Source organism: Myotis lucifugus, unplaced genomic scaffold, assembly GCF_000147115.1.
Source record: "Myotis lucifugus unplaced genomic scaffold, Myoluc2.0 scaffold_2, whole genome shotgun sequence".
NCBI lineage: Eukaryota > Metazoa > Chordata > Mammalia > Chiroptera > Vespertilionidae > Myotis > Myotis lucifugus.
The window spans coordinates 4058486-4173774 of record NW_005871050.1 but is presented as its reverse complement, the minus strand read 5'-3'; the positions used below and the strand labels follow the sequence as shown (position 1 = coordinate 4173774).

The 115289-nt window shown below is 39.4% G+C and overlaps 2 protein-coding genes and 1 pseudogene across 12 annotated transcripts in view; 2 read left to right on the top strand and 1 right to left on the bottom strand.

Moving 5' to 3' along the window:
- The first annotated feature begins 6314 nt into the window (after window positions 1-6314).
- Window positions 6315-69131, top strand: FHL1 (four and a half LIM domains 1). Of its 8 annotated transcripts, none has more exons than XM_006082048.3 (8): window positions 6315-6398; window positions 26153-26223; window positions 64256-64437; window positions 64876-65050; window positions 65660-65829; window positions 66269-66455; window positions 67051-67250; window positions 67632-69131. In XM_006082048.3, exons 3-8 carry the CDS (start codon window positions 64282-64284, stop codon window positions 67713-67715), a joined length of 972 nt encoding a protein of 323 aa, XP_006082110.1. In that variant the 5' UTR covers window positions 6315-6398; window positions 26153-26223; window positions 64256-64281; the 3' UTR covers window positions 67716-69131. The 8 variants fall into 8 exon arrangements, with proteins under 8 accessions (XP_006082110.1, XP_006082114.1, XP_006082109.1 ...); XM_014458112.1 differs by lacking the exons at window positions 6315-6398; window positions 26153-26223 and adding exons at window positions 56416-56508; window positions 58991-59115; XM_023757680.1 differs by lacking the exons at window positions 6315-6398; window positions 26153-26223 and adding exons at window positions 56417-56508; window positions 59074-59115.
- Window positions 69132-74362: 5231 nt separating this feature from the next.
- Window positions 74363-74811, top strand: LOC106698081 (annotated as a pseudogene).
- Window positions 74812-81678: 6867 nt separating this feature from the next.
- The window catches only part of MAP7D3 (MAP7 domain containing 3), a 34316-nt gene continuing 705 nt past the window's right edge, over window positions 81679-115289 (bottom strand). Inside the window, exons 2-18 of one of the 4 annotated variants that reach the window (XM_023757640.1) lie at window positions 111531-111629; window positions 111352-111435; window positions 109874-110037; window positions 106154-106268; window positions 105512-105616; window positions 100323-100448; window positions 95489-96144; window positions 94830-94933; window positions 94353-94561; window positions 93063-93195; window positions 90624-90759; window positions 89584-89688; window positions 88570-88623; window positions 86834-86939; window positions 85061-85253; window positions 83883-84142; window positions 81679-83299 (exon numbers count right to left, since the gene is read on the bottom strand). In XM_023757640.1, coding sequence (XP_023613408.1) covers window positions 83887-84142; window positions 85061-85253; window positions 86834-86939; window positions 88570-88623; window positions 89584-89688; window positions 90624-90759; window positions 93063-93195; window positions 94353-94561; window positions 94830-94933; window positions 95489-96144; window positions 100323-100448; window positions 105512-105616; window positions 106154-106268; window positions 109874-110037; window positions 111352-111435; window positions 111531-111629 — 2645 coding nt within the window. In that variant the 3' untranslated portion in view covers window positions 81679-83299; window positions 83883-83886. The remainder of the gene's footprint in view (window positions 83300-83882; window positions 84143-85060; window positions 85254-86833; window positions 86940-88569; window positions 88624-89583; window positions 89689-90623; window positions 90760-93062; window positions 93196-94352; window positions 94562-94829; window positions 94934-95488; window positions 96145-100322; window positions 100449-105511; window positions 105617-106153; window positions 106269-109873; window positions 110038-111351; window positions 111436-111530; window positions 111630-115289) is intronic. The other 3 variants (XM_023757645.1, XM_023757652.1, XM_023757662.1) reach the window with 3 other exon arrangements.

Sequence of the window (115289 nt, the reverse complement as noted above, 5' to 3'; positions counted from 1 at the left end):
GTGGGGTCTCCCCTGGTTTCTAATCAAGGATGGTGGGGATTGGGACGCAGTGAAGGGGGCCCTCCTCAATAAGGGTGGTGGGGGTGGGGATTCGAGGGAGTGGAGGTAGGGGGCTCGCCTGGGTTTTCTCCATGGAGATGCGGAGGGGTTGGAGGAGTGGGGGAGGGTGCAGGGAGAATGGGGAGGGAGGGGAGAGCCCGCTGCGCTTCACTATAAGGGAAGGGCGGGGGATTGGCGAATGGAGGTGAGGACAGTGGTGGATTTCAGCTCCAGCGTGGAACCCAGAGAAGCTAGAGGAAGGTTCTATCACGTGGGTTGAGCCTTAGAACGTGGATTTTCAAAACTGCAGGGTGTAACCTTTCCGCCTCAAAAAGCTTAAAATCCCTACAAGGTGCCGTCTGTTCTAGGCTCTGGGGGAGCGCTTTCTGCTTTCGAAGTTTCTCTTTCCTTTCCATTCCTCAAGGCCTCTTATCCTCCAGGACGAGGTGGACTTGTGGAAATCTGCAAAGGAAGGCTGTGTGTGGTTCGGGTTCAGTGCTACATTATTTTCTGCATTTTGGGGCTGTGCGAGTCTCTCGGGTTTGTTTTGATTTTGCACTTTACAATAAAAATCCTGTACCAGGGAGACCCCTTGGGAAAAGAAGAGAATACAGTTTATTAAGGGGACTCCAGGTTGGATTTTTAATATCTTGAAGGGCAAGAGATCTGTCGTAGCATTTTTACTTGGCTTTCAGAGGATGTAGAAATAGAATAAACATCGAATGTCTTTGCTGGAAGTCCCCTATATTCGTTTAAATTATTCCATCGGGATTATCCGAGCCCCCTTTGATTTGAATTTGGAATAGATCCTGTTTTCCTAATTGGAGCCATCATTTTGTAATTGCCTGTTATTCTTCCCTGGGTTATCAAATCTATGGCAAGCTTATAGAGCAGCAGGAATAATTTTTTTTCTGTTATCTTGATTAAGACAGTTTTAATGTAAATTTTATGTTGTTCTTTGGAAATGTGAACATTTGCAAAATAGCATAAATGTGTATTATGGGCCCATTGGAATTTTGCAAAGCCTTTCCATTCCCAGCTCTTCTCCGGGAACACACACACACACACACACACACACACACACACACACACCATTCTTTACACTGAAAAAGCAAGGGCTTCTGGGATGGTAGCTTTGCCTTTGGAAACTCATGCTCTTATTTGCTTAAGAAGAATACATATTAAAGAGGCTAAGGCCTTTAATGTGGTGAGGCTATATACTGCTTTCCCATTTTGGTTACATAAGGTTCCAATCTAGTCTTTACCTTCAGTCTTTAAAATGCTTATTTAACATTTTGAAGAGCAAATATAATCTTTATGCAACAGGAAATTGGTCAGATAGGCCATGATTTGTACAAACCACCTCCCAACAATTACAGTCTAATACTACCATATAGGTTTTGTAGCCATATCTTGTTTTTGAAATTCTAAGCTACCATTCCCCTATTGAGTATTTGGAGAAGGAAAGAGTTGTGTGTTTTTTTATTAACCTAGTCTAGATTTTGCGTGAAACATTAAAAAATATGTGTAAGATTTAAATTGTTAAAATTTTCTCTTGTATGATACCAGTGTATTGGAGCTAACTTAATAAGTATAAAATTAGTGAACCACTGAAATAAGATAATTATTTGTTTACTGGAAATGCTAACCTGAAAATGTTTAAGTAGAAGTAGAGATTTGGGTCTCAAAGATTAATGCAACTACATTTAAATAAACATTATTATATGCACCATTTCTAATGTTAATGTGATATGAAGTCTATGCATAGGCAACAATCTAAAAATAGTACAGTTGACACTTAAACAACACAGGTTTGAACTTCAAGGGTACAATTATAAGGTGGTTTCTTTTTTCAGTAAATACCTGTACTGTTTTCCATCTGCCTCGAGAGTCCACAGATATGGAGGGCTGACTGTCTGCATTGATCTACACAGTTTTATACAGGCAACTTGAATATGCACAGATTTGAGTATCTGTGGGGGTCCTGGAACCAATCCCTTGAGGATACCTGGAATAGCCCTTAGGGGGTGAAAAGTTGTACACTCTTTTTTGTTTGTTTGTTTGCCTTGGGGATTTAATTCTGATTAAATTCTGATTTTTCTCTCTTAGGAATAGAATCCCCAGAGGTAAAATCTTTTGAAGAGAGGAGAATGTTGATGGGTGGTGGGCCTCAAGTTTCTGTATTTAAAAAAGTGTAAATTGAGTGTCTTTTACCCAGCTTTTTGAGAACCTGTTGTTTGTCCTGTGGGACTGGAAGGGGAAAAAAAGATGACATTTCAGAAATTAACAAATATATGATCAAATATCTTTCTAAATAATCTTAAAGATTTTGTTAACATCCATTTGAAAAGTAATTTGTGAATCAAGACTTTGTGTAAGAAATTGCCCCACACCATTTGAAAAAAATAACAGTTTGTTGAAGGAATGGAAGCTAACCTCATGAGACCGATCCCTGTTTTCCTGCCCTCTACTTCCTGGTTCCCTTCTTCCCCACACCCCTCCCTTTCTCCCCTCTGGTGCCAGTAACATTGGCTATTATAACCTTGTGGGAGTTGAACAAATGTTGGCACTTGCTTGAACTTAACTCTTTGGCTGCTTTCCCCAACTTTTGCCTACAAAATTTTTTTGGTTAATTGAACTTTCCAGTTGTTGGGATTTGGGGTAAAAGGGAGTCAACTGTAATTATTTTCTCTTAAAAGAGCTTTTCTTTCAGCTCCTGTTGGATAAGAGCAAAGAAAGGGTTGGGTTTTTTTTGTCAATGGAATACTTAATTAAGCAGAGTATCTGACCATTCATTTATTTAACAAACATTACTGAGTTACCTCCTCGGTTGGAGGCTGTGTGCTAGGTGCAGGGATGCACAGTGGATAAAAAATGACTTCTGCCTTCTGGTGCAGTTACTAAATGAAAGATAGACAATGAATTTGTTGTGAATAATTGAGAGTTGTCTAATCTTTTGGACATTGGCATAGCACTTTATTAGATATATTAAATATGCTTTAGTCATGCAAACAGTGGAGTCATTTCCAGAGAATTGTTCACTGGATAAATTTTATCTCACCTCCCCAGCTAAGACATACTTTTCATTTTGGGTGATAATATAATTTTTAAGTCTTCTTAAGCTTTATGGTCTTTTTTAAAAGATGAGTCTTATGTAAAATAAATAGGACATAGTACAATTCTTGATATTTAGATTCAACATTTTGTATCCCTTTATAGAGTAGTGAGAAGATGGCCAGGCCAGCATTCGTTCCTGAGACTTAAAGCATCTTTTGACAGCATAGTGGGTCAAAAAATTTATTTTTCTGTGGTCAACTTAGAATTATCTTATATAATAAAAGGCTAATATACAAATCGACCGAACGGCAGAACAACCGGTCACTATGATGGACACTGACCACCAGGGGGCAGACGCTCAACGCAGAAACTGCCTCCTGGTGGTCAGTGCGCTACCACAGGGGGAGCACTGCTCAGCCAGAAGCTGAGCTCACAGCTGGCGAGCGCTAAGGATGTCCGACTGACAGCTTAGGCCCGCTCCCCAAGAGCTCCCAGGATGGCTCCCGGACTGCAAGAGGGCGCAGGCCAGGCTGAGGGGACCCCCCCCCAGTGCATAAATTTCATGCACCAGGCCTCTAGTGGATAATAATAGATGATGGAGCCCAGAAGAATGGTTAATACTAAATAGTAGCACTAGTAAACCCTTGCCCTCCTGAAAGGCTACCTCCTGAGATCTTTGAGAATTCCCCATTTTGTGAAGAATGCTAGACCAGTGGTTTCTAACTAGGGCAGTTTTGCCCCCAGGAAACATTGAACATTGTCCAGAGACATTTTTGGCTGTTACAACTTGGGGCTTGGCATGCCTCTGAGAGGCCAAGAATGCTGCTTTCACATTCTATAGTGCACAGAGCTGGCTTCCCCCCCCCCCCCACAAAGTGTGATCTAAACCAAAAAGTCAATAGTGCTGAGGTTGATGTAATTTCCTCTACAAAATGCAATAAAATGTAACTTCAGGAGTGTAGAGAACAATGACAGTTTCTTGATATGACTTGAGTAGTTTGTTGAGCTCACTTTACTAGTCTTAAAAGTGACTGATTCCCATGCATGGACCGAAATATTTAAAAGACCAATAACAGCTACCATTGATGGTAATTACTCTGTGCCAGGCACTTGTATGCATGGTATATCCTCTTCATTTTATAAACGAGGAATCAGGCTCAGAGTGGTAAAGTAACTTGCCTTAGGTCTCATAGCTGATCAAGGTTGGAAGTAGACATCAAAATATTGTTTACAAAAATGTGCAAAATATAGTTATGCACATTTCATAGATAAGATTAGTGAAGTAACTTGTCTAAGATTGCACAACTAATAATCAGCAAAGTTGGGATTTGAACTTAAGTCCCACGACTAAGCCACTGTCCCCTGCTGCTTGATCTAAAGTTTGGGGTTGATGAAAGGGGTGAGTTGAGGAGCAAGCTGCAGAGAGGTGAGTAACCAGTCCTATAAAAAGTAATTTCAGAAGTAATGTGTTGTAGTTGCTGGATTATATTCAGGTAGAGAATGGAGAGGTGAATTGCTGTACCTTCTTCAACAAATGAGAACTGAGTGCAACATGGTATTCTGGAGATCTACATAAACTAAGCCTGTCGTCATTTTAGAAACTTCATTTTCTATCTTACTTGAATTTTTGGAAAACTTTTGATAATTGTACAACTGGAAGTTACTAAATTATGTTTAGATCCTTTCTGCAGCTTACCTTCTACCTTCTCTAGGACTGTCATATAAAAAGTAGTAATGCAGCCCTAATTGGTTTGGCTCAGTGGATAGAGCATTGGCCTGCAGACTGAAGAGTCCCAGGTTCGATGCCGGTCAAGGGCATGTACCTTGGTTGTGGGCACATCCCTAGTAGGGGGTGTGTAGGAGGCAGCTGATCGATGTTTCTCTCTCATCGATGTTTCTAACTCTCTATCCCTCTCCCATCCTCTCTGTAAAAAATCAATAAAATAATATATTTAAAAAAAACACTTAGTAATGCAACATTTGGTTTGTCATCTTTTTACACAATTTAAGCATTTGGTTTTTTTTCTATCAAAGTTGTTGGAAGTTGTTTTTATAAAAAATTTCATCAAATTCATACTTTTGTTTTTCATATGGGGGTGTGTTTTGTTTTGACAGCTTAAATATTTCACTTTTGATATGTTGTGTTTTAGAGCATAAAAAGAGGAAAAATAAGAGACAGCCATTAGCAATCATATTTTGTCTGGCAAACTTTTTTGTGGGTAGAAGAAGAACCTCGTGTTTCATTTCATTTACTTTAAATTGGAAAGGAATTTTAACCATGATTCTCAAGGGCCAGTATGCTGGGGGAGAAAAGAAATGTTATTTAGATAAAATGCACGTTTTGATTTCCACTTAGGACTGTGAAGTAGAGATTTTGATTGTAATAATAATGTCCTGATTCTGACTACAGCAATCAGCCACTTGGGTAATCAACCACTATGTATGGATACTCATTGTGATACTGTCTGATTTTGTGCCCCCTTCCCATCGATTTTAGAATAGACTTGAGAGATCTGATCAAACTTGTAAGAACACACTAGTCCTTTTGAAAAATCTAATTTTTTAATTATAAGAGTAGTACTTTTTCATTGTAGGGAAATTCAGAAAATACAGAAAAGTCTAAAGAAGAAAATAAAAATGAGTTACAATCTACCACCCAGAAGTTAGTGACAATGTTTTGTATTTCTTTTTGTTATTTTTAATATGTTTTTATTGATTTTAGAGAGAGGAAGAGATAGAAACATCAATGATGAGAGAGAATCATTGATCGGCTGCCTCCTGCACGCCCTCTACTGGGGATTGAGCTGACAATCCGGGCATGTGCCCTGACTGGAATCGAACCATCACCTCCTGGTTCATGGGTTGCCGCTCAACCACTGAGCCACACCGGCCAGGCTGTATTTCTTTTTAAAATACAGTGATTTTTTTAAAAAAAATGTGAACTCAAGTCTTTTGTAAAATCTCCAACCTATAAGTGTAGTCTAAATTTTTTAAAAATTTTAACAAAATTTCTGAATTATTGTTGCATCTCTAGATAGAACTCATGAGCATAAGGCGTGAAATGAGAAAGCTGCCAGGGAGTTGGAGGACTGTCCTGTGGCCTCTTCATGCAACCCCCTTAAAATTTCTCCTCCTCAAACTTGAGTGATAGAATTTCAGTGCTAGAAGGGACTATCAATACCCACCCCCTTCATTTTTCAGGTGAGGAAAAGGAGGCTCAAAGAGGTCAAGCACCTGTTCCAAGATCATATAATGTGTTAATGTTGGAGTTCCAGTGTGAAGTTATAGTTCCTCCATAGTAGGTAAGTTTTTATTTTCTAATTACAAACTTCTCATAGCCAAGAACTTTTTGTTAGCCTGTCCCTCAAAAGAACAGGCTTTTATGGTGGAAGTATATTAACTGTACTAAAGGATACCAAAAAGCCCACATATTTCCTAATTTCAGAAAATGATCAAAACAGTTGTGAGCAGTACAGGAATTTTTCATATAATTTACTTTATTGAAGTTGAGTATTAGTGATCGGGAACCTCTTTTGTGCGTCTGGCCCTCAGTTTAATTTTCCCTGGCCTATGGGGCAAGTACCAAGGCATATCAAACATGCCAAACAAGAGGAACGACAAACAACTTTTATGAGACTTCACACATGGGAGCCAGAAGAACACGATTAAAGCTGTTGCTGTACAAAATTATTTGTTTCCTGTATAGAATGAGATATCTGTTAAAATTGTGGGAAAGAAATTTTAAAGATTGCATCTGCTTCCAAATTTAGGTAGGAAGTTAAGAAATTACAGCAAATGCTGACAATGTGGCATCATTAACAAACATAACTGTTGTTTGAATTTGGCACTATTAAAGTTTTTCAGCTTTCCTCCCTCTCTTTACCCTGCTCTCTTTGTCTCTCTTTGTAGCTCTGTGGCTCACTCTTTGTGTCTCCTTTGCCTGTGTGTCTTTTTCACTCTTAGGGTGACTTGTTTTTCAGTAGAGCTGACTCTACTCACTTTCTTTTTTTTCCTGGTTCTCAGTGTATCCACGTCATCATTTTCATGTTCCACTGTGTACCCCTTATCCCATTCACCAGTATTATAGTTATACCAACCTGGACTGGGCCAGGTCCTTTTTTCAGCCTAAGATGGGCAGGGAAGCTGCTGCCTGGAGCAAATCTGGGCTAAGAAGAGCTGGTGTCATTCAATGCAGAATGTCACTGATAGAATAGAATTAAACAAAATCTGATCAGAAATAACATAGGCCACATATACAGAGTGGGACAAAAGTAGGTTTACAGTTGTGAGTACAAGAAACAGTTTGGTGTTGTATTATTTTTCATATGAACAACTGTAAACTTTCTTTTACCCCTATACTTATAAACCTGTGAACACAAAATCATCCTTTCTCTATAGCCAGGGCCCCAGCAAATGCTAACCTATGTGAGATAATGCATATGAATACTCAGTACTAAGGACTTACTATTTGAACAAATGAGGAAATTTTACCCTTGCCTAGGGGTGTGTTCTTAAAGAGTTTTTGCTCCTGTTTCTCATTCATGCCCATTAATGAAAGTGTGCATTGTCAGCTCTTCCAAGCTTCCTGTAGCATACTGTATGCCTAGTAGAAAATGGGTTTTCTTCTGCATTTAAACAATGAGATTTTATTGTACTTTATTTTTGAACTTCTGTGGAAATGCACAGATAGAAGATCCGTGTGTGCTTTTTTTAAAATGCAGTGAAACCTACAAAAAGAAAAGAACAATTGCCTGGCCCGTGTGGCTCAGTGGTTGAACATCAACCCATGAACCAGGAGATCACTGTTCCTTTCCTGGTCAGGCCACATGCCCAGGTTGCAGGCTCAATCCCTGGTAGGGGGTGTGCAGGAGGTTGTCCATTGATGATTATCTCTCATCATTGATGTTTCTATCTCTATCTCCCTCTCCCTCTCTGAAATCAATAAAAATATATTTTTTAAAAAAAATTTTTAAAGAAAAGATCAAAATAAGTCTTTGTGGTCAGCACATTACTTCTTGTGGAATTTATATTTTAATTATCCACATAAAACTCTGGAATGTATATATATATATCTCAAGACACAAAATGATCCATCCATAGTCTAATCACAAGAATTTATAGTATCCGCAAGGTTTTACGTATACTTTTCAATACTAAGGTAATGATAGCTAAGGATACTGAGATTTTATCATCACGGTTTTTTAAATTGATTTTTAGAGAGAGGAAGGGAGACAGAAAATGAGAGAGAGACAGAGAAACATCAATGTGAGAGTGGAACATAGATTGGTTGCCTCCTGCACAATTCCCTACTGGGAATCAAACCCTCAACCCAGGCATGTGCCCTGACCAGCAATCAACCAGAAACTTTTTTTAAAAAAATATTTTTATTGATTTTTTACAGAGAGGAAGGGAGAGGGATAGGGAGTTAGAAACATTGATGAGAGAGAAACATCGATCAGCTGCCTCCTGCACACTCCCCACTGGGGATGTGCCCGAAACCAAGGTACATGCCCTTGACTGGAATCGAACCCGGGACCCTTGAGTCCACAGGCCGACGCTCTATCCACTGAGCCAAACCGGTCAGGGCAACCAGAAACTTTTTAATGCCCAGCCAACTGAGCCACACTGGTCAGGCCTTATCAAGGTTGTTTTGACAAGGATGATACAAAACTAAATTTCTATACGTTTTGTCATTCACTTTCAGTTTTAGAGTATGGAGAAGGCTGCTTGACGCTTGTCAAGTTTAAAAAATGTGTGCTTTATGCCATGGCTGGTGTGGCTCAGTTGGTTGAGCATCATCCTGTACACTAAGAGTCACCGGTTTGATTCCTAGCCAGGGCACATGCCTAGGTTTCAGGTTCAGTCCTCAGTTGGGTGTGTCAGGGTGCTTGCGGTCAGAAACCAATTGGTGTTTCTCTCTCTCTCTCTCTCTCTAAAATCAATAAAAACATTTTTAAAATGTGTTCTTTTATTAGGAAGAAATTAAGCATTGGTTTGTCAGTGATTGTGGGGATCTAGTTTTACATATCATTCTTGCTTGTGAAACTATTAGCATCTGCCTATAGACATGATCAATCATATGGCCTCTCATGTGTTCAGGTGAGCTGAAGTAACAGGTGTCCCCTGCCCACCCAAGTTTCTTGGAGACTAAAGAGTACATATAGACACAGAGATACATACACATGGATTATAAAGTCTCAAAAGTGTTATATCCCTAAGCCATAGTAGTGGGATTTAGACATATAAATTAACAAAATTTTATTTTTCAACATATTCTAAGAAATGTCCTGTAAAAAAGTAGAGCTTTAAATACTTGAAATGATGCCGAAACCAGTTTGGCTCAGTGGATAGAGCGTAGGCCTGCGGACTGAAAGGTCCCGCGTTCGATTCCGGTCAAGGGCATGTACCTGGGTTGCGGCACATCCCCAGTAGATGTGCAGGAGGCAGCTAATCGATGTTTCTCTCTCATCGATATTTCTAACTATCTCTCTCCCTTCCTCTCTGTAAAAAATCAATAAAATATAAAATATATTTAAAATAAATAAATAAATAAATAAATACTTGAAATGATAAAGTTCCTAGCCAGATAGCTTCTGGAAACTAAGGAGACACTGTAAGTTCCTTGTTAAAGATTCCACGTCTCCAGATGCCAGGGTTAATTCAAGTTTTAAGATCCTAGGACCATTTTCTTCTAAACACAAAAAATTGTGGCTCTATTTTTTGTGTGTTCAAAAAATGTTTAAAAAATATATTTTTATTGATTTCAGAGAAGAAGAGAGAGGGAGAGATAGAAACAGCAATGATGAGAGAGGATCATTGATAGGCTGCCACCACCTTCCCCCTCCCCATCTCCGGCACGCCCCACACTGGAGATTATTGAGCCCACAACCCAGGCATGTGTCCTGACCTGGAATGGAACAGGGGCCTCCTGGTTCATAGGTTGACACTCAACCATTGAGCCAGCTGGCTGGGCTCAAAATGTTTATGAGCTGGAATTGAATTTGGTTGTTAGACAACTTGTATTGTTATTCAAAGTCTCTTGAGTTTCAAAGCCAAAAACAAAAGTAATGATGGTCACGCATTTAGGATTCTTTCAAATTCTGGCTACAGGTAAACAACAATTCTTTATTTCATGTGTGGCCCCTTGGGACTCTGCTAAGCACATCCAACTGCAACATGGCTTAGGATTTTCATACAACCTTGCTTTTCACCTGCTTCACTAAAGGGTACTCTAAAAACAGAAGGTTGATATTTAGAAATACTGTACTTAACCAGCTCGAGAAACAAACATGTAAGTGAAATGGTCCAACAATGTGCCTTAAAAGAGGCAGAGCTTCAGTAACCTTTTCCTCCTAAGCGCTGCCTCTTTTTAAGGAAAGAACTTAGAAGGAATTTCCAATGTAGTAAGCGCACCTAATCATACTTAGGAAAGAAACCAAGCAGCTAAGCTAATAGGTGGTGAAAGTTTATACTTGCATATATAGCAGCAATTTTCAAAGCTTTTCATCTCATGGCACACATAAATTAATTACTAAAATTCTGCGGCACACCAAAAAAATATATTTTTGCTGGTCTGAAAAAAAATAAGTTTAATTTTGATTTATTCACCCCATATGGCTATTTTTGTGTAAGCTGTTGTCATTTTTTTTATTTGACAGTCTAAGGCAGTGGTCGGCAAACAGCGGCTCGCGAGCCACATGCTGTGGGGAGCTGATATAGGGTTAAGCCTCAGACTGACCTGTGGGCAAAGTCATAAACAATTCCCAGCTTAGAGGGCACAGTCCTCTTAAGCATAATTAGGCTTGACCTTATGACGCTCCCTAGATCTTACTTGGGAAGCTAATGGGCTGAGGGAAGTGCAACAAGAACAAAAACAAGTGAAACTCACAAGAACAGTGTAAACAAGTGAAACTCACAAGAACTGTGTAACTATGGAAACCACTACCTTGTTTACCTCTCACTATAAAATAAAGGCTCAGCTTGCCTTGGGATCTTTTCTCTGTGGCCTCAGCCAGGCACAGGGAAGATCCACGGAGACTAAGGAAAGCTACCGAGTTCTGAACGCTGTCTCTGTGTAAAACATTCTTCGCCGGCTCCTTCCACACCTTTGGGAACCCCTGGACCGCTGGGGCAGGACCCCAGCAACACGAGGCTCTTTGGCCCCTTGAGTGTGGCTCTTCCACAAAATACCACGTGCGGCACGTACAGTGCGATTGAAACTTCGTGGCCCATGCGCAGAAGTCGGTTTTCGGAAAGGAGATAGATGAAACAAGTATACAAGATGAGTGTGGATGGGAGAGTTGGAAGGGGTTGACCTCAGTGAACATACCTCAATCAGATTGAGGACGTTTTTAGCAAAGGCCAGCTTAGGAGTACCCTAATTAAGTTGATAACAATGTACCTACCTATATAGTTTAAGTTTAAAAAATTTGGCTCTCAAAAGAAATTTCAATCGTTGTACTGTTGATATTTGGCTCTGTTGACTAATGAGTTTGCCGACCACTGGTCTAAGGGAAAGGAAGTCAGTGCCCCTGACTAAATAGTCACGTACTGCATCTTTTAAAAATTCTTGCAGCACACTGGTTGAAAATGGATGATCTATAAATAAGCAGGCAGCCTTTGTTAGAGTTACTTTAAAAATATCCACTCTCCCCCCACTTTATTAAGGAATAATTAATAAATATAATTGGATATATTTTAAGGGTACAACGTGAGGATTTGATATACATATACATTGTGGAATGTTACTATCAAGTTTATTGAGTATCATTTACATAAAATAAACTGCATTTACTTAAAGCATATAATTTGCTGTTTTGGCAAATGTATATACCCATGAAACCACTGCTACAATCAGGATGTAGAATATTTTTATCACTCCCACAAAAGTTTCCTCAGGCCCCTTTTGCAGTACATTCTTCCTTCTGCCCATGTCCCCAAACAACCACTGAGCTGCTTTTGTGTGAGAGCCATTTTCTAAACTTAGACTTGAAAATTTTTGGAGCCTTCTCTATCCAAAGACTATATTTATATCCAAAATGCAATTTCTTTTCTATGTTTAAGAAAATGATACTGTCCCAATTTTCTAAATATTAGTTCTTAACAAATTTGCCTGCAAGTAAACTACAGCATCCTTATTAAATAGCTTCATTGCATACTGTACTTTGATCGAAGGGAAATTATAGCCAAGAGAAAAACAACTCTGATGAAATGGAAAGTGGTGTATGTTCTTCTGAAGTAGTTGTAGTGAGATGTTAAATTCCTCAAGAACAGGACAAATAAAATAATTTGAAATTTATTTCATGTTTATTTGTAAAGTAAAAATGAAAAATGAGGGTAAATATTTTACATCGGTATGCATATCTATATCTGTATCTATATATCTATAAATCAGTACCTCCAGGTAACGTATCTATATTATTACTCAGGAATAATCCTATCCCTTGAGCTTTCCAAAAGATTTCAACCAGATTCAGAGTGAATTTTCTGTGCATTGGTGTATCATCTTTATGTATTTACACAAACTTTTAATATGCTCAATATTACTTCCTCATTGATATAGTCAATTGAACAAACAATTGTTAGGCAATTTAAAGGCCATACTATTGTCCTTCCTCATTCACCCTCTCAAAAGTTTCATGTCACTGTGATTTCATGTCTAGCTGGCTCTCTGTTCTGTTGCTATCACTCTGTCCTACATCTAGTCTCCATCTGCTACTCCTGACTTCTACTGTCTTCCTTCCCCAATTTTCTTCCTTGTCTTTTTGTCCTAATGCCGCTCCTTACACTGCTCTGCGTTCTTATGATACAGCTAGTTTTGAGGGGAGGGGGTGCAAGCCCTTTTATAACGCTATTTTAAAACAAAACAAAAGCTTACAAAGCAGAAAATATACAGAAAAAAATAACTTGATTCAAATGTCCCAAAAAGAGAGGGGAAAAAATAAAGGGGACAATGCCACATGTTCAACAATAAAGGGTTGCTTTTCTTATTTTTAATTCAAAATACAAGCAAAGGATACACATACTTAAAAAAAAAAGCTCAGGAGCAGACACACAGCCCTGAAAACCCTTCACTAAAAAAAGCAGGAGTTTGGTTTTTCTTTGTCTATGCAGGTACATCATACAAGTCTACCAATGCATGTTGTTTCTATAATTCATGAACGTGGTCAACAAAATAGTGTTCACTTCAACCCAATTTTATTTAAATTTTAAAAAAAATAATGACAGCTGTTTTTATAAACATATCCAGACCGAGTCATCAATAGACTGACTAACTCTCTCTTGTCAGATACCATCTTGAAGGCTGTTTTCTTATTTTTTCTTTTGTGGTCCAGTAATTTCTTCAGACTCCTTTCATGTTTAGAGCCAAGCTGGAGGTTTGAGAGTTGTGAATGGTTGGTTTTCAGATAAAGTCAAATATGTTTGCAGAGTTATGTTATAGACAGTCTTTGAAACCATGAATCATTAAAGAGGAATGATTTACATTGTCATACCCCTATGAAACTTCCTTTTACAAAGCTAAAGCAATTAAAATTGTCTTGAGGTAAGGTGATTTATTATTACCTAGAATGTATTGTGAAGGATTAAAAAAAGAACCTTCAACATTTGTCAAAATCTGTGGAATGCACAACATAAAGAGTGAACCCTAATGTAAACTATGGACTTTAGTTAATAACAATATATCAATATTGGCTTATCAGTTGTGACAAATATACTCCAGTAATGCAAGATGTTAATGATAGAGGAAACTAAGAGAGGATGTTGAGTGTATGGAAACTACTTTTTACTTAATTTTTCTGTAATCCTAAAACTGCTATATATATATATATATACACCTTTGTACATTTTGGACTCAGAAATACAAAGAATATGTCAGGCAATTTTTATTATTGTAATTGAATGTGCAATGTTTATTTTTAAGTACTAGCAAAATAAGAGAAGTGCTTCTTGAGTGACATAACTTTGTGTCATGGTTCCCTGGAAAAGTGAGAGTATGAGCTTCTGAAAGAGTTAGCTGCCCAGTACCATCTGGTTGCACAGTAGTAATTGGATCGATCATTGTGAGTATTGGGTTGGGACTTTGCCACTATTGGGACATTGTGCCATCTTTGCAATGTAGTGGATTTCCAGACTTGACAAATCCCCTGCCCTACAACCCAATGAGCCTTTTTTACCCTTGCATTTGTGGTGTCACTAGTAACAGTGAAAGTTTGTGAGCTCATGCCTTCTTTAAGCCAATATCCAAGTTAGAGTTTGATTGCTTTGTGCCAAAGGCTATTGCAGGCCTTTTAGAAGCATTGACCTCTAACACCAGAACCTCCATGCAGTTACTCAGTATAGCCAGCTCTACACTAATCCTGTGTGAAAAGATTAGGTTTTTAAAAGTCTTATTGTAAATGGTTTCTACCAGTATATATTGGAACTGGGTGTTTATTATGAGCAACTGTAAGTATGTGTTGCTTTCTTGAATTGGCTGTGAAACAGATCATCTATGGTATGCAGTAAGTAATAAGGAAGGGAGCAAGAGAGTGGAAGATTGGGGCTGAGAAGGACATTGAGACTGAGAAGATAAGCAAATGTTATGGTGATGTTAAAGTAGTGGTTCTCAACCTTGGCTGCACATTAGAATCACCTGGGAATCTTTAAAATTCTGATTTCTGGGCCTCATCCTCCGGAAATTCTGTTTCTTTGTTATGGGGTGGAGCCACAACATTGGTAACACAGAAACAGAATTTCCGGAAGATGAGGCCCAGAAATCAGGATTTTAAAAAGATTCCCAGGTGATTCTAATGTGCAGCCAAGGTTGAGAACCACTGTGTTAGTCATTGGAAGAGGAAAAACTGACAAAGCATCGCAGATTAGAACATAAATTAGAGTGTTCACTCAAGGATTGGATATCTTGGGGTTACAGTTGTGCATAGAATATGTCCATCAGGTGTGTAATTAGACCCCGAGTGAAAAACTTTATGCAATTACCTGAAAAAATACTAATAAAGGAGGGAGTTGTTTATAGAATTCACCTATTTATTAAAAATTGTAATCCTCACCCGAGGATATTTTTTATTGGTTAAAGAGAGAGGAAGGGGGAGGGAGGGGAGAGAGAGAGAGAGAGAGAGAGAGATACAGAGATAACAATCAAACCCCGCAATCTGGGTAAGTGCCCTGACCAGGAATTGAACCTTCCACCTTACGGTGTAAGGGACAACACTCCAACCAACTAAGCCACACTGGCAAGGGCATTACAATTTATTTTGTATATCAGAAGTAATTTTTTAGATATGGATCTGTTATGTATACTCATTGTTACACCTGTTATTAGAAAAATACATATTTTTTTTCCAGGCTTCACTGCTTGCCTGATTGACTATACTGGCCTACATCTGTTATAAGCAGCAAATTTTAACAGGGGAAGGAGAAAGAGACAAGACAGGAAACCTCTCCCTAGAGCAGTGATGGGGAACCTTTTGAGCTCGGCTTGTCAGCATTTTGAAAAACCCTAACTTAACTCTGGTGCCGTGTCACATATAGAAATTTTTTGATATTTGCAACCATAGTAAAACAAAGATTTATATTTTTGATATTTATTTTATATATTTAAATGCCATTTAACAAAGAAAAATCAATCAAAAAAATGAGTTCACATGTCATCTCTGACACGTGTGTCATAGGTTCGCCATCACTGCCCATGATGGAGGCTGGGGATTTCTTTTCAGTTGCCAAGATTGTGGGTTACTCTGTGCCAGTGGTGAACCAAATAGTGGCACAGCCAGTGCATTCCTGTGGTCATCTTCACAATTAATATCAAGTTCTGCAGGTGACTTGACTATACAGAAATTCCTGTCTACTGTTGCGATGGCAAAATGATCACTCTGTCCAAATCATAAGGTATAAATGGGCTTAGTCAGCCATGAGACCTAGCATAGTAATCACCTCCCAGTGAAGCTGCTAGAAATAGCTGGATGGTCTGGGGAGGTGTAATGGCAATGGCATGCAAGGCCAGGTGTGTGACAGCATCCTTTTGCCCCTTGGGCTTACCCAACTGCTTCCCACAGACCTTTAGCTTTTCTTCATCTCCGTCCCTCCCTATCTCCTCTTTATCTTTAATTCAGTTGCTTGTGGAATTTCTGTTAAGGAACAAGAAGGGCCTCACCACAAAAAGTTGGGGGACCATTGGCCTAAGTATTCTAACTACCAAAGCAGTGTATTTTAGACTTGCTTAACTACCAGGTTTTTACTGCTGTTCTGGTTTGTTAGGTATAAAAAGGGTACGTTGTAAACATTTTCTGAACACAACTTGAGAATTGAAGTGTCACCTTATAAACTTATTATTCCTTCCATGGTTAAAACCCCTATAATTTATTTGTGTTTATGTGCTTCTTATTGTCCCCATAGCAGATACCAGCAATGTGATGCTGATGTGAAGGATTTACTCTATGGCTAAGTGATTGGAGCAGAGCTGCCCAATTGCCAGCACTGGGCCAAACCCAGCTTATAAAGTATGAGGACGAGTACTTCATAAAATGAAATCAGTAAATGTTTATTGAATGCTTACTCTATGTGCTAAGCACTTTGCTAGGCTTGCTAGATGCTGTGGGGAATATTAAAAACAAAAGTGATCTCTTCAAGCAAGGAACGTCCATTATAATTGGAGAAGTTGTTAGAGATGCATTAAGGATGTGGTGGAAAGAGTATTGAATTGAGGGGGAGGAGGAATTCAGAGTTTTGAATCTTAGCCCAAGTTCTGCCAATAACCCTATGATCCTTTGGACAAATCACTTCCCCTCTGAGTCTATTTATAAAAAAGGGAATTGGACTAGATAATTTCTAAAACATTCTAAGGATTGGTTCATAAACAGATGTGTTAAAAAGGTAAACTAGCAGAACATGCTACATTCTCTTTTGCTAAAAAAAGTGTACATATAATTTAACTATTGTATGTACGTATAATTATTATATGTACAATAAGTCCTTAATGTCGTTGATAGGTTCTGAGACTTTAAGTAAAACAACATGCAATGAAACCAATTTTACCATAGGCTAATTGATATACAAAAGAGTTCATTCCTACAGCAGCTCATATAACAAAGTGATGTTGAACGAAATGTTATTTGAAGACCATATGTATATGGTACATATATTTACACTATATAATTCTGTTAATTAAAACTGTAGAGCTGCAGTTCTCAAAATGGCGTCCTTGGACCAGCAGCATCATCATAACCTGGGAACTTGTTAGAAATGCCAAGTCATGGGCCCACCCCAGACCTACTGAATCAGAAATACTAGGGTGGGGCCTAGCAATCTGTTTTTCTTCTCCGCCCCCCCCCCCCAGCAATCTGTTTTAACAACCTGCTTGCCCCCAGGGAATTCTGATGTTCATTATACTTTGACAGCTGTGCTGTAGGAATTTTGGGGCAGTGGTTCTCAAACTTGGATGCACATTGGTTTCATCTGGGGGAACTTCAGGTGCCCAAAACATAACTAGTGGCTCTGGCTCCCTAAGGCAGCCAATTTTGGAATCATTGGTTTAGGGGAGGGTGGCATGAGCACCTATTATTCTCCAGAGGTGACAAACATCGGAGGCATGGAGTCAGCCAAAACCAGCGTTGAGTTTGGGGAAGGTGAAAAGTGAGTTGGAATCTGATTGGAAGGCCTTGCATTTCATGCTAGAAAAAATGGCCTTTAGGTTACAGTAAAGGAAGTTCTTGGGGAAATGGAATGATACTTGCAAGGTGGTCCATTTGAAGGATTATTCTGGCAGGATATAGAAGAAGGGAGCATGTCCAGAATTATGTCTGATGAAGTAGTCTAGGTATGAAGTGATGATGGGCGAAATTAGGATTGTAGAACTGAGATTATAAGGAAGAAAAAAGTATGAAAGCTCGTTTAGAGGACAAAATAGACAGGATTTGGTGAAGGTTGTGGGAGTGAGAGGCAGTGTTTGAATGTCTTTCTTTAACTCAGGAGTTCCTCTCAGACTTCTGGGACAGCCAGTGCTATCAGAATTGTCACATCTTACAGACATGTACTTATTTTTTTGTCCCCCATTGCTTTGATTTAAGAGTTCTGATTTGGGGAATGGGTGTTCCCCAGTGAGTTACATAAAAAGAATTGTAGTCACCCAGAAAGCTACTCAGGGTCATCATGGCAGGGGGGCAAACACCCTGTCTCTCTTAAGGAAAGAATGCTTGGAGTTGTGGGAAAGTTGTAAACTTGGCAATGACTAATTCAAACCTATCAGTCAATTAAGTGAATTTTTATTTTATCATTTGTTTGATTTGGGAGCTGTTGTAATTGCCATTAAAAGGACATCAATATTCCTATTTTAAAAACAAAACAAAAATACTATTGAACATTAGGGCAAAGGACAAGAATTTCAAGGTTTTTTTTTACCTTTTGACTTTAGCAAACATTTGCTTCTCCATTATTTTTGCTGTATTTTGCCTTCTTCTTCTTCTTCTTCTTCTTCTTCTTCTTCTTCTTCTTCATCTTCATCTTTATCTTCATCTTCATCATCTTGTCCCTCCTCCTCCTCCTCCTCCTTCTTCTTCTTTTCTTCTTCTTCCCCATTTGTTCCTGATGCCTGGTGATGTTAGTTTCCTCTCATCTGTTATTGACAGCTTTTTAAAGTATTCTTAATGTTTTTGTTTTTTTTACTTTTCAGTTTTCCTTTAGTCTCATAAAGCTCATTAGCCAGCAATTATGCAACAATGTACACAGAAAAATAGTCATTTTAAAAAGGTTTTGACCTGCTTCATCTATTTCTTCCACTCTCATACCTCTAGCAACCACCAGTCCTTTCTTTGTATATAAGCACTTGGTTTTTGTTTTGTTTTGTTTTGTTTTATACTAGAAACCTGGTGCACGAATTCATGCACCAGTGGGGCTCCTCGGCCTGGCCTGGGGATCAGGCCGAAACCAGCTCTCCGACATCCCCCAAGGTGTCCCGGATTGTGAGAGGGCTAAGGTCAGGCCAAGGGACCCCACTGATGCATGATCGGGGTCGGGGAGGGATGTGGGAGGTTGGCCAGCTGGGGAGGGACTGCAGGAGGGCTCCAGGGCATCTTGCCCAGTCCTGATTGGCCGGACCCCAGCAGCAAGCTAACCTACTGGTTGGAGCATCTGCCCCCTGATGGTAAGTGCACGTCATAGCGACTGGTTGACCAATCGACTGTCTGACCCCTAGTGGTTAGTGCATGTCATAGCGAGCGGTTGCATGGCCTTAGCATATCATTGGCATATTATGCTTTGATTGGTTGAACAGATGACAGGACAACTGGACAGGGTTCCACATGTAAGAGAGGTCATATGGTATTTGTCTTTACCTGAATAATTTTGCTTAGCATAATGCCCTTGAAGTACATCCATGTTATCGAAAATGGCAAGATTTTTATTCCTTTTTATAGCTGAACAATACCTCTGTGTGTGTGAATACTTCAGTGTGTGTGTGTGTGTGTGTGTGTGTGTGTGACAATTTTGTAATCTACTTGTCTACCAATGGACACTTAAGTTGTTTCTGTGTCTTGGCTATTGTAAATAATGCTTCAATGAACATGGAGGTATATATATCTTCTCAAGTTAGTGTTTCATTTTCTTTGGATAAAAACCCAGAAGTAGAATAGCTAGATTATATGGTAGTTCTAGTTTTAATTTTTTGAGGAACCTCCATAATGTTTTCCACAGTGGCTGTACCAATCTGCATTCCCACCAACAGTGCACGAAAGTTCCCTTTTCTCCACATCCTTGCCAACATTTGTTTGTTGATTTATTGTTAATAGCTATTCTGATAGATGTGAGGTGCTATCCTATCACATTGTGGTTTTAATTTGCATTGACTAATGACATTGAGCATCTTTTCATATGTCTATTGGTCACCTGTATATTTTTTTTAAATTATCTCTTCAGACCTTCTGCCCATTTTATAATCAGATTGGTTTTCTTTGTTTTAGTATGAGTTCTTTATACACAGGGTGATGCAAAAGTAAGTTTACATTTGTGAGTACCTGAAATACAATTTATTCTTTTTTTAAAAATTTCCTCCTCTTTTAAAAAAATATATTTTATTGATGTTTTACAGAGAGGAAGGGAGAGGGATAGAGAGTTAGAAACATCGATGAGAGAGAAACATTGATCAGCTGCCTTCTGCACACCTCCTACTGGGGATGTGCCCGCAACCAAGGTACATGCCCTTGACTGGAATCGAACCTGGGACTCCTCAGTCCACAGGCCAACGCTCTAGCCACTGAGCCAAACTGGTCAGGGCTACAATTTATTCTTGTATTATTAATTATTATATTATTTTCCATGTGGACAATTGTAAACCTACTTTTGCCCAACTCTTTATTTTGGATTTTAGCCCTTTATCAGATACTTGACTTGCAAATATTTTCTTCCATTCAGTAGCTTGTCTTTTTAAATATATTTTTATTTATTTCAGAGAGGAAGGGAGAGGGAGGGAGAGATAGAAACATCAATGATGAGAGAGAATTATTGATCGGCTGCCTCCTGCACGCCCTCTACTGGGGATCGAGCCTGCAACCCAGGCATGTGCCCTGACTGGGAATGGAACTGTGACCCACTGGTTCATAGGTCCACGCTTAACCACTGAGCAACAACGGCTGGGCTGCCTTTTCTTTTTATTGATGGTTTCCTTTGCTGTGCAGAAGTTTTTAATAAGATGTAGTTCCTGTTGGTGCAAAAGTTCTCTTAATGTTTTATTACTCCAGTCAAAAAAATAAACAGATGTATTTTATTGCTCATCCCCCGCTTTTGACCACAAATTTCTTTAAATTTGCATCCAGAAATGGCCCATCAAAAGAGCTCATTAGCCCTAGCTGGTTTGGCTCAATAGAGAGAGCGTTGACCTGTGTACTGAAGAGTCCCGGGTTCGATTCTGGTCTAGGGCACATGCCCGGGTTGCAGGCTCAATCCCCAGTGGGGGTGGGTGTGCAGGAGGCAGCCAATCAATGATTCTTTTTCATAATTGCTGTTTCTATCTCTCTCTCTCTCTCTCCCTTCTCTCTGAAATCAATAAAAATATATTTTAAAAAAGAAAAAAAAAGAGCTCCTTCGTGTGTCCTTGGGGCATGGTGGGGGCATTGCTTGTGTTTACACCTTTAGTGAGTTTATAGGTTGTGCCATATCCAGGAGGAAAAACAGCTTTTATTTACTAGTTTGGAAGCATATAAAAGCAAATTCCATATTTTAAAGGATTATCTATATTCTAATGCAAGGTTTAAAAATGGCTCACCACTTTAATTTGGCAAAGCTGTGCACTTTTTAGTTTCCTGAAGAAACTGTAAAAATATAGGGAAAATCTAGACTGGTCACAATTTTAAACATGTAGTATATCTAGTAGATCTATCTGTTAAAATATAACTTATCTTTTCCCAAACTGAACAAGTATAAACCTTTCTCTTACAAATTGTGCAGAATACTATGATTATATCACATAAAATAAATTTAGAAACTTATGTGGAATAGATAAACTTCTAGGCATACTAGTAGTATAGAGTATATCACCTGATACACATTACCAGATATACTCTATACTAAATCTTAATATAAGGACACAGAATTAGATTTTATCTTTATTGTTGAAAGTATTACAGGTGTCCCCTTTTATCCCATTGAACCCATACTCCTCACTCCTGTCCCCTCTTCAGGCTTTCACCCCACTATTGTCTGTGTTCATTTTGTTTGTCAGTTTATTTTGTTCATTAGATTCCACATATAAGTGAGATCATATGATACTTGTCTTTCTCTGACTGGCTTATTTTGCTTAGCATAATATTCACCAGGTCCCTCCATGCTGTCTCAAAGGGTAAGAGATCCTTCTTTTTTATAGCTGCATAGTATTCCATTGTGTAAATGTACCATAGCTTTTTTTATCCATTCATCTACTGGTGGGCACTTGGGCTGTTTCCAGATCTTAGCTATTGTAAATAATGCTGCTATGAACATAGGGGTGCATACATTCTTTCTGATTGGTGTTTCAGGCTTCTTAGGATATATTCCTAGAAATGGGATCACTGGGTCAAATGGAAATTTCATTTTTAAACAAAATTAGATTTTATTATATTTTATATCATAATAGCCTTTTGGGTTTTGTTTATTAATTGAGATATTAAATATTTGATTATTTTTCAGATCTTGATTATGTTGAAATTATTAGAAATGAAGCTTCTTTCCTCTGAGCAGACCATTTATTTATGCCAATAAATTATTTTGCTGAATGAGAGCCAGTTTATTAGTTCTGCTAAAAGAAATGAGACAGTGGGTATCTCATTTGAATTTATTATTGGATTTTATGGTAACATTTAAAATGTGTTTTTGAAAGGTACATATGCCAGTGTTTCTGACTATCACAGTGTAGGCATTTGAATAACAGTATATGGATCAATGAGAAGTCTAAGCCGCTTGGTATCATCACAAATATACCTAATTAAGAATATATTTGGTGCCCTGATTGGTTTGGCTCAGTGGATAGAGCGTCGGTCTGCGGACTGAAGGGTCCCAGGTTCGATTCCAGTCAAGGGCATGTACCTTGGGGGATGTGCAGGAGGCAGCTGATCTATGTTTCTCTCTCATCGATATTTCTAACTCTTTCTCCCTTCCTCTCTGTAAAAAATCAATAAAATATATTTTAAAAAAGAATATATTTGGTGTTCACCACTCTCTGGTTTCTTAAGTGGGAGAGAATATTGTGAAGGACAATATTAAGGAATGGTTGCCATGACAGTCACTTTCAAAGAATTTAAAGGAGACAATGCATTTGTGGGGCTCATCCACTTTGATTGATTCAGCTGGTCTTTTAGGCTCATTCAAACAGACATGGTCTCTGGATTGCATTTTTTTCACATAATTCACCCAATTCATTGGTGATATGGGGACCGTTTAAGCTTGGCTGACAGTAGTGATAGGGTCACCATGGCCATGACCACAATACTATTGTTAAACCTGAAAGAAAATGATTGTGTATGTGAAATGTGACAAGAACATAGCTACTGGCTTCTTCTGGAATGATATAAATGTCTAATTTCACTTATTAATTCTGTCAGGGTGGGATAAGATTAACATGATTTATTTAAAAGCATAACTGACCCTAAAGTGTTTGGGTTTTATTTTGGATTTTTTGCTGTCATCACATTTTACCCAGTGTACTTGGCTGCTGTTCTGTTTTTATTCGTTGACTTGCACAATACTGTCAACACAGTTTGTATTATGTCTGGTCAGAAGCATACAGTTACATACTGCAGTTTCAAAAGTATATACAATACTACCTGTTATGAGTGTCTTCATTCTCCCAACCCAACTAAATGTTAAGTGGGACACACTAGCACAGACAATGAAGTGAAACAGAACTGAAAATGCTGTTAAAATCTTGCTGTCTATTTTTATCATTCTTGTAGTCTAGTTCTTGATGAAGAAGCTATGAGCTATGGAACCTCCCCTGACAGGGCCCCAAGTTGGACCCCAACGTGAAAGCTCTGCCTACTCAGCCTTTGGGTCTTTCTCTCTTCTGCCCTCTGGAGGGTGTCTTGGAGCATGACATGAGGGAGAGCCAGTCTTGTGGTTACTAGAAAACAAGTTCTCTGGTACTCCACCTGCCAGGAGCCCCTCAAAGCCTGAACTTGTAGAGGTGGGGAGCAGACAGAGATAAGGCAGGGAAAGTACTGGTAGGGTTAGGGTCTTAGGGAAGAAGCTATTCTGGTTCTTTAAGTAGAGAACTGGATTCCTTCAAGTTGAACCCAGCATGTATCAAATCCATCTCCAGGAAAAAAACCTATTCCAGAGAGTGCATAAAATGAAATGGTATACTAAATCTACTGTATGGTGGATTCAGGTTGGAAGTTCAAATTGGGTAGAATCTAAAGAGGGATATATTTGGTGCCAAGCATTTGTGGTAGCATATGAAATCATTATCCAAGTTTGATAAAATTTTCACTCTACACCTGCTATAATTATAATGATACTTATATATCCAATATTCATTGAATACCTTTTATGTGTGAAGAACTATTAAGTGCTTTACATGCAGTGCCCTCTTGCCACTTTACTGAACCTTTGTGACATAGGTTACCATTGTGCAGCTGAGTGAGGTTATACAGCTAATATGAGGTGGGACCAGTATTTGAACCTAGGCATTGACTTTGGCACCCTTGTTGTGAACAGCTGTGCCATGGTGCATTCTTGCTGCAGCTGAAGAAAGGGTGTGGCACCTTGATTTCCATATGAGTGGGATGTGGGTGGTGGGAGGTGAGACTGAGCAAAGCGCTTTGTATATACAAACCATGCTAAGTAACAGGAGATAGAAAAGAAATAAGGAGTTTTGTCCCCATAACCAAGAAACTTGAAGTCCTGTAGGACAAAGGAGACATAGCATGAAACAAGTAATACATATTCATATGATAGACTGAAAATATTCTCTCTACTTAAGTATAGGCGGGAAGAGGACTAGAAGGTGTTCCTTACAAATATTTGCTTGTGAAAGTTAGCTCTTGACTGCTGGCACAAATTTGCTTTCCTCTGGGCTTTTGACCTGGTATACAAGAACCCTGACTCTATAGTCAGCAGACTTGTCCATTTTGAGTTCAGAAGAGTTATCTTCAACTATGACAGTTGCTATGAAGATCTCTAAACAGATGAACCCATTAGCCTATTGAGCTAACTGGACCAGCTATTTATTTTCTAGTACGTTAACATTTTTAAAAATCTCTAGCCCTGGCCAGGTGGCTCAGTTAGTTGGAGCAATGTCCCATACACCAAAAGGTTGTGGATTCGATTCCCAGTCAGGGCACATACCTAGGTTTTGGGTTCAATCCCTGGTTGGGGCACATATAGGAGGCAACCACTCAATGTTTCTATGTTTCTCTCTCACATTAATGTTTCCTTCCCTCTCTCCCTCCCTCCCTCTTTCCCTCCCTCCCTCTCTCCCTCTCTAAAAACCAATGAACATATCCTCAGGTGAGGATAAAAAAATGAATAAATAAAAGTAAAAATCTCTAACCACTGCTTGTTTGATGGTCACCCTGGAAACGGTTGGGGGTGGATGGGGGACTGTTAGGAGCTTGGTTATAATCCTTGATTTATGTTTGCCCTATTTCATTTGGTAGATACTTCTGTAGGCCTAGCACTGTTCTGAGCATGGGATTAGAGCAGTGAATAGAACAGAAAGGGCCTTTCTCTCAGGAAGCTGTCTTTTCCTCGGATTTTTTGCTCTGTGTAAATTTCACAGTTGATATGAAAGTGTTCTTGGTATGAATTTCAAGATTTCACATATTAGGGATAATACAGTGATCACACTTCCTCTCTCCTTAGCCCTAGCCAGTCCTTCCTGAATAATGAGGGGCGGGTAATAAGGGGGATGACTGTGCCTGTGGAGAGGGCAGCAGATCAGGGTGTATGGTCTTTGTGCTGTGATGGGAAAAGAACAGGGCACACCTGTTTCCTAGCGATGCAATGTGGAACCATCCGCACTGGGATGAGCCTGCCCACCAGCCTGCATCCTAATCCTGTTGTTGATTGGAGATAACTTCAGTGGTCACAGGGCACCTCATCTCCATGGCAACACCTCTAAATATTCCTCTGGTGACTTGTGCTCTACATTCTGTCTGGATCTGAGCCCTCCTGTGGCAGAATATTCTAAAGATGTTAAAAAGAGGGGGGGAAAGGCTCAACTAATAAATCTATTCTAAATGACTGAGTCATTTGTTTTGATTACCCGGGTGATTGCCAAATGTTAATTTAAAACTGAAATAGGCCATGAGCTCACTCCACTAACAATGCTGAGTGTTTGTGCTAGCTAATACAGCTTGATAATGAGGTGGCCAGATCCACTGCCGGTGCGAATGTTCTATGATAAACAGACATTTGGGGAAATATGCAGAACATCTTGGCAGTTTTCCTTTAACTTTAAGGGTAATAAATACAAAGTAGAATGCGTTACCATGAGCCATTTCAAAGGAAGTTGAACTTTTTTTTTTTTTTTAGAATTTCGTACTTTTCTTCTGAAAAGGTAATTTTGTGTCTTGATTTTCATTTTTTCCTAACTTAGGCACATTGGAACTTGACAACTATATCCAGTCCTTGCCAAATACATCCCATTGTCCACACATCCAGTGTGAGGTAAGTACTACTAATTGTTTTTACACTGATCTCCAACCTTCCAATTTGTAGTGTTATGGTTGACATTGTATGAAGAGCTTTATTTGTACAGTAGATTTAAAAGGGTTCATTTTAATTGACCCAGACAACCATTATCACTGCTTACTAAATATTAGCTCTCTGGGGAATGCCTTTTCAAGGAAAAAAAACCTCATTTGCTTTTAATTTGGGGGCATGAAAAGTGAATGTGCCAAGTAAAACAGAACTGTTAGGTCTGTTTGAAAATAAAGATCTGCCCATGTCACAGCATGAACAGTAGGGAGCAGGAAAGCTGCGTGGAGCAAATATTGGAATGGAGGGAAAAGATTCCTACTGACAACTGTGAGGAGTTGGACTGACCCAGTCAACTGTCAATGAAAGGAGCCAAGGTGCAGGATGCCTCTGTACAATCTGATGGTACAAATGCCAAAGAATGTTTCCATTGGCTTACATTAACATGGGCCAGAAGATTTTTTTTTCTGATTAGTACTAAAGTTCCGAGCACTGCTACAGTGGTGGGAGCAGCCAGATTGACCAGCCTTTTCTTTTAATACATTAGATAGGCATTCTCTGTCCTCTTCATTGAGCCATGGTGGCTTATGTCTTCTTTGTGATGATCCAGGGTTACCCATTTCTCTCTTTGAGAGACTGGATACTCACTTTTGAAAATAGTGAAAGGAGGGAATCTCAAAGATGGTTCATCCAGGCACAATGGAAGGGGCCCCAGTTTTCTGCTTTTCTGCCCATCTCCATGCATTTATGAGAGAGGATATAACATTTGCCAGCATCAGACCAGCCAGGATTTCCAGTTTCATCCATCAACAGGTTTTGTCTTCCCCTCCACCCTGACCTGCCTCCATGCACAGTTCCACATCCAGTGTAGCTCCCTGTATTTCAATTAGGGTAGATGCTCACTAGGTGGCAATAGTTACATTTGTTTTGGGTGGTTTTTTTTAAATTTTGTTTTATTCCTTAAAATATTACAAAGAGTAGTACATATAATAGTTACATTTGTTACATCTGTTGCTGCAGAATAATTCACAGATTAAAAAATAGTCAAATACCTAAATATTTCAAACCTTAAAGAGTAAAAAAAAAAAAAGTAGGACTGAGTTTCTCTTAGCTGCCAGAGATGGACGCTTCCATCTTCAAGTCTAAGCCCTATCATCCTTGGCCTTTACCTAAAAATGTTGTTTTCAAACTTTTTTTAAATGATAGAAACCCGTTTTCTAATAAAATCTTAGGATTAACCCCAATAGAGTACACCAAAGCAAAACTGCTTTGGCTCAAGTAGGTGGTTGTGAGTCGCTCACCCTACTCTGAGGAACCATTCCCAGGGCAGGTGGAAAGCGCTGTGCTCTGCCCAAGAGCAGAAATTTTAGCTCTGAGCCCTTTCACAGTTCTTATTTTTATTTTCCCACAGAAACAGAGACTAGATTATTCAAGGAGATTTACAGAAGGGGAAAGCATCTTCCCAACAATTTAGTTGGAAGTGCTGGCTAGGTGAAACTTAGCTATTCACGTGCATTGCTTGCCCTTAAGCATTCCACAGCAGTCTGCCAGTTTGACAAACTTCATCAGTAGAAAACTTCAATACACAGGTCATATATTGGAATTATACACTTTGAAAACCTATATAATCTCATTAACCATTATCACCCCAATAAATTTAATTAAAATTTTTTTTAGTCCTGGCCTGTGTGGCTCAATTGGTTGGAGCATTGTCCCATACACCAAAAGGTGGTGGGTTTGATTCCCAGTCAGGGCATATACCCAGGTTGTGGGTTCAATTCCCAGTTGGAGCGTGTACAGGAGGTAACAGATCGATGATTCCCTCTCACATCGATGTCCCCCCTCCCTCCTCTTTCTAAAAAAATCAATAAAATTTAAAAAATTTAAGAAAAAAAACTATTAGAAACTATGTGTACAGGACTGTACTCTTAAAATGGAACCTTTTAATTGAAGCGTTTTGACCAAAATTTGGGGTTTTTTTTTTAGTGTATTGAGTTTCTCAGCTGAATTATTAAATATAACCTGTTAAATTCTTTTGCACCATGACAGAAATATATAGGATTGATGTAAAACAGTTCAAGTCACGATGCAGTTGTATCTTGTGATCTTTCTTCCTTTCATTCATTCATTCATTCAGCCCTACTATGTACCAGGTCAGGAGTGTAGGAGTGAGCAAAACAAAAAGAATAATACATTTTGGTCTGATATTCTTCAAGTGTAGGACATCCCTAGATTATTTTCCCTTTTGCAGATGAGGTAACTGAAAACTGATTTCCCTTTTTAAATTAAATTGCCCAGTATTAAGTAGACTAGTTTGGGTTCATGAGTGCAATTCATAATCCCTGTATCCACTCTGCTCTTTAAGTCTATGATGTATGCCACCCCCCATAGATGCATGTGCAAATAATAAAGTATACAGTAATTGCTGGGGATGTGGCTGTGCCTGGGACCCAAATGCCCCCCAAATGAAAACAAATGTAAAGGGTATATTTCACACTCTATTTTTAAAAAATTTTGTTTGGAATAATTGGACAGTTTAGGAAAATGTACTTTGCAGTTTCCATAGGAGGGTATTTTGTTTTTTTAAATGATGTTTCCTATTTTATGTTTAGCATAGCATTTACCACAGGTAAAGTTTATAATCCAAGAGTTTGAAATTATTCCATTTGGCTGCCTTTTAGTTATGGAATTATTCTTGAACACTATAAATCTTAATACATCCATGAGCAATCTTCCAGTTTGACAAACTTCATCAGTAGAAAACTTCAATATATAGATCATGTATCATGCAATTATACACTTTATTGGCTTCTGTGCTAGGGACAAGATTGTTAATTAAACATGTATTTCACATCTAGGAAATATTTATATCACTGAAACATGGTCACTTTCATTACTGATTTGGCAGTTTTTAATAATCACAAGACACAAAATTTTAAAATATAGTAGTCATAGTTATTTGATTTGTATCGTTTATGTTGATGTGACTTCTCTCCTTGGTGCACTAGCAATAAGCATGAAAATCAGCCCAGATGGCTTGCACAAACTTAAAGAGTTTGGAAATCATCAGTCTAGAGCCAAGGTCTCAAACGGCTGGGCTGGATCTGACACACAAAGGTTCTTTTAAATTTTTATGTGAATTGCCAGCATTTAAAAACTGAGAGATTTCACATTTTCAAAAATCCAGATTTTCAGCTTCTCTTCTGAAATATTAGAAGATCTGGCAACATCGAGCCTGCATTCCTATTTGGTAACACTGGGCTGGAGCCAAATAGCTGCTGTATCATTAGAAGGAACATGAACTCTGAAATTTGCTCCCAGTCTTCATCACTGTTATCTCCTTGACACTAAGGACAAGGGCAGTTGCCATTATCTGACTGTTTTACTCATTTATAAGAAAAACCTTAGCTCTCAAAGGCATGTATGTTTTCAACCCCAGGTCTAGATGAAATTGAGGCTGCAAACAGATCTATTCTTTCTCTCAAAATATCAGCTTGTTACTTTTTGGGTGCACGATGGTGGATAATGTTCATTTTAAGGGGGGTGCATTAAATGGACTGAGGGTAAACATTTGAGGGGAGGGATACCTTCTGGTGATGCCTGATTAAGAGGAGCATCAGCAGAGTTTGACGGATTCCTGTGGTCTTACCCAATGCTTCTCAGACTTTAATGTGTAGATTCTGATGTGGCAGGTCTGGAGTAAGGCATGAGATTCTGCTATTCAACCAGCACCAGGTTATACCTCTACTAGTCTGAGGTCTCACCTCTCTTTGAGTAGCAGGGGGCTCTACCCTAAAGTGATCCCAAGAAAAGGCAGTCATGCAATGATGACTCTAAATATCATCTTCTTTGGCCTGAGAAAGAGAAGTAGATCTTAGCCAGGCTATTTGGGGTTGAATCTTTACAGATAAATCTGTGTTCACTTTTAGTTGCAGAATGGTAAGTTAAAAAAAATTACTTTTAATACAGCAGAGCCCATGTAAACAATAAACCTAACTTTTATTTTCAAACTTGTTTCAAATTAAGTGCTTCTAGTAAAAAAAAAAAAAAGCTAAATATGTTAAAACTCAAGCATCATGAAGTGGGGATTAGAGCTTTTTATTTTATAAGTAGAGGCCTGGCCTGCGGGGATTGGGCTGAAACCGGCCCGGTGCACAAATTTGTCCAGGGCGTGTCCGGCCCGTCGGCTGGACCCCAGCAGCAAGCTAACCTACTAGTCGGAGCGTCTGCCTCCTGGTGGTCAGTGTGCATCATAGCAACTAGTTGAACGGTTGGACAAACGGTCAGACACTTAGCACATTGGGCTTTTATTATATAGGATTATAGGAGACTATATTTATGTGACTCTTACAAAACTGATAAATAAGACCACAGAAAATAGGTAATTATCAAATCCCTGGATATATAACATTGTAAGCTATAAAATTATAGAAGAAGTCACAAAGGAAGAGATCAACAGATTTAAATATATAAAAATGTGCTGAGTGTAGATCTTATGTATTCTCACCACATACACACACACACACACAATGGTAACTCTGAGGTGATGGATGTGTTAATTAACTTGATTGTGGGAATCATTTTACAATGTATATGTGTATCAAGTCATCATATTGTACCTTAAATATGTACAATTTTGTTATTTATACTTCAATAAAGGTGGAAAAATAACTAATGAAAAGGAAAACACACCAGGAAAAGTTTGTGTGAATTTGACAAGATAATTTCCCTATTATATACATAGTTCATACAGATCATAAGGCCTGGCACAGGCCTGACATAGGGTAGATGTGTCATAACTATTGACTAAATGAATTCTGTGTTTGGTAGGTAGGCAAAAGACATTTGTGTTAAATCACAAAGTAAATAAATGCATGGAAGAACTTTCCAGCCTCTCTGGCATGCAAAAACAAGCATATTCAAATGGCAACAAAGTACATTTTTCACCTATTAAATCAAGAAAAACCAAAAGGAAACCCTATGCTAATATGGTTATCTTGAAACTGATAAACACTGACTCATTGCTGGGAGCATTGTAAGTTGTTTAAATGCCTTTTGGAACATTATTTGGCTCATTATATATAGCAAAAGTCACAAAGATTGATACCCCTTGATTCAGTAATCTTATTTTGGGAAATATAGTCTAAGAAACAAATTAGAAAAGAAGGAAGAAAGCTATATGTTGTAGGTATTCATCACAGTGCTATTTATAAGGAAACAAAATTAGAAAGAATTCAAATGTCCAACACGAATAATGGTTCATTTGTTCATCAGGTAATTTTGGTTAAGCAATTATGATACTCTATGCAATGGAATTCCATGAATCTGTTCAAAATTATAATTCTGACACTTGCAGAGCAATATGAATTTGTGTAATATAGCTTTACTAAAAATGTAGGACACAAACTTGTGTACTTGCTGTGATTTATAACCTTGTAAAGAAGTATGTACATATGGACAAGAACTAGAAAGCATATGGACAAATGTAAGTAACTCTTTACTTGAGATCTTATTTGTATTATTGTCCTATGATTTATACATTTTACCATAAGTATATGATTTGAGGATCTTCAGCTTTTACTTGCTTACTAGTAAATCAGCTCCATATCACAAGCAGCAATATTCCCATTGGTCACACAGTGGGTGTTTAGTAAATAATTCTGAAACACAATGAAGACAGATGCCCAGAGCCTAAACATGGAGTTCCGATGATGCAGTTCCTACTTGCTGCTTTGTTCCATCATCCTGAGCTCCCATTTTTCTTTCTTCTGATTCCTGTGGTTGGTACAGAGGCTTCTGGACATCCCACATAACAAAATATAAGTATTTGTCTCAGAGGTTTTCATTAAATGTACAGAAGTGCCAGGGAGTGAATCTTATGTCTAGACTCAGTATACACTGAGGTAGAACCTTAATGGAGCTGTAATTCAAGGGAATGCTTATTTCATCTTCTGGTTTCATTTAGATAAGTAACAAAAATTCACTCGGTGTCATGAGCCTTCTTTCAGCATCCCCTCCCCTCCAGTTGCAGTCCCTGTTTCAGATATACTTGTTTCCCTGCTGTAAGTATACTTTTCTCCTTTAATTAGGTCAGTTACTTCATGTCTGTTTTTCTTTTTTGACATGGTTTCCTCTGGCTTTAGCACCACATATTTTCCCCATATGTCATTGTCTCTGGAGCTTCATGTTGCAATCGTTTTTCAAGGGGAATGGAGAGCACATTACGAAGGGGGTAGCTCTTGACTCCTTGCCTGCCCTTTGCCTGCTTGAGCGTTCGTATTTCTTTTGGGCCTAGTTCTGTTTGGTTTTGTAGTCTTCATCATCAGTTATGTTTGGACTGAAAGATACTTAAGTAAAAATAATGGTAAGTCAAAGATATGTCTGGCAAAGGTGCAGCACATTTGTTAAGGTTACTGGTTTATTTATCTTCCCTGTCTCTATGGTGACTAAATCTGGGGCTGGGATTTAATGGACTTAATTTTGACCTCTTGTACATCTCCTAACTTTCCCAGCCTCTGATTTAGAAGGAATTCATTTTCACTTTAGGAGAGAAACTGCCCCACTTAGAGAAAGGGTCCTAACTGGACTCTTGGAAAGTAGAATCTCCAGAGTCTTCTATTTTTATGTCGTCTTCGATCAGAGTTCACATATAGCACTTGTAAAGAAAGCTGAGAAGTCTTTTAGATAAACACACACATGCACACAACATTGCTAATGGCTCCAGGAAGTAATTTTCTTTTCAATGAAATAAAATGTTTAGTTAATGTGAATGAACTGCATATAAGAACTTTTTATAAGATAGCCTTTTATAAGAATATTAAATCAATGGGAACATTGATTTATATTACAATTTTATTTTTAAGAAGTATCTCCTTTATTGATTACAGGGTTATAAATTTGCTTGCATATATATGTTCAAATCATATTTCAGATTTCAAGTGTATTGAACTGTGCTATAGAAGTCCACAATAAAGATTGGGCTTGACTAGGATTCCCATGGAAGAAGAAAAATCTGGACACTGAAATTCAAATCTAGTGTTCCATCTATTCCCAATTGATGTGAAATAAAGATCTCTAATGTAGCTAGAGTAACACCGTCTTGGATTTCAGTTGGTTCAGATGACCCTTTAAAACTTTTTATCCTCTCCCATATGATCCTTTGAGATTTGCAAGGATACTCCAGTTTTAGAAACTTAATAATTTATCCAAAATTGAATCAGAATACTTTACTTTATTTAAGGCTAGTATATGTTGTGTTTACTCATGGATAATTTATTTATTTACAAGTCCCTTCATATTATTTAGGAACAAACTCATATATGTGCATTTTCTTTAAAACCAGAACAAAGGAATCAGTAAATGATAAGGATTATATAAAGGCTGAGACAAGGGAAGCGACATAAGTGTCTTTGTATATTTATTCACCAATATAATATTAGAGTTCAGCTCTGTCATGAAGTTTGGTTCAAGTCTAATAGGAAATTGTGAATACTTATTAAGATTTTTAATATCATAAAACTCAGTGGATATGGAAGTTAATTTTAAGATTTTCTCCATTGTCAATTCTTCTGTTAATAGGGCAGAGACTTGTGAAGCCAACAGCCAATGCTCAATTGTAGAAGAGATGCATGACTTGTGAGATGAATGTGGGTGTTCTGGGCTTGAAACCTTGACTGATGTGTCTTGTTACTTGAACTTGGAAAATGTGTTAGGTTAAGGTCATAGCTAAATCATATAAATTTTATTATGGTCAGTACAATAAGCATTGCTGAGGTCAAAACTTTTACAGAAATCAAAATGTTAAGGCCTGAAGCCCTTAATGATGATGCAGAAGGAGTAGCACTTTTATCATTATCCTTGTCATTATCATTATTTTCTTATCAACTTTATGTGTTGAAAGCCCAGTATGGAGAGCTGTGCTAATAATAGCTATAATTTATTTTCTTATCTATTTAACTGTTAATATTTCAATTTTGTTTAAACAGCTCTAAAGATCAAATCAATTTAAATAAAAAAGAATGAAATACATAAATCTGCATTTAGAATGGTAGCCTGATTCTCTTGTCCTATCAGCCAGATAAGCTTCACACTTTGTATAGCAACTTCTCAATGAGGGCTATCCATTTATTGGATAAACAATTAGTTTAACATTTTTTCACCTAAGTGATTTCAGGTAGTTTGATGAGAATTTGTGGTCTTTGCAAGTGTGGGCATAATCTCTTAAACCATGCAATATGACCATTTTTGTGTATTTTTAGGGTTATAAATTAATAATTTACTTAAGATATTCCAAGTATTTCTTTCCCAGAACTGGTGGAGCATTTTCTGTGGATTCTAATGAGAGTTTGCATATGTAGTTGTCAGTATACATGGGCTAGGGGAGTCATAATCCATAGTGTCTGTTGCTCACTAAAGTGGTTCAAGTGCTGACTAATTGGAGAGGATGGGCTCCACCCTTGGCATTGGTCTCACATGATGGGTTTGAACCTGAAAACAATACAATATGTTCTGTTATTTTTAGCCCATCCTTTATGTTCTGAGCTATGTCCTCTGTATTGTCAGTCCTCGTAGATTTACACAGGATATTGACCAAAATTCTGATCTTCCCATGGGTATTTTCCATTTTTTTGCAGGAAAAATCTAAGACAATCTAAGAGTCAGGATTTGGTTGGGATCACTGTCTTAAATTATACTGTGCTTTTCCCAGGTAACTGGAAGCTTTCTTGGGAGCAAGTATACTGATATTTTCTCTGGTGTCTTCCATATCATTTATTATTTAATGCCAGAGGCTTAGTAGGCATTTACTAGAGATACAATTAATTAAGTAAAAGGCATTTTATAAATTATAAACCACAGCTTTTCTGTGGTGTTACACAGGAAAATCTCAGGAACTTTGTTTGACTCTGTTCCACTAATGTCAGTATTCTGACATCACTGGAGCATGTTCTTGAATGGAATGATAACTCCTACCACATGGCATCATTTTTTCCAACATTTTATTTTGAAGTTTTACAAACAGAAAAGTTGACGTGAACATTCATATTCCCACCACCCAGATTCTACAGTGAAACATTTTACTATATTTGCTTTATCACATATCCATCCATCCATTGGTCCATCTTAATATTTTGGATGCATTTCAAAGTAAACTGTAGGCATCTGTATAATTCACCTCTAAATACTTCACTATGCATATGATTATGTAGTTTAAATTTTGACGAACTTAGAGCTGCTATCAGATTTTGCTAAGATTCTAACATTGGTTTTGGTGGTGGCTAAGAAGAGGTGGTAAGTTGAATGTGAAATAATCTGTTTTCAGACTCAGGGGATTTTTTGTTTGCTTTTAACTACCAGCAAATATACAAACACATAACATTCTGCCCCTTTCCTTTCACATCACGTGGTCACATTGTTTGTGTTGTTGAAACTTGGAAGGCCAGTCTAGGAAATAGATGGTCTTGTTTATATGAGTAAAAACGGAGATTCGGGGTTGAGGATAGTGGCACAGAATTTTAGAGTTAGCTACTGTAAGGGAGGGGAAAAGAGATTCAGAATCAGGATGTTACCCAAGGGTACCACTTATTTATATGTACATATAAGTCTAGAGAGGGTTTAGTGGCTGTTTATATTACCTAAGGGTCATGGATTAAATAAACACTAACTGTACAAATAGAGGGTCCTTCTAATCTAGTGGTTTTCACATTATAGTCCACAGAACCTAGAATTCATAGAAATGTTTCAGAGGTTTTACCACCATTCAAAATAGATTTTTTAAAGTGTATTGAACTATTTTAAAGAACACATATACTTTAAATATGTCTTGTAGTAAATGTTAGCATACTGGAGAATACTTATGATTGACTTTAAAATAAGTAAAGGTATTAATATCAGCCTAAAATACAGTTTTGAATAACACTTATCTGCCATCCATCAAAGCCAGGGTAATGTTTCTGTTGTGGGAATAAAGACAAAAGGTCTTCAGCAAGACCGTTACACTAAAGCCATGGTGTTAAGAACTGGCCTGCCAAAGCTGAAGTTACATTTTGGTTTCCAGTTACCATGAGCACTTATCCATCTGTTATATTTAGATTTTTTTTCTAGTACCTTTAGAAATTTGGAAACAGATGAGTATATGCTTTCAACTTGAAATGACCATAAAAGGGGAAAGGTAGTTAAGAGGCTGGAGGCTGGCTCCAGTGTCATCCCTTAGATGGGGCTATGTGAATGGATTAGAGAATCTTCAAAAAGGTTCCCTAATTGCTCAACATAAGTCTGAAGATGTATGTGTGCAATATTGTAGTTAATTATGAGGTTTTTATGGCTTCTTTGATTATGACTAAAAAGCTTTACAATAGCTTTGGCAGATTACTTTTGCTTGAAGGCTGTGGTGCTCCCTTTGGTCCCTTTATTTGGATTGTACCACATTCTGTACCTGTAGTCCAAAATGCCTTTTGGAAGCCAATACCTGCTTGTGTGTAGCTGCAGTCAATTTTTAAATTATTTTTTAAATTGATTTCAGAGAGGGAGAGGGAGAGAGAGATAGAAACATCAGTGATGAGAGAGAATCATTGATCCGCTGCCTTCTGCACACCCCCTACTGGGGATCGAGCCAGCGATCCAGTCATGTGCCCTTGACTGGAATTGAAACTGGGATCCTTCAATCCACAGGCACGACACTCAATAGAGTCTATACACTGAGCCAAACCAGCTAAGGCTGCAGTCAATATTTTAAATGCTTGCTTATCTTTATTTTTCCTGACATTTTATTATGAAGCTGTTCAAAGTTGAAATTATTTTGCAGTGAACACCTGTGTACCCATCATTAAGAGTCTACCATTAAAAACACTTTACTATAGTTGTTTTATCACATATCTATCTAACTATCTATCTATCCATCAATCTATATTTTCGGATGTATTGCAAAGTAAATGTAGGTTTTAGTTAACTTCATATGTTGTATACACTTGGAGTCTGGCATTTCAAACATTACACAAATTGTGTAAATTGTCATTGAATCCTGTGAAAGATGTAAAATAAATGCCCATGTTGGTTTTAACGGGAAAACATTGGGAGCCTTATTTTAAAAGTAACAGATTATTCTGGAATTCTGACATGGAGTTGGAGAAGAATACTGGTTTATTTTTAAATCTGAACTTTATCGTGACTCAGACATTGCTGGCCCCTAATAAAGAGGGGGCTATACTTGTAAATTTTGTTTTCATCATTGAAACAGGAGCCAAATAACTTCCAGTTCTTATAGAGAGAGGATCATCTTTAAAAGTGTTATGTTATACTATCAACAATAAAAATATATTTAAAAATGAAAAAAAGTGTTATAAACATCAATATTGGTCACTGCAGCAAAATCTATTGGATTTGGAAAGTAGAGGAGCAAGTTAACTGAGGACTAAATTGGTCTATGCTGGATTTGATCCCAAGTCCTGGTGTGAAGGTGTTAAATGCAAATTATTAAAAAACACTCTTGTTACCATTGGAACAGTAGGACCAGGATGGAGGTTAAAAATGCTGGTGTATGGTTTCTGCCCTATTTATGTGGCAAGCACTCCCTGCGTTCTCGCAAAGCTTCCTTGTTGTTCACTTTATACTCAATCCCCAGAATTATGTCCAAACACTCTCCCTTGGCCCACTGGGTTGGTTTGGTATATTTCCTCTGGAAGTCTTCACTTGCACTCTTGAGTTAGCTGGCAGGAGATCCCTTAAAAGCTTTTCCAAGCTGTTTTTCCCACTCCCTTATAGGGCTAATCCTGTAATTTCCACTTCAGTTTCAGCTGCTGTAGCTTGGGTAGAAACAGATCTCTGCTGTCTTCCCAATCTCTGGACTTTCCAAGAAAAGTGAATGTTTAACAACATAAAGTTAAAACAGAAAATTTTAGAGGCAGGGGTTAAGTGGGGACTTGATGATTTGATATATTTTATTTTACTTTATTTTTTAATATGGTTTTATTGATTTCAGAGAGATGAAGGGAGGAGAGAGATAGAAACATCCATGAGAGAGAAACATCAATCCACACCCCCTACTGGGGATCAAGCCCACAACCCTAGCATGTGCCCTGACCAGGAATCTAACCAGCAACCTCCTGGTTCATGGAACGACTAACCAAATGGGCTACACACTGGCTGTGCTAGATATCTTTTAAATGTGTCAGTAGATCATGAATTTAAAAAACGTATGTATAAGGAGTTGTAAACATTTTACCAACTCCCTCAGGCAAACACACTACCATTTAAAACCCATATAAACTCCTTGGCACCACGGAATAATATGTACTATGTTCTTGGAAGAAACTATTAGGTTGCAAAGGTTGATTCCTCTACCACTTACTTGCTCTTTGATCTCAGAAAGTGACTAACTTGTTCTGTAATGGTTCCATAAGCACTGATAATAAAACTGATTTACTGCATATAGTATAATAGAGGAGTTTAAGACTATAACTAGTTGCTGGTAGGCCTCAAGCTTTTGGAATTATTTTATAAATTTTTAGATATTAACATTTAATATTATTTGAAAAAAGTTGTTTTGTGTCTGAATACTGTATAATCTATAGTCCATATACATTGAACCACCGTTAATTAAATATTTTGACAAATCAGTTTAGAAAATTCATTTTACTGCAAAACATGTATAAAGCACATAAAAATTGATTAGACTATGTACTTATTGCCAGCAGGAAGGTAGAAAGTGTCCTAGATTTATGATTAGGACAGGTGACAGTACTTGAGCTTCTATTCTTAGCTTGACCTTGCCCCCCTCTCTTAAGGCAAGACACTTAATCTTTTAATGTCTCAGTTTATCTACCTATAACACCTGTAGTCTTATTTCATGAAAACAGTACTGATTTTTATTTGACAGCATTTGAGGACTTGATGTAGAAAGTGGCATAGACATTCAAATTATTATGCAGAAATTATTTGTATGTTGAATGATAATCTTGGCAAATTAGTAATTACTACATTTAGAAAGTTACAACTCTGGAGGGAATTGATATTTGATATTGTTGTCCTCTGTGTTCTAAGTTACCATCATAACAGTAGGAAAATAAACTCTGTCTTGGCTGTGTTACAAAGGGATTAACTCACTTCTTCAAGTTGTTACTAAATCTTCAGCCCTTTTGACATCATACATAAAAAGTGCTCCTTGTTTTACTTAATTTTTCTGGAATAAAAGTCTTCTATCTTAGCTTATGTTTTTCTTTCGTTGAGAGCTTTCCAAGTTATTCTCTTTGTGAAGAATGAAGGATAAACCTTGTCAGTTACTTAAAGCAACTAAAATTACCAACTACAAATATGTAGAGAAGTATGCTTTTGATTTTTAGATCAAAGCAAAGAACTAAGATTATGTGGAGCTTACTTATTGTACATTTGTTCCCAGCTACTTGTGCTTTTACAAATAATTAAATATTAACTAAATATCAAGAGGATTAAATAGCTACACCCTAAGTAAAACTAATATATCCATATGACCATTTTCTCAATTCTGTATCCTTCAAAGCTTGGACTAAATTGAGAGAATCTCTATCATGGATATTGCTACTACATTTTTATAGTGCATGACAAATGTGTGTGTTTATTGTGAAAATTGTGTGAGTCATGCCAAAAATTAAAGCCACTTGAAAAATTAGAAGACACTACCTACTTAAGTACAAAGTCTGATTTATGTATAGTTGACTCTCAAAAAACACAGGTTTGCACTGCATGCAGATAATTTTTTCAATAAATACTGTAAATGTATTTTTTCTTATAATTTTTAAATAACATTTTCTTTTCTCTAGCATATTTATTGTAAGAATATAGTATATAATACATATAGCTTTAAAAATTTGTTAATTGGCTTCTTTCACTTAGCATAATTCCAGTCAATAAAAGAAAAATAACATACGATCTCACTCATTTATGGATAATTAAGACCATTATAAACCGATGAACAAAAATAGATACAGAGGCAGAGCAGCATCGAACAGACTGTCAAACTATAGCAGGAAGGCCGGGGAGGGTGGGGGGGGGTAAGAGATCAACCAAAGGATTTGTATGCATGCATATAAGCATAACCAATGGACACAAGACACTGGGGGGTAGGGGAGGCCAGGGGAAGGTCAAGGGGAGAAAAAAGGGAGACATATGTAATACTCTGTAATACTTTAAGCAATAAAATAAAATTTAAAAAATTTTTGTTAATTGATGTTTTATGTTATTGGTAAGGCTTCTGGTCAACAGTAGGCTATTAATAGCAATGTTTTGAGGGAGTCAAAAGTCACATGTGGATTTTTGACGGCGTGGGAGTCAGCACCCCTAACCCCCATGGTGTTGAAAGATCAACTGTATATGTGTGTGTGTGTGTGTATGTGTGTGTATGTGTGTGTGTGTATATATATGCACATATATGTATATACTCCTTAATTTTTTTATTTTTCAATTACAATTGACATACATTATTATATTAGTTTCAGGTACACACCCCAGTGATTAGACAGTATATGACTTACTAAGTGATCATCCCGATAAATCTTGCACTCATCTGACACCATACATAGTTATTAGAATATTATTGACTATATTCCCTATGCTGTACTTTACATCCCCATGACTATTCTGTAACAACCAATTTGTACTTCATAATCCCTTCACCTTTTTCACCCATTCCCTCAACTCCTCCTAGACTGACAACCATCAAAATGTTCTCTGCATGTATTAGTCTGTTTCTGTTCTGCCTGTTTGTTTATTTTGATTTTTAGATTCAATTGATGATAGATATGTGTTTATTGCCATTTTATTGTTCACATTTTTTTATTTTTGTTTTTCTTATTATTCTTAAAGAAGACCCTTTAACATTTCATATAATGCTGGTCTGGTGGTGAACTCCTTTAGCTTTTTTTGCCTGGGAAGTTCTTTCTATGTCTTTCGATTCTAAATGATAGCTTTGTTAGGTAGAGTAATCTTGGTTGTAGGCTCTTGCTTTTCATCACTTTGAATATTTCTTGCCAATCCCTTCTGGCTTGCAAAGTTACTGTTGAGAAATCAGATGACAGTCTTATGGGAGCTCTCTTGTAGGTAACTAACTGCTTTTCTCTTGCTGCTTTTAAGATTCTCTCTTTGTCTTTAACCTTTTGCATTTTAATTATGATGTGTCTTGGCGTGGGCCTCTCTGGATTCATCTTACTTGGGATTCTCTGTGCTTCTTGGACTTGCATATCTATTTCCTTCACCAAGTTAGGGAAAATTTCTGTCATTTTTTTCACATAGGTTTTCTTTCTTTCATATATATATATATATATATATATATATATATATATATATGTATATATATATGTATATATATAATTAATTTCATAGAGAGGAAGGGATAAGGAGAGAGAGAGAAACATCATTGATGAGAGAACCATTGATTGGCTGCCTCCTTCATACCCGCTACTGGGGATTGAGCCCACAACCAGGAATCAAACTGTGACTTCCTAGTTCATGGATTGATGCTCAACCAGTGAGCCACACTGGCAGGGCTATTTTTTCACATAGGTTTTAAATTTCTTGCTTTCTCTCTTTGCCTTCAGGTATGCTCCATGATGTGAATGTTGGTACGCTTGAAGTTGTCCCAGAGGCTTCTTACACTATCCTCATTTTTTTGGATTCTTTTTGCTTTTTGCTGTTCTGATTCCTTATCTTCCTTATCTTCCAAATCTCTGATTTGATTCTCTGCTTCATCTACTCCACTGTCGATTGCCTGTAATGTATTCTTAATTTCAGTTATAGTATTCTTCATTTCTGACTGGTTCTGTTTTAAAATGATTTGCATATACTAAGTTGATTTATAAACATTAAACCCTTTTCTTGAAATCCAAAGAATTAATTTTTTACATGTTAGCTATGAGATTGGAGCGAGAGTGCTAGTGACATGTCTTTTTCTTGTTTGTTGAGAGAAACAGGGAGGTACAATCTAAGTTTGTAAATCAGTGACAAATAGAACACGAGTCACCTGGCTTCAGTTAGTTATGTGACCTTTAAATAACAAGTGCCCATTTCAGAAAAGACTGATTTTGAGACTACAGACATTGAGCAGACTCTTCTGCTTTAAAGAAGGAACACTTACAGGGTTAAAATTCTGATACAGATAGAGTTGAAAAATCCCTGACAGGTTTCTATAACGAACGAGTGTGTGGTGTTTTGTTCTCCCAGCAGGCAGTTAAGGTCAGACCTGTGAATCAGAGCTGTGCATTTGGTTGGTGATACGCATCACTCACATGCTGCCAGTCTAATAGTCCTAAAGGACTTGTGCCCGGCTCAGGTTGCTCCATTATAATCCCCAGCTAAGAAGCCACCTTTCATTTAAAAAAAATTAAAAAGAGAACATGAATATTTGAAAGTCAAACACCAAATGTACTTTATAGCTTTTTAGCCTAAAGACATGATGAACCCTAAAATTTGAGAGGTAAATTCTTCATTGCCATTAATCTGTCACAATCCCTCACTGTATGAGCATATGTACATTTTGTTAAGATAAGTGTTTTACTGAGTTTATTGTTTTGTAACTTATTGGCAAGGCATTGTGGTTTGGTGCAAAGAGCACTAGACTTGGAATCAAAAGCCACTTCCTGTCTGGGTGGTTTATTAACTGAGGGTAACCTTAGCATAGTTGGCATAGGATTTCCAGATGGCATATTCTCAGCATGAACAAAAATAATCTGCCATTTCAGTAAGCTTTGATGGGAGCTACCTGATCCACTTGAGATCCTTTTATCCTTTTCCCTTTTCTCACTCCCCTCCCTTGTAAATTTCACAACTCTGTTCTTTTAGGGCAGCTAACCCTGTTGGGTGTGAGAGGAAGGCAGTCTGATTAAATCAACTTACTACATTGTTTTAGTTGGTCCATTCCATCATTTTAAATTTTGTATATTTCTTACAGCATTATTTGTAATAACACACTATAAGCAACTTAAATGTCTGTAAATAAAGGACTGATTAAATAAATTGTGGTATATCTACACAATTGAATACTATGTACATGTTACTAAGTAGAAAGTCTCTATGTACTAACATGGAAAATTCTCTAAAATATATTAAGTAGAAAAAGCAGGGTGTAGACGAGTATGTATATAGTATATCACCCTTATGTTTTTTTGAAAAATGTATATAGCTACCTGTTTCTCATATGTCCAGCATCTCTGGAAACATAACAAGACACTGGTATCATTTGTTACTGATGGAAGGGGGAAGTGAGTGTCTGGGCAGAGATAAGAGAGGAACATTTAAGAAATAAATCCACATTGGGTGGTGAACACACAATACAGTGTACAGATGATGTGTTGTGTGATTATGCACCTGAAACCTGTATAATTTTATTAACCATGACACCCTAATATCTACACTAATAAAAGAGAAACATGCAAATTGATGTCACTCCACTACACCCACCAGCCAATCAGGATGAGTATGCAAATTAACCCAACAAAGATGGTGGTTAATTTGCATATGCAGGTGAAGACTGAAGACTGAAGAGGTTTGGCTTCTCCACTGCAGCCAGAGTGAAGGCCTAGGTCTCAGGTGCCGGAGGAAAACCGGTGCTGGCAGCCAGGGGAAGGAAGGCCTATTGCACGAATCCCTTCGTGCAATGGGCCTCTAGTATTCAATAAAAAGGGGGAAAAGAAATAAATCCACACACAAAAAAGAATGTTCACAGCAGTATTCATACTAAAAAGTAGAAACAACTCATGTCCATTAACTGATGAGTGAATAAAATAGAATGTGGTATAGCCGTACAATGGAGTATTATTAAGCTATAAAAATGAATGATATGTTGACACACCTACAACATGCACAAACCCTGAAAACATTATGCTGAGTTAAAGAAACCAGCCACAAAAGGTCACAGCTTGTATGATCCCATTTCTATGAAATGTCCAGAATAGGCAAATCCATAGAGATTGAAAGTAGATTAGTGGTTGCCAGAGGCTAGGGGGAGGGGGATAGGGAGTGATTACTTGAGAGGTCCAGGGTTTCTTTTTTGGTGATGAAAATGTTCTGGAATTAGGAGTGATAGTTGCACAACTTTATGAATATACTATAAAATAACTAAGTGAAGTCATGAACGTGTCTACTAAGTCTCACTGTGAACATAAGACAAAATAACTTAAATTTCTACCTAAGAAATACTTCAATTGTAAAATAGTATCACTCATAACTCCAGAGGACTTCATATCCTTTAGCTGCTTTCACTAACACCAGTGATCTTTTCATTTTATTGTTAACCCAAATGAAGTCCTGATTGATAGAATTTTAGGCAAAATAAAGGAGTTTGAATTATATGGGATTGAGATGTTGTAGCTGCAGGCCTTCCCCAAACCCTGCCACTAGGAGAGAAGGCTATGGGGGTTTTGAAGAAACCTCAGAGAATCTTTTGGAACAGTCTGTCCTTTCTCTCCCCACAATGGATACCTGCCCCTATCCTGCCTCCCTGGGCTGGTGACCTGCCCCTGTTCCCTTCTCTGTGTTCTTCTGGGTTGAGATGAGTCACAGGGTTAAGGAGCCCTTCCTGATAATGGGTTAGCTTTGGGGCTCTTGGGTGAGATCAGTGGACCTAATGATACAACTTCTCTTCCCCTAGTCACTAACTGTTGATAGGTTCTGGGTCATTGTAGATTGTTATCCAACAGAACAATTGCCATTATAGCATATAGCCCAGGGTGGGCAAACTTTTTGACTCGAGGGCCACAATGGGTTCTTAAACTGGACCGGAGGGCCAGAACAAAAGCATGGATGGAGTGTTTGTGTGAACTAATATAAATTCAAAGTAAACATCATTACATAAAAGGGTACAGTTTTGTTTTTTTTAGTTTTATTCATTTCAAATGGGCCGGATCCAGCCCGCTGGCCGTAGTTTGCCCACGGCTGATATAGCCTGTCTACAGGTTGGTCAGATACCAGTCTTCTGTTGGTCTTTCCAACTCCTGGTGCTTTAACTTGAATTCATCTTGACCACAGTGTATCTTTGGTTAGGAGTGGGTTACACAATGCATATTTTAGTTTGCCACCCTTGAGACCTTAGTCATTACTGTGACCACTGAGGTTAAGTCTCCCCACAGGCAATCTTACCTCACCTGTGCTGCTGAATCCTTCTTGTAAGTGGCCTAATAAGACAGGGTCTTTCAGATCCACATCTTTGGCATTCATTCAGAATTAACTCACATAGTACAAAACTGACCTACGTTCTGGCTGGAGCTACTGTTCTGATGGTATAGGTAAGCCTCTTTTTGCTATTGATCTTCAGGCCAACTTGAGATCTTGTTCATTGTATTAGAAAGTCTAATCATCCTTTGGACTCACTGGGCCCTTACTTGATAGGAGGGATGAACAGAAGAGCCTTCGTTACCCCAAGACTGAGAAGATGACCTAGATCTAGCAGGCTTTTTATTTGCACTAGAAGATCAAGAGAGCAGGGTTATGTTCTCCCTTGATCTCTGTCATCTGCTCCTGAACCCTCTTTATCTGTGTGGGATATACAGCTCTCTCTTCTTTAGGCTGACCTGCTGCCAGAGGCTGATTTCTCTGAGTTACTAGGACGTTTATAATTGCTCTCTAGTGCCCTAAGCATTCCCAGGCCCATAACCCTTACAGCTGGACTCTTGGCCAAGATCCTGAGTGAGCTCTTATCTCTTCTCCACATATCCTTTGTGAATTGGTAAACTTGAAGATAAATTCCTCTTTTGCAGAGATCTGCTGCTTGGGACATCCATATTTTAGAGTGTAATTGAATAAAAACATTTTGTGCTTACTCTGTGCCAGCTACTATGCTAAAGGTTACAGATATTTACTACTTTATTTCTCCCAAAAAACAATTAATATAGATATTATTATTATCTTCATTCTACAGATCAGCAAATTGAGTCACAGAGAAATTAAGTAACACTTGCTTGCACACAACCAGTAAGTGGTTGGAGGCAGGATTAGAGTCTAGACCAGGGGTGGGCAAACTTTTTGACTCGAGGGCCACAATGGGTTCTTAAACTGGACCGGAGGGCCGGAACAAAAGCATGGATGGAGTGTTTGTGTGAACTAATATAAATTCAAAGTAAACATCATTACATAAAAGGGTACGGTCTTTTTTTTTTTTTTTTTTTTTTTTTAGTTTTATTCATTTCAAATGGGCCGGATCCGGCCCGCGGGCCATAGTTTGCCCACGGCTGGTCTAGACCTTCTGGCTCCAGAGTCCATGACCTTAGCCTCCATACTATATTCCCTTATAACTTTAAAAAAATTAGATATAGCCATATTAAACTCTCAGAGCAAATTTCATATTATTTGTCTTAGAAAAATGTTGTTCAAATAATCTTATACAATATTAAGACTTTAATTTATTTCATGTAAATAATCAAAAATAGCTATGATTGAGTCAAAATTATTTTACCTGAACTCCATTGGATGCAATAATAACTGTCACTCTTTGTTTAGCTTTCCATACCTTAGGAAATCTGTTCTTATTTACACTAGGTACATATTCACATATTTGTTCTCTTTGAGTATCACACTGCTTGAGAATGAAGCAGCAGCATTGGAATTTGAGGTATATGTGGTGTAATCTTTTCAAGTGCATGACCTTTGGTAGCTTCTGCCTCTCTAGCTGCAGACTCCTTCTCATGTTCTATTTGACGGGTTTTGTGTTCCTATTGTTCTGTTCATGTACTTGCTGCCTGGTGTGGTGAATGTATTGCTTGACTTTAAGAGCTTTGAAATCACTCATTCATGCTCCTTAAGTGCCAACTGTTTAGGCAAAACCTCTGCTCCTCTATCAACCTGGTCCTTATCTGTCTTTGCTCTATATCAACTGTCATTTCCCAGTTATCTCAGCTGAAGTTTATGGTCTCTTTGATTTGACTTTTGCTGTAGCATGAAAAAATCTGCAAAGTGTTCATTGACAAATCATACAACTGTCCCTTAGTCTTGAGGTCTGTGATCTAGCTGCTGCGGCTGATTATCAAAGTCAAGGGACCATGAACCCCATTTACCATAAACCGCATTCCTAGGTTTTACATTGTCATGAGTAAAGAGCCCTTTCTGGAAGCAGCTTGATATGGTGCAAGGAATAGTGCCTTGGAAGTCCAGTCACCCGTGTTCTAGACCTGGAGCTTCTCCTAACATAGTGAAGCAAGTTCTCTCCCATCTTTGTGTCTTAGTTTCTGCATCTATAAAATGTGGTGTTTGGACTAGATGGTATCTTAAGATCACTTCCATCTCTGTCATTATGCAGCCATTATGAAGATGGAAACACCCACAGACCCCACCCATTATATTATGTCCTGACTGTGCACAAACTGACAGAAAAAACAAGCTACCTTTTCAGACAGTGACCTCACGTCATGGCAGGCTACACACAATATCGCACTGGCCTTTAATCTACTGCTGTTTTAACATAATAGTGCCTGTCCTCACAAACAGAATAGCTCTTTCCACAGAAAGTTATTCATGTTTGCTTTCTCAGCCACGAATCACTGTGGACCACCTTCTGGGTCCTCCTTGAGTATCTGCTTCAAATCTAGATTGAGACACTGCTCAGGCAAACAAATAATGGCCGTTGGGGAAAAAATGGCATATGGGGACCAAGTGAAGCTTTCACCTTAGGTACTTTCAATCCTCTAGAAATCTGATTGCCCCTGCTATTAATCAACCCTATTGCCTAACAAAATGTAGACTTTTAAGTGATACCCAGATCACTGCTTTTATCTCTTTCCTTTTCCTGTGCTCCCAGTCCTGCTTCTGTGCACCTTTACCAACCTTTACTCAGAATTCTGGGGCTATCCCCTCTTTGGGAATTAAAAACTACTAGTGCATAATATGGTAACATTAATTACAGCCCCTTGGTAAATGAAGACAGATTTTATGTTACTAGCTGAGATCTCACACCAAGAAGTGCAGGGCTCATGAGGTACTGTGATAACATCTCTGGTCAAGGCAGTCTATCTCCATTAGAGCTTTAAGAATAAAGAGATTGCAATGGATACAGACAGTAGGGAAGTGAAGGCATGTGCTGGTTGTTGGGAGTGGCCAGGGAGAGGTCAATGGGGGGAAAAGGAGATATATGTAATATTTTAAATAATAAAGAATTTAGATTTTTAAAAAAGAATAAAGAGATTGAAGATGGTGGTGTAAGTAAATGTGGTACTTGCTGCCTCCCACAACCACATCAAAATTTACAACTAAAATACAGAACAACCATCATTCAGAACCACCTGAAATCTAGCTGAACTAAAGTCCTAACACTAGGGAATTAAAGAAGAAGCACATGGAGACTGATAAGAGGGGTGGAGACTGGGGTGGAATTGCAGAACCAGCTGGTCCCACACCCATGTGTGGCAGTTTAAAATTGGGAGGGTTATCTTAGCTATGGAGGTTCTCTGAGGATCAAGGGGTCCCTGCCCCACACCAGGCCCCCATCCTAGGGTTCCAGTGCCAGGAAGAGAAGTCCCCACAACTTCTATCTGTAAAAACCAGTGTGGATTGTGGCTGAGTGACAAGGAGGCTGCAGAAGTCCCAGGCGGTTCCACTTAAAGGGACCATACATGGACCCTCTGAGCTCCAGTGCTGGGGCAGCAGCTTGAAAGGAACCTGAGATATTAGGGAAGGAACTAACTTGTCTGGAATCAGGGCAAGAGCTAGAGGGCTGCTTTCTCCAAGACAGAAGTACTGGCAGAGGCCAGTGATCCTTTGCTGAGCCCTCCCTGCCATAGAGCTGACAGGCTGTGCCATATCTGAATCTCCATTAACCTGACTCACACTTTTCACTCTACCCTGGTGATTCCCTGAGACCCCACCCGTCCCTACTTCAAGCCATTTCCAGTGGCTTTTCTACACAACTGGCCTCTCTTGCCTCATGCTTTGGACTTTCCTAAAATCTCTCAAACAAGCAGCAGCTGGCATCAGCAAGCCCCATACCTCTCAATAAGTGGCCCCAGGCCCAGCATTAGCAGCAGCCCACCCTGGTTTACAGGTTGCCTCTCCTGGGCACCTCCAAGCTCAACACAAGTAGCAGCCATCTGCTGATTGCTTTGTAGCTCATTCTGGGTGGCTGGGCAGGGCACAGGAAGAGGTTGACTTTACACCTCCTGGGAGGCCCCAGAGCCAGTGCACCAGGTGGTCAACTTCAACCACACAGGATTACAACCTTACTACCTCTACAAGTAACACACCCAAGGGGTGGACTTGGTGAGCAAGCCCCACTGCTCCATAAGGTGGACTCCTGTACAGCAGCTCTTCAGTTGTAGTTGCAGCTGATCTTTGAAACTGATTGGCCTGGGGCTCAATCCCTCCCAGTGATGCCAACATAAATCAAGGCTCAACTACAATAGGACAGTGCACACAGTCCACACGGGGTGCACCTAGGGTGCCCAGCTCAGGTGGCTGGGGAGGCTGAGCCACTGGGCCCTACAGGAGGCCAATCTACCAAGTCTGGGAGACATAGTAGATCTACCTAATACATAGAAACAAACACAGGGAAGCAGCCAAAATGGAGAGACAACATGTCATAAATTAAAGAACAGAAGAAATCTCCAGAAAAAGAACTAAATGAATTGGAAGCAAGAAAACTACCAGATACAGAGTTCAAAACAATGGTTATAAGGATGCTCAAGGGACTAGTGAGAATTTTAAGGAAATTAGTGAGAATATCAACAACATGAAAAAGGACCAGTCAGAAATGAAGCATACACTAACTGAAATAAAGAATAATTTACATGGGGATCAACAGTAGAGGACACTGAGAATCAAATCAATAATTTGGAATATAAGACAGCAAAAAACACCAATCAGAACAGAAAAAAGAAAAAAGAATCCAAAAATAAGAAGATAGTGTAAGGAGCCTCTGGGACAACTTCAAGTCTACCAACATTTGTATCATGCGGGTGCCAGAAGGAGAAGAGAGGGAGCAATAAATTGAAAACCTATTTGAAAAAATAACAGAAAACTTCCCTTACCTTGGGAAAGAAATAGACATACAAGTCCAGGAAGTGCAGAGAATCCCAAACAAGAGGAACCCAAAGAGGCCCACACCAAGACACATAATAATTAAAATGCCAGAGGTTAAAAACAAAGAGAATTTGAAAAGCAGCAAAAGAAAAGCAGTTACCTACAAGGGAATGCGTATATGACTGTCAGCTAGTTTCTCAACAGAAACTTTGCAGGCCAGAAGGGAGTGGCAAGAAATAGTCAATGTGATGAAAAGCAAGAACCTACAACCAAGTTTAGTCTACCCAGCAAAACTATCATTTAGAATTGAAGGTCCGATAAAGAGCTTCCCAGACAAGGAAAAGCTAAAGGAGTTCACCACCAAACCAGTGTTACATGGAATGTTAAAGGGTATTTTTGAAGAAAATAGAAGAAGAAGAAGAAATAAACGATAAAAATATGAACAATAAAATGGCGATAAGTGCATATTTATCAACAATTGAATCTAAAAATCAAAATAAATGAACAAGGAATTTAATGAACAAAATAAGTTGATTTTGTTCAGAGAGAATGGAGGAGGGAGGTGGGAGAGATTAACCAAAGAATTTATATGCATATATGCATTACCTATGGACACAGTCAATAGGGTTGTAAAGGCTTGGAGCAGGGTGGGAACCAGTTGGAGAGGGCAATGGGGGAAAAAGGGAGGACATCTATAATACCCTCAACAATAAAGGTTTAAAAAATAATAAAAAGATTAAAGCTTATTTGATTTGCTGTTTTATTTCCTGTTACTGAATATTAATCTACTTGGTAAATCATAGACTAGTGTAATGCACATTTAGCTTAGCCCTCAAGCATCTATCAGAGGCTTGAAATGTCCACAACAGGTGGGCTTGGTGAATGCCAGGACTTAGCATAATTGAAAGGGTGTTTTGAGTCATGGCACATGGCAACATGGAAATAAAACAGATATATCACAAGTGGGTGGTAGAAATAGACTGGAAGAGAATTTTAACACCTAAAACATGACAGATTTATCCCTGCCAGCTTCTCAGGTTCCTGATACATTCATTTTCCCTTGATCTGAGATTCTGTATGTGTATTATGTATTTCCTCCTAAAACTCTGTTTTCTGTTTCTTTTCTTCTATCATTTTTCTCTGTATCTTCTTTCTTAAGTGCCACTTTATTTTTGTAATAAACCTGAGATCATATAGTGGCTTGCTTTGAAAGTCATTTGTTCAGTGTTGTTCTGATGGTGATTTCTGGTTAGAGGCCCATAAACATATCTGTAGGATATGGTTGGGATAGTTCATACATCTTGGTGAGTCTCATAGCAATATAGGAAGGGTCTGACTTTGAGGACTGGAGACATTTGAAACTGTTACGAATCATCTTGGGATGAAATTTCCAAAAATCAAGTGGCAAAAGCCATGGTAAACGTTTAAATTCTTAATCTCTGTGTGAATATTACAAAGAAACCTTTTAAACCCTGGTTAATTGCGAAATGAACATGTCTTTACTGGAATAAATTAGCATTTTCAAGGTGCTTTGCAATTTGCAGAGTTCTCTGTTTCATGTATCTAAGCTCATTTGTAACAGCTCTTACCCTTTCATAGCTGCCCTTTTCTTTGCTCTGAAACTCGGAGACCATTTGGGGAGGAATAATTCCAGCTTTGCTTTCATTTGGATCTTGCATGAGATTGCCCCTTGGGTGGTTCTGGCGGGGCTCCCTTGTTTTACTCTGACAGATAGGCCCTGAATTGTGACATTTAAGCAGTGACTTTGCAAAATTTGATTAGTCAGTAAGAAAAAGTACTCTTCCCACCCTAAAGATTGACAGGAACATGAGATGGCAAGAGTACATAGGACAAGAAATACTTGGGAGAGCTCAGCATCGAATCCCATCATATCATAGTACATGACTAGATGCCTAATCTCGTAGTTGGAGTCACTCAGTAAAATTGTTGGCGAAGGGACTAGTAGTCTGACAAAGTTATGTTGAGAAAAAACTTGCAGTGTATTAACTTATTAATAGTAGGCATGAGGAGAAGAATAATGTAAAAAACTGTAAATCAAACCACTGATAAACCCACAAAGACTCCATTCCAGATGGTCATCAGCCTCTTGCCTTTGCCATGACCAATGACCAGTAATTGTCTGAAGAAGTTTTAAATCATTTGGAAATTTCTTTGGTAAACGAAAAATATAATAAAGGAAGAAGAGTGACCACAAGCTAACCTGTGAACTAAGAACTTTGAGGTGTGGGCCAACTAGGCCACTGAATTTGCTGCATTTCACTCTTAGATTGCACCACTTTGAACTTTGCAAGTTTGATCCTCCCTGTGGTGTTTCTGAGGTAGAGAGGCTGAGATTAGATTGCAGTGGGAGAATCTCCACAAATGTGATTCCACCATAACCTCACCAGCAGCCCTATTTCTCTCTTGACTTGACAACTTGGATCCCATTAAAGGGATTTAGTTATTGACATTTCAGAAGAACCTCATTATAAAGCACCACTCTTCCCCCCACCAGTGCCACCTCTCAAATTCCCCATTATTTCCCAGATCACCCAGAATCACCAAATAAGGGATCACCAGCTCCTTCCCCTTCAATACATCAAACCTTTCCTGTCAGTCCTGACCCACAGTGGCCCTTAAAACCTTTCTTTCCTTTCCATGCCCATTGCCATTGTTGCTCTCATTCATTCAGTCTCCCCTTACATCTCATCTGGACAACCACAATACCTTCTCGACTCTCCCTGCTACCAGACTTTCTTCTCCAGGATTCACCCTTCTTATTACTGGTTGCATTATCCTAATCTCACCCTTCCCTTGTACAAATTGCATAAAGGCCCTTCGCACTCTGGCTTTCCCTTCCTTTGTAGCCTGGTGTACTCCTATGCTGGTCTGTGTCCTGCTTCTGGAGCAGCCCCCTTTGTTCTTCTCATACCTTTGCTCATACTCTACTTTTTCTTGGAATTCTCTCTCCTCTTCTCCTTGTGCTAAAGTCTTACCCATTCTTCAAGGACCAGATCAAATATTATCACATTCACCAAGTCTTGTCTGAACCCCCCAAACCTGATGTGATTGCTGCCTGTGATAAATCTCAATACCACTTTTTATCTCATGCTCTGCCTTGCCTGACAGTTATTTGTATATTGATCTTGGTACACTTGGAAGGAAGGACTGTGTCTTATTCCCTGTGAATAGCAAAATACCCTGCACCACATAGTAAGACAACTGTTCCATAAGTATTCATCTTATAAAATACATAGATGGATGGGGTGGTATCATCTACAGGTAGGGCCCAAGGGTAGGTTAAAATGTAACTACTGAGTTGCTGGAAGACAAGAATGTGTATATAACCTCTGAAGTAAATGGTTCTCAGAGGATCATATGCAAGAGGGAGCTTAGGATTTTTGATGCCTAACACTCACTGAAAAATCATCGTGATGTACACTGGAGTGTGAAAGACTAAAAAGTCTGAAATGTGGCCTTCAGACACTGAAGAGATTTGTTAATCAAACACCAGCCAGCTCCACCAACAGTATACAAAGGTGCTTTGTAAACAGTACAGTGATTATTAAGGATATTATTAACATCATACTGTTAATGTGTAATGAAGTTGGCTCAGATGCTAATGAAACCAGTGATTGTTAGGGCGTGTGCTAAATAACCAGCAAGGTTTCTGAACTACTGATCCAAGACAGGGCAAACTCACCAGCTATTCTTATTGAAAAATTGTGTTTCACCTCACAAAGGGCCTTTTGTGTTTTGGTTTTGTGAAAGTTGTGGTTTTGTGATTTGAGGACATGGGCATGGGGATAAATGTAAGAGCAGGCTGTGGTCATGCTTCAGGAATTTTTTAGGAAGGCAGACTTAACCTGGTTGAAGTAAATGGCATATAGAATAAGTGCTATTGTTGTAGGGCCAAGCTCCCAGTTCACACTGACTTGTAGTTGACTTAATTAATTGTCAGGAAATAATGCTCTTGTTTTTGTGTTTTCTCTTGTGTTTCAGGCAAAATAGGTTTATGTTGATTTGCTAACCTCATAAGGCAGTCACTGTCCATATTCAGTTGCTTTTCAAAATGATCAGATGGCTGGAACCACCACACTTGCTAAAAGAATACACCTCTTCATGCATGGCTTGAAACTAGAATTGACTTCTTAGAGGAAAGCATTTGGCACTCTACTTTTATTGTTCACAGCACTACAAGAGGGGCATAAAAATACCTTGGCTCTACCTAAAAATATACCTCAATGAAATCTAAAATTTGGGGTTCATAAAGGTTAATCATCTAATAAAATAGAGAATTTCCTCAGGGTGGAAAGTTGAAGTTTATTTTAGGGGCGTGGTATTGTTTAGACTGGCCAAGCTCCCAGCTATAATGCAATCAGGCTGGATAAGAAAGAGGCTAGAGAGTCTTGGGGGGAGAGCACAGTGTCATTTCCCTTCTTTTCCCAGGCTTATTTTTTGACATTATCATGCAATTTGCCTTTTACATATATTGGTTTTGTTATGCCATTTTTTCAGCTAACTAGGAGATCCTGACAATTTCAGCTGTCTTTTAGATTAATTTTTCACTAAACGTTTGAAGAGCATAAGAATTGTGAAACACACATTCATTTATCCATGAAGCTTGTATTGCTTACCTGCTATGTGCTGGGAATAGGGAGACAAGTAAAGCCATATTCCCAGCCCTCACCCTGGTAGGGGAGATGGATGAATAGGGCAAAATCAGTGACATGCACTAGACGAGACTGTCTATAAGGTACTAAGCCCAGGGCCTATTGGAGAGTGAAGGGTTAGCTGCCTTCCTTGAACTTCAGTGGCCAAAGCCATTTTTAGGGTTCCAGGTGGGACTATGTTTTGATTTTATATGAGGCTTGATTAACACTTTTTGCTTCTTTTAATTAATTTTTTTCAACAAGTAATTATTGTGGGGAACAAATTAAGGAAGGGGGTAGGAAACACCAGGGCAGGGAACATGGTTACAGTTTTAAATAAGGTGGTCAAATAAGACATCACTAAAACGGTGACTTGGAGTAAAGCCTTGAGGAAGCAGAGGAGGAACCCGGAGAGGATTGGTGCTGAGGGAATCAGTGTTGGGACCCTGAGGTGGGGCGTGTCTGGAGGGTACAAGGGATAGCTCGGAGGCCAATGAGGCTGTAGTTGAAGGGAGTGACAGCGTGGGGGCAGGGCAGGGATAGGGCCAGAGAAGGAACAGGGCCAGGGGGTCATCGAGGGACTTACAGCCATCCTGTGGCTTTTCCTAGAGTTTGTTCCTAGTGACCAGCCTCCAGCCATCAGATGGTCTGTTGAGCTGTTACAGCATGATAGGTTGCCATTATCATTTCCATCCATATTTTTTAAAATTTCTTTGTTGATTAAGGTATTACATATGTGTCCTTGTCCCCCCCATTGCCCCCCAACTCCCCACTCATGCCTTCACCCCCTGTTGTCTGTGTCCATTGGTTAGGTTTATATGCATGCATACAAGTCCTTTGGTTGATCTCTCCCCCTTACCCCACCCTCCCCTACCTTCCCTCTGAGGTCCATCCATATTTTTACTTTTATTGTCCCTGCAGTGAAAAGCAAGATATTTCATTTGTGGGACAAAGTCTCTTCCTTGTGTACATAGGGGGTATAGGGGTGTTTGTCTCTATTCTTCCTTGCTCTGTCTGACACTAAGGAGATGTGTGGCTAGAATTGTTCTTTTCAGTAATTCTGCTAACCTGGTACATACCAAGGAGGACATGGATAATGCCTGTGGTCTCTATATTCATACTGTCTAATTCCTTTCAATTATACTGGTAACATAAGTCTATCTCTTATAGTTACTTTTATCATTAATGGCACAAAAATGAATTCTTCGTAGGGCCAAATACAAGCTCTTTAGGCATATAAAGTGGGTTAACAAGGGTGGCTCAGTGTTAAGCTATGCCAGAGCTGAGTCCAAATTTTATTCTGGTACAGGGATGACTTTCTATGTGGCCTCTCTAGCTCTGGAGCTAATTTGGATGCTGAGTAGCCCCACAGGTATTTATATGTAGTGTTTGGTATTTTTACTGGGTTCTATTCTTCTCCCTTGGATCACCTAAAATGGTTAAGAATTTTCTAGTGGGATTAAGGTTGTGATCTCTGGGGAGGGGTGGGACATCTGCTCTCAGTTATTTTTGTGTTAGCTGCTTCCCCTTAAATGTATGTTCACAAATGAGCCAGAGCCTTATCAGCTGGGGTCCAGGGAGGACTGTCTAGGTACTGCTCCTGAACTTGGTCTCTGAGCCATGGCTTCCCATAGACACTCAGGTAAAAGCTTCATATTCTTTATCTTCTATTGAGCACAAGTTTGCTAGGGCAGTAAATCCATCATTTGCCTAAAAAATACTTTTTGGTTAAATGAATTTAGTGTTGTCTAAATAGTAAATAAGACATTGCTCATCTCTGTTCTGTCCTTGCCTTCTGATGCTGTTTTAAAGACAAAATATTATTCTTATTCTAGTAAAATTAGCAGTTTGAGTGGTTTATTTTATAAAAAACTAAATGTTATACTATATTGTACATTTTTCAGGACATTTTATGAAACTAAGAAATTGTGTGAAGACAGAAGGTTTTTTGGTTAGAAATTTTTGGTGATATATAAGATACAAATCCTTATCTTGACAGTGCTTTAAATCAAATTTAAGGTGTTTGGGAAACGGTCAATTGAATATGGTGCTGGAAGGAGGAATATTTATAACTAAGAAATTCCATAATAACTTACCACCTATCTTCACCTTTTCTGAACAATGTTTTTAGTCTTCCTGAAGAAACAGCTATGATCCTTTTGCTATAACACTTAGGTTATTAATTGGAAAGGGGCAAAATTTCAGAACCTCCAGACCGTCATTACTCTAAGAGTCTTCCTCTTGTTTTGTAATGTGATGTTAAGGAAGCTTTTTGGTCATGGACAAGACACCACGGAATAGGGGTCAAAGGACTAAAGGACAGGCAATCTCCTCAGAATGGCCGGTTCTCTCTCGTCAGTTAGCTCTCGTCAGTCAGCCTGCTGCCTGTCTCTCCTCCAAAGTCTGGAATGTTGTTGTTGCTTTGTTGCCCTCTCCCTAAGTAACGGTTCCCTTTCTTAGAAACCAGGCACTTTGTCCTATCTCCCGGTTTTCAGATTAAGGGACAAAGTAATTATCAGTGGCAGTCTTTTAGAAAAATTGTTTTTGCAAACTTGTGATTACCTCTCAAAATTTAAACAATGGGAATAGTTTAGAAATGTCTCCTTTGGTGTTTTAAAACAAATGTGCTGCAATAGAACTTCCTACTTTAATGAATTAATATGCAGTGTCTTCTTTGTTCAAGAGTTCAAGAGCTATTTGTTTTTACCCACTCCTCCCAGGAGCCATTTTACAAACATGGCACCGCATGCCTGAGATTATGGTAATCGGCCAGCATACACATTCTCTGAGTGTAGGCACACTATTCAGCAGTACCAGTTGTTCCAATGGATCTTGAATGCATGTTAACTGGTAGAGAAACTCCACATTTTATTTACTAATTGCGTGACGAAATAGGGATATATTGTATTGAAAAGGTGACATAATTATAGCACACTCAAGCATTGTTTTTAAATTGCACCCATCCCCAACTTTATTGTTGCTTAAATCTGGAGGCTATAACTGTGAGTAAATTAGATAAACTAATTGACACCTTTTAGATGGGTTTTTAAATCAGGAACTATTGTTTTGTATTGCCTTGGGTCCTTAGGTCCATGAAAGCAAAGGAAAGAGAAGTCCTCACAGAAGGAAAATCCACGTTGCCCTGAAATGGGCTTTGTGTGGACAAAACTGGATCAGAATCCATTTTTAGTGACCATCCCCATACTGAGAGGAGATTTCAAGGACAAGAATTTATACTTTTGTTATTGAACACTTACAGTCTACAAAATTATGTAGATTGAAATCCTATACCCTTTGGCCTTTCAAGTTGAGGAGCGGGTGGGGTATGGGTGAGAGGGAAGTTATATCGTTTGCCATACTATGCAGCCATTGATTCACTTCACCAGCCACTGCCCAGTGGGTTACACAGCCACAGCAGTCTATTCTCAGGGCAGGGATGGAAAATGAAAAGGTGAGGTGAGGGGGAATCATCAAACTGGATTGGCTTTAAATAACTGAAAAAATGGTAGTCAGAACATTTGGTTGAGGGTGAAGCTGAATGTTTTGTACTTTTAATTACCACTAAATGACTGCCTACTGCTTCACCACAGCTAGAGAAACTAAAAACATGTTTTATTGCTGTCAGGTTGGAAGTGCTTTTTTCCTATAGGGAAGACAGAACATGCTGCACATAATGTATACAACATTAAGGAAAGTTTCGCCCTGGGCAGGTGGCTCAGTTGGTTGGAGCGTTGCCCCGTGCACCAAAAGCTGGTGGGTTCAATTCCCGGTTAGGGCACATACCCAGATTGCAGATTTGATCCTGGGTTGGGGTATGTGTGGGAAGTAACCGATCAAGGTTCCCCCCATCCCCCCTCTCTCTCTCATAAATTTAAAAAATGTTAAGAAAAGCTTCAACTATGAACAAAATAGCACTAGAATAGAATCTGACCTAGTGGAAGTTCAGTGACATAATTTTTTGTTTAATAATCTCTATCTAACCCTCCTGATACCAGCTATAATCTAAATTGTGTTACCTGTCTATCAGTGATCCAAAAGAGATTTATATGTTTTTTTCCTAAATGCAGTGTACAAGTGAAGTTGTTAGTAACATTGAATCATTCTGCACACATTCTGTTTTTAAGGGAAAAAACACTTTCTGATTTTCTATGAAATTCTATGAAAGACTACTTTTCAACCATGACTCATGAACTTTGCCTCATTCCAGCTACTTAGGCATTTATTCCCAAATGTCTGACGACACCCCCAGGTGCGTGAGCATGTCTATTAAACAAGGGTCTTATTCATCTGCTAAGGCTCCGTTCCATTTGTTGAATGTTCTCAGGAAAGCAATATACCCTTTCTTTAGAAGCCAATATTTATACACAGAGTGACTAACATACTGGTATGTTGGACTTAGCAATTAACAGACCAGAAATAGACTGAACTTTTTTTTTTCCATTTGGGTTGCTGTTCACTGTTTACACTGTACATTATACCACTCAGAGAAAGTGCTTAGTTAGAAAAATGCTACCTAGTTATAATATTCACTTTTTCCTTAAATATTCTTATTTTGAGCCACTTAGGCAGGAGGGGAAAATGAACATTAGTATGAAATATGTGAGAAAATACACATAAAAATACAAGCAAGATTATTAAATACAAACAGAATTTTCTCTAATGAGAGATTTATAGTAAAAAAAAGTTGCAATGTTATATTATTTATATATGTGCATGATTAAATAAAAACCCGAAAGTTTTTATTGATATACTGAGGTTTATGTAGGCACCTCGTAGCATGTTGGATGTTGTTCAGGAATTTTCTGAAAGAGGAAGCTTGTTTATTAAGTGAAGAATGATGTGGCTTTTGAAGCAGGCACAGCATGAAAGTCAGGCTACCACCTTGGAATAAATATCTAAAACTTGATCTTCCAGTTACATTTCCAACTGCATTCTAACCTACTAAGTCTATAAAGGACTGTCGGTTAGATGTCAGCACCTTAGGGTCACAGGAGCTGCCCCTGATTTTCCAAAACAGAAATATTTGTTGTAAAATGCTTTTAATAAAAGAAATTTTAAAAGCTTTTAATGGTGGTGACTTATCTCCGTCTGTCAGTCAATAGGCATGTACTGTGTTACTTGTGTATACAAAGCCCTGAATTAGGTTCCTGGGGCTCCTAGTATATTGGCAAACTTTTCTGTGATAGAGAAACCTCATCACCATGTCCAGATGAGGGCCACACTGTGAGGTTAAAATTAGAGAGCTACCCTAGGGCAAACATGGCCTGGACAGAGACAGGCAGGAAGGGAAGCAGAGCTGTAGTTATATGTATCCAAGTTTCATTTAATGATTGATGACATGCCCTTTCCCAGATAACAGCACTAGGTCAAGGCAAACATCTGGAAGTTTGGGGAGGTTAAAAGTCTTCGGATTTCATGTACTTAGAAATTGCTAAAGGGATAAAAATTGTTCCCTCAGAGATAAACACCTCAGTATATGTCATTAATTAAGATTAAAGAGAGCCCCAAAGAAAAAAGATCAATTCCATCATTTTTCTCTATTCTCTTATTTACAACAAAGGGAAAGAAAGGAAAGTACAAAGCGTTTCTCTCATCGTGAAGTCAGCGCCTAACTAGATCTCATTTCGATGGAGCCCACAAATCTGGGTATTTTCTGTCTTTTCGGAAGCTCTCAGTGTTGTCATTTATAAGCTCTTAGAGTTGTTAACCTCTTTGAAGATAAGTGGTAACAAAATATTTTGCTCTTGTACACATCGTTCATATTTTATACAAAGTTTTGACATGGTAACTATCTCATCAGCAGGAATGTATTATTCCAGCTTCCTCCTAAGCACACTGCGTGACAGTTTGAAATAGTTTGAGACCAAATAATCATAAGGTTAGAAAAACACGAGGTAAGCTAATTCGGGTTGCCGAGTTCCAATTAATTGGATTTATTGCAAAAGAGTACTAAAGTTTACAAATTTGCCATCGACATTGTTAACTTGCTTTAAGTATTTCCAGCCTGTCACTTATTAGGCAATAAAGCCAACATTCCTAGAAGTGCCTATTTTATCTTGACAAATAAGTGTTTCCACACATATGAAAAAGGCTTGCCCTGGCTGCTGTGGCTCAGTTGTTTGGCCATCTTCCCGTGCACCAAAGGGTCATGGGTTCGATTTCTAGTCAGGGCACATACCCAGGTTGTGGGTTTGATCCCCAGTCAGGGCATGTACGAGAAGGAACTGATCGATGTTTCTCTTACACATCAGTGCTTTCTCTTTCTCTCACTCCCCTCTCCCTTCTTCTCTTTTTAGAATCAATGAAAAACATATCCTCAGGTGAGGATTTTTTTAAAAAAGAAAAAAGCTTGCCCTAACCGGTTTGGCTCAGTGGATAGAGCGTCAGCCTGCGGACTCAAGGGTCCCAGGTTCGATTCCAGTCAAGGGCATGTTCCTTGGTTTCGGGCACATCCCCAGTGGGGAGTGTGCAGGAGGCAGCTGATTGATGTTTCTCTCTCATCGATGTTTCTCTCTATCCCTCTCCCTTCCTCTCTGTAAAAAATCAATAAAATATATATTTTAAAAAAAAGAAAAAAGAAAAAAGCTTGAGTCCACTGTGGAAATCAGTTCTAAAAGGGTGACCTTGGATTTTTCACACTGCAGAAAGAAAAAAAAATAATGCCTAAAGCTAGTATCCCAAAACATCATTAACTTGGAATGGATTCATTTAATTTGACCTTTGCTTTGGTTAAGACCTTGTACTATAAGAATGATAAGAGTGGTGAGCAACTTCATTGAATGTGACTCCATGTACAACACACTCTGGTACTTCCATGTTCATTGGAAAACGATGGATTATTTCATCATCTTGAAGCCTAGAAGAGCATGAGATTAAAATGAGTAATGTTCAAAGTTTTATTCTGTAAATAGGGACTTTGGTAAGGGAGAAGGGATTTTCAAATATGGTCCAAGACGATAGTCTGAAGGGCTAAACCAGCTGAGATAACTAGACAGTGTAGTCTAATCTTATAGATTCTGATTTCCTGCCAAATGGCATTTAGGAGCCACTGATAATTTAATTTCCTGGCATTTACTGTTACTGGAGATTTTAAGAAAGTAAATTTTTGTTGAGTGCACAATTTCAATATGGAAAAAGCCAGTAAGATAAAGATTTTATGTGACATGTGAAGGACCAGCAAGAATGAAATAGGAGAGTGATTTTCAACATGCTATCACTGTGACAGGCACATTTTTCTATATGTTGAGGCTAAAGGAAGTTTTAAAGCTGCCTTATGTAAACTGCATAGTTCAAGGAGATGGACCCTGGTTTCACCATGTCTGTACTTTTCATTTCTAACTCAATTGTGTAAGGGAACATCCTGCTTTCCTTTTGGGGGAAAGTACTAGTAAGAACTATTCTCTGGTCTTGATAAATCTCTGCTGTGATACAGCTGTCTCGAGCAATTATCTTTGCCCAAGAATGTTTCAATCATCACTCTATGGAGATGAGGGGTCTGTCTGTGTGCCAGCACAAGCTGGATCTGGGCTGGCTCAGAACATGATGCTTCTTCAGTGGTCTGATTCCCTCTTTTGCTGGGCTGGCTTCAGAAACTGACCCAATTCTGAGTGACAGTTCACCAGCCTTCACCGAGGCAGGGTCTGAGACACAGGGTGCGGTTTCCTTAGCTCACACTCTGCTATTTGGTTGCCTATGGCAACAAGATCCAAACAACTTGGACATGTGTTTGTATAAAAAAAAGGCTGGGAATGGGACCCAAAGAGGGAGTTTGGGGCTGTTCAGTTAGTGGAAGAGCTGCGGTGAGTATCGGGCAACTGCTCATTGCTTTTCCCTCATTCTTTCTAAATTATGCTGGGGATATCTGCTAGCACAATAACCATGTTTGTGGGTAGCTGGACAAATAGTCTCCATTCTCATGTTTCCTGAGCAAATTAAATACTTGCTGTTTATTTGTCTGTGTGAGTTTCTTGTTCAGGGAGAGACAAACAAGTTAATATATGTTTAAGAAGCTGAGAACTTGTAGATACTCACATTTGGTACCTTTTTGATGACAGGTTAACAGGGTGCCTTAGCAGTGTTTGTAATTGCAGGTGGGTGATCTAGAGTCAGGGGTGGGTGGGGGTCAATCAGGATGGGATGAGGGGACTTATTCATATGAAGGCAGTGGAAGAAGTTATTGGAATAATCAGCTTAACACTTTTTATAAGTTATTCCCTTCCCCCCAGATTTTACTTTAAAATTGCAATTTTTCAAACAGCCAAAGTCCTGAATAGTATCACTTCATTGACTATATCTATCCTCTCACTTGCTTGAACAAAGGGGGATTTAATTTTGGCATGTCCCCAAACTGCACATCACTATGACAAGTAATTTACAGTTGCAAAATTTGCCAGTACCAGTTGAGAGTGCCAGTTTAATAAATTTTCTCTTGCTTGATTGCCCAGGTCTCAAAAGTCAGTCAATTTACCTTAGACAAAACTCTGTAGGATATAAAAGTGTTCTGCCAGATTTAAAGTTAATGCAGACATTTTAAGCAAATTAATAAGGATTGCTTGGGTGCCTAGCATTGTCTAGAGACAGCAATAAGTCTTTGTTCAGATGAACTGAATTTTACAGTCAGGAGGAAAGTGAGGCTTCAGGAGGATGCTATTCCACGCCCCCACCCCTCACCCCCCACCCCACTAAGAAGTTATGGGGGAGGAGCTGGAAGCTGGCAGGGAGGTTTCTAGCTTAGTGTCTTGAACAGCGGTCACCAACCTTTCGGACCTCACGGACCGGTGGTCCAAGGATACTGGGTGACCCTTGAACCGTGTTGGCCACCGCTGCTTTAGAACGTAGCCCATGAAGCAGAGGGTCTGGGCACCTCCCTCCTCCACAAGCCGGCTGAGCCAGCCAGCCAGCCTGTGACTGGGCTGAGCATCTCCCCCCTACCCCCACCCCACCCCGCAGCTGCTGCATGCAGACTGTGCCTAAAGCTGTGTTTCCCTTTATGTAAAACAATTCCTTCTCTCTTGGCTGCTCCGTCACACCCCTGCACTCCTTCACATCACTGCTCAGAGCCACTGCACTGCCCAGAGCCCCTGTCGGGCCAACACAAGCTCTAATCCACTTGTCCCCCTCAGTGTCCTATGAAGCAGCACAGCGGGATATCCCAGCAGGGGTTTCTCCCGAGTCCCCAGGGACTTCCCTGACCTTTGGCCTTCTGGCTCCTGGGGAGCTACCTTCAAGGGCTCTTTCTTCCTAGGAGTCTCAGTGAAGTGTCTCTGGCCTTGGTGCCTGCAGGCCCCATGCAGCCTTGCACAGCTTCCCCCCCCTCCCCCCGGAAGCCTCTGTGGCACAGTATGCTGGTCTTTCCATTTGTCATTTGTTTTTTCTGTTTGCCCCCATAGGTCCCTCCAGGTACAAGGTGGGCACCATGGCTGAGAAGTTTGACTGCCACTACTGCAGGGACCCCCTGCAGGGGAAGAAGTACGTGGAAAAGGATGGCCACCACTGCTGCCTGAAGTGCTTTGACAAGTTCTGCGCCAACACCTGTGTGGAATGCCGCAAGCCCATCGGTGCGGACTCCAAGGTAACATTGGGACAGGACGGGTTGGTTGTCCTGTGACTGAGACAACAAAAGCCCGCCCTCTCCCGAGTCCTCCTCATCATTGCAGCTACCCATGTGGAAGTCAGGACAGGCAGTGGCACAGAGACAAGGAAACAGAGGCCCCGGCCCAGGAGCCAGCCACCCTTGCTTCTAGTGCTTGTTCCCTTGACAGTGTCCTGAGCTCTCTGTGTGGGACTTGGAGCAGCTGGTGCCAAGGCCCATGCCAGCTCTGTTGGTTGTACTTTCTCTTGTTACAGGAACTGTGAGTCTTCCATCCTCACCTCAGTATCCTTCATGTTTCTCAATTAGAACATTCACGTCAGGGCATCCCCAGGTGTAAGGGGTAGTAGTAGGCCCCTGCCCCCCTCCTCGCACCCCTGTGTCACTCACAGCAGCCCATCCCTTCTGCTTGGTTTCCAGGAGGTGCACTATAAGAACCGCTACTGGCATGACACCTGCTTCCGCTGTGCCAAGTGCCTGCACCCCTTGGCCAACGAGACTTTTATGTCCAAGGACAACAAGATCCTGTGCAACAAGTGCACCACTCGGGAGGACTCCCCCAAGTGCAAGGGCTGCTTCAAGCCAATTGTGGCAGGTACTGCCCATACTCACTCCTGGGATGGCCAGGGAGGAGGCCTATGGGTAGAGATGATGTGGGGTTGCTTGGGACGATGGGGCTAATGCTACTGGGAGCTGCTTTTAGCTTTTAGCATATATATGCACGCATATATATATATGTATACATGCGTACACATATATGCTCGCACACACGCACACATTCGGAAACTAAAGACCACTGGAGAGAACTGTCTGTGGCAAGAGAAGGAAGTGAAAAGTATGTAGCACTTTCTCATTTGGGTAGAGTAAGTGATGGAAGCATGCTTTTTCCTTAGAGTGTAACTCTGGGTCAGACCATCCCTTATAGAATCTCTAAGTCCACAAAGGGTGTGGGAGTGGGGTCTCGGGTGTCTATTCCTCAAACACTATAGCTGGGGTCCCCTCCCTGACAGATCTGGGTTGGCACACCCACAAGTAGGCCATTGTTGAGAAACCTCCCATGGGTAGGTTCATCAGAAGCGTGAGGCCAGTCACTGCAGGGCCTGCATTCCCTCACCTCTCGAGGGCCCATGGTTGGAGTTGAGTGGATGCAGCCCCCTGCAGAGCACTATCAGTGGGGCTATCCAATTGCTTCCTCCCCCTGCAGGAGATCAGAATGTGGAGTACAAGGGGACCGTCTGGCACAAAGACTGCTTCACCTGCAGCAACTGCAAGCAAGTCATCGGCTCTGGAAGCTTCTTCCCGAAAGGGGAGGACTTCTACTGCGTGACTTGCCATGAGTCCAAATTTGCCAAGCATTGCGTGAAGTGCAACAAGGTATGTTGTCAAGGGAGTTCTGTATGGACTATTTCTAGAAGCGTTTTTGACAGTTGGCAGAGCACTTGCACACACACTATCCCATTCCATCCCCACGACGGCCCTGTGATGTGGGAATTATTATGCTCATTTTACAGATGAGGAGACTGGGAGTAGAAAACTGTACGGGGCCAACTCAGGCTGTCTGAAAGGCACTCACCCTGGAGGCACAGGCAGCCCGGGCTCTAGAAGCCTGCCTCCACCACCTAGTTCGCCTTCTCTGAGCCTCAGTATCTTCACCTGTAACCTGGGGATAATAATAGCACCTGCCTCCCATGGCCGTTATGGTGATTAAATGAGATATTGTAGACCAAAGCGCCCAGCACAGTGCCTGGTACATAGTAGGCATTCAACAAAAGAGTTGTTGAATCTGAATTCGGTGCTACACTCCCTGGTCTAGGCCATCACATCTGGAGGAATCACTTACCAGGATCAGCCCTGGCATGCCGAGTGCTTTGTGTGTGTTACCTGCTCTAAGAAGCTGGCTGGGCAGCGTTTCACCGCTGTGGAGGACCAGTATTACTGCGTGGATTGCTACAAGAACTTTGTGGCCAAGAAGTGTGCTGGATGCAAGAACCCCATCACTGGTAGGCTAAAGAGTCCTTGCTAAGTCGGCCAGGCTAGGTTTTGCGCATGGTAACCAACTCTCATTTTCCTACTTCTGTTTCATCCATAAAGGCCCCAAAGAATGCCCCCTCCCCTTGCCATTGTGGTCCTGAAGACCCCCAAATAGTTTTGAATTCTCCCCCAGGCCAGGTTAGCCTTTGCAATACAGAACACTTCCTGACTGCTGCTGACTAACGATGCTGTGCTGCGGAGTTCACGAGCCTGAGACCCACGCCATGGGCAGGCCATGGGCAGGCACTGCGCACGCGTGGGATTCTGGGGGTGGGGGTGGGGGCGGGGAGGGGAGGGGGGAAAGGGGTGGTGGGGGTGGGGTAGAGGCTAGGGGAAAGAAGGGGAGGGAGGCTGAAGAGTGATAGGCTGGGATCATAACACCCCATAGCTGAAGGCTAGCTCAGAGGTGCCTGTGGGCAGCTTTGTTGCCACCCGAGCTAATCATTTCATTCCTCATCTCGCGGCCGCGATCCACGTGCCCTGGGCCCTTTCCCCGCCTCCACTGTTCCCATCTCCCCGGGGAGCCTTGAAATGTACATTTGAGAAGACTTTTGCCATCCTCAGGGAAAAGGACTGTGTCAAGAGTGAGCCACCCAGTCTCTAAAGCTAGGAAGCCCCCAGTGTGCCACGGGAAACGCTTGCCTCTCACCCTGTTTCCCAGCGCCAACCTCCGGGGCAGGCATCCGGGTGGAGAGAGGACTTGTCCCTCGTGGGTGGTGGTTCTTTATAGAAAAAATCGAAGCTTAGCAGCTCCTCGAGGCCCGGTAAGTGCATACCCCACAAACAGCCCAAGTTTGCCTCCTGGTGGCCACTTTGATGCCATGGCCCTGACCTAAATCAAAGAAACTGGTTATGCTGGGAGGTCGGTGCAAGTGTTACAGGGCGATTGAAGTGGCATGGGATTGTGGGTTCTTTAAATCACAGAAACCTTTGGCTGAGCTCTGGCATCTTCTGAGGTCCTTGAGAGCTGTAGCAGGGTCACGGCGGCATGGCGTAGGGGACAGATCACGGTGGAGAGGGGTGGCCTGGGAGCTGGGCAGATCCTGCCCTGTGCTTATTAGCTCTGTAAATGGGCAAGGCAGCCGTGTATCTCTCACCTGTATTCACTCAATTTTCTCTTTTGTTCTCTTTTGTGTTTTCCACAGGGTTTGGTAAAGGCTCCAGTGTGGTGGCCTATGAAGGACAATCCTGGCACGACTACTGCTTCCACTGCAAAAAATGCTCCGTGAATCTGGCCAACAAGCGCTTTGTTTTCCATCAGGAGCATGTGTATTGTCCCGACTGTGCCAAAAAGCTGTAAAGTGACAGGGGCTCCTGTCCTGTAAAATGGAATTGAGTATTGTTATTTGTGTCCTCACCCTCTGCCCTATACCATCCATAGGGAAAGAGTGGCCTTTCACCTCTTCAAAGTTGTTCCTGTCTTTTCTCCCATTTTACAGTATTACTCAAATAAGGGCACAGTGATCATTCTAGAATTTAGCAAAACCAACTCTGCAGCAAAGTTAATTTTGCAATGGCTGCATTAAAAAATGAACACTTAGATTGACTCTTCTGCATGTTTATCATAGAGCAGAAAAGTGCTAACCATTTAGCTGCTTAGTGATGTAAGCAACAAGCCTAAGAAATAAAGCCCCCACTGAGATGCCCTTTGTGACTCAGCTGGGACCCACCGTGTCATCACATGACACACAAGAGTTGTAGCGGCTGCTTCAACTCATTGCTCACCCTGTGTTCTGTGAGCAGAAAGAGAATTTACCGAAATGCATGGTTTAACTTCATCAAAACCTTCCTTCTGTTCTTTTGTGCTTTTGATCGACTAATACGAATTTCTAGAAAATTAACGTTTGAACTTAGCTGTGATGCTAAACTGACCTTTCCCCCGTACTAACATTTGAGTTCCCCGTGTGCCGTGTTTTCTGAACGTTCCTACTTTCAAGCATGGAACATGCAGGTGATGTGGAAAGTGTAGGCAGATCTGAGAGAACGAGCCTGTTTCAGAGGAACATCGTCACAGTGAATACTTCTGGAAGCTTAACAAAACTAACCCAGCTGTTGGGTGTGTTTAATTAATAATATTTTGTTTTAATTAATAACAACATAGATTATGGGTTTGGAGACTTGCATGAAAACATTTTAGCCCCCTCGAACGTTCCTGCAGTTTGAAGTCATCCTATAGAAGTAACCATAAATCTCTAGAGGGGTAGCTGAGCAGCCATCAGGACGGTCATTGACATGGATGTGACATTTCCAAACAGTGGCAAGTTGAATCCCTTGTAACATAATAGTTGTTGTTCTTTTGTTGATCTGTTAAAGAGGCTCACCAATGTCTCTTGTGATTCTTAGGACTGTTCCTCAAGAGTTTAGCTCGATTTCTGGGGGAGTGGGGAGGTCACTGTCCTCACAGGCAGATTTACATGTAGTGCTTACCTGAGATGCCGGATCACCTACTTACTGTATTCTATCTAATTGTTATATTACATAATAAAATGAGATGATATCAAAGTGAACATGTAATGACAATACATATTAACATTCTTGTAGCTATGGTTAGAGAAGCCAATGCCTCATTTCTACATTTTGTCATTAGCTAATATCATCTAACGTTTCAGTGTATCCTTACAGAAATAAAAGTAGCATATAAATAACTTGCCTCCTGTCATTTTATTCTACCCAGTGTAATTGCTATAAGGTGTTACTACTGACCCTAAAACCTGAATTTTTTTCTTTCTTCAAGGACATACTCAGTTCCATGCAATTGCATGGAACACAAATTACAAACAAGACAAAACAGACCTATAACAGTGCTTGGATCCAATTAAAAACAACAAAAACCCATTCTGACCCAAAATAGCACTTCTCAGATGTTGCCATCCCTTAAAAGGGGCAAATTGATCATCTTTGACCAGGGGGATGGGGGTAGAAAGAGCACTGTGGCTGAAGGGTATAAATGGAGAAATCATCACAATCTCTATTTTGTTGACTACCCTTATCTTGTGCCTCGTAGAGCTCCGGGCCCCTGTTGAACACTGCTATGTCCTCAATGGCTGATATCCACCATTGGGCCTCCCTCCTTGGGGACAGTGCTTATTTGGAAGGCTGCACTTTTGGGCCCATGGACTTCAGTGAGGGGGATGGGGTGGGCACAGGTTGCAGCTTCTAGATCATTGCTACACATCTCTGGGGCTCATGTTCTCGAGCTATTCAACCTACCCACCCACACATGGTTGTTGCAGGACAGCACTGGAGGTCCAGTGAGACAGGTTCCTTCTGCATGCTCCTACATGATGGGTCACCAGTACATAAGAGCACTTAGTCAAACCACATTTCAGCTAAAGGCAGAGTTGGGAGGAGAGGGCAGTAGTCTTTGATGAGCCTTAGGCCCAGGGCAATAAAAGCAAAGGGCAGAACCCCTGGGTTATATTTACTACTAGAGGCCCAGTGCATGAAAATTCATGCACTGGAGTTGGGGGTCCCTCAGCCTGGCCTGCCCCCTCTCACAGTCCGGGAGCCCTCAGGGGCGGGAGGTGACTCGTCGATCAGGGGAAGGAGACACCCCCATCACACCTCTGCTGCTGCCACTGCCGTCAGCACAAGCCTCGGCTGGCCCTGGTTACCTGCGCCTTGGGTGACCCTGGGCGGCTGGGCAGCCAACATCCAAGGCTTGCCTACGTCTCGGGCCAGCCCTGGGCGGCTGGGGAGCTGAGGGGACTGGAAGACTCTGGAGGCAAATGTGCAGAGTGCCAGCGGGGCAAAGGGGACTGGGCGCTGACATCTTGTGGCTGTGGGCATTGCCATCTTTGAGGGCATGGCATTCAATTAGCATATTTCCTCCTTATTGGCTGTGGGTGCTGCCATATTTGAGGGAGGGGCATCAATTAGCATATTCCCTCATTGTGGGTGTTGCCATCTTTGAGGGTGTGGCATTCAATTATATTTCCTCCTTATTGGCTGTGAGTGCCGCCATCTTTGAAGGTGGGGCAGTCAACTAGCATATTCCCTCCTTATTGGCTGTGGGCGCCACCATCTTTGAGGGCGGGTCAGTCAATTAGCATATTCCCTCTTTATTGACTATGGGTGCCACCATCTTTGAGGGCGGGGCAGTCAATTAGCATATTCCCTCCTTACTGGCTGTGGGTGCCACCATCTTTGAGGAAGGGGCAGTCAATTAGCATATTCCCTCCTTATTGGCTGTGGGTGCTGCCATCTTTGAAGGTGTGCCAGCAATTAGCATATTCCTTATTGGCTGTGGGTGCCACCATCTTTGAGGGCGGGGCAGTCAATTAGCATATTCCCTCCTTATTGGCTGTGGGTGCTGCCATCTTTGAAGGTGTGCCAGCAATTAGCATATTCCTTATTGACTGTGGGCGCCACCATCTTTGAGGGCGAGGCAGTCAATTAGCGTATTCCCTCCTTATTGGCTGTGGGTTCCACCATCTTTGAGGGCGGGGCAGTCAAGTAGCATATTCCCTCCTTAATGGCTGTGGGTGCTGCCATCTTTGAGGGCATGGCATTCAATTAGCATATTCCCTCCTTATTGTCTGTGGGTGTTGCCATCTTTGAGGGTGTGGCATTCAATTAGCATATTTCCTCTTTATTGGCTGTGGTCACCACCATCTTTGAAATTGGGGCAGTCAACTATCATATTCCCTCCTTATTGGCTGTGGGCGCCGCCATCTTTGAGGAAGGGGCAGTCAATTAGCATATTCCCTCCTTATTGGCTGTGGGCGCCACCATCTTTGAGAGAGAGGCAGTCAATTAGCATATTCCCTCCTTATTGTCTGTGGGTTCCACCATCTTTGAGGGCGGGGCAGTCAATTAGCATATTCCCTCCTTATTGGCTGTGGGTGCCGCCATCTTTGAAGGTGGGGCAGTCAACTAGCATATTCCCTCCTTATTGGCTGTGGGTGTTGCCATCTTTGAGGGCATGGCATTCAATTAGCATATTCCCTCCTTATTGGCTGTGGGCACCTCCATCTTTGACTGTGGGGCAGTCCACTAGCATATTCCCTCCTTATTGGCTGTGGGTGCCGCCATCTTTGAAGGTGGGGCAGTCAACTAGCATATTCCCTCCTTATTGGCTATGGGTGTTGCCATCTTTGAGGGCATGGCATTCAATTAGCATATTCCCTCCTTATTGGCTGTGGGCACCTCCATCTTTGACTGTGGGGCAGTCCACTAGCATATTCCCTCCTTATTGGCTGTGGGTGCCGCCATCTTTGAAGGTGGGGCAGTCAACTAGCATATTCCCTCCTTATTGGCTATGGGTGTTGCCATCTTTGAGGGCATGGCATTCAATTAGCATATTCCCTCCTTATTGGCTATGGGCGCCTCTTTCTTTGAGGGTGGGGCAGTCAATTAGCATATTCTCTCTTTATTAGATAGGATATTAGAGGGAATCAGAACTTATCAGCAAGAAACTATGAGCACTTTAATGAATGGGGAACGTCCCCTTGTGTTTCCCTGGGAAAATGAGCAACCCTTAAAACAATGAAGAGTCCACCTGGTCATCTAGGGTCCCAAGGAAGTGGGTTGGGTGGGGAATTCAGATGGCACCCCTCTGATTCCTGAAACCCTGGGAAAGGATAGAGCCCATAGGGGACAAGCCTCCCAATTCACTGAAGACTTGAGCACTGGCTTATATGCTTTTCTCCATAGGAAGAGACCATGATACATCTCCAATACCCTCCTCCTCTGCTTGCTCCACTTCAGCAAACCCTGGACCTTTGCAGCTTCTAGACTCACCTGTCCTCTAATGATGCCTTCTTGGTCCTACATATTCTCACTGAGTTCATTTTTTGCCTTTCAGTCCACTGACTGCTCCAGGTTATTCTCTCAGCCCCTCCTGGCCCTTCCTTTGTATCTGCCTTAGATTTTATGCTGTCACTTCAACCATTCTTCATCTCCAACCCCTCAATCCTGTTACCCTTTTGCTTCCTTTTTCACTTGGCCTACAAAACTCCAGAGCTCTGATGAGAAAAGCCACACAATTACAGACTGCAGCCACCAGCTGCATGAACTTCTGCCAGGCCCTCAGCCCTGTATCGCCACTCCACCACTTCCTCCACTTCCTAACAGACTTCTCCACCACCTTCCTCTCCCAGGAAACAGACTCATGGGAGTCAGCCTCTGGCTATTGCTTGCCACATGATGTTTGCTCTTAACACTTGAGCATCTTTAGAAGTACAATCAAACCTGGGTTCTTGAAAAGCTCCTATCTCGAACAATTCATTTCTCAACCAAGTTGTTCACGAAAAATGTCTCGGCTGTCGAAAAAACTTCAGTTCTTGACCTGACAACCCTTTCATGATGATACTTGTATGATCAGTCACGCATCTCTCAGGGGACAAAGGAGAGAATACATGCATATGAGTCACTTTACTGCTAAACCTTGTGTTTTCAACATCTCAGGAAATTGTGTTGCAAATATTTTCATGTTTATTATATTAAAGGTCTTACTGTGTACATGAATTTTCATTTTTTGCTGTACATTTTTTGTTAAATTTTCATTTACATTTCATGTCTTTTTTTGTCTTTAAAGTGTTTATTTATAGATTGAACAGTACATTAAACATGTACTGTGTATAAGAAAGGTTAAAACAATCATTTGGGAGTCTGGAATGGATTAATTCAATTTACATAATTTCTGCCCTGGCCAGTGTTGCTAAGTGGTTAGAGCTTCGGCCTGCGAACCAAGGAGTCGCAGGTTGGATTCTAGTCAAGGACATGTACCTGAGTTGCAGGTTCATTCATTCCCCAGCCTCAGTTGGGGCATGTGCGGGAGGCAGCCAATTGATGTGTCTCTCTCACACAAATGTTTCTCTCTTCCCTCACTCTCATTCTCCCTTACAGTCTCTAAAAAAAATCAATGGAAAAAGTATCCTTGGGTGAAGATTAACAACAAAATTTACATTATTTATAATGGGAAAAAATGATTTGGTCTTCGAACAATTCACTTCTGGAAAAGCTTTCCCAAACGAATTAAGTTCAAGAACCGCCAAAACCGGTTTGGCTCAGTGGATAGAGCGTCAGCCTGCGGACTGAAAGGTCCCAGGTTCGATTCCGGTCAAGGGCATGTACCTGGGTTGCGGGCACATCCCCAGTAGATGTGCAGGAGGCAGCTAATCGATGTTTCTCTCTCATCGATGTTTCTAACTATCTCTCTCCCTTCCTCTCTGTAAAAAATAAAATATATTAAAAAAAAAAAAGTTCAAGATCCAAGTTCCACTGTAAGTGCCTTATACACATTACATCGTGCCCTCACACCCCAACACTGGCACTCTTTTTTTTTAAATATACTTTTATTGACTTTTTACAGAGAGGAAGGGAGAGGGATAGAGAGTTAGAAACATTGATCAGCTGCCTCCTGCACGCCCCCTACTGGGGATCGAGCCTGCAACCAAGGTACATGCCCTTGACCAGAATCGAACCCGGGACCTTTCAGTCCATGGCCCGACGCTCTAACCCCTGAGCCAAACCAGTCAGGGCAAAACTGGCACTCTTGTCCCTATCTTCCAGATAAGAAAACCTAAGTTCAGAGAGGTTATCTGGTTTGCCTAAAGTCACACAGCTAGTAAGTCAGAAATCATCACCCTGGACACACCTGTAGCCTATCCATTATGACACTGCATTGCCATCAAAACGGCGAGCCCCTTAGGGCAGGGACAGTGACACATCACAATGAGGAAACTGCCATGCTCAGTGACAAGCATAAGACTCAGGAGGAAGGAGGGAAAATTTTAGTTACCAAATTTCTAGCAGAAAAACCTTTTCTCCCTCATAATTAAGGGGAGCAGGATATCAATAACACATCTATTTGAGTCTCAAGCTAGTGAGTCAGCAAGCGAGCAGAGGGAAGTTCCAGAGCAGGAGTGGAGCAATGCCTAAATTAAAGGGACTTGTTTCTTCCACCTCTTCTGGCAGCAATTCTGACAGTAAAGTTAACAAAATATGAAAGGAGAAAAAGCAAGTTATTTCAGAAAACCCTGTAAAGAAGCAAAAGACTGGTGAAATTTCAAGAGCCCTGCCATTTTTTCAAGCAGAACAGCAGCAGCAGAGATGACAACATGTTTCAGATTGGGAAGATGAGGTGCGTCAGTGTTCGGGACTTTCAAGGAAAAGTCCTAATTGATATTAGAAAATATTGGATCGATTCAGAAGGTGAAATGAAACCAGGAAGAAAGGGTCTTTCTTTAAATCCCGAGCAAGCAGCCAGCTGAAGGAACAGATTTGTGACATTGACAATGCAGTAAGAAAACTGTAAAATCAGAGCCAAATAAAACTTGTACTGTTGCTATAATTTGTCATTGTTTTCCAAGCTATTGTATATTTGGATGGTAAAACAATTTGTAAGAACACTTTCTTAAAAGAAAATGTGGATTATTTAAAATGTTCTGAGGATGCCCTAGCAGGTTTGGCTCAAGGATAAAGCATCGGCCTGTGGACTGAATGGTCTCAGGTTTGATTCTGGTCAACGGCACATGCCCGGGTTGCGGTCTCAATCCCCAGTAGGGGGCATGCAGGAGGCAGCCAATCAATCATTCTCTTTCATCATTGATGTTTCTATCTCTCCCTTCCTCTCTAAAATCAATAAAAATATATTCAAAAATGTTTTCTGAGTGAAGCTGTCAAGTTTATTAAAGGGGTTTGCTCTCGGTCCACAACCTAGTGTAAGAAGAAATCAGGTAACACAATCTTAACTGTTGTGGCCTTGTTTGATCACAAGAATTGGTACTAGTTAAGGCCCAAAGTTAACAGTTTATAAACCTTTTAATTTACACTCAAATTTTACATTCAAAGGGATTTATATTGCATTGAATTTATAAACATTTTATTTCTGAAATCCATAGTTGATCTGTTTTCTCCTAAACAAATGTCTAGGCTTTGATTTCCCACCCCCGTGGTACTTCACTTTCCCCTTTTTATCTTTACTTCATTTTCTTTTAATAACATGTCATGCTCAATTTTCATTATACTTTTTGCTCTTTTTCTTGAATATATTATGCTAATCTAGAAAAATGGTGAGACTGTTAAAATGTTAGTTATCTCAATAAGGTACTTGTAATTAAAGTATTATATGAGAACTACAATCACTAATTCTACTGTATTAAATATCAGGAGATATCTATAATAATAAAAGCTTAATTTGCAAATTAGACCGGACATCCTTCCAGATGACCTTCTGGATGAAGCTAGGGCTGTGAGGGAAACCGGTGCCAGCAGCCAGGGGAAGGAAGGCCTACTCTTGCATGAATTTCATGCATCAGGCCTCTAGTAGTTTGATAAACAACATGGCTTGTATGAAAACCCTAAGCAAGTTAAGTGTATGTCATTACCTGTAGTGTTCTGTGTAGTACTATCTTATTGCTTACTAGAGGCCCGGTGCATGAAATTTGTACACAGGGGTGGGACTCTCTCAGCCCAGCCTACACCCTCCCCAATCTGGAACCCCTCAGGGGATGTCTGACTGCTGGTTTAGGCCCCATCCCTGCGGCAGTCGGCCATCCCTCTCGCAATCCGGGACCACTGGCTCCTAACCACTTGCCTGCCTACCGGCTTGATCACTGTCTAACCACTACCCTGATGGCCTGATGGTCCCCAACTGCCCTCCTCTGCTGGCCTGATTGCCCCTAACCACCTCTGTCTCTGCCCCCCCACCGTGGCTTTGTCTGGAAGGAAGTCAGACTGTAGGAAGATGTCTGGTCTCCCGGTCTAATTAGCATATTACCCTTTTATTATAGACTAGAGGCCCAGTGCATGAAATTCATGCATGGGGGTGTGTGTGTGTCCCTCAGCCCAGCCTGCACCCTCTCCAATCTGGGACCCCTCTAGTGATGTCTGACTGCCCATTTAGGCCTGATCCCGGGCCTAAACGGGCAGTCGGACATCCCTCTCACAATCCAGGACTGCTGGCTCCCAACCTCTCGCCTGCCTGCCTGCCTGATTGCCCCTAACCACTTCTGCCTGCCAGCCTGATCACCCCCTAACCACTCCCCTACCAGCCTGATCAACACCTAACTGCTCCCTGTCAGCCCGATTGCCCCTAACTGCCCTCCCCTGCTGGCCTGGTCGCCCCCAACTGCCCTCTCCTGCAGGTCTGGTCCCCCCCAACTGTCCTCCCCTGCAGGCCTGATCCCCCCTCAACTGCCCTCCCTTGCAGGCCTGGTCTCTCCCAACTGCCCTCCCCTGCTGGCCTGGTCGCCTCTAACTCCCCTCCCCTGCTGGCCATCTTGTGTCCACATGGGGGTGGCCATCTTGTGTTGGAGTGATGGTCAATTTGCATATTACATCTTTATTAGATAGGATTGCTTAGTCTGTACAAAATGATTTAGATGTCTGATTTCACTTATTAAACATCACCCATAGGATGTCTATAAAATCAGATATTGTTAAATTAGACTAGGATTTAATAAAAATTCTGAAAGCTTACTGGCCAAACATTTTACTTTATAACATTAAGTATGGATTATATATAGCCAGAGATATCACTATGCTTTACTGTTATAGTAGGCAATGTGGTCAGTTTTTAGGGCAGTGGTTCTCAACCTTCTGGCCCTTTAAATACAGTTCCTCATGTTGTGACCCAACCATAAAATTATTTTCGTTGCTACTTCATAACTGTAACGTTGCTACTGTTATGAATCATAATGTAAATATCTGATATGCAGGATGGTCTTAGGTGACCCCTGTGAAAGGGGCATTCGACCACCAAAGGGGTCGCGACCCACAGGTTGAGAACCGCTGGTTTAGGGGAAAGAGCATATACTTGGGTTTTTCGGCCTTTGCTTCAGTAAGCTTGGGTCTTTTGCAGTTAATCTACTGGACTTAAATGTTACTAAGCTTTTAGCAGGCATTCTGATATGATTTTCATTGAACCATGATGACAAAGACACAGATTGAGGCACAAGTTTCAGGGACTTGGCAGCAATAGACAGGGCATGGTGTGCCTTAGGAAAAAAAATGTAAAGGAACTATTAGCAGTTAAAGAAGGCAGGGATTCTCTTCAAACTAAATTATATTTTGATCACATGGATAGGACACAATTCTAGATAGAATAGTAAAAAGAAAGGATTAAAAATATGTAAATAATCCTTGTTGACAAATTATTTTTGATAGCTAAAATAAAAATAAAAATAGCTACTGCCATATCAGAGTTGCACTATTATACTAAGTTGGATTGCTAACTATATCTAAAACATTTTATGGAATTACAAAGACTTGATTTCAAAACCATCTGCTAGGCCATATATAGTTATCAATTTATCTGGTAGCTATTCTACCTTATTTTTCTACATTTTAGATTTTAGTGCTTTTAGCAGTAACCCTAATCAGTGCGTAATTGGGGAAATAAAGAAATCCTCTTCTGGTATTTTAGCCTTCATCAACTAATAGATACCAAAGTGTTCAAATAATGTTTTAGACAAATCATACTTGTTAACTTTCCCTTTTTTGTAAACATTTTTGTCCTGTTAACTTAATTGGGGAGATTTTTAAAGTATTCCTTATATATACAGAAAGGGTAGTTAGAACACAGAATTTTGATTTTGGTGTAGATGGAGAGGGGATAATGGTTGCATTTCCTAGGTTTATATGAATTTAAGGAGTCTATGCATTTTGAAACATCTGCTAATAGAGAGATGGTGCTGAAATCTATTATTACATAGGCATTTTCTAGCTATTTAGCTTATGTCATAAGTTAAACCTTCATATAAGGAAGGCAAATTTGTTGACTGCTAAATTCATTTAAATAGTGTTACTAGAGCCCTAACCGGTTTGGCTCAGTGGATAGAGCGTCGGCCTGCGGACTGAAGGGTCCCAGGTTCGATACTGGTCAAGGGCATGTACCTTGGTTGCGGGAACATCCCCAGTAGGGGGCGTGCAGGAGGCAGTTGAGCGATGTTTCTCTCATCGATGTTTCTAACTCTCTATCCCTCTCCCTTCCTCTCTGTAAAAAATCAATAAAATATATTTACTAGATATGCAGTATATAGAAATTATTTTTTTGTGTGTGTGTAGGAAAGGATGAAAACTGGGTTAAAATAAGAGCCAAATTAACTTGTACTGAAAGGGCACTTTTGTTTTCTGTTTAAACTTTATCTTAAGATTTCTTCAGGAAGAAAGCTTGGCATTTGGGTGCAGCCATTTCTTCCAGTGTAATGCCAAACTGAATTTAATTAATACCAGCCCTTGAATGTACTCAGCAGCAGGGCTTTTCTAATTGGGTTTTACTCTTTGTCTTTTAAAGTACAAGCAGCTTTTGACCTATGTCCAATGCTCTTGGCATTTTATTAAAAGAACCACTAAAAACACTATATATAATTTGATTATTCTCTTTTGTTTTGCTTCATAAATGCTTAAGAATGTCTTTTGAAGACAGTTCCTACCTCATTAGCTAGTCAAGATCCTGTGATGATCAACCTATTCCAAATAATGTTTTTTGAGAGAGAAAAAAAACTTGAAAACAAAAAGTATGTACATCTTGGGCCTTGGCTATTGAGGAGAAAAGAAAAAGAATTGAGAATTAAGTGTTCCTGACATGGGCATGTTAGAAGAGTACTATAAAAGTTTGAAATATTCAAAAAGTTCTAGCTAGCCTTGGCTGGTGTGGCTCAGTTGGCTGGGCATTATCCTGTGTGCCAGGAGGTTGCTGGTTTGATTCCTGGTCAGAGCAGATGCCCATGTTGTGGGCTAAATTCCCAGTAGGGGGTGTGCAAGAGGCAGCCAATCGATGTTGTACTCTCACATTGATGTTTCTATCACTTTTCCCCTCTCCCTTCCTCTCTCTCTAAAAAAATAAACTATTATTTTAAAAAATTAAAAAAAAAATTAGAAGTGCTAGCTAGTATTTAGGTATCTCTCCTGATACTCTTTGCTATTCACTTTTTATGGAAATAATTCAGTAAAACACTCAAAACTTTTTAGTATTTTTTAGTGGTGTTTTTCCAGATAAATTCTAGGGGTAAATATTTCCAGCCACAAGTATGTAATTCTGTAACTGTGGAATACCTGTATGCTTTGTTTAGTATATCTTCCATGGAGATATCAATGAATATACTACTCCATCTGTGAACATTTTAAATGTTGAAATAAAAAAAATAAGAAATGTGCAAAAAATGAACATATCTACTTGTTAACAGAGTCGGTTGTAGAGCCCAACTTCTGGGGTTCAAATCCTGGCCACCCTGCTGTTTTAAAGTTATGAGCCCTTTGGCCAGTTACTTAACCTATCTGAGCTTTTTTCCTCACCTGTAAAATGAGACTTAGAATTCCTACCTTGCAGAATTACATGCAGATTTCATAATGCAAGTGCTCAGCAGGGTGACTGATAACCAGTATAAGCACTCAATAAACTTTAAGCATTTATTTTATCTCCATCACCAGAGATAGTTTATTAACTACCATGCAAGCCACAGGACACTGTTCTCACTCCCCAAGCAATATGGGTGTTGGCTTTATAATCAGACAGACTTAGGATTGATCAGCTCTGCCTTCCTGGTTGAGTGTACCAATATCCACAAACCTCAGTGTCATCCCAGGTAAAAATGAATAACCACACCTTATAGGACTGTTGTAAGGGTTTGAAGTGATGCCTATAAAGTACCTGGCATATAGGATGTGCAAACTTTAGTTTTTATAACACTAGAGGCCCCATGCATGAAATTCGGGCAAGAGTAAGCCTTCCTTCCCCTGGCTGCTGGCACTGGCTTCCCTCTGGCACCCGGGACCTGGGCTTCCCTTGCAGCCCCGGCTTCGTCCAGGACGTCTGGTCTAATTAGCATATTACGCTTTTATTATTATAGATAGTTGAGGAAATTATTAAACACTGGAATTGGACTGGTGGGAAGACCAAGGACAAAATAGCCTTTCTGGGGCCTGCTTCAACAAACCAGACCTAGGGGTGGGGGGCACTGAAAGTGACACAGGGAATTGACCTGATAAAATGTGACAGTATGCCTCTAGGCTTTTGCTTCTTGACACTTGCTACTGTTTTATTAGTCCCAAACCTCCAGCTGTTGCCAAAATGAGTTAGTGACTGTTCAGCATGAGAATGAAAGGGTCTACAGATATTGTACTGCAGCCCCCCTCTCTGCCAGATTAAAGGGGTCAGACGGGCCATAACATACACAATCACCTGGCCATAACTTATGCACACACACAGGTGCCTTGGCTAAGATTCAGGTCTTCAGATCCCGTTCTAGTGTCCCTTACCGCACTTTGTGGTTGCCAGGGATTAGAGGGAGCCTTTAAAAGGCTTTACAGTGTTCATGACATAGGTGGAAGAAATGTGGTCATCCTCAGAATCCACAGGGGAGAGGACACCAAGATAATATCCAGAGAGAAAGGGAAACTGGAGGCAACCAATGTGTCCCCTAACATGTTCAAGGGCACCAGCCCAGGGCAGGAGGGGGAATCTAGATCATGTCCATCACTTCACAGCTGTAAGCAAGGTGATGTGACTGCATTTCATATTGTGTGCACACCAGGGGATATCCTAATTCAACAGCTCCAACAGAAAGACCAACAGAATGGAATGCCAAGTGGGGAATGGCTGCTACCATTCTCATAAGCACCAGACCGCAAAGACTGAGGATAAACAGGACCTTACCTTACAGAATACAATAGCTAGTGGAGTAGAACATGTTTCAAGATTGCAAACAACCTTTATAGGCAGATCAGAACACTGGTCTCACCACGCATAGTAAGTGATGTCATGGAGAGATGGGTATATAACAGTATAATCACTGCCTGAGCACACTCACAAGGACTAGGAGGAATGGGGAATGACTGTGTAAAGGGTCTAGGGTTTCTTTGTAGGGTGATGAAAATGTTCTGGAACTAGATGGTGGTGATGGCTGCACAACACTGAAAGTACTAAATGCCACTAAATAGTGACTTATGTGAATTTCACCATAGTAAAAAGAAAGGTACTTTAATCACTGGCTTCAAGTATAGAGTAACACAGGAAAGAGTAACAAGCATTGGAATAGGTTCAGGAAGACCAGTGTTTTGAAATTCACATCTTGATGTCCCACAAGGGGAACTCTGCCAAATCCCTGATTAGCTGGAGAGAAGCATCAGAGGATTTGCTTACTGAACTTGTTGGTTGCCTGTGCTCATGGCTTGGTTAACAGCTGGTGTCACCTCTATACTTCCACCAGTACATTTTGTGTTATTATAATGAGAAGAAAACTTGACTTTATCTGCAAAGTTTATTTCACAGAGCACACATTTATATGGAGGTATAACAGAGTGTTTCAATATGTAACATTCGTGCGGAAAAATATCAGAAATATTGTTAGGATGATTGCCTCCTATATAAAAGAACTAGCATGTGAAAATAGTTTTAAAATCTAAGGCATCAAGCTCTAATCTGTAACAAAAGATATAGTACTCTGAATAGCAAAGAACTAAGAAACAAGAAAGAATAATTACTTCCTTTTACTAATCCAAGACTGGTGACTACAAAGAAACATGGGCCTATTTCAAACTATTTGTGATAAGCCAGAAAACTCACTAGCATTAGGACAACTAAATTGCATTCAAGTTTTAGTCAATAGTTTTTTGTTGTTTCTTTTTTAATCCTCACCTGAGGATATTTTTTCCATTGCTTGAGAGAGGGAGGGAGAGATTGAGAAACATTGATGTGAGAGAGATACATCAACTGGTTGCTTCCTGCAGGTGCCCCGACCAGGGATGGGGTGCCAACTTGCAACCCAGGCATATGCCCTTGACCGGGAATCGAATCTGCGACCCCTCCGGTGCTCGGGCTGATGCCCTAACCACTGAGCACCGGCCAGGGCAAGTTTTAGTCAATACTTTTAATCAGGACTCAATGCATTTCAGCAAATATACATCCTGTGTGTGTGCATGCATGTGTGCCTTTCTATCACAAGGACTAAAGAATAACACTGCTCCTGTACTCACTTGCAGCCACTGGTTAGAGAAAGGCAAGCAAATTTTGGTTCCATATCCCAAGTCTGGGTGTATACTGAAGGGCAGGACTGGAGGGTATAAACAAAAAAAGATTATATACACAGTAAACATTTAGAGGAATTAAACATATCCCACCAGACAACAGCCAAATACTGCTTTATGTACACAATAAAAATAATACATGCTTTTGTAGATAAACCCTACTATGTACTCCAAAAGGAAATACTGATAAGAGAACAAAATATCCGAATTGTTCCAAGATCAGACCTTCTAGGACTCCTAGCATTTGGGGGCATCACTGCTTGTGTACTTAGCTGGCAAGGTTAAAAATAGACATATATAATGATAACATATGTTTTACTCTATTTTGCAACCTTTGGTATTGGTATATTAAAAATAATCCAACATAGCTCTTGTGAGCAATCTTGAGTCCTTCACATAACCTATTATGTTCTCTACAAGATCAAACAGGAGTTTTTGTTAAACAGAACAAACATTATTTTAAGATTTCCAACATGTACTGAGAGAATATTATTCTTTCAGTAGAGATTCTTTTAGAAATATGAGTTACTAGTTTATAAACACAGCTTCAATGCACACTCAAACACGTGTTGGCAGGAAAATACAATGAGATACAATGGAAATTTTTACAGGAAAACAACAACTTTTTACTAAGAACCCTTTCTTGTGGATTTCAAGATGACATAAGTGAGCGAGCATCTTCTGAGACTTGTTAAAATGACTTTTTGTTGTTTTCCCTTTTGTTAGTTATTTTCTTTGCTTGGTTCAAGTCGGAGGTGGAGTAATTTGGGGAGATGGGCCTAGAAGTTGAAACCCAGAGTGAAGGATAAATTCTCTTCTAGGCTGCATGAGGTTTACATGTCTGACCAGAGGGAAAAAGAAAAGAAAGAAAATTAGTAGAGAAGGTGCTGGTCTCACAGCAATTGGGCCCTGGCCTTTCTTCCTTCAGGGTGGGTCTGGTACCCTCAGCGGCCCCTTTGGAGTTGCTGACACACTGGTACTCTTATAAATGCTCTCAACATCCCCAACCCCCAAACAAGCCCATGCTGCCTCTCAACTTCAAAGAGAGCTTCTCAAGGAAAGAAAAACGAAGGTCTTTTGGTTTTGGAAACACAGGTTGAGAGGCAAATTCCACAGCCCTCATAAACACTCTGCCCTAAATGATCATCTGTAAAAGAGCCGGTGTGAAAAGAACCTACTTTGCATTATCTGGCAGGAAATGCAGGACATTAAATTAGAATCAAGTCATTTAATTTACTCTAAAAACTAACTCGATGGAAGAGTCTTCGGCATCAATGTAACTTTTAGATCCACCACTGTCTTCTCCCTCACCTCCCAAGTTACATGGTGCCAAAGTGGCCCTGCAACAGCAGGAAGCAGGATTGCTCAAGGTCAATGGTCTTGGAAACAAAATGAAGATGGGATAAAAAAAAAAAAAGCCTTACCTGATCAAGCAGAATCAGATTTTTCTATTTTTGCCTGGGGACTTTGGTGGAATGTTGTGGAACCTTTCAGATGGTGTTTTTGGCTATCAGGAAGGTTACTAGAAATGAGTGGATCGATCTTGCGAGTGCTATCTAGTATCTGGTCACACAGACATTCCTGTGACACTGAATGTAAACTTTCGGATGGTACCATGGTGTTGCTGGTTTCAACTATCTTTTCAGTTTTTGTTACTTGATTGGTCATTCTTTTGATGGACAGCCTGGAAAGAGATGTTTTGGTTAGAATCTTGATTATCCCCAAGCCAGAGCTTCATCCTGAAAGCAACTTTATATTTTAATAAACTTTTAAGAAATACCTTGGAAGTAAATGAACTTTCAGAATGATAAAATGGGAGGGCTGGAAGGGGCCCTGGAGATCGCAGAACATTCTGGTTTTCAAATTGTGTCCTTCAAAGTCCTAGGTTCCATGGGCATGCTAATGGAGCAGTTAAGTGTGAAGGCTGCAGGAACCCTGTCCCTACTTCAAGATGATCCAGGACATGGCCAGTAAGGTGAAGTGAGGACTAACATGGGTTTTGTAGCTCCAGTGCTCTTTCCAAACCATCACTTTGTCTCTTAGCAGAATGTTTCCATGGGCCTTGTAGGTTAATGTCTTCCAAGTAATCGCCCAAAGATCCTTCCTTTCTAGACTCTGTTCCCACTCTTCCGACCTAATCTGTGACCCTCAGTTTCCCCATATGTAAAATGAGGTCATTAATATCAAACTCAGAAGTGAAATGATAATTAAAATAGGTTATGTAAAATAACTGGCATACAGCAGTCATTGAATCAATGACCCCTTCCCTGATTTTATGAGACAACATTAACCAGTGTGAACAAATCACAGTTTGGAGTCAGATGTATCTGAGTGTGAATTTGGGCTCTGCCCTGGAACAGTGGGATGTTGGGCAAATAAGACCCATAATCTCTCCATGCCTCAGTTTCCTGATCTGTAAAGACGGGAATGCTAACACTACCTAACAAGACTGCTGTGCGGATTAGTTTGTTTCTGTAAGACAAGTGCTTAAAATAGCACTTGGTACAAGTTAAGAGCTCAGTCAATAATCTCATGTATCATTCTAAGAATGTCAATCATAATAACACCAAGTTTATTCTGAAAAGCTCGCTGAGTGACTAACCTGATACTCTTGGCCTGAGCCAAAGGGTCTTTCACTTTTTGTCTGACGTTTTTTATGTCATTTTTTAAAGATGCTCTTGTCTTTGTACAGACTTTGTCAGAACTGACTTCTAAAGACAGCAGTCTGGGGGTGCTCTTCACATTTCTAGAACTTTTCTTGAGTTTTATGGATGAATTCATGCCATTTGTAAAGGCTAGAAAAAAAAGGAATAAGATTAAAACTAGAGCTTCAACAACAAAGACAAGAACAAAGGCTGTGATGTTGATAGGCTGGGGGAAGGACCGACCATGTCTGATGGCAGGAAGAATCATGGGAGTACGCTGGAGAGGCAGGCCCAGCAGCCACCAAACTACTCTACTTTTCTCAAACATGGTCCAGGCTGCTGCCCAGCACACCTGCCAGCACTGCCCTTAGAGCACAAAGGGGCCACCTTTAAGGAACTTGCCCTTTCTCCTTTGGCAAGAAATAATGCCAGGCCAGAGGATAGGACTTAACCATGCTTCTTACCCCTCCTTCTGATTACCCACCTACCCAATTCTGCCTCCACCTTTTATTTCAGTCTCACTTCCAATGCCACCTCCTACCCTTTCCAATGCCCTAAGGCAGACCCTATACCTACCTTGCTCCTACTGCTATGTTCTCATGCATTTTGCCAAACTTCTTTTAATGCAACCAGCTTGTGGCAGAATCATTATTTGCTCATATGTCTGCCTCCCATCAGCTATGGTTCCTCAAGGCTAAGGGCCCTGCTCTTCATCTCTGTATCCCTGTACCTAGTAGAGGGCCTGACTTCTGGGAAAAAGGGTGGACAAACAGTGTTTTCTCAGATGCCAATTACTGTTGCCATAAAGTGGTTCCTACTCATAAGGGAAGCAATAATACATTTTAGAGGGCACTCATAATCATGACATGATTTTAATTTTTCGCAATGACTTAGAAAGTAGTATTCCACCTGTGGTCAATCATAGATGCCGGAGGAGGCCCTGAGCTATGAAATGTTAGTAAAACTCATATTCAGCTGAGAAAGAGCTGCCATCTACAGTCTTTTAGCACAACCTATAAAATAACAACAGACACTGCAGCAGGAGCTAATATTTATTGAGAATTTACTATGTGTCAGGCACTAGTCTCTTAGCATTACACGGATTATCTCATTGTAATCTCATGCTCACCCTAGAAGGACAATAGCTTCTCCTTTTTCAGACAGGAAAACTGAGCACACAGAGAGATTAAGTAACTTGCCCTTAGCCAAACAGCTCAGAAGCAGAGCAGTCTTGGATGAACCAATGCAATTTACCTCTTAAATAGTGACTAACAAAACTCAAAAGGTGCCCAGCGGTGCGGCTCAGTGGTTGAGCGGCCACCCATGAACAAGGAGGTCATGCCCGGGTTGTGGGCTTGATACCCAGCAGGGGACGTGCAGGATACAGCCAATTGATGTTTCTCTTTCATCCATGTTTCTCTCTCTCTCTCCCTCTTCCTTCCCCCCCCCTCTAAAATCAATAAAAACATATACAAAAACAACAACAACAACTGCCCAACCATTGTGGCTCAGTGATTGAGCGTCAACCTATGAACCAGGAGGTCACAGTTTGATTCCTGGTCAGGGCACATGGCTGGGTTGTGTGCTTGATCCCCAGTGTGAGGTATGCAGGAGGCAGCTGATCAATGATTCTCTCTCATCATTGATGCTTCTATCACTCTTTCCTTCTCCCTTCCTCTCTGAAATCAATAAAAATACTAAAAAAATAACAACTCAAAAGGCAACCAAACCTGATGGATGCAAGTCATCAGAAGAATGTAAATCATCACTTTCTGGCTCATCCTCATCATCTGCCTCATGCTCCTCGTATGTGTCACTGCTGGATGTTTGTGCATCCTATGATGAAAAAAGAAAATTATGGTTATATCTAAATATCCAATCATCCTGACATAGTTATTTCAAAGAAGACAGATTTCAAGGCTGGATTGATGGTTAATTTTCATCATTTCAAAGTAAAGATTTAAAAAATCTAAACTCTTTGGTCCCGAGAATCTACAGGAAATAGGACAGATGGCCCTAGTTTTGTCTTTAAGTTAGGGGAGGACACTCAAGAATGAAAGACTTCCTTGAGTGAGAGCCAACAGCCAAGAGCTCTGGGTTAGCATGCGGTCTCATCCTGCTCTGAGTCCGAACTAAGCCAAGGTGGGGGCAACTGGGGAGTAGCTAAAAAAAGTTCTTGGCTGCTGCTGGAGGTAAAATTCTCAGACAAATGGGCTAAATGATCTTTGAGATGGTGACCCCCAGAACTTTTCAGAAATGATATTTCTATTCTAAGCTTTCATAATTATATCAACTGGTCAGTTGACAAAACATTACTTTTATAGCACAGAGGGTAAACAGTATAGAATCTGGAAGGAAAAGGCCTTGAATGCATGTGATCCATCAAAAAGGACACTGAGGTAGGCAAATACTTGAGAGAGACCCCCAAAGCATTAATCATACAGGAAGAAACTGTTAAATTTGAGTTCGTTCAAATTAACTTCTGTCGATCACAGGACATTATGAGAGTGCGAAGTAAACTACACCATGGGGGCTGATATCTGCAATACATTATATTCAAAGGGCTCATAACTAAAGTCAGTAAAAAACTCTTACAATAAAAAGGCAGGCAACTCAATAAAAACACGGGCAAAGAACTTGAAAAGGCACTTCTTCCATACACCAAAGAGTCTCAGGTTAGATTCCTGATTAGGGCGGGTACGGGGAGCAGTGGATCAATGTTTATCTCTCATCTCTCTCTCTCTCTCTCTCTCTCTCTCTCTCTCTCTCTCTCTCTCTCTCCCCTCCTCTCTCTCAATATCAATAAAAAAAGGCACTTCACAAAACCAAATATCCAAATGGCCAATAAGCATATGTAAACCCATTAGTCATCAAAAAATATTGATAAATTCAACAATGTAAAAATGAAGACATTAAGAAAAGACAGCCATAAAGTGGGAGAAGTTATCTGTAATACATATAACCAGGAAAGAAGTAGAATCTAGAACATTTACAGAACTATAAATTAGTAAGAAAAAGACAAATTAGCCCAAAAGTTCTGGGCAAAAGACCTAAATAAGCATTTTCACACAAGAAAAAAAAACCATGGAAGATAACTAAAGATCTAAGAAATATGCTCAATTGTTTTAATATCAAGAAAAATGCAATGTGATGCTTTATTTCATTACCACCAAAATGGCAAAACTTAAAAAGAATGTGAGCTCTACCAATGTGGCGCATTGAGCATCAACCTATGAACCAGGAGTTCATGGTTCGATTCCCGCTCAGGGAACATGCCTGGGTTGCAGGCTCAATCCCCAGTAGGGGGCATGCAGGAGGCAGACGATCAATGATTCTTCCTCATCATTGATGTTTCTATCTCTCTCCATCTCCCTTCCTCTCTCATAAATCAATAAAAAAAACATTAAAAAAAGAATGTAAAGCAGCAGGAATTTGTATATACTGCCAGTAGGAGCATGGAGACTACCTTTGAGGTGTCCGAATCTGTCTTTCTTGTCCGCTTCATAATTTCCTCAATTCTCTATTTAAAGGAAAATAAAATTTCAAACATGAAAACAGATTAAATGCAAAACAGTGGTGATTACTCCCATTTTCCAGAAGTGGATACCATCAGTGACTGCTCCAAAGCCACACACGTAACCAACACAAGACATTGGGTGGCAGTTGATTCCTTCCTCCAGTCCTGGTCTCAGTGGCCTTGAGTGGTGATAACTGTACTTGTTTTGGTAACACAGAAATCCAAATGATTCCTCACTCCTAATTTTGCAGACTTTGAAATGCATTACTTAGACTAAGCACATACTACTGCAAACCAATCAGAACTTTTAAACACAATTGTAATATGAACAGACCCTGACTGAGGCCGATGTTAATGACAAGAATGTACCCCAAAGATGCGACACTGTCAGAGCTTTTGTTACTAGAAAGAGAACACACATAGGAGAGCTAATAATTTTTTCCCTGTATACACTTCTTTCCCTGTAAGTGAGGAGAGATGCAGCTCTCTGGCCTCCTCAAGGTGATGGATCTGACAGAGGCTTGCAACACCTCAGCCAGGACTGGAGCCCTTCCTTGCTCCCAGATGAGGCACATGAGTTACACAAAATGAGCTCCTGCTATACAAAAAGCCTGCACCTTGGCCTCTCAGAGACCTGCACTTTCTAGCCCAGGTAGAAGAAAACCTTATTTCCACCAACCCATACCATGACCTGAATAATTTTGTTTAAAGGAGCTTTGTTCCCAGAGGTTTGCTGTAATGGCCACCACTGGTCAATGAGGGATGGGTGTGGTCAATAAAAGGAGACCCTTGTAGGTAGGAGAGGTCAGATCCTTGGCTAAGGAAGAAAAGAGTAGAATGGAAAAACAATGATTTTCATATCATGTGCCCAACATTGTTTTCTAAACAAAGAATCCAACCCTCAAAACAAAGACAGAGAGAGAGAGAGAGGGAGGGAGAGAGAGAGAGAGAGAGAGAGATTACCTTTTTTCTTTCTAATCTTTCTTGTAAATTCTGCAACATAATTTTTTCCTGCTCCTTCTTGAATTTGTCGGCCTCCTCCTTAGCTTTTATTTCGGCGTCCCCTTTCTAGGAAAGTTATATAAAAATGTTTCACCTCAATATATCTGAATTACACCAGAAAACACTAGTTTAAAAAGTTAAATGTTATCCAGCTAAAATAACGTAATCTTTTGATTGAGAGTACCTATAACATATATGGAATGGCTGTTTTTAAAGCATTAGCTAAAATGTACAAAACTAGGCTATTATCTTGAAGATTTAGAAGACATGTGTTACTCCCCTCCAGGACCTCAGGGCTATCATTAGTAGTGGTTATTAAACCACTATAGTTTCAAAGTATGTAACTGTGCAGCTATTAACATTAACACAGCAACAGGAATCATGTCTTACATTTCTCAAAAGCAGTAAGAGGATTCTTAAAGCTACCTTCTCCAGGAATGCAAATGCATATAATCATTTATGTGACATCTAACTGATTTTGATGAATGATACACTAAAAGTGGAATGTAAAATAGGTTATTGAAACTGAGCTGAGTTTGGGGAATTATTTACCTGGTAATTTGAATTTACATGGGTGAGGCATTCTTATTGGTAAATTTGAGGACTTTAAACTTTTAGAGGTATTCATAATTTTTATCTTTTCTGTTGGGGGGATGTGAAGTGCAATTGTGAGTGTCACCACAGAATGCAGGATTGGGAAAATTCACATAGGACGTTTAATCTGTGTGAGTGGTTTGGATTCCTGAAACCAAGCTGCAATATTGTTTATGTAGACAAACTAAAGGACTGTTAATCTTTAATTTGCTGCTTTCTGCTTTTGTTAAACATTCTTGGATTTTGCCAAGGGTGGCTGAGAATGACTTATAGCGATGTGGGATGTTAGCTAGACTGTAATGTAAAAATGCAGCCAGAGAAGGTGGCATCCTTGGAGAAGCAGGTTTTTGCTTTGGGTTTCATCTGAATTTTATAACCTAGTTCTCATCCCCTGATAAAGTGCAGACCTGTAATAACACTCGCTGGCTTTCTCGAGGCTGACGTCCTTTTTTCTTTTTTACTGCCTTTTGTTGCTGTCCATGGTCAAATTTGGAGAATCTTTCTTGGCCTTCAAATACTTTCTTCGTCACATCTTTCTCTTTCCTGATGACACAAATATTTAAATAACTCTTAGTATTTATCTTGGTCTCTAACATACACGGCTTGCGGTAGGTACACTTTACATTTATAACAGATTCACTACATTTTGTGTGTTGTTACTCCACAAGATATGCACAATTTCAACCTTTTAAAATGGAGAAAACTAGCCTTTGGGAGTAGAACTATCAAGTGACAGGCTACTTTGCATCTTAAAACATGAAGAGGGGGAAAGAAGGGAGAATATCACTTCTTATACATGGGACTCTCCACTTATACATGCTCATACCCAATATCACATGGAGATGTGATTGGGATAATTTAGAGGAAGGTCTGGTGGTGCCTAGAGGAAGAAAACCCAATCAACAAAGACCAGTACTGAGTGCTTTTAAAATGCTAAATCAGCCTTGGCAAGTTTGGCTAAATTGGTTGGGCATCATCTGTGTACTAAAACGTTGCCTGTTTGGATTCCAAGTCAGGACATATGCCCAGATTTGAGGCTAGATCCCCAGTAGGGCACGTGCAAGAGACAGCCAATCAATGTTTTACTCTCACATCCATGTTTCTCTCTCTTTCTTCCTCTCCCTCTCTCTCTAAAAAAAAAAAATCAATTAAAAATCTTTAAAAAGCCCTGGCCAGTTTGGCTCAGTGAATAGAGCATCGGTCTGCGGACTGAAAGGTCCAGAGTTCAATTCCATTCAAGGGCATGTACCTCGGTTGCAGACTCGATCCCTGGCCCCTGGTTGGGGCACATGCGGGAGGCAACCAATTGGTGTATCTTTCTCATATCAAAGTTTATCTCTCTCTGTCTCTTCCCCTTCCTTCCACTCTCTCTAAAAATCAATGTAAAAGATATCTTCTGGTAAAGATTAACAAAAAAAAATATTTTAAAAAACTAAATCGGGCCCTAGCTGGTTTGGCTCAGTGCATAGAGCACCGGCCTGCGGACTGAAGGGTCCCGGGTTCGATTCTGGTCAAGGGCACATGCCTGGGTTGCTGGTTGATCCCCAGTGAGGGATGTGCAGGAGGCAGCCGATCAATGATTCTCTCTCACCACTGATGTTTCTATCTCTCTCTCCCTTTCCTTTCCTCTCTGAAATATATATGTATGTATATGTATATATATGTATATATATACATATATTGGCCTCGCCAGTGTGTTTCAGTGGTTGAGCGTCGACCTATGAACCAGGTCACAGTTTGATTCCCAGACAGGGCACATGCCCGGATTGCAGGCTTGATCCCTAGTAGGATGTGTGCAAGAAGCAGCTGGTGAGTGATTCTCTCATCATTGATGTTTCTATCTCTCCCTTTCTTCTTCTCCCTTACTCTCTAAAATCAATAAAAAATTTTTAAAAAGCTAAATCAGCTTTGTTTACATGAGGGAATGAATAATAGTCTTCAAATTATAGTTTTTTGCTATTCACAATATCCTCTTCTCCTTTCTCCCAAAGCCATGTACAAAATATGGAAAGTATGTGATTGTATTAAAAAACACTTAATACATAAAACCAATCAGGCAGTGACATTTCAGGGCCCCAACTGGAATGTCCTTAAGATGGAGGATCAAGAAACCTTTCGATCAAATTAGAATGCACACAACTTACATGAGATCTACTGATCACAGGAAATCCTTCCAGCAATGACTAATGAAATTGAGATGTCCCAAAAGTCACTGGAAAGCACCCTTAATAAAACACAAAAAAAGTATACTTTCTAGGTTTACAAATTCTAAAGTTGCAAGACCTCTGAAAAAAGATAGGGGCTGACACAAATGGATGCCAACAGAAACTGCTGAGATCTGGGATCTTGACATGAATTTTAGTCTCTCTTTTTAAAAAAATGTATTTTATTGATTTAGAAAGGAAGGGAGAGGGAGTGAGAGATAGAAACACCAATAATGAGAGAGAATCCTTGATCAGCTGCCTCCTGCAAGTCCCACACTGGGTATTGAACCCGAAACCTGGGCATGTACCCTGACCAGGAATTGAACTGTGACCTCCAGGTTATAGGTTGCCGCTCAACCACTGAGCAATGCTGGCCGGATGAGTTTTGGTCTCTTTATGCATCTCCATAGCACACCTTCAAGGTTCATGATACATGAAGGCGAAAGAGGCCTATACCATTCATCTACACATCAGTGTCCTCTCTCTGCTTGACATGCTTCCCACAGTCATTTCTGATTCATGTTGAAGAAAAAGTCAATCACTCTTTGAGAATTTATAATACATCTAACTTGATAAGTTTTGACTTTCAAACTTTAGGCCCAGGCAAGATTTATAGCACAGAAAGGATGATATTGTACCTACCTTTGCTCCATTTGTTTTTGTAGTTTTTCTTCTTTTTCTTTGTGTTCACGAGCAAGGCGTCGTTTCGCTGACAAAATTTTTGTTGCCTCCTCAGCATTCATAATCCCTTGTGTGCTTTTATTACCAGACTCTACTTAAATTAACATGTGAAACAGTTAGTTTAGGGAACTTACTGACTCTCATTCCAATAAAGAGATGCACGACAACCAATAATATAAAAAATGAACAATATGTATATAGTCTAAAATGTATAAAAAGCAATCTATAAGTGACTATAGAACAGATTTTGTTCAAAATCTCACTCCCCCAATAACAGAAATAGCATTTTGTTTCTTTTTAACAACTACTTGTTCCAAAATGAAATAATGAGCTGCTCCCTCCTACTTTGGTTTAGCTGTTTTGAGGTAACTTACTTAATTGATCCTATGGAAAAAGGATTTATCCTTAATATAGATGTACACAAGATTATATTCAATCTAAATAAAGTATATAAATATTAAATACTTGACTAAACAAAAATATATCCAGCATACATTTTAAAATTTGTTCATCATTTTTACTAAATAATTACTGTGAAGCTAACCATTGATACTAGTGTGTTATGATAGTTGGTTGATCATAAACTGGCTAACTGTAGATAACCAAAGAAACCAAGACTATCAATAACAAAACGGCTACATGAAGGCATATGATAATATTTTAGTCCATGTGACTAATTTCTTCATTTCAAATAAACATATGAAAATGAGGGTCATAAGACATCTAGCACAAATAATTTATAATGAAAAGTTTATTCCTGTTCTAAATAATTCACTGTGGAATTCCTTCATAAAGCAAAATTCGCCAGTATATTTAAAAGTAAGCAATATCCTTGAATATTAAGAACACATGTGACAGGTAAAAATACCAATTTGGTACTTTCAGGAACCCAACTACATCCCAGACACCTTATGGCCTATGCACAGCAACTGACCTACAGCTTCTAATAGAAACCCATTCAGCCATTCATAGAACCATCCACTACCAGAGCTGGAAGGGACTGCAGGGATTACCTAGAAATACACTCATCCAAGAAGTACTTTTAACATGAGTTCTAAAAATAGATTTTCCAAAACAACTAAAGGGTGGGTAAAGTAGCTCTCACAAGGAAAAGTAAGCAGTGTGCCAGTGATTGGCAAAAATTCTCTATCTAAAAGAAAGCTCGCTCCTTAAATTTCTCTGAATTGGAAAATAAAATAGAGCTGACCATTCCCATACCTGCCAAAATATAAACTCAGTGAAGGAACTTACCGTCATAGGTCATATGCTTTTGGTTCATGGCCTCAGAGCTTTTAGTGGTTTTTTTAGAAGACCGTTTTTTTTTCCTTCTGATCGTACCTAATACCTTTTGTGTATGTTGGGTATGCTTAACAGGAATTATTTTACAGGGAACAGAAGATTGTTCTGATTGTTTTGACACAACCGGTGAAACTGATGGTGGGCAATTCTTTTGGATTTGCCTAATGAGAAAAATCAATAGTTAATGGGGGGAAGTCTGATATGATTTTGTAATTAACATGTGCCAATTAATTCTTAGTGTACTATTTCATAAAATATATTATGAAATCATGTGATTTTATAATAGATGAAGGTAAGACCTTTGTCTATTAAAGGTTTTTCTAAATATTTATATTACCATGTATACTACATTATTTCAATTATGAAATACTGATGTAAAATTTATCCTGGTAAAACACATATCAGGAACAGTTGCAAATAGCTACTTACTTAACATTTATAGGAGAGGGTGAACCCCATACGCTTGCAGAAGATGGCCATTTAGACAATGGTGTATGTGTCGATGTGCGCTTCTTGTTTACAAGGTTTGATTTCTGAACAGATCAATACAATCAGATAAGAAATTATTAGCAATAACTTTCTTCAGCTGGCTTTTCTTTTTAAGATAAAAATATTCTCAATAATACACAATGTTAGCTCCATAAATGCCTAATTTTCCTTACATGCATAAGAATTAGCTATAGAGATAAGTTCTTCCAGAATAACAATTCATATTACACAATTCAAGGCCATAGAAATAATTAATTTAAAAGAAATATTTTACTTCAAAACCCAATTCTATTTCTAAATCCTAATTAAAAGTTTACAATATTTCTCAAAAAATTTTTCTTCAGAGTTTAGAAGCATAGTTCATATAAACTCATACATCTTTCCCCTTTTACTAAAAACTAGTATTTCAGCTTTGGGATATATTGGTACAATGAATATCAGAATTTTAAATCATTAAACAAAGTTATCCTATTTTATTAATTTTATTGCTGAATGTTATAAATAAGTTGTTTTTATTGGGAAAACTGACCTATCAAATAATCTATACAATTAAATAAACAGATTTTTAATAGATTAGTCAGTAAAGGTACTTGACAAACCTGTGGAGTGTCTCTCACGTTCATCTCAGGGCATGACTTGGACTCGGGGGATGCTTCCACATTGGCCTTAGGGGGCACTTCCATGCTCTCTTCGAGGACGGTTTCTAAGCTTTCCTCAGGAATCATTTCCATGTTCACCTTGTAGAACATTTCCATGCGTGCCTCGGATGTTTCTAAGCTCACCTCTGGGGATGAGTCCAAGCTCACCTCAGAAGACGAGTCCATGCTCACCTCAGGAGATGGATCCACGCTCATGAGGGACATGTCCTCGCTTCCCTCAGGTGATGTTTCCAACCTCTCAAGAAGTGGTTTCTCATTCATCTTGGGGAATGCTCCCATGCTCACTCCAGGGGCTGCTTCCATGCTCACCTTGAATGGCGCTTCCACACTCACCTCAGGGTGCACTTCCCCACTTGCCTCAGAAGCCACTTCCACACTCACCTCCGGGGCTGCTTCCATACTCCTCTTGGGGGCTGCTTCCACACTCACCTCGGCGGGTGTTTCCAGGCTCACCCTGAGGAATGTTTCTACTTTCTCCTGGAAGGGTACTGCCACTGTTGACTTGCAAAGTACCATGGTATTCTTCAATTCATCACTGCTATGGCTAAGCAAGGGCATGTTTGTAGACCGTACTACAGGGCTGTGGATGTCTGTGGCTGAATGAGAGAAAATGAAATTCCAGTTAGAAATATGACAAGACAGAAATGTACCATGAAACAGTATAAGAACAGGAAAAGAAAAGAGAGAGACTGTTTATTAGGAAATGAGAAGGATTACACATAACACAGAAGTGTTTAGTGAAATTAATCACAGGACAAAAGCATGGCAAAATTGGTAAACTTCATAAGCACCACCACCAATAGAATCACCGTGAAAGCAATAATCTGCTACAGATAAATATAAGATGCTTCTCCAAAGTTGATGTTTGCAAGAGCCATTTCCATTTTAATCACACTATAATTCAGAATGATTTTCATAGAAAATTATAAGATTTTCAACACTTTTTAAAAGTAATCTAAACAATTTCACCAGGGCCAGAGAACTAACTGTTTCAGGTGATTATGTAAGACTTACATGATTGTTTTAGAATAGAATGAAAAAAAGAGCATTTTTTCTCTTCCATATTAAAAATTGTACATTTGCAACAACATGGATGGATCCTGAGTATCATGCTAAGCGAAAAAAGTCAGACAGAAAAGAACAAGAACCATATGCTTTCACTTACATGTGGGATATAAAACAAAATGCAACAAATGAACAAACACACAAACGAAAAAACTCATTGACACGGACAACAGTATGGTGGTTACTAGAGGGGAAGGGAAGTTGAAGAGGGTAAAGAGGGTCAAATATATGGTGACCGAAGGAGACTAAACTTTGGGTGGTCAGTGCACAATGCAAGTACAGATGATGTTTTAATAGAATTGTATATTTGAAACTTATTAACCAATGTCACTCCAATAAATTTAATTTTTAAAAACTGTAATAATATGTTAATCAGAATGGGCTGGACCTCCAAGGTCTCTTCCAGTTTGTTTTCTTTTCCCCTTTTTTGTTTATCTTTTTTTTCTCTTCCAGTTTTAACAATCTAAATATTTTTTGCCTAATAAATGGACAAAAATGATAATACTTGTTACCAATTTTGGGAATGGGGCCACTTCATAAACTGCTGGTGGGAGTATGGCTTTGCATATGTTCCATGAAGGGCATTTTGGCAATAATATATCAAAAGCCATTTTTAAAAGTACACATTCTTTGTCCCAGCAAGTTCACTTCTAGGTTTATCCTTAGGAAAAAAATCAAATAAGTGAAAATGCATTTACAAGATTCTTCTTTTTTTTTAAATATATTTTATTGATTTTTTTACAGAGAGGAAGGGAGAGGGATAGAGAGTTAGAAACATTGATGAGAGAGAAACATCAATCAGCTGCCTCCTGCACACCCCCTACTGGGGATGTGCCCGCAACCAAGGTACATGCCCTTGACCGGAATCGAACCTGGGACCCTTGAGTCCGCAGGTCGACGCTCTATCCACTGAGCCAAACCGGTTAGGGCTACAAGATTATTTATAATAGCATTTGTTGTAATGCTGAAACTACTTAAAATATAATCCAAATATTCAACAGGAAATTTGGACTATACTAAGACAGTCATTAATAGCAATAATATTCTATTTTTGGACATAGAAACAACATATATTGAATTTAAACAAAAACAAGTTATGCCCTGGACGGTGTGGCTCAGTTGGTTGGAACATCGTCCTGTGGACCAAAGGGTTGCAGGTTCTATTCCTGGATAGGGTACATGCCCAGGTTGTGGGTGCATACGGGAGGTGACTGATTGATGTTTTTCTCTCCCCTTCTCCCTTCCTCTCTCTCTCTCAAAAAAATAAAGCAGGTTATGATCCCATTTTGTGGGGGAAAAAAACAAACACAAAGAAAAATATGCAGTAAACATTTTTAAAAAGATATTTGATGGTGGCTTTCTTAAGACATGATAAATTTGTCACATTATCTTTAAATATGGGCAGAAAATTTTAATGTGATCTTATGCTATATAATAAAAGCCTAATATGACCAGTCGCTATGACGCATACTGACCACCAGGGGGCAGATGTTCAACACAGGAGCTGCCCCCAGCCTGCAGGCCGCAGGCCAGCCAAGGTGGGTGCCAGCGGGGGCCCCCAATCGCCCCGCCAGTTGCCCCGCAGAGGGAGGCGACTGGCAGCAATAGTGGGGGGCAGGGCCAGTGAGCGGGCGGCACCAGGCCAGCCAAGGCGGGTGCCAGTGGGGGCCCCCAATCGCCTCGCCAGTCACCTCAAAGATCAGCCCTGACCGCCAGCCAGGCCTAGGGACCCTACCCGTGCACGAATTTTGTGCACTGGGCCTCTAGTCAAATAATAAAAATAGAACAAATTATCGAAGATTAACTCAGTCCCTCACTTTTGGTAAAGAAAGCATTAATTTTTTAAAAAATTGATTTTTAGAGAGAGAGAGAGAAATCGATTGGTTGCCTCCCATATATGCCCTGACCAGGGATTGAACCCACAACCTGGGTATATGTGCCCTGACCAGAATCGAACCTCTCACCTTTTGGTGTACTGGAGGATGTCCCAACCAAGAGAGCCACCTGGCCAGGCAGGGCTGGTGAAGCAAGCATTTTATTTACATATCCACATGCGCCAACAGTTTGTGTTACATAACATATAGTAAGTATAATAACTTAATTTCTATTAGCTACAGAAATTTAAGACAAAATGTAGAATTTTTCTGATGGGAGTAATATATTAAACAATGTGGCTCAGTGGTTGAGCGTGGACCTATGAACTAGGAGGTTGTGGTTCGATTCCAGATCAGGGCACGTGCTCGGGTTGGGCAGGAGGCACGGATGACTGGTTATACTTTCTCATCATTGATGTTTCTACCGCTCTCTCCTTTTCCCTTCCTCTCTAAAATCAATAGAATTATTTTAAAAAATGAAATTAGAAATAGCTTACAACAGATTGAAGGGAGAATGGCAGAAAATAATCTGACAGACGTATAAATACATAAACAAAGTCAGGAATTCGAAACTAAAGAAGTAAATATGCAATACTAGAAAGTGAGAGCATTTTGATTTATTTTACGAATCAAATGAATATTGACTGAAAAATATCAAAGGGGTGGGATATATTCTGGAAATTTAAAAATGGAGAAAAAGGAGAAAACAAATGATGGGAACAATGTGTTAGAGCTCTCCATTACTGAGGATGTCTAACTACCCACAGGCATGTCTAACACTATATGTGACCTATAAATGAGAAAATTCCCATAACCCTGAAGACTTACTTTAGTAACAATCTTTATGTTCTTAGTTAAAAGCCAAAGAGCAGCTCAATATTATTATTTCATATTTTAGGAATAAAAGGAAGGTAGAGTAGGAAACTTCCTACCTTCATGTTAAGTTTTTCTATACTACCACTTCTAGGAATATATCCCAAGAAAACAGAAACACCAATCACCCCTATGTTCATAGCAGCACAATTTACCATAGCTAAGATTTGGAAACAGCCTAAATGTCCATCAGTAGATGGATGGATTAAAAAACTGTGATACATCTACACAATGGAATACTATGCTGCTGTAAAAAAGAAGGAATTCTTACCATTTGCAACAGCATGGATGGAACTGGAGAGCACTTATGCTAAGTAAAATAAGTCAGTCAGTGAAAGATAAATACCATATGATCTCACTCATTTATGGAATACAAAGAACATTATAAACTGTTGAACAAAAATAGATGGAGGCAAAGAAGCATCGAACAGACTGTCAAACTACAGGGGGAAGATAGGGGAGGGTTGGGGGGGTAAGAGATCAACCGAAGGACTTGTATGCATGCATATAAACACAACCAATAGATGCAAGACACTGGGAGGGGGGTGAGGGCAAGTGCCAAGGGATAGGGGAGGCTGGGGGGAGGTCAGTGGGGAAAAAAAGGAAACATATGTACTACTATTTGTAATACCTTAAACAATAAAAAAATAAAATAAAATCCAGTACTTTTTATAGTATTGTGACACATTTAAGCAAGGTCAAGAAAACCAGAGAGCTTTGTAATTTATTCACCAACAAAATTACCTATCTCATCCTATAAATTACCTATTATCCAGATAACTACTCTACAATGCTAGAAGTCATAAAATAAATAGGCAATATAAACTGTTGGGTAAAATCACTCATTTGGAAACTACTGATTCAAATTATTTTCATGCCTTATTGCAACAAATTAAGTGATAAAACCTACTCTTTAAGTGCAAATATTAACACTTTCCAGCTTTCTACCCTATGCCTGTTACCTGGAGTATCTTTTCCAGGGATTGATAATGAAGCAGCACTTTTGCTCCTGGCTAGTGATGCTTTTGTTGGGGCGATCAGGCGCATGATTAAATCATTCTCCCAAAGATTGGTGTACAGTTGCTGAACTAAATGATGAGAACAAATAAAAAGGATTCAATTTGAAGCCTCACAAACAAATGCCAAGCAAAAAAGAACAATGTGAACTGCTGCAAACAACTTTTTTAGCCAAAAAGTAGAGGCAATGAGAACACATACATCAGAGTGAAACACTCCACCTGACCAGACTGCACTGTTAGGGAAGAGAGTACCTGAATAAAGGTATCTAGGCAACGTATTTAACAGAATGCCAATGAAGGAATCTAGGCAATGTATTTAACAGAATCCAACAGATGGAGTCTTTATGGAGAAACTCACATATGGAGAAAAATGTTGTACACGACAAAACAACTCTGCTAACAATCATACTACTCAAGTCCATTGCCAAAAGCTCCAAGGTATTAACAGAATTATTCTGCAATAAATTTTTATTTTCATAAGGATCGCTGTGACAATGGCATTTGACCTGAATCAATGAAGTGAAGAGTGTTCAGTAAGTGAATGGTTCGGTATGAAACAAAAAGCAACAATCATGTTGGACAGGAAAAAGTTAGAGGGAAAAGTATGAGAAAGAAACTACTTTAAATAAAGAAGTATTTCAGTAATAATTGTGATATCTTGCACGCAATAATCAGTGGGGAAAACATTCACAAAGGAAGGACGTGGGATAACAGAACAAAGCTTTGAGGTTCAAAATATGGCTGGTAATTTAGAACTTCTAAATGCAAATTGATGAAATGCTTAAAGAAAATCAAGTTCTCCAGTACAAAAGTATCTCTTCCAACATCTGACATCTACTTTGTCAGCTTCATTAAAGACCTCTTGCTCAGATAATGGCAGTATTATGCATTTCATTTAAAGACAGGTTCTCCTAGCTTCAGCCAAATGAACATGGCACCAAAGTACATTTTTCAGTTAAAGAAGGGAAATTTTGACTTCTACTTTTAGGAATGACTTTGCAAGCAACTGAATATTGCCACAAATATATCTCTTTTAAACCACTATTTAAGATTGGTACTTAGAAATAACTACCTACCTGATTTTCTTTCTACTTGTTCAGCTTCTGTAGGGTAATGTAGTTTGCTATATTTTTTATTTAAAGACTAGAGGCCTGGTGCACGAAATTCATGCCCTGGGGGCGGGGGGTCTGCATCCCCTTGCAGTCCGGGAGCCCTTGGCAGACATCCCTCTCACAGTCTGGGAGCCCTCACACCTTACTGCCTGCCTGCACACTGCTCCTTATCACCCACTGCTCCTTATCACCGGCTTGCTGCTCCTTCGTGCTGCCTTGGAGGCCAGGAGAGGCTAGTGTCACCACCTCTGCACTTGCCAGCCGTGAGCCCAGCTTCTGGTGGAGCAGCGCTCCCCCTGTGGGAGCATACTGACCACCAGGGGGCAGCTCCTGCGTTAAGCGTCTGCTCCCTGGCGGTCAGTGCGCATCATAGCGACCAGTCATTCTGCCATAACAGTCGCTGGGCTTTTATTAAATTTCAAATATGATGTAGAGATTCTACATCCCAAAACTTAAGAGTTTACTCTTTAAGTAAGTTACCTAAAATGAAATAAAATTCTTTAGAAGATAGTAAAATTTAAGAGGGTAAATATCTCATACTACCTGACCACATCAAAGTTCCCAAATTAGGAATATACAACCTTTAATTTTGGACATAATCCATAACATCTATTACTAAAGTAACTTATACTTCAGTTATATCTAGTATTTTTAAACAAAAATGATCATTAATATAGATGTACGATTTTAGCAACCCAAACCATTCATAGGGAAAATAATCTATTTTGTGTAGACACTTTTCCATTTCACTTGAAGTATTCTGGTTCAGAATATTTAGCAATGTCTGTTTAATAATTTCTCTTTGGGGGACCTTCCAATTAAAGTACATATTGACAATATAGCATAATTTGAAAGTTCTTGAATAGATAATATAATTGAACATTATGAATCAAAGAGGTGTAATTGATTCATTCAGGTAATTAAATCACACGTCCTTTATCATCATACTGCAAAAAATGACAAAATAATATAAATAATTATTATTTAGCAGCAATGAGCAGAAGAAAAATAAACTATTTGAATCAGCCAAGATTTAAAACAGGGCTATTTAAAATATTACAGGCTACCTTATGAACTTCATTTGAATTTGAAATGTTCATCTCTCCAAATTGAAGAGGTTTCACTTAAATTTGAAGGGATTTTATTAATGTAAGCCACTGCCAATATTGATTTTGTTTTCCCTAGAATCATTTTACAATATTCATCATTTCAGGGTGTGCAATATACTGAACCTTTAAACAAGTTATTTCACAAATTATCTTCCACACATACCTTCTTGCATTAAAAACTGATAAAAACCATTTAAAATTTACTTGGAATTGCTCCTTTAGTGCAATTTAACTAATTATTAACTTCAAAATCATCACCTGTCCAATCTCTTTTCATGTCTCATTAATATGGCAAGTAGACAAATCAATGAAAGCATATTAGTGTTTGCTCAGTATACTGAAAATGTAATAAATATCTCTGGAGGAAATCTTTGCTAATTCCTCAAAGCAATTAGACAGTGAAACATAGTCAGTGCTTATGAAACAAGATACATTAAAATAAAAGTACATAAACATGCCATTGCAATGGATGTTATCTAATTTTGTGAAAGAACTGAGTTAGTGAAAAGTAAATTAAATTTATTATATGACCAGCAAGGTGCTACAAAAAAATCTTCCCACATTAATTTATGAATGGACCTGGGCTAAAATAAAAGTGCTTTGGGAAAGCATACTGAGGGTAACAGTGGTAAGAGGATCAACTTTTGTTAGACCAATATAAGAAAAAATGTGATGCACGCAAACTGACTCATGAAATACCTCATAAGCAATCTTTGGAAACTGTACAAGTCCTAAAAGTACAAATAGCATAATGTAAGTATGAACAAAACAAATATCACTGTCAACATATTAAAACTATAATATTTAGACAAACTGGAAATCTTTCTAAGTTAATCACTGCTACAATTAATTATACTACTTTAAATTAGATCCAGAATCTTTTTTTTTTTGTACTGGAATTTTATAGCAATTACCATTGTTCCCAAAACTGTCAAGGCACCTAATAATATAAAAAGCACTTTTTAATTCAAATTATAATTACACCTATTTCTCAATTCATAAGGTATAAAAGAGGTATTTCTTCCTGTTAATGCTAAGTTTGAAGGAATGTTATAGAATGTTTACCATGTTTTTTTTTCCTGCCAAGACCATTTCTATTTTTATTTCCAGAAATAAAAAGGACTTTTTAAATTGATGGGTATGCTTACCTAATCCATTTCAATTATCAGTGAGTAGCACCATGTGTTAGAAGCCAGAAATGGTCATTGACACACACTCAGATATTGAAAATAAGGAATACTAATTAAAAGGGCAAACACCAGGAGCAAAGGGTATTTGAAGTAGTCATAGTAGATAAATTCATTGGGGTTTTAACTATAAAAGCAGAACGGCAATTACACGTGCCTGTCAACTTTACAAGGCTGTTGTGAATAACAAATATATATAAAGAAGATCAATTTGTTGACTGCCTTTTCTATATGTATATATATGTTTTTCCTTAAATTTTCATTTATTCATGAAACTTAATGAAAATTGAATGACTAGCTTAACTAGTCCCTAGAAAAAATGATTTCATTTATAGGTTAGAAAGAATAAGAATTAATTTTAAAATAAATTATTGTGTCACTTAACAGTGATGACTTTTGGTCAAAATGTTTCACATTCTCAATGTCAATAATCAGAGAAATGCAAATTAAAACTACAATGAGATATCACCTCACACCTGTCAGAATGGTTATCATCAATAAATCAACGAACGTGTTAGCGAAGATTTGGAGAAAGGGAACACTAGTACATTGTTGGTGGGAATGCAGACTGGTGCAGCCACTATAGAAAGCAGTATGGAGTTTCCTCAAAAAACTGAAAATGGGACTGCCACTTGATCCAGTGATCCCACTTCTAGGAATATATCCTAAGAACCCTGAAACACCAATTAAGAAGAATATATGCACCACTATGTTCATTGAAGCATTATTTACCATAGCTAAGATTTGGAAACAGGCCAAGTGCCCACCAACAGATAAATGGATAAAAAAGCTGTGGTACATCTACACAATGGAATACTATGCAGCTGTAAAAAAAAAAGTCTCTTAAGTGAAATAAGCCAGTCAAATAAAGACAAATATCACATGATCTCACTTATTTGAACAAATAATGAACAAAATAAATGAACCAACAAAATAAGTCAAGAGGCATGAAACAGACTGACATATCTCAGGAGGGAGGAGGTGATGAGGAGATAAACTAAAGAACTTATATACTTATATGCATAGCCCATGGACACAGAAAATAGTGTGGTGAAGGCCTGGGGGTGGGTGGGGACTGGGTAGAGGAGGGAAAAGGGTGGAGGGGATATGGGGGACATCTGTAATACTGTCAATAATAATATATATATATATATATATATATATATATATATATATATAAAATTTTTTTCAAGTAATAAAAAGAAAAACAAAATATTTTTTTACATTAGGCTACCTGAGCCCAACAAACCCTTCTGATATGATTAATACACAAATCAGCCCAGCCGGCATGGCTCAGGTTATAACCTCCTGGTTATGTTCCCGATTAGGGCACATGCTCAGGTTGTGGGCTCGATCACCAGTGTGGGCATGCAAGAGGCAGCAGATCAATGATTCTCTCTCATCATTGATATTTCTAGCTCTCTCCTTTCCTCTTTGAAATCAATAAAAATATATATCTTTTAAAAATACACAAATCACAAAAAGAATTTATACTAATATTTATATGATATGTTGATTTTATATATACATACATTGATAGTTATACTGATATATTGATGAAAATACAAAATAGTAATGACCATCTCTATTGTAAAACAATGTGGTACTCTTCTGTAATATATCTAAATGTGGCACAATCTAAAGAAGTGGTACTGTAAAAATACATATAAAGAATTGATTTCGTTGATTTGAAATTCAGTGGAATACATGAAATAACTACTTACTCTTGGCAACAGAATTCTGAACACCAGGAGATGACAGTGTCACTTGTTTGTGTGATCCAGAAGTATCCTGTTCTAGTTTTTCAGTAGATACAGACCGTTTCTTGACTGAGAAAAGACAGAATTTTTACTGCACTCGTATTTTTAAAAAGCATCATTGGCTGAAACAGAATGAGTTCGTATGAAGTTCTATGGAGCCTAAACAGGCATTAATTAAGTACACAATGTGAGTCATTCCTTAAAAGCTATGTAATTTAACTTACTTTTTATGAAATTGTGTAGAGTATGTCACATGTAGCATAATTTACAGTATGTTAATAGTGAACAGGGCAGAACTAGTTTATTTTAAAACTATCATTGGAAAGTGTGTCAAGCTTGTTTGTTATTAATCAATTTATACTAACTGCAAGTTTAACTGTGTAAGACTTTGAATATACTGGATAAAATAAAGTTATAAAATTTGTACCTGTTTCTTCTGCAATCTCACAACACAGGTGAAATACTGTGCATGTCAAAAAGTACATTGGGGCATTTTCATTTAAGATACAAAACTCAAAACCTTGTGGTAAATGCAACCTTATACTAATAGACAATATTTAAACATCAGCATGAATGAACTTAAAGTTTAATTGTTGTATTAATTACCCGTTTTACTTTCAGAGTTCACTGTCATAGAGCCTTCCCATGACCATCTTTTTTGACGTTGTTCAATACGATTGCTCCGCTCCAATGTACGAGAGACAACAGCTTTGAATTTCTCCTATTTAAAATAAATGCAATAGTATGGTAGTTCCCAGAGGGAAGGAGGTGGAGGGTAATAAAGGGTAAAGGGAGCCAAATATATGGTAACAGAAGATTAATAGAGTTTGGGTGGTGACACTCAATGCAATATACAGATAGATCATGTATCATAGAAATGTACACTTGAAACCTACATGACCCTATTAACCAATGTCACTCCAATAAATTTAATAAAATAAAATTTTAAAAAATTAAATAAATGCCAAATTCATTATTAAATGCCAACAATTTTTACATATTCTTTTTAGTGGTTAGTATACTTTTGATCTGTGGGTTATAAAACAACACCATCATCAAATTTTTCTATCAGGAAAATTTCTTTTGTATCAGGTAAAAGTTAAAAATAGAGACATGTCTCGCCTGTCCGGTGTGGCTCAGTGGATGAGTGTCGACCCATGAACTAAGAGGTCACTGGATCAATTCCTGGTCAGGGCACATGCCCAGGTTGGGGGCTCCATCTCCAGTAGGGGGCGGGCAGAAGGCAGCCAATCTATGTTTCTATCCCTCTATCCCTCTCCCTTCCTCTTTCTCTCTCAAATCAATTAAAAAGAAACATTTAAAAATAGAGACATGTCTCAGCTATCAATCAATATCAGTGCTTCTACTGAATAATTAGGTTTTAATCTTATAAATCTGAATCAAAGAACTGTGCTTCCCTCTGCTTATATCATTAGGAAAATTAGAACCAAAATTTGTAGCCTATTTCTACCAACTATACAAAGACTGAGGGTCCAATTTTGTGTTTACTAATCATACATTATGTTCTATTATTTTCCCCTCTGCTTGATTCCCTCAAGTACCCATCACCTGGTTGTGGCATGTATTTTTTAAAATATACCCATTTATAACATTTTAAATTCTGGTGTTAACTAATTCAGTTTTAAAAAAAATAATAAGTGTGTTTGTCTTGAGCTCAACTTCAATTTAAACTTCTCAGGATAACAGCTACACAAATGTCAATGTCATAGGGTAGCAAAACAACTCCACTGTCAGAAATGAGATGGTTTTCTTTACTCAGATATTTTTCAATATCTGTGCTGAAATATACCAGATGAAAAAAAATCAACTTCAGGACCAGGTTTTCTATTTTTTCCTGACATCCACTGTTTCTTAGCAACACCATCCTTACAATGTCCCCACCGTTTCTGAGGGCAAAGAGGGTAAACATAACAGGAAAATGGAGAATCATCCGTATCCTCTGAGAGAAGCAATCACAATTCTTGAAATAAAATTTATTTAAAAATGCATCTACAGGCAGTATTTTAAAATTACATTTTTACCAGAAAACTGTCCTAAATTACTTGGAAACCAGAATTTCTAAAAGCAGAAATTCATCTTGTATTAGTTGAACATTACTGATTTCTAAGAATTCTATCCTGCTATTTCCAAATGCATTGATTTCCAAATGAACCTGTGCTCTCAGGTTCCTTCCTGCAACTGTGGCTCAGAAATATCTATCATCCTTCCTCAGCACCACCGAGTTTGGGGTTTTCCCCTGATCTACCTGCAGCCTACTTATAGTGTCCCATGTCCCTGCTCTACTCCCTTACATTAGCTCTCTGGTGTTGCATCTTTTGGCCTTGTCTCGTCTTTCTGTCTCTTTTCCTGCCATGTTTCTGGCTTCCTTTCTGTCTAAGGTTTCATTTTCTTCTCTTCTGTGTTATTTCTCTGATTCCTCTTTCTCTAAGATGTTATTTTTTTTCTCAGTCCCTGAGACTGCCTCTCTCCTCCAGGGTCCCTCCCCAACTCCGCAGTTTTCTGTTTTACTTTATTTGGTTCTATGTCTCTACTTAGTTCATATTCATTCTCATTCATTCTCTCTCTCTCTCCTTTCTCTTTAACATAGATAAATAAATTAAGGAGACATCTCACAGAGGAAAAGGAAATGACCGAAATTCTAAATGAGAGTCCATCAAATACTGGAATGTGAAAAAAGACAGGATAAGAAACCACAGAAAAGGCTCAGAAAGACAGAGAAAGTGATAGTGGATCACAGATGGGGAAGAAATGGCACAAGGACAGTCCTAGAATAAGAAAGATTCACAGCCCTGGCCGGTTTGGCTCAGTGGATAGAGTGTCAGCCTGCGGATGGAAAGGTTCCGGGTTCGATTCCTGTCAAGGGAATATGCCCAGGTTGCAGGCTCCATCCCCAGTAGGGGGCGTGCAGGAGGCACCCAATCAATGGTTCTCTGTCATCATTGTTGTTTCTGTCTCTCTCCCTCTTTCTTTCTCCCTGAAATCAATAAAAATATATTTTAAAAAAAGATCCAAAGATGGAGGTAGGGGTTGGGAGTGAGGCACATGCAAGAGTAACTGTGTGCACAAGGAAGGAGGAAAAGTGAGCACCAGAAAAAGACACAGAGAAGAAGACTCATGGGGGAGAAATGGAACCAAAGAAAAAAGAAAAAGAAATGTAAAAATTGGAGCAAGAAAAAAAAAAGAGAGGAATATAAAAACACACATACTGAGAGAACAACAGGCAGAAAGTGCAAAGATGAGCAGAGAAAAAGAGAGAAACTAAAACAAAGAAAAGTGAGGCACTTCAGACAGAGAACCAGAAGACAGACTACGACTTGCTTAGGGACACTTGAGAATCACTGGAATAAAGAAAAGAGAGTATGCCCGCAAGAAAAAGAAGGGTGTCACAGAGAATTTGCTGGATTCAGAAGAAAGAGTCAATTTACTCAGAGTAAAGTAGTGGAATGACCTACAGGAGAAAAATTTGGTGTCAGAATCATACAGAATGAGACAGGAGCCAGATGTCCATGTATAAGTAATAAAAGACAAACTGAGTAAAGAGGGACAGAAGGGAAAAAGAGGGTATCACAAAGGCAGTGACACATGCCAAGAGAGTGCCAAAGACACTATCAAAGAGTCCAGAAAGGAAAATAGAGCAGTGGGCCACAAAACAGACAGAAAGAAGGGAATGTGACAAATGAACTAGAGGGAGGGAGAAGGAGAGGGACACAGAGAGTGTGTGTACAAACAAGAGGGAATCAGGTGAATGCATAGCAGTAGATTTGGCTGGGACTCAGTCATGCAATTAGAGTTGTAAGAAGTAAGCCCATCAGATGGGGCCTTGTCAGGGAGGGCCAGACTGTGGGTCTGTGCATAATAGGAACTGGGCCAACACTGAAAGCTTTCTGGTAGGAGAGAGAGCCTCTCAGAGTAAACCCCAGGCCACAGGCACCCCGTGTGCCATGTTCTGAAGGTGGACAGGGTTCTTGTCCTGGATCTGCAAGGCTCCTCTTTACCTAGGCCAGTGGGTCTCAATTCTCGGATCTGATTGGGACAGCAGCAAGAGTCTCTAATATTGAGGGGAAGAAATGAAGAAATGGGATTGGTTCCCTTCCCACAGGTTGGCCCAGTAAAAGGCAAAGACAGGCTTAAAAAAAAGTATTCCGCCCAGTCAGCATAGCTCAGTGGTTGAGCATTGACCTATTCTATCTCTAGCTCTCTCTCCCTTACTCTCTTAAATCAATAAAAATATATTTTAAACAAAATGTATTGCAGACCCAGGCAACACAGTATATCATCTGATTAATAGGCTAGAAAAATATGTACCCTTTCTTCCTGTAATTTTTGTTTTCTCTTTTCTTCAACAGATAGTCTTCGCTGTTCATCTTTCTGTTTTTGTTCACGCAGCTTTCGTTGTTTTTCTTCCATCTGTTTTTCATACTGGATCTTGGACTTTCTTTCTTTTTCAAGTAGTTGTATTTCTTTAGTAGCTGAAATATTCCAAATACAAAGTATAAGATCCAGAAAATATTAGTTTTCCACATTATACACAAAGGAGAAAGTCAATATATCTCATTTTCTTTCTTAAAAAAAACAACATGCACCTAATAAATATTTATTGTATATGTGTGGCCACCAAACAAAAACTCCAAAGAACTAAATTAGCTTAGATGACTCTCATCCTGTCTGAATTTAAATTTAAATTCCAAATTAAAGAAATGTAGTTTCACACATTTGACGTTTCTGCTGATTTGAGCTAAAGTTAAGCATTAAAACAATAATTTTTAAAGACTACATGGCCAGAATGGATTTTTTTCCCTTCAACTAGGAAAGTTCTTTTATTTTATTTTTTTTAATATATTTTATTGATTTTTTACAGAGAGGAAGGGAGAGAGATAGAGAGTTAGAAACATCGATGAGAAAGAAACATCGATCAGCTGCCTCCTGCACATCTCCTACTGAGGATGTGCCCGAAACCCAGGTACATGCCCTTGACCGGAATCGAACCTGGGACCTTTCAGTCCGCAGGCCCACGCTCTATCCACTGAGCCAAACCGGTTTCGGCATCAACTAGGAAAGTTCTTTTAAAAGCCTCCTCATCTATACAGGCCATATTAAGCATGCCAATCATGGGCTTTGTCACATACTACATTTTGATATTTTCCTATATTCAAATTTTCCCTAGTTTAAGCTTGGAGAGCATCTAGCAGTTATAAAATAGTCTCCGGCTTAGAGTTAGGAAGAAACAGCTCCTTATCAAAACAGTGGTAATTGATATTCCATTTGAATACTAGTAAAGTTGGGCAATAGTATTGTCAGTGGATTTGTAAGACTAGAGGAGAAAAATACACAGTTGAAAAAGCATTTTTTCAAGGTGTAAAAAGATTATACTTTTAGATCTCAATTGATCCACAGTTACACTTGAGAAGCATAGCAATCAGTGAAAGATTCTATGTTAGGATTCTTAGCAGCTTCATTTTCTGAAATGAAAATTTAGTATTATTTTATTGAAATCCCATGCTGCTGTTTCTACAAATGTTTGAGATATTCATACCTTAGTTCTCAGAAAATTAAAGCTAACAGAAATTACTACTTCAAAAACTAAACAACCGCAGTTAAATTTTTTTCATGGGCCTTCTTTATCTGATTTAATACAAACATTTAACCCAATATAATACATAATGTAAAAAGTAAGATCTATCATATAATCAGACTAGGAAAAGTAAGTAAAAACCAATTTGGAAATATATAACCTTAATATAAAATTCATTCATTAATTTTTTTTAAAAAAGTCTAAAATATACCATCCTGTTGTCTTCTTTTTTCTTCTCTGCGCTCCTTGGCTAATTTTTGTTTTATATCATTTTTAAGCACAGATCCATCTAGCACTAAAAAAGAAAAGAATATAGTTAGACATTAATAGGATATCAAATTTTAATGATATGCTACTTTGACATCTTCCAAAGCTTTCTAGGAATTATACCTGGTTTACATACTGATCTTGTATTTGAGGATTGGGGTGGAAGGGAGCTAAATCCACTCTGATTGCGTCTTTCTTGAGCAATGGCATTAGCAGCAGCTACTAAAATACAGGGAGATAAATAAAAGGGATTGGATATTAAGATTACAAACAGCTAATACAGGGGGCTGCAAAGCACAGCCACTTGTGTCTTTGATGATAAAATGTAGCATATCTTCCATAAGGGGAAGTCATAAGACATACTGAGTTCATGATGTTCAACAATAATTTCACAAAAAATTAAAAGTGTGTGCTGTGGATGTGACAGCATAACTGTGACATAAAGAGAGTTGTTAGTGGAAGTAGCAAGACAAATTTGTGGATGAGTAGTAGCTAGTGATTAATAGCTGTCAGAAATGCATCAGACAAAGACATTCTGCCAAGTACTAGAAAAACTGAGCTGGCAAGGAATTGGAAAAAATGTTTCGCCATAACCTGGGACTTTAGAAAACATTTGGAGTTTATGGATATTAATTTGGAAGCCAAAGTGTCAACAGTGATATCCTCAGAGATCGGCCCAATATGAAGGAGTACATTTATAAATGACCTAGATCAGGGGCTTTCTACACTGGCTGCAGCCACCTAAACTGCTTTAAAAAAATTAGCAATGCCTGCCCCTCCCAGCCCCCACTCTCTGGGGGGTGGGACCCAGGCCTTTGCAGTTGCAAAAAGCTCTATTCTGATGCATAGTGAAGGTGATGAACCACTCAAGGAATTTCCAGTGATGGCATTACTCTAGGTAGAAAAATGTCAAGCAAACAAATGTAAATTATACAATACAAATTTACATATGTCTTGTGTAAATAGGTAGAAAACTGAGAAATAAACTTCAATAAGAGGGATGGGGGATGGGTGGAAAAGGTGAAGAGGAATATAGTCAATAATAGTGTGATAAGTTTATAGGGTGACACATGATTACTAGATTTAGTGTGATCCCATTGTAAAGGTGTATAAATATCAAATCACTATATTGTACACCTGAAACTAATATAATATTGCATACCAACTATTTTTAAATTTAAAAAATAAATAAAATAAACTTCAATAGGGGTATAAGATAAGGGGAGCACAATTTGAGAGAAAGTAAGAAAAACTACAATTCTAGCGTGATACACATATAATTTATTATAAAGGATTTCCTGAAACCTTTAATTCCATGTATGGCTGTTTCTAAAATTCCCCCCAATACTGGGCATCTTCAGGAAGGATCTGTAGAATAACAATGAAAATTCTTTTCTAACTTTGAATGAAAGCATAAGAAATATGGCCCCGTGATACTGCATACACCTCTGATTTCTATATATCAAGGAAAATATAACAGCTGAAGATGGGCAATGAAAACAATTAAGGTAACAGAGGTGCTGTCCTTGTACTCATAGAATGAATGGACTCTGAGATGTTAGTTCCCACTGAAGAAAGATATCTGGGAGTCATTTTACAGAGTAACCTTGAAAAGTGACATCATAATGGCTGCCATAGGGATCACCATTTCAAAAAGGAAAAAGGATTTTTTTACCCCAGAGACCTAACAGCTCAGATAATACATGACCTAGCTAAATTTGAAAATTAGACTCTTCTCACCTTCCTTAATAATTCAACTACTGGCAATTTTATAGACCACAATTACCCTTTCAATTTGAGTACTAGTGTATTAAGAAAAATTCTTAAATACAGTCTAGAAATTAATCCCTCTACATACTCCCTCCAACTTTTTGCACATTCGGTTTTCTTAGAAGTCTCAAGGAAAGTCCATATTTTGGCACAATTTAGCTAACCAAAAGGACAATTTCTCTCAAAATGTACAATTTTATCAGGTTTATAGATTTCATTAAACAGAAGTAACCTTAGAATTAACTATGGAGGGAATAATGAACCAAATCATATAAAGGTTAATGTGGTAATATAACATCAACCCTGATTTTTCGATCTTTATATCCAAATTCCTACTGGCAATAAATATATTCACCAAAAGGTAAATAAAGCATTTACCTTAAAAAAAAGAAAAGAAAAAAGAAAGCACTATTATGCTGGGGCTAAGACAGGACTACATTTAAAGAAAAAGTGTAAAAGACATTACAAGAAGAAAACCAATCTCCTGTGGGGAAAATTTACAATTAATCATGCTATCTAGCCCAATATAAGCCTCAGAATTAAATGAAAAAAATATATAGGTGCCACTAGGATGCCCAAGTTAAAGAATGCTTACACTTACTAGGTTTTTAAAAGATGTCATTGAGATTCTGAAGCCCCCTTTGCACATAAAACATTTTAGCTCATTACTGACTTCATGTAGAAAATTTCTGCTTCTCTCTGGCCCTCTTCCTCAATACATACACATACACACACAATCACATACATACATACAGACACACAATCTGTGTCACTAGAGTTCTGCTCCATTAGGGCAAACTAAATGCAAGAAAGAACACAACATGACTAGTAAAGAATGGTCATCTTCCTAAGACTGCACACAAGCACAACCAACCCCAAATGCTAAATCCCATGAGATGTCAATGATACGCACCCCATACTTATTCAGCAATACTATATTGATTGCCACAGAGGTTGCTCTTGAATCCCTCCCAGAATTCAACATAAAATCTGTAGCCCTACCTGCCCATGACCTTTCGTCCCCATGATCCTTTCTTCTGTACTCATCAGAAATATTAGATCACAAAAACTACTATTTTATTAGGTAGGAAAGGGCATAGATTGCAAACAATGATTGAACCGGGTTTTTTATTTTTATAAAAGGGTTACGGTTGTGGCAGAGAACCATACTATGAAACTGGTACAGATTAAAAGATTTAGTGCTAGTCACTGTTATTTGGGCAACAGAATAAAAAGAAGCAACTCCTACAAAGTGCCAAAACATCTCATTGACTCTGTCCCCATCAAGAAATGCTGAGACCAGGAAGGCAGTTCTGGTTTAGCATGTGATGCTTTCAATTTCTATCATAAAATGGGCAGCAAGGATGTTGGTCAACTAAGATTCTGTGTTAAGCCTTTTTTGCATGGCTTTTTGTAAGTTTTTCGTTTGAAATACTGTCAATTCAAGCAACTGTCCTATACCAGATTTTCAGTTACTTTTCAAAGTTCAATACACAAATGTTTTGGGGGATTATCCGGAATGCTGGTTATTTTAAACCAATGATATAAAGCAATGTGAGAGAGCTTTAGGTGTCCTTAAGCAATAACACAAATGTGAATTTATTGCAAACTGTCTATTTAGTGACAGAAAAGAGTTTTCTCCCGATGGAAAGTGTATTTGCTTCTGACACATTCTTTGGGGAGTTCATTCAGAGCGTTCTGAAATAACATAAATCTAAATTAATTTTTCAATTGCAAATGAAAAAAACTCCCTAAGGATTTCAGTAAAAATCAATAAGATGTTTTTATTCAAGCTCATACAGGAGGAAACCACCCTGAGAGCTGGCGAAAAGCAACCTGCTACAAGCAAGAAATGCTACTTCCCTCAGGTAGTGAAACAGTCTCGTGGGCTAAGAAATGCGATGCCAAATTTTTCAAAATTAACGATTGGGGGAGGGGATCTTTTTGGCGTTGGGGTAAGTTTAGGAGAAGTAATCAGTTCAGCCTAGGGTCTGCAGATGTCCCAGGAAAGGTGACATCTTGGCGGAGTCTTGTGAATCAGGAGGTAGAGAGAGCCAAGTTTCACCCACTGAGCTCCTCTCATCGACTGACAGGAGGTGCAGAGTAGCTTTT

Coding starts and splice junctions, on each gene's coding strand:
- FHL1 (XM_006082047.3), top strand. CDS start 56,487: ATGGCTTCCCATAGACACTCAG. Junction 56,509..64,255: donor GGCTTCCCATAGACACTCAG/GTAAAAGCTTCA, acceptor TTGCCCCCATAG/GTCCCTCCAGGTACAAGGTG. Junction 64,438..64,875: donor CCATCGGTGCGGACTCCAAG/GTAACATTGGGA, acceptor CTTGGTTTCCAG/GAGGTGCACTATAAGAACCG.